A 113,622-nucleotide genomic window follows, 5' to 3' on the forward strand; every position below is an offset into this window, starting at 1 on the left:
TTCTATAGCTCCCAGGCAACTCAGAAATGGCAGGGCTCAGACTAACAGAGAAGCACTTCCTGCAGATTTGGAAGGGATGAGAAGCCAGGCCTGGTGTTTGTGCTGCATCCCCAAGCTGCAGATATAGAGGAAAGGAGTATTATATCAGGGATTTTTCTCTTGCACCCTAGGCGCGTGGCAATTTTCACAGGTCCCCTCCTTATCAGTTTCACCAGTTTGAATTAACTGCTTCAATTTCAGTGGCTAACAGGCTTTTTTTTTTTTTTTTAATTGAAGTAACCCCAGAGGTTCAATGATGGAAAATGAGCCACATTAGAGTAGGGAATCATTTAAGAATCCTGCGTTCCATTTTAACCCTGGTGTTTATGTTTTCCATGGGAGAGATAAAAAAATGTATAGGTTCACAAAAAGGAAATTTCTGAAACCCTAAAGGGAATGTGTGAGATGTTTCCTGCTGCTAAAGGACCATTAAAGACCAAAAACTCCACTCAAAGGGAGGTCCACTTTTTGGACGACTGGTGATTGCTCTTTGTAGATGTCACGTCAACCTATTTAAGTCAATAAAGATCAGTAGGGACATTTTGAAGTTCCTGCTTTACCTTCTTCTTTAGAAACAGTTTCTCAACGTAGGCCTCTTAAGGAAATGTGTATTTTCTCAACATTACTTAATTATTCAAAAACCTGACTCATGAATGCGTCATGAGCTTCAACAAGTGGGGTGTGTGTCTGTGCGAGTATGCATGCTCATGTGCATGTGTGTATATTTTCACATGCACCTTTTGGTCAACTGTCTAATCTTTCTAGGTAATTGCATTGGGTCATAGCATGCAGACTATAAGCTCCAAGAGAACTGCTGCTAGATCTGTTAATGTTCAACTCTATCACTACGTGGTACTCAAAACGTAAGCATATTGGAGGTGGTGAAAGGGTTGAGCACCTTTCCTGAGAAAGGAAATGGAATTTTTTAGTTATTCGTACCATATTATAATCCATTCAAGCCAATTCACATTGTCATGTTTTGTTATTATATTCAAATATTATGCTATTTATATTATAGAATTTTTTGTGAAGAAAAGCATTCAAGGTAAATAATATAAATACTTTTAGGCTGATACGACCTATAAAAGCAGAAGTCCTAAATGTTTAGTCTTCCTATCAAGCCCTTGGCCTCCAGACAGTATCTATTCCATGTCAAGTATATTGTGTACTGTGCTTTTATTGATTTTTTTATTATGACAAAAGCACATAACATAAAATTTACCATGTTAACTATTTTTTTTTTATTTATTTATTTTTTTTAAAGATTTTATTTATTTATTTGAGAGAGAGAGAATGAGAGAGAACACATGAGAGGGGGGAGGGTCAGAGGGAGAAGCAGACTCCCTGCCGAGCAGGGAGCCCGATGTGGGACTCGATCCAGGGACTCCAGGATCATGACCTGAGCCGAAGGCAGTCGCTTAACCAACTGAGCCACCCAGGCGCCCTACCATGTTAACTATTTTTAAGTGTACAGGTTAGTAGTGTTAAGTATATTTGCGTTGATCTCCAGAACTTTTTCATGTTACAAAACTGAAACTCTATATCCATTAAACAACTCCCCCTTTTCTCCTTTTCTTAGCTCCTGGTAATCACCATTCTTCTTTCTGTTTCTTTTTTTTAAAGATTTTATTTATTTATTTGTCAGAGAGAGAGAGCACAAGCAGGGGGAGCGGCAGGCCGAGTGGGAGGGAGAAGCAGCTCTCCACTGAGCAAGGAACCCGATGCAGGGCTCGATCCCAGGACCCTGGGACCATGACCTGAGCCGAAGGCAGATGCTTAACGACGGAGCCACCCAGGCGCCCCGACATTTGCCTTGCTTTCACTTCTTGGCTATTGTGAACAATGCTGCTATGAATATGGGTGTGCAGATATCTCTTCAAGACCCTGCTTTCAATCTTTTTGGATATATATACCCAGAAGTGGGATTGCTGGTAGTTGTATTTTTATTTAAAAAATAAAACAAAACACCATACTGTTTTCCATAGTGGTTGAGCCTTTTTGAGGTCCCACCAGTAGTGCACAAGGGTTTCGATTTCTCCACATTCTCACCAATACTTATTAGTTTCTGTTTTTCTGATAGGTGTCCTAATGGATGTGAATCTTACTGATTTTTCTTTTTTTTTAAGATTTTATTTATTTATTTATTTATTTATTTACAGGTGGGGGTCAGAGAGAGAGGGAGAGAGAGATCGGAAGCAGACTCTGTGCTGAGTGCAGAGCTTGACACAAGATCAATCCCATGAAGCTGAGATAATGACCTGAGCAAAAATCAAGACTCAGACGCTCAGCCAACTGAGCTACCCAGGCACCCCAGATCTTACTGATTTTTAACTAACAGGCTACACAACTTCTATTAGGGTCTGTTTCCCTGTCCTCTAATGTTCACTATTGAAATAATTTATGTTTGTTCATTCATTCACTCAGTCTTTGTTTAGCACCTACATTGTGCTAGGGATAAGGGGATATAAAGACTTTTTAAAAAGGCTTCTTGCATGCCATCAGAGAGCTAATAGTTTCATTAAGGACAGACCTGTAAATACATAATCAGTACATTACATTTACATCACATAAGTGAGTGATAAGTGTCAAAATACATTCAGGTAAAATGTGAGAGAGCACTAAGGAGGGAGTACTTAAGTACTGCCTGGGGAGAGAACCCCAAGGAGGTGATGGTTGAGCTGATTCTTAAAGCATAAAGTTCTTTCTTTTTTTTTTTTTTTTAAAGATTTTATTTATTTGACAGAGAGAGACACAGCGAGAGAGGGAACACAAGCAGGGGGAGTGGGAGAGGGAGGAGCAGGCCTCCCGCTGAGCAGGGAGCCCGATGCGGGGCTCGATCCCAGGACCCTGGGATCATGACCTGAGCCGAAGGCAGACGCTTAACGACTGAGCCACCCAGGCGCCCCAAGCATAAAGTTCTTAAGGCAGAGAAGGAGAAAGGTGAGGTCCAGGGTTTTGCGTGTGTAAAGGTACAAAGGGATGGAAGAACATTCAAGTTTAGGAAACCACAGGATATTTCTCATGGAGATGGTCAGAGTATAGAATGTGCAGTGGAGTGTGACAAAGGCACAAAGGAGTGTGACAAAGCAAATAGTAGAGTTGATGCTAACATGTAGGCAAGAGCAAAATATGAAGGATTGGTATGCCATGTTCTAGAAGAAGGTGTTAATTCCATGATCAGGGAAGTGAGATGGATGGGTCGGGGGAGAGGTGGAGAGGACAAGACCGATGATAAGGAGGACAATTGGGAAATTTAAATTGTCCTGAATACAGGTTGAATGAAATAGGGATGTTAGTGTAGGCCAGATTCAAAAGATACTTAAGAGTTGAATATGAACTCTGGTGAATGTGAACTTGGGAGGTGAATATGGACTCTGATGAGTTGCTTGATGTGGCGCATAATGGAAGGGAAGGCATCTGGGAATACTCAGTTCTGCTTTGGGAAACTGTGTGGATGTGATGGCGTTAACTGAGATGAGACAAAAGGATGGGAGCAAGCAGGCTGTCGGTGCTATTGAGGTGGGGGCACTAGGAGGTCAAGGAGATACAGAAAGAGAGATATTCATACGGGTAGCTAGAAATGAGCCTGGAGCTCCAGAATGAGGTCTGAGCCAGAACAACATAGATTTGGAAGTCACCACGGATAATTAGTGAAGCCCACAGGAGGGGATGACATCACTCAGCAGACCACAGAGCATAGGGGGAGAAGACTGAGGATAAAATTCAGGGAAGCCCGGCATTGACAGGATGAGAGAGACATGTGGAAAGGTCAGAAGAGCCAGAAGGAAAGAGTTCTCAGGTTGGCCAGAGAGGTGAGATATTGACTGAAAATTGTCCAGTGAATTTGGCAACCAGATTATTGTCACCAGGGCGAGAGCATTCTCAGTGGATTAAAGGCCGTAGGACTCAGATTGCCGTGACTCGAGCGAGGCGAGGAACTGAAAACCATCAATGTGGAAAGCTCGTCAAGGTTTTTGTCAAAAGGGGAGGAAAAGGGTGGGAGGGTAACTGGAGAGTTGAAAGTTTTTACTTTTTACTTTTTTTGTTTGTTTGTTTCTGAGATGAGTATGTTTTTAGGCTGGAAATAAAAACTGGAAATAGAAGAGAAGAGGGAGAAATTCATTAAACAGAATCCTGAAGTAAAAAACCCGCCGGGCTTAAAAGTCCAAGTGGAGACATTAGCACTGGGCAAGAGGAGGTAAGGACAGCTGTTCTGGGCACACAGCTCTCCTGTGTAAGAGGAAATCATTCCTTCTCATACTTCATAGCAAGTCTCTTAGTACTCAGCCAAGATTGAAAATCGATCAACACCTTTCTCCATTATTAAAACAACAGAAATATAAATCCTACTGTCTAAATTTCTAATCCTATCTGAGTCATTTGAACTCCAATGAAATATTTTGTGAAAAATCACCAAAAACAATAGATGGACTCTCCTAGATATTGCTCCTTATGATTTCCCAGTAAAACAGGAATCCTGAGTTTGTCGATGACAGCGTTGCTAAGCGACCATGTCACTATCTAACATTATCTACCAAAATGGCCTGACACACAAAATAACCTTATTCTAAGTGCAGACATAAGTCCATACTTCATTTTGCTCTCCCCTTCTCCCCCATAAATTTGGCGGTCTTTATGAAAGGGAAAATTTGCCATCAAACGCAAGGGATAATTGTTTCCTTAACAGTGAAATTCATTTTAAGGCATTTAGCCCACAGTGCAAAAATAGTACCTGTGTGCATTCCAGAACAGAAGCCGGGGAAATGCTTGAGTTGTTAGAGTGATTTCATTTAGAAACATTCCCACCCATTGTACATTTGCATCGCGTCTGTTGCTAGAGAAAAATAGAAAAGATTTGCCTTAAAGAATTATTGATAGAATTTAAGTGTGAACATTTTTTATGAGCTTCAAGGGACTATTTTCTTGAGCACAGAACACAAGAGGGTCATAGAGAAATACGATATTTATTATTTGTTTATATTTATTATTAAAATTCTTGATAATGCGCTTTGTGTAACACTCTGAGATTTATAACATTTAACGCTTACCAACTGCCATTTTCTTGGAGAGTAGTTTTTCTAGGATGGATTTTGATGACTGGGGAATGGAAAGGAAGTTAATATTGGTTAGGTACCCACTGGAGCCTGGGAGGCTTGCATACATATTCTCATTTACTTCCCAAACTGTGAAACAGTTATTATCCTTAGCCATTCAATACATCTACCTTTACTAATTTAGGGAGAGAGAGAAACCTACTGGAGTCACTCCCATGCGTATGTGTTAGACCCAAAACAGTGTCCTATCTTTTCTCCATGTTTTCTGGTAGGGCATCCCTTCAACTCTGGAAGACTAAGGGATCTCCACTACTTGAACCCTGCCATTACTCATCATTCCTTATAACTCATCAGGTACTGTCTAATATAGAACTGTGTTCTTACTAAGTGCTTTCTCCTACCTGGATTGCCTTTTTACTCCCCTTTTAATGCTCCTATTCTTTCCTTATCTTTGAAGCCCAGCTAACATTCCATTTTTTCATCGTTCCCCAGCAGTACTAGATCTCCTTAATTGCCTGGTGTGCTGAGCTCTAAAACCCTCATCAAGACCGGGAACAAATCAAGCCTATCTTAGCAAATGACAACACATTCTGGAACCGTGGTGGGTCCATGGATGATATATTAAGTCTTTCTATCAACACTTGATGTGCTGGGACTGGAAAACATCATATGAATAGAAGGCCTTCGAACCTGCTAAACCAGGTAAATAACGTATACAGTATATTCATTAAGACAAAGAGGATGATATGACTCCTAGATCCTGTATACAAAGCCAATGAAGATGAAATTGATGAGTGGACATTTCATGAAGTGAAATCTAAAGCTGACATTTTCCTTCTCTGGCCTAGCAGATTGGAACTCTCGGTAAGAGCACAAAACTCTGGTTACCGCTGTTAAATTAATTAAACAAGGAGACCACTGGACTGCCGTGGCTCTCATGCCTCGGCAGCCTATGTAAGGGAACCCAAATCCAAGCCTGTAAATGCCTCAGGGTTACGAAATCAAAACCCAAGGACAACCAATCACAAACAGCCACCTAGGCTTTAAGCTATAGCCAATCAACAACTTCCTTGCTCTGTTTTCACCTTTTCTTTATTGAAAGTCTCTCCCTGAGCTCCCATCCGAGGAGCACACCTAACCATTCCCAGTTTGGCACAGCAGGATTCCAATAGATTTTTGTTCAAATACACTCTTACGTTTTTTAACATGTCTCAGTTTATCTTTTAACACTGCTCTAGGAGAACTATGGAATGAATGAAAAGGAAGGAGAAATCTGGTGAATAGTACCTTGGTTAGATATCGGGATCCTCATTTATTGGTGACTGGCCTTCTGTTTCCTACAAGAGATATCTCATTGCAAAATAGACTCTCATTTGTCTCCTCAACTTGTTTGCAATGGCCTCTTCAACAACTTTTTGTCTCTAATGCAGCACAGGAATCACTCACCAGGCATTTCAGGTTGTTGACAATGAACGTGCAATCTATTCCCTCTAGGTAAGGGTTCATAATTCTAATCCCCAAAGTCTCCTTCTTTCAAGATATAGGGCAAGAAAGAGGGTTTGGAACATTAACTAGCATTCATCTAGAGGTGAATAACTGTCTTCTCAAAGGTCGTGTGTGTGCATGTGTGTGTGCGCACGCACTTCTGGTATATTTTGAATTGGCATCAGATCGTGTTCCCCCATCCACTCTTTGTCTAAGTAAAGGCTGCATATGTCTGAGGTAAAGTTTGTGCAAGTCATATTTCCATCCACCATGATATAGAGTGGTCTTAAAAAAATGCATCTCACTGGAATTTCCTTCTAAATGAATATTCAAAAATAGGCATCATGCAAAATTAAGAAAAATTTTGATTTGAGTATAGTACAGTTGACTTCACTACAGCTTCAAGAGACTTGGAAAATAAAACTTTGTACTTGGCAAACTTGGCCATAAACATGCACTAAAACAGTCCATTCTTCTCATCTCTTACCTTCCAATCAAAAAGGTCAATGCCTTTATGACCTACAGATTTGTTTGTTTGCCTCCATTACAGACTGAGATGTTCATAAAATTTAATGTATTCACGTGGATCCACTGGCTAATTAAAAGGCATGGGTTTGCCGACTTTGCTACCCTGTTTATGCACAAAAATTATCCTAAACTGAAAGGTGTTTTGTGTTCCTTTACTCCCCTCTGCTGGTAAATTCTAATATAGCACTTTAAAAAAAAAGATTGAAAGTTTTTAATATAGGAGAAAATAATGTTGAAAATCACAAAAATGTATTCAATCTTTTCCTAGAAGGCAGTTCTTTCAGTTTGCAATATTAGACCTTATTTTCTACAACAAATCTGGTCTTATAATTTGGTCTATATAATGTGTTTCTAGTGTCCAGATACTTTTTCCCCCACTTATATTTGATGAATGGTTAAGAGAATGGAGCCATGTGGAATAGGAAGAGTGAATTTGGCCACAAAAAATGAATTCATTTACAAATTGAACTAGCACCACACCACACCTTCTTTATATTGATTCATTTACATTACAAAGCCTTCTCCCATACACACGTCCCTTGTCCTACAATACCATGAAATAGGTATGTACATTCTAAAATATAGTACTTACTCTTCCTAAAAAGCAAAAAAGATCACTGAGGTCAGCCTCAGGTAAAATTTTGAAACAGATTCATGTATTTGACACCTCCAACTGTTCCCTTTTTGCCATTTCCTCCATAAACCCCTCTGTCTCCTCCCCGGGTGATCCATGGTCTAATGCTATCAAGATTGCCCTTTAGAAAATAAAGTATCTGGGGGCACCTGGGTGGCTCAGTCAGTTAAGTATCCAATTCTTGATTTGGGCTCAGGTCATGATCTAGGGGTGTGAGACTGAGCCCCTCCTTGGGCTCTGTGCTGGGTGTGGAGCCTGCTTAAGATTCTCTCTCTCCCTCTCCCTCTGCCCTTCCACCCCTCTTTCCTTCTCTAAAAAAAAAAGAAAAGAAAGGAAAGAAAATAAAGTATCTGAAAGATTTATTCACAGGAAGTGTCTCATCTCTCTGGATAATTTGCATTTTAAAAGAAAACCAGAACTAAAGTAACCAGCCACTCACAGGAAATTACAGAGATTAGAGAGACATGTTTAGAAAGACAGGTTTTTAGTTGCCACTCAAATCAAAAGGTGGTGGCTTTTGAGTCAAGGCTGCTCCCAAGGTTGCCGTGTCCCCCACAGGGAAGCTGTTGCAATCAGTTTTGTGTGTGTGTTATACTGGGCATGGATTTTGGAGCCAGGCAGATCCAGATTGGAATCTCAGCTCTGCCAATTAACAGCTTAGGGTCTTGTACAATTTTCTTAACCTCTCTCAGCCTCAGCTTTCTCATCTGTAAAATAGGGATAATACTTACTTCCATAGGGCTGCTGTGAGGATTAGTGTCTGGCGTGTTGTGTATAATCAATGCCGGTTCCCTCTGCCTCGTTCCTTGATGGTGCCTCTCACATGGCAGAATAATCCGAGTTTTTCAAAGGGTTACACACTAACACCTGATAACTTCAGTGATAAGGTTGTGCAGCTGAATAAGCTCTTTCCTAGGTAATTTTTCATAGAAAACATTCCCTAGAACTATTTCCAAATCAGGTCCCATTCGCTGCTTCATCCAGAATTCCTTCAGGTAGTAAGGACTCTCTTCTGGATGTGAAATGTCCACGTAGCTTCATGTTTCTGTCCACTGTCTTCCTGGGCTGTGAAGCCACTATCTTTAGTTAACAACCACTTCTGCTTGGTGTGGTGCAGAGGAACAGAATCTGTGGAGAGCTGTCCCTGCTGCATGGCCAATGGAAGGACAGGTCATGCATTTGAGCCAGTCAACATCACGGAGCCCGGGGGTCGGGTGCCCAATATCCTTGAGAAACCATCAGCACTCCCTTCACCATCAGCCTGGTCTCAAATGTGTGAGGATGTCTCACCAGCTGGTTCTATGATCACCCATCTTTTTTTCTCTCCTTTCTCTTCAAGGAAGGTGCCAAAGCAATAACTACTCCCCAAAACATTGAGTTCCATATAGACAGACTTCTATGAACACAGAAGGCAGTTCAATGAATTTAAGGCTGCTAGCAGGGGTTAAGTGAAGCCACCCTTGTTTTAATTTCGGCCATAAAAATGTAGTAAGGTAGTACATTCTGCTCATCCATAAATTCTAATCAGAAGTCTAGGCATTAGGATTTTAATGCCTCATATATTCTGTGCATTATAGTGATGATGTACTTTATTGCCATGACCTTTTCAATATTCTGTAATTTGCTTGACTGAGCCAGGAGCTCTCCTCTGTTTACAGCATTATTGACCTCCTTAAGAGGCACACAGGATAAATAGATAAACACACTAAACTTTTCAAGGGAAACTTGCCGGGCTGGGGTGTGGGAGGATCCCACACCAGCCCTGTGAATCTAGCAGGGAAATGGGAATGCTATCCTTTTCTCTTATAGTAAGCATTTGGAAGTAAAGTTCAGCAGGGACAGTCTTTGTTTCTGAGAAGCCCAGGAAAAAGGATCCCATTTGAAAGATCCTGGAGAAGAGTTCCACACACAGTGTAAAGACTTCCTCTCACCTTTTAGCATTTCATCCAGCTGTCAGAATTCCCTGAGGGCTGAGACTTTTTTTTTTTTTTTTAAGATCTTATTTATTTGAGAGAGAGAGAGAGAGAGAGCATGGGAGAGAGAGCACAATCAGAGGGGAGGGGCAGAGGGAGAGGGAGAAGCAGACTCTTCTCTAAGCAGAGAGCCGAACGTGGGACTCAATCCTAGGACCCTGGGATCATAACGCCAGCTGAAGGCAGATGCTTAACTGACTGAGCCACCCAGGCGCCCAGGGCTGAGACTTCTGACTTCGTGCCAGCTATAAGTACCTGTAGTCATAATAGTTCATATTTACTGAGGTCTTCAGTGTGTCAGGCAAAATGCTAAAATTTTTAGAGTCTTGTTATTCTCGTAACAACTTTCTGAGGTGGATACTTTAATAATTTCCATTTTGCAGATGAGGAATTTGGAGCTCAGACAAGTTAGATAACTCTCCTATAATTAAGTGGTAGAGCTGGAGTTCAAACCCTGGTCATCTGACTTCACTCCCCTTGGGGACCATAAACATTCACCCGTCAGCTTTCCTGCTGCAGGAAACATAGTTGTTGGATAGTCCCAGCTGCTGGCTCTCTGGATCCACCACGGTATTTGCACTATGGGCCACTCCCAGCCAATGACTTAGGGTTACAAGTGCTAACCCATTCCTATGGGGTATTGGATTCCTCTAATGTGTGACTTTATGTGAGGAACACCCCATCAGCCTGGCCAAAATTTCTTAGAACTGCTCTGTAGTTGGAGATTCTTCCCACCCAAACTCCCTTCCCTCTCCCTGTAGATGTGAGACCTGCATCATGATGTAAGGCTATCCTCTCACTCCTGCTTCCTCTTTTATCCTTCACAAGCATTGCCCCAATAAATCTCTTGCACATCTAATCATGTCTTTGTGTCTCTTTCTGGAGGGCCAAAAAAAACACACTACTACCCCTGCCTTATTCTGACATAAACCTATCCTTATCTGCTCACTCCAAGGGTCAAGCAAGCATTGTCAGTCACATTTTATTTTTTTAAAGATATCAGTCACATTTTAGATCTATGGAATGTCTGTCTTTGAAAGACCTTTGATGATTTCAAAGTATTACTTCCCTCATTCTATATTCTTTAATAAAAAAATATAATATGATCTACAATTATGGTGAAATTTCTTAGATCTGAGGGACCACAAAAACATTTGACTAAAGCTTGGAGACACAGTGTGAGTGCAGAGATAGGTAAGTGAGAAGAGCACTGAAGGGTGCTCTCAGCGGGTTTATCTGAACATGGTGCAGAATGCACCAAAGCTAATTCCCCAAACACCAGCCACCAGGTGCTTTGAAATGACAGAAAAAAAAAATTCAGCAAATACTGGGATATGCAGCTTAATTCCCTCCTCTTATTGGAAAGTCCCAATACACAATGGTGTGTTAAAGACCCCTAGAGATCCCACGGCAAAGAAACTGGCTTCAATCCCCACATTCATTTGATAAGTGATCTGCTTTTTAACATTCCACAGAACTAGGGATCTGGAGTCTATGTATGTCAGTAGGTTCCCCTGCCTTCCTCTCATCCCAAATCTAGTCTTAATTTTCATCCTCAAGGCATTTTCTTGCTTTTGTGTGTTAGTTTACCCTACTCTATAAGAGTGGCAGCTGAAGGATTTTCTTACTAAGAGGAATTCCTCATCCATCCATCCATCCATCCAAAAAGCATTCACTGAGAACTTCAAAGTTGTGGGCTACACTTTGTAAGAAGTAAACATGAACCTGGCCCCTGACTTCTTGAGAGACTTACATCCAGAGAAGGAAAGGTAAGGCATGCAAATAGATTATTCAACAGGAGCTCCTCCTGACAAGGGCTCTAGTGTTGCTCCTTGGGACCAACAGGAAACGTTTTGTGAGAAAAGTCATCTTTGTGCTGGCCTTCAAGTTCATCTTCTTTCATATGGATTATAACTCCAATTAATTTTCAAAATGGAAGTAACTTTTAATGATTATAAAGTAACACGTGTATATTAGTTTCCTAGTGCTAACATAACAAAGTATCACAAAATGAGTGGCTTTAAACAACAGAGATTTATTCTCTCACAATTCTGGATACTAGAAGTCTGGAATCAAGGTGTTGATTTCACCTTACCTCTTCCTAGCTTCTGGTGGGAGGCATCAAGCATCAATCTTTGGTGATTCTTTTTTTTTTTTTTTTAATATTTTATTTATTTGAGAGAGAGAGAGAGCACAAGCAAGGGGAGCTGCAGAGGGAGAGGGAGACGCAGGCTCCCTGCTCAGGGAGCCCAATGCGGGACTTGATCCCAGGACCCAGGATCATGACCTGAGCCGAAGGCAAATGTTTAACCAACTGAGCCACCCAGGTGCCCCAATCCTTGGTGGTTCTTAGACAAAACACTCCAATCTCTTTCTCCACCATCACATGGCATTCTCACCTCACATGGCTGTGTCTTCTCTTCTTATGAGGATACTAACTTATGTTGAATTAAGGATCCACACTATTCTAGTATGGTCTCATCTTAACTAAGTACGTATGTCAATAAGGTCACATTTTGAGAAGCTGAGGGTTGGGACTTCAACATATCTTTTGGGGGGACAGAATTCAACCTCATGTACTCATTATTAAAAAATTTGGATGATAACAGCAGAAAAGCACAAAGAAGGATGCAAAAGTCACTGCATGATACCATTGAGAAATAATCACTTAATAACTTTTCATTTTTCTCTGCAAACACATGTATAAAGAACAATTATATTATACATACAATTTTGTGACTTGCTTTTTCTCAAATTATATCCTAAATACTTCCAAATCAGTGAATATATATGACCCAGGTAATTGGTACACAATAATTTATCTAATCAAATCTACACTGTGATTGAAAGCACAATCATTAACTGCCCATTGTTTAGCTTCGTAAAAGACCAAAAACTTCCTAAGGCTTTATATTCTTAGTTTTTATTTAGTCATTTTGGTTTATCTATCATTATCCTTTTCCATCTCATTTTTCCTATACCTTAAAAAAAAATAAAAAAGCGTTCATATTTCTTGCTCCAGAACACTCATATAGTCTTGGAAAGCTATTATTCTGTTTGACATTTTCTGTCAGTCATTTCAGAGTTGGGCTACGAGCTGTCCGTGGCTGACACTCTTGCAAGTGGGGGAGCAAGGACTTCAGCTCTAGAGGGGGATCTAGGTGAAGCACCAGTGTCCACTATCCTGGTGAGAGCTCCAGTGACCTGAGGAAATCATTGTTGTTATTTTTCCACCTAGGTCAAGTCCAAATTTAAGACAGATGTTTCCTCAAATGGTTCTGTTTTATTAATAAATGAGTCATGTGCCTGTGCCATGTGTCAGGCCTCAGAGGCAGTGATTTCAAGGACAACCATTTTGGCTTTACAGAGAAAAGCTCTGGATCTGATCTGAGAAGCTACACAAGTCAACTTTTTCAAAGCAAGGATATAGGAAGAAGTTTCAGGGAGGCAGTTTAACAGACATTTGATTGACTTCACAGAAAAGAGAGCTAAGTGAGGTACCGGATAAAGAAAATGGTGTGTGCCATAGGGTGACACTAACTAAAACCAAAGTCTAATGTTTCAATAAAGATGATATCCCTTGATCCGGTCAATGTATAGATTTTCCTCAACTTACAATGAGGTTACATTAGAATAAACTCATTAGTTGAAAATATTAAGTCAAAAATGCATTTAATACACCTCACCTACCAAACATCATAGCTTAGCCTACCTTAAACATGCCCAGAGCACTTACATTAGCCTACAGTTGGGCAAAATCATCGAACACGAAGCCTATTTTATAATAAAGTGTTAAATATCTCATGTAATTTATTGAATATTGTACTGAAAGTGAAAAACAGAATGGTTGTATGAGTACAGAATGGTAGTAAGTGTATGGGTTGTTTACGCTCATCATGGCGTGGCTGACTGACAGCTGCAGCTTGCTACCGCTGCCCAGCATCAGGAGAGGATATCTCCCTGCGTATTGCTAGCCCCAGGAAAGATCAAAATTCAAAATTCGAAGAATGATTTCTATCAAATGCGTATGCCTTTCATACCATCATAAAATAAAAAAATTTAAGTTGAACAGTCATAAGTTGGGGACCGTCTGTACTTTATGGGGCTTTCAGCAGTAGTGTTTTGCTAGTTTTGGAGACAGGTGTGGGAGTTTGCTGAAGTAAGATAAAACAAAAATTTCTACGGTTGGGTAGCCATATGGAAAAAGAGTAAATTCCATTCTTTATTCTACACTGGATAAATCCCAAATGGATTAGAGATATCAATTTAAAAAAAAAAAAAAAAAAGAAAACCATACCAGTACTAAAAAAATAAAATGAGTGAAATCCTTTATAACCTGAGAGTGGGGTAAACATTTCTACCTATGACTCAGAACATGGAGCATTAAGGGAAGAGAATGATTACAGTTTAAACAAAAATGCAAAGCAAAAAGTCAATAAAAGCCATTAGAAGAGTTCAACGTATTTCGCATCGGGCTAATATGTAAAATGTTTCTAAAATTTTTTAGAGATCATCCAATAGAAAATAGGCCTTGCTCTCCCTCCATTGGTTACCATTTTTATTAGATTTTGGTTTACCTATTATATTTACTTTGAAAATATAAACAAGTGTCTATTTGTGTATGTATTTCTAAGCCCCCCCCCCCACACACACACACAAAGTAGCATATTAGACACCTTCTTTGGGGCCTAGCTTGTTCCACTTCATTTCATAGCCGTGTATCTCCCACACTCCTTAAGACTCATCATACTTCATTATATGCACGCATCATTTGAAAAGATGCTCCACCTCACTTATAAAAAGATAAATGCAAAACTGTAATCAGATACCATTTGCCACCTATCAAATTAGCAAAAATCCACTCTATTGGAGAGGCTGTGGGGAAACAGGGACTCTCCTACATTGCAAGTGTGAATACAAAACCACGCAACCCCTATGAAAGTGAATTTGGCAATATTAAACAAAATAACATGTTCTTTTGCCTAGCAATCCCATTTGCAGGACTCCGCTAATGAGCCATTAGCAAAAGCATATTGTATCATGCACAGGGAACGTTTTGTGATAGCAAAAGACTGGAAATATCCCATGTAGCAATCCACAGAGTCCTGGTTGAATAAACATCTACATATAACCAAAGAGAAGAATTACATCCAGTTCATTTAAAACACGGTACTTTGTTAGTACATCCCTAATGGGACACAGCATGAGGACAAAAAGAAACACATTTAAACTTCACTCAGCAATCTTATTTAGCATATTGTTATTATTACTCAGTTTTATATATATGTATGTGTGTATTTATGTATACATGGATAAAGCACATAAGTAATTATGTTAATATCATTAAGAACCAATAATTTCATCTTAAAAGGAAGGAGACAAAAGAAACAAAATCAAAGAGCCCAGCTTTGAAAAAAGGATTATGACACAGAAAAGGCGCTTAATGTTCAAGAGCAGTGTCAGGTCGGGGCGCCTGGGTGGCTCAGATGGTTAAGCGTCTGCCTTCGGCTCAGGTCATGATCCCAGGGTCCTGGGATCGAGTCCCACATCGGGCTCCCTGCTCCTTGGGAGCCTGCTTCTCCCTCTGCCTCTCTCTCTCTCTGTGTCTCTCATGAATAAATAAATAAAATCTTTAAAAAAAAAAAAAAAAGAGCAGTGTCAGGTCTTTAAGAAAAGGAAATCTGAGACATCTAAAACCCAAAACAATGTGAAGTTTGGGGGAGGGAGGAAGCTAAAGACAACATAAGTAATTTTTTTTTTAACGTTAAGTAATTTCTAAGTTATTTCTGAAGCAAAAAGAAACGAGTAGGAGTGGGTTCAGTTTAGTCTCTGATGCACTGGTTCCTGTTAAAAATCGATGGCTTTTCTGCTTTTGTCTCCTGAATGCTGATCCCATTCCACCATCCCACCTTCACTTTTTACCAATTTCTACTGATTCTTCAGATTAATCATTGGTATGTTGACCCTCCGCGCATCAAGGATCTTTTATTATACCCTATCATAGAATAGTATTCCCTGCCTTCCTATACTTCTCTCAGTTGATAATTATGCCCCCCATTAATATAATAGTCTCCTCCCCTCCTCCCCCAATCTGTCTGGCTTTGCTCTTCATCTTATGCCATATTGCATAGTAGGCGCTCAATAAATAGTTGTTACAATACAGCAAAACGCTTCACTTCCATTTTGTTCCAGTTTCTTCAGAGAATCTTCTCTAGATTGGCAAAGGTAGAATATCTAAGGACTGAACTCCAAAAGGGGCAAAATGATTCTAAGAAAACGTTCCCTACTTAAATTCGTTCATTTGGCAAATACTGCTAGGCGATAGGAACAGTGGATAAGGCAGGTAAAGTTCTGTCGCTGCTCTCACCGAGTCTACATGCGAGTGAGGCGGAGTGATAGTAATGTTCGCTCTATTGCCTGTATTTAAATTGAGTCCAAGTCTCTTGCCCTAAATGAGTTACATCCCAGAAAAAAAGAGAACATCCTGATGGGACTGCTGCTGTTTGAAAATGGAAAAGCAGCCCAGGCACAAGCGTTAGGGATGTTCCGTCCTGTTTATCAACAGGATCACCAACAATTTAGCAATGGTGTGGGCATGGAGCCAAGCTCCCGACTCCAAATCCCAATGAGTGCCGCTTCTGCAGCTGCCGCCTCCCGGGGACTTCGCATTCCTCCCGCACTCGCGTCTCCCATGACAGGTCTTCTTTGGATATTGAACTCCCTATGCGCTAAGATTTGAGCGTCACTATCAGTTCCCCAAATACGACCGGTTTCTACAGCCGAAGTAAGCTCCAAAAATCCTGCTTTAGGGCTAGCAAAATCAGCGTTTGTGAACCCTGACTCAGGTTGTCTCACCTCGGGTTCCGTAGAACCGGTTTCTGCGTTTGGGGGCCTTCAGCCTCCACCAAGTGCTGAAAAAATGAGAATGGGGTGTCTATTACATTTCCCCGAATGTATTGTCTCAGTCGCAGGCCAGGTGTATTAAAATACGCTCTAAGAAGTATTTTTCTCCAAAAATATGGCTATGAAGGAGCAAGTGGAACTTAACCTTTTTTTTTTTTCCATATTTCTTAGTTTTGCCCACCACGCCCTTCGTGAGCGCCGCCTTTGCCCTGGTCTCACTAGACAGGCAGCTCCTGGCCACTCTCTGAGGTCCTGATTTTGAAAAGAGAAGCGGGCCAATCAGAGCGCGGAGCGCTGTTTGGCGCTGCCATTTGAGCCTGGGCTGGAAGTGAGGGTGGGACGGTCGCGGCTCCAGGGCTGGTGAGAAGGTGGAGGCGGAGGCATGAGGAGAGCTGCGTGGCTTCAGTGAGCACACCGAGATGTGCAGGCCGGGGGCCGCAGGCCGGCTGCTGGGGGAGGGAAGGAGCAGCCTGTGAAACGGGGTGACGGCGGCGACCAGCCCGGGCGGGGACCGGGACTGGAAAAGGCGCCTGAGCAGCCGGCTGGTCCGGCGGCTGGGCTAGGGCTGGGGGCACCGGGACTTGAGAGACGAACGCCCGGCTGAGCCTGCCGGGGCAGGAGGGCCAAGGAGAAGGGTCTTTACCGTTGGGAAGGGACGAGGGCGGAGTGAGGTTTGGAGGAAACGGGATCTTAGGAAGTGGCCGGAAGTGGTCGGAAGTGGTGGTGAGAAGCTGGTAACAGGCGTCTGTACACGGAACCGAAAGAATCCGGGAGAAAGAAGGGAGGTCTGTGTAAGTAGCTGAAAGGATCAGGTGACGAGAAAGAAGGTCGGTGTAAGTGAGGGAAAGGTGAGGTGTGGCTAGATCAGAGGGAAGTAGGAGAAGGTCGGTGGAAGTGGCTAGAGGGCCAAGGGAAAAGCCGTGGAAGTGGCTGGGGTCCGGAGCCGGAACAGTGCCAGACTTGGCCAGAAGGCAGCGGCGCAGAGTGCAAACCTCAGAGTGTTTGGAAATTGGAAGACCTGGTGGCGGACGAGGGTCAGGACGCAGATCCTGCCTCGGAGAGTGGGCGACGTGTCCGGGATGTGGGATCGGAGGCTGGTAAGGTTGGCCTTGTTGCAGCAGCTCCGGGCGGTCTATGGCATTAAGGTCAAGAGTGGCCGTGGGCAGTGCGATCGCAGGAGACATGAAACAGCAACCACGGAAATAGTGGTAAGTTCCGGGGAAAGAGGTTTGGGTTTTTTTTTAAAAAAAAGAGCCCACCCTGTACCATCACTTATTACAGTTCATGCTAAAATGTTCATTATGTGTGGATCCCAAAGAGAATGTGGCTAAGCGTACTAATTCAATCCAGATGGTCGACTGTGAAATTTAAAGAATGACATTGTTGATTCTTTACAGGGATTTTTGATCACTGAGAAAGTTGCAGTGTTTTCAACCTCACGACGTTGATATTTTGAACTAGATAATTCTTTGAGGTGGGACGTGGGGGCTGTACTGCGCATTGTAGGATGTCTAACAGCATCTCTGGCTTCTACCCACTAGATGCCAGTAGCATCTCCCAGTTTTGACAATTAAAAATATCTCCAGATATTATCAATTTATTGTATTTTGACCAAGTAGCATGTGGGAAGGGAGGCAAACACTACCCACCACCACCACAGTTTTAGAATAAAATTTGTAAAGGGACCAGGAGGATCAGTAAATTTTCTAAATGAGTCAGTAGATAAGGTGTGAAAGAGCATTAGAAATAGGCTTCAGATAATACCTCTGTGTTCACTAATTTGAAAAAAACAAGCTTTCTGCTTGGTTGTCTTTGAGATATAAAGCTAATTTTTAAAGTGAGTAAATTAAGATGGCAGAGTGGAATAATTAAAAAGCTGTTGATGATCTGAGGGTGGTCGAAGTAAGGGGATTTTGAATGAAATTTTATTATCTACTGCGTCATCAAGAATTTCATTGTGAAAAATACAGTAAATTGAATATAAAACATTTTATTTTAAATTTATTTGCCTAATTCTATGGTATTTGTATGTATTTAGAGACAAAAACTAATAAAATGTGCATAGCTCTTAATTTATAATTTGGGAAAGAAAATAAGTACTTGGATAAATAAGCTACTAACAAAATTAATTTGTCTACCTCTTAAAAGCTTGTACATTCTGGAGAAAATAGTTTTTGTTGTTTGCAACTTAATGGCAACGTATATGTTTATATTTAAAAACTAGAGTGATTTCTTCTGATTGAAAACTGGTTTTCCAAGATCTCAAATATAGTGGTTTTGTAAGTGTATGAAAAAATTTGAATCTGGATTTTTTTTCACCCCTTAAGAAAATCGTTACCAGGGCACCTGGGTGGCTCAGTCGGTTAAAGCTCTGCCTTTTTGGCTCAGGTCATGATCCCAGAGTCCTGGGATCAAGCCCCAAGTCACACTCCCTGCTCAGCGGGGAGCCTGCTTCTCCCTCTCCCGCTCCCCAACCCCTGCTCAGGCTCTCTCTCACTCTCTCTCTCTCTCTCTCTCTCTCTCTCAAATAAACAAAATCTTAAAAAAAAATTGATACCTACTCTTAGAGTCAGACAGACCTGAGTTTGAATCCTGCTTTACTCCTACTATGGATGTGTGATCTTGGGCTGTTTAATTTTCCTACCCTTCAGTTTCCTACTCTATAAGGTGGGAATAATGGTATCTCTTCTTGGGTTATTTAGGGGATTTAAAAATGATAAGATCTGTAGATAGGACTAGCACAGTACCTGTCACATGTCACTTATTCAGTTAGTGATAGTTGTTATGGTAATCAATGGTTGAAATCCTAAGTGGTAGTCAGGCTAGAAATCATAATAGAAATACTCTAATAAATACGGAAGATCTTTGTGTTATGAGAATGGGAACAGGATAAGTAACTTTATTTGAAAACTAGATTTCTTTGGCTCTTTGGTGTTTGTTAGCTAATAATAGTTTTGAGCTTTTAAAGAACAGTGCCAGAAATCTTTTGAAGATAACATTGTGATATTCCAGTACATAAAATTTAAAAAGCAAGTTATTAGTTTTATTTTATGAGATTATGTTATTGTGAGGCCATTATTGAGAATAATACACTTGAGAAAAAAATCCCTGAGTTCTAGGTATGTAGGACCTCTGTAGACTTATAATCAGCTTCAGCATCTGATTTTTGCATTTTGTTTGGTTGTACAATATCAAGAAAATTCTGATTTACCAAAAAAGGGGGTTTCCACACTAACACATTTTTTTTAACAGCTCACCTTGAAATGGTGATCATAACAGCAACAAATATTCTTTGAATGCTTACTCTATGTCAGAGACTAATATAAATGCTTTACATCTTTTAATTTATTTAATTTTCTCTACAACTCTGTGACTTAGGACCTATGTGAAGGTGCTGAGGCATAAAGAATTAATTTGATCGAGGTCATTCAGCTAATAAGTAGAAGAGCCAGGATTTAAAACCTGGCAACCCTGCCACTAGGAGCCTGCTCTCTTAAGCACTATACTGTACTGTCTTCTATATTCATCAATTAAATGGAGCCAGATGCTTGAAAAGGACTACTAAGATTTTGTTACTCTGTTGAATAATTAACAGTGTGAATGATTCCTTAACAAGTGCTTCAAGAGCATTCATGGAGAGCAGATGCATCTAAGCTAAATTAGTGTTTATTAGATTAGGTATACCCACTTATTTAATTTTATATAAGCAGATATATGTATATATATGTGTGTGTGTATATATATGTATATATATATACACTGACACACACACACACATAGATACATACATATATGTATGTACGTATATAGGCTTGTATTTAAGTCCGGTGCAAAACTACAACCTTCTTAATCAGTGACACGTTTTTAAGAAGTTGGAATGCATGCACAAAGATAGTGGCAGATTCTTTATTAAGAAGTGTGTAACATACAGATTCCTCTTGGGATTTTCAATGTATTAAATTTGAGTATGAGTAATACATTTGAATATGACCTTTTAAAAATATATTTCAAAGTAGTTAAAGAAATTTGAATTAAATGTTTGCGGAATCCCTGCCTTGGTTACCTCAGAACATAGTTTGAATAACAGTTTTCCAGAGTGTGGAAAAGAAGATCAGGTCTAAAAACCACTTCGATGTAATTTTAAGAAGTACTCCAGGAGTGGCATTACCAATCAACTTAGCCTTTTGTTCACGTTAGTATTTATAAGGTGACAGAAGGGAAGTATAAGGTCAATGTTTATAAGGTTACTGAAAGAAACATAGTATTTTTAGAAAATGTTAGTGTTTTGGCCAAATTTTTATTAAGAATTTCCTGACTAAGCACTAACTGGATTGATTTTTCATTATGGGATTGGAAACTGATGGAATGTATTACATTGCTTTAGGGCAATGACTTTATTTAATTCCAGTGCAATTAATATACAGTGTTACATTAGTTACAGGTATACAGTATAGTGATTCAGCAATTCTGTACATTACTCAGTGCTCATCATGGTAAGTGTAGTCTTAATCCCCTTCACCTGTCTCACCCATCCCCCCCACCCACAATGACTTTATCTTGGCCATTTTTGTGCTCCCAGTACCTAAGGGAATGTTTAGCATATAGTAGTTACTTTTTAACCAAGGTTACTTGTAATAATTATTTTCATTGTCTTATTTCTATTTTTTTAATTTCCTAAGGTTTTTAATTTGCTTAATATATAAGAAAACTTACATTATGCCTAATATTTGTGTTGGAATAATTGAATTTGCCATTTTAGGGTAAAATATTTGGAGTACCTTTTAGTGCATTGCCCCATTCTGTTGTACCAGAATATGGACACATTCCAAGGTAAGCTAAGTTTGGGATGAAGAAAAATATTTCAAACCAGTGTCTGGGCTGTTTAAAAATAAATAGCTGAGAGGCACCTGGGTGGCTTAATTGGTTAGTGTCTGACTTCTGCTCAAGTCATGATCTCAGGTCCTGGGATGGAGTCCCACTTTGGGCTCCCTGCTCAGCGGATAGTCTGCTTGTCTCTCTCCCTCTGCCCCTCCCCCTGCTTGCTCATGCTCAGACAATCTCTCTAATAAATAAATAAAATCTTTAAAAAGAATAAATTAAAAAATAGCTGATTGACTTACACATTTGTTTTGAACTAGCAGTTTGCTCTCTAGTTAAGAGTCTGTTGTCCCCCCCCCCCTTTTCCTTTGTGGATAAAAGAACATTTAAGCTAAGATTAAATAAAGTATTTGTAAATATAAATTCTGTAGCACTTGAGCTTTACTGTGTCACTTACTATTTAAAAGTAACCTTTTGGACTAACTGCATCAGAAATTAGCAGAGGAGGGGTGCCTGGGTGGCTCAGTCGTTGGGCGTCTGCCTTTGCCTCAGGTCATGATCCTAGGGTCCTGGGATCGAGCCCCACATCGGGCTCGCTGTTCCGCGGGAAGCCTGCTTCTCCCTCTCCCACTCCCCCTGCTTGTGTTCCCTCTCTCACTGTGTCTCTCTCTGTCAAATAAATAAAAAAATTCTTAAAAAAAAAAAAAAAAAGAAATTAGCAGAGGAGTTTACATCTTAAATAGTTCAAAGAAGCATGCAAAGAAACTATCTTACCTGTTACTAATTCATTTCCCCTCTATCCAAAGTAGGGTTCATTCTGGCCACTCTAGTTCAGTAACCTAGGTTTTTAACTGATACATTGTTCAAAAGCATTTATTGAATACCTTGCAATCTTAGAACAGTTTTCCCTCATTCAGCATGTAGGTGTTGATTCACAATCTCTATAAGGTAAGCACTTACTATTTTGCTTTTCAAATGACCTATGAAAGATTTGTTTATAATGATTTTCTACCTTTAGAATTGCAGTTATATCTGCAGTAAAGATTACTAAATCTTTGTTGTAATTTCTTTGCCTGCTTTAAACAAACAAACAAACATTAAATTCTGTCAGTTACCCCCTGTAACATTCAGCCATTGCGCACCAGCACAGTGCTATCAATTGCTTGCTGCTGACATCCATTCTAATTTGTGGTATCAGTTGTTAACTACTAAAGCCAACATTGATGGTTAAAAGTTGTTCAATATAAAGAAATTAAGCACACACCTCTAAGTATGAGAAGGATTGTAAGGATTAGGATATATCTGACTTTTCTGAGAGGCAGTGTTAGAGTGAGAAAAGCACAATGCCTTATTTTTGGGCAAATGTAACAGATGGTAGATATTTAAAGTTATGGGGGTGCCTGGGTGGCTCAGCTGGTTAAGCGTCTGCCTTCAGCTCAGGTCATGATCCCAGGGTCCTGGGATCGAGCTCTACATCTGACTCCTTGCTCAGCGGGAGCCTGCTTCTCCCTCTCCCTTTCCCTCTGCCTGCTGCTCCCCCTGCTTGTGCGAGCTCACTCTCTCTTTCTCTCTCTCTTTGTCTCTGTCAAATAAATAAAATCTTAAAAAGAGAAAAGAAAAGAAGAAGGGCTTAAGGCCTTTTTAAGGGTCATACTATCATGTAGAGGTCTGACAGAAAAAGGGGAGCCAGAAAAGGAGTTTGAGAAGGAATAGTTAGGGGGACAGCAGGAAGTGTCATGAAAAAGAATATTTCCAAGAAAAGCAGGGAATGCGTAAGTGTGTCAGATCCTGGCAGGACAAGTGAAATGAAGACAATTGACCATGGATTGATGACCTTAATATCTACTTAAATATTGACATGATATCTAAGATGAGAACTGTTTTGTTGTAGTAATAGGGGTGCAAGTCTGATTGGAAAGAGTTGAGGAGACACTGGAATATGAAGTGGAGGCAGTAAAAATGACACATCTTGTGCTCTGAATGGAAGCAGAGAAATGAAGTAGGATTGAGAAGGATGTTGGATTAAAGCAACCTCATTGAGGGGCGCCTGGGTGGCTCAGTCGGTTAAGCGTCTGCCTTCGGCTCAGGTCATGATCCCGGGGTCCTGGGATCGAGCCCCGCATCCGGCTCCCTGCTCGGCGGGAAGCCTGCTTCTCCCACTCCCACCCCCCCTGCTTGTGTTCCCTCTCGCTGTCTCTCTCTCTCTCTGTCAAATAAATAAATAAAATCTTAAAAAAATAATAAAAAAAAAAAATAAAGCAACCTCATTGAAATTGTCATGGATAAAAAGATGAGCCAGACAGAAGAATTTAGGAAGCAAGAAAAACAACTAGAATTAACCTTTTATCACAAAGACTGAAGAGATTTGTGACATCAGAGCTTCTGAAGGCGGGTTAGTGCTTGGTCCATGTACTTTGGTAGAAGAATAGGGTTTAGTAAGATGTGCATCTGGCCCCCTGAAAAGATTTCTCTCTTTCAGTTTTCTTGTTGATGCTTGCACATCTTTAGAAGAGCATATTCATACAGAAGGGCTTTTTAGGAAATCAGGATCTGTTATTCGTCTAAGAGCCCTAAAGGTAAGCATATTCTTGAACTATAATTTTTCATTTGTACTACTTTTTTATTTGGTTTTTAGAATTGAAATATTTAAACTATTGCATGAATTAACAGAAACTGAATTTGCAAATAGCCTTTTCTGTGGCAGAAGAACCTTTTTCTCTAAAAGGAATTATACAGGGGTTCCCCTGGTGGCTCTTTTTTTTTTAATGTATTTATTTATTTATTTGACAGAGAGCAAGCAAGCACAAGCAGGGGGAGAAGCAGGCTCTCCACTGAGCAGGGAGCCCGATGTGGGGCTTGATCCCAGGACCCAGGATCATGACCTGAGCCAAAGGCAGAAGCTTAACTGACTGAGCCACCCAGGCGCCCCAAGTGTCTGACTCTTGATTTCGGCTCAGGTCATGATCTCAGGGTCACGAGATCGAGCCCTGCATCCAGCCCCGCCCGCATCCAGCCCACATCCAGCCCCATGCTGGATGTGGAGCCTGCTTAAGATTCTCTCTCCCCCTCTCTGTCCCCCCCACCATGCCCGAACGTGCACTCGCTCTGTCACTCTCTGTCTCTCAAAAGAAAAAAAAAAGAATCATGCATTATTTAATGCTTTTTTTTTCAGTTTTGAGATATAATTGACAAATACTGTACAACTTGATGTTTTAATATATGTATATATTGTGAAATGATTGCCACAATCTATATAATGCTTTAAAAATTTAGAGTACTTTCAAATTTGTGGTCCTTTGTTCCTATAAAGTACTGTAGGAAATGAAAAAATGTTTTTTGTTTTTGTTTTTAGCCTTTTAAAATGTAATGATGTTTATTAAAACAAGAGTTAAGAAAAATTTATTAAAGCTTTCTAGAGTACAGAAAAGGATAGCTTATTTGCAGTAAACTCTTAAGCCCTCAAATGCTCAAGATTATTATATTTATTTCAGAATAAACTGGATCATGGTGAAAGTTGCCTGTCTACTGCACCTCCTTGTGATGTTGCAGGACTTCTTAAGCAGTTTTTTAGGGAATTGCCAGAGCCCATCCTTCCAGCTGATTTGCATGAAGCACTCTTCAAAGCTCAACAGTTAGGAACAGAAGAGAAAAATAAAGCTACATTGTTGCTCTCCTGTCTTATGGCTGACCACACAATTGATGTATTAAGATACTTCTTTAACTTTCTCAGGAATGTTTCACTTAGGTAAGTAATTAAAGGCTTAGGAAATGACAGGTTGTTAATTAGCTAGATTTACCCGTATAGATAATAACTTAAAATTAAATTTGGAATGGAAATTTTTCTTAAAAATTATTTCCTTACTGTAAGAAGTATACCCTGTATAATTTAAGAGACAATATGCCACATGATTTGTATTTTCTTACTGCCTTAAGGTCATCATTATGAATGGCTTATTGGTGTTGATAGGATTCTTTGTCCATTGAATGACTTCGGATTACTGTGTTTTTGATATATTTGTGTTTTGCTTCTCAAATTTGTCCTCTCTCTCTGCTTGCTGTCAGTGAGCCTGCTTGTTCTACACATACTTGCAGCCTTTTAATAGTTTTTCTGTGTGTGGGTTTGAAAATCAAATAATCCATTTGTATGGAAAAACAAAGTGTGGGCTCTATAGTTAGCATGGTTTTTATGATATATATTTAAACACAGAAGCTATTTCTGGTTCTGTCTTATTTCAAGGCAATCATATAGATGGGTAGACAAAGGGTAGCTATTTGGACTTGTGTTTGATAAAATAAGTCTTCAAAGTGTGCTCAATATGTTATTTTACCTCTCTGTTTCTCTTTGGCTCAATCTAAGAGAACTTTGTTTCATTTAAGGTCCAGTGAGAATAAGATGGATAGCAGCAATCTTGCTGTAATATTTGCACCAAACCTTCTTCAGACAAGTGAAGGACATGAAAAGATGTCTGCTAACACAGAAAAAAAGCTACGATTACAGGCTGCAGTGGTGCAAACTCTTATTGACTATGCATCAGATATTGGTAAGATGAATATACATTATAAAGTAACAGGATTAGTTTAAATGAAGGAGATCCCAGCTTCCTCCAAGTGAACTGTGAAGACAACTATTAGAAATATATACTATTTGAACATTTTGGTATATACTATTTGAACACTTTGAGGGAGAGTAGAGGAAAAATTTTAACTCTGAACATTTTTTTAGGGCATATTCCAGATTTTATCCAGGAAAAGATACCAGCTATGTTGGGTCTTGATGGTCTCTGTGCTACTCCATCATTAGAAGGCTTTGAAGAAGGTGAATGTGAAACTCCTGGTGATTGTAAGAGAAAGCGAAGACAAAGTGTAGGAGGTAAGTGGCAATGGCAGTCTCATTTTGTGGAATTACAGCAATTTGCTTTCATCTAAAATGTGTTTAAACGTAATGAAGCATAAGCTGCGGTCTGTGCCTTCTTGGTGCTTACGGCATAGTTGGAGAAACATGACACATGCATGTGAAAAGCAAAAATGACAATACAATCTAATATTAAATGCTAAATCTTTAGCATAAATGTAAAGTGTGTTCAAAGGAGAAAAAAGTTCCCTGGGTTATGGTGATCAGGGACTCCAAAGAAGAAGTCAAACTGAACCTTCTTGAAAAAATGGGTAGAGTCTAGGGGAATTGGGTAGAGCGTCAGAATACTTGTATCCTATTGTAGATAAGAAGATGCTCTAAAGAAAGATTTGTGTAGGGAAGAAATAATCTATGACTATTAGTAAATAGACTAACATGACTTGAGTGAGGGGTTTATCCTAAGGATTAGGAGGATATTATGGTGAACTCAATGTCAGGCTGAAATATAGCATGAAGCTGGATATTGGGTAATGGTATTGAAGGTTTATGAGTAGAGGCATAACAGGATTATAATGTTTTAGAAAATTATCTGGTGTAAAGAATTGAGATTTGGGAATACGGAGAACAGTCAGGCATGAGATCATGATTTGAAATAGTGACATGAACTATTTAGAAGTATGAACTAACTAATGAAGGAAACATTACCAAGGAAGAAAAAAAAAGACCTAAAGCTGGTGGAATCAGTCATAAGATTTCTTATCTCCTTCTTGATCAAGAAGACAGGCCATTCTTCTTCCAGTTGCCTTAGGAAATTTCTCATCTTCGGGACGTCTCGGTGGCTCAGTTGTTAAGCGTCTGCCTTCGGCTCAGGTCATGATCCCAGGGTCCTGGGATCGAGCCCCACATGGGGTTCCCTGCTCGGCAGGAAGCCTGCTTCTCCCTCTCCCACTCCCCCCTGCTTGCATTCCTGCTCTCGCTGTCTCTGTCAAAAAAATAAATAAAATCTTTAAAAAAAGAAAAAAGGAAATTTCTCATCTTTTGAGTATCAGAACTAATTGTTATTTTGTTTAAATTTTATTTTATTATGCTATGTTAGTCACTGTACAATACATCATTAGTTTTTGATGTAGTGATCCATGATTCATTGTTTTCGTATAACACCCAGTGCTCCATGCAGTATGTGCCCTCCTTAATACCCATCACCAGGCTAACCCATCCTCCCACCCCCTGCCCTCTAAAACCCTCAGTTTGTTTCTCGGAGTCCATAGTCTTTCATGGTTCATCTCCTCCTCCGGTTTTCTCCCTTTCATTTTTCCTTTCCTTCTCCTAATGTCCTCCATGCTATTCCTTTTGTTCCACAAATAAGTGAAACCATGTGATAATTGACTTTCTCTGCTTGACTTATTTCACTTAGCATAATCTCCTCCAGTCCCATCCATGTTGATGTAAAAGTTGGGTATTCATCCTTTCTGATGGCTGAGTAATATTCCATTGTATATATGGACCACATCTTCTTTATCCATTCATCTGCTGAAGGGCATCTTGGCTCATTCCACAGTTTGGCTATTGTGGACATTGCTGCTATGCACATTGGGGTGCATATGGCCCTTCTTTTCACTACATCTGTGTCTTTGGGGTAAATACCCAGTAGTGCAATTGCTGGGTCATAGGGTAGCTTTATTTTTAATTTTTTGAGGCACCTCTACACTGTTTTCCAAAGTGGCTGTACCAACTTGCATTCCCACCAACAGTGTAAGAGGGTTCCCCTCTCTCCACAACCTCTCCAACATTTGTTGTTTCTTGCCTTGTCAATTTTTGCCATTCTAACTGGTGTAAGGTGGTATCTCAGTGTGGTTTTGATTTGAATTTCCCATTTGAATTTCCCTGATGGCTAATGATGATCAACATTTTTCCATGTGTCTGTTAGCCGTTTGTATGTCTTCTTTGGAGAAGTGTCTGTTCAAGTCTTCTGCCCATTTTTTAGAACTAATTGTTATTAACTGTCTTCATTCTTGTTTGAATCTTGGCTTATATAATACAGCCTTATGTTTCTTCTTTGCCTCATTTGTAGATTCCCCTATGCCTTCTGTGTTAGTTTCCTAGGGCCACTGTAACAAAGTACCACAAATTGGGTGGCTTAAAACAACAAAAATTTATTGTCTCATAGTTCTGGAGGCTAGAAGCTAAAATCAAGCTGTTGTCTGAGCCATGTTCCCTGTGAAACCCGTAGGGGAGAATCTTCCTGCTTTTTCTAGCTTCTGGTGGTGATTGTTGATTGTTGGCATTCTTTGGTTTGCAGCTGCATCCGATCTCTGCCTCTGTTGTCACATGGCCTTCTCCCTGGGTGTCTCTCTGTCCAAGTTTTCATCTTCTAGTGACACCAGTTACACTGAATTAGGGCCTACCCTAATGACCTCTTCTTAAATTGAGTACATCTACAGAGACACTAATTTCAAATAAGGTCACATTCATAAGTACTTGGAGTTAGGACTTAGACATGTATTTTTGGAGCACATAATTCATCCCATAAACTTCCTACCCCAGATACAGATATTCTCAGACACAGATCCTTTTTTTTTTTTTAAGATTTTATTTATTTATTTATTGGACAGTGAGAGCACAAGAAGGGGGACCAGCAGAGGGAGAGGGAGAAGCAGACTCCCCGCTGAGCTGGGAGCCTGACGCGGGGCTCAATCCCAGGACCCTGGGACCACGACCCGAGCCGAAGGCAGACGCCCAACTGACTGAGCCACCCAGCCACCCCACAGATCCTCTTTATTACCCTCTTTTCCTTTGTGATTTCATTCATTCCTAGAGTTTCATTTATAGCATCTAAATAGGTGAACACAGGGGGAGCCTGGTGGCTCAGTCGTTGAGCGTCTGCCTTTGGCTCAGGTCATGATCCCAGCATCCTGGGATCAAGCCCCATGTCGGGCTCCCTGCTCAGCAGGAAGCCTGCTTCTCCCTCTCCCACTTCCCCTGCTTGTGTTCCCTCTCCTGCTGTGTCTCTCTCTGTCAAATAAATAAATAAAATCTTAAAAAAAAAAAATAGGTCAACACTGGATCTGGATCTCTATCACTATTGTCTCGCAAATATCAGTTCCACTTTAGTAACAGCTTACTAGGGAGATATCTTCACTTCTGCCTATTTTTGATGCTTTAAGCTCAGCATTTTGAAATGATCATCTTCACCCTCTTTAAACTGGTTCTTCTTGAATTCCTTTTTTTATTAACAGCACCATCATTTTCTAGTCACTGGGGCTTTAAATGGTGGGTACCTAACTCTTACTGTACCATTTATATTCACAGTTTTCAGGTTCTGTAAGATGCTGTCTGTGGTATTTACCGCATCATCTTTACTCTAAGAATCTCCTTATTGATCTTCATGCCTCTTCATTGAATCTGCCCTGCTTATTGCTGTCAAGACTGATGTTCTTCCTGTGTAACTCTCATCATGTCTCCCGCATACTCATCAGAAACTTTCACTGATAAAACTGATATTTATAACCTGGTATTAAAGGTCTTTCATAGGATTGTTTTAGTGTGCCTTTCTACTGTTTCCTCTCTCTAATTTATGCAATGTGTACTATACTTTAGTTCAATTCCATTTTTTATTTATTGTTTTTTAGACACTTTGGGCTGTTTTGCTTACCCTATTTATTGATAGAATGTTTTTACTTCTATCTACACTTGCTGTTTAAATTATATCCAGTTGTCAAAATTCAGTTTAAGTGTTTTGTCAGGCATGCTTCACCCCTGCTGTGTTTTTAGTGGGAAAATAATCTCTTTTCTGCGCTGGCATTCTATAATATTCTAGACTCTAACAGTTTTTATATGGTTTTATATTTACTCCTCATACATGACTCTCTTACCTATTATATTTAATGCTCTTTGGAGGTAGAGGCCATGTTTTATACATTGTATCCAGCCCAGTGTTTTATACTTAATGGGCATAAACTACAGAATGAATACAGTAAGTCGAGTTATTAATATTTGGCTTAAACCCAGAGGTACTTTATCTGTTCAAACAGGTTAAAATAGTGTTTGTCAAGCATCATTAAAATGCATCGATTTCATTAGCAATTTGAAATTGTTGAGGAGTTCTAGACCATTAGTGTTTATCTTTTGTGTGTTATAGCTAGCCTTTTTTTAAAATATAAATTCAGTTAACCAACATATAGTACATCATTAGTTTCAGATGTAGTGTTCAGTAATTTATCAGTTGCATATAACACCCAGTGCTCATCGCATCACATGCCCTCCTTAATGCCCATAGCCCATTTTTTTCTTTTTTCTTCTTCTTTTTTTTTTTCATTTCACTCTGAAATGCTATAAGCATCCATGTGATCTGATTGCATTTGCTTTGAAGAATCTTTTGACTTTTAAATTGTAGAAAAATATTTAACATAAAATTTATCATTTTAACCAGTTTTAAGTGTACAGTTCAGTACTGTTAAGTGTATTAATTTTGTTGTGCTACCAATCTCCAGGAACTTTTATTTTTATTTTTGATATTTATTCTATGACTTAGTCTAGCGTAGTTTTATGCTGGATATGGCAATTCTCAATAATTGTTTTACCCCAGAATCTATATAGTATTTTATGGGCAAACTCGTGTAATGAAAGTAATGTTTTTACCTATATTTACAAGTTTGTGTGCTCTTCTGTATTATTATTGTGCTAAACAAATGTCTTTCATGGTCAGTGGTACAGTGCTGAGCTGATTTGATTAATATGCCCTTAATAGTCTGATACTTCCTGAAATACATATGTCATGAGACATAATTTTTCCATTTCTCTAGAAAGATGGTCTGTACTTGGGGCACCTGGGTGGCTCAGTTGGTTAAGCTGCCTTGAGCTCAGGTCATGATCCTCGGGTCCTGGGATCAAGCCCCACATCGGGCTCCCTGCTTGGTGGGAAGCCTGATTCTCCCTCTCCCACTCCCCCTGCTTGTGTTCTTTCTCTAGCTGTCTCTCTCTGTCAGTTAAATTAAAAAAAAAAAAAATCTTTAAAAAAAAAGATGGTCTGTACTTGCAGTGTGGCCCATGATGCCATGATGCAGTCAGGATGGTTTCAGATTATGGAGGGAATAGTTTGTCTTTCCATGCTTCTGATTTTGCTGTGCTATTCTATTTTTTTTTTTTTTTAAGATTTTATTTATTTGTCAGAGAGCACAAAGCAGAGGGAGCGGCAGGTGGAGAGGGAGAAGCAGGCTTCCCGCTGAGCGGGGAGCCTGATGCGTGACTTGATCCCAGGACCCTGGGATCGTGACCTGAGCCGAAGGCAGATGCTTAACTGACTGACCCACCCAGGCGTCCCCTTTCCTGTGCTATTCTAATTGTGTGGGGTTTTTTGCTGTGGCTGAGTCTGTTGCTCAGTTGTTTCTTCTCTCTTCAGCTCTGGCTTTTGTTTTTCTTCTTTCCTTTTTTTCTCTTTTTCCTCTCCCATATTAACTTTATTTGTCTGCTCAGGTGCCATGAAGGTTGGCTTTATAAGCCATTACCTGCCATTTAGAGCATAGCCTATTTTTGGCTCTTCATTAAGGTTTTCAGTCTTCTCTGGTTTGTGCCTGTTTCACTTGAAAGGTATAAGATTTCTCAGTAATACACAAGTGGGCTATAGCTGAACTTTATTTTGAGTGATATTTGGTGATTAATCAGGTAAACAGACATATTTAAAGAATTTTTATATTACATTGTGGCTAAAAATTAGGGGTATATTTTTGCATGAAACTAGTTGAAGTCACAGTTTCCTAATCACTAAATCTAATGGGTACTTTTTTTTTAGGCCTGTATCATTCAGAATCTCTTTGACCACTTAACTATTTCCTTCCTGATTTTTTTTTTTTTAATTTACTTGGTTTTTATAACACTGCTTTTGTTGTTTCCCTACATCTTTAGCCACTTGTTCCTGTCTTTTAATATTTTATTTATTTGTTTATGAGAGAGAGAGAGAGCAGCAAGCACAAGCAGATGGAAGGGCAGAGGGAGAATGAGAAACAGACTCACTGCTGAGCAGGGAGCCTGACACGGGGCTTGATCCCAGGACTTTGGGACCATGACCTGAGCTGACAGTAGACGCTTAACCAACAGAGCCACCCAGGCACCTCTCCACTTGTTCTGTCTTTATGTTTTGGATTTTCTTTTTCTACCACCTCTTAATTGCTCCATTCTTCCATACTTGACTTTTTTTTTAGACTTTGCCCTCTTCCTAAATGACCTCATTCACTCTTATTTTTTTTAAAACTACCATTGCTGAGCTGATGACTCTCAAACTACTTCTCCAACCCTGATCTTTCCACAAATTGATTCATATCCATTTCAGTGTTCCATAGGCATGTCTAACTTTTCCCTACATAATTTCCTTTTCTTTGGGTGGCACCATTGTCTACGCAATCATCAAAGTCAGAATTCTAGATACTCTTATCCACTCTTTTCTCATTCCCACATCTCACTGATCACTAAGTCTTGTCACTTTGAGCTCCTAAATACCTTTTTTCCACCTCCATTTGCATTCTTCCTGCCTTAGTTCAGATCTTCATCTTTTGCTTGGCTAATTGCCACTCTTCCTTTAGATCTCAAATATCACTTCCTCAGGAGCACCTATAACTCCCCAGTCTAAATCTGTTGTTAAATTTGTACTTCAGACTACAAATCCCATTTGTCATATTTTTATTTCCTTGGTATTTTTCATGGTTTTTTTTTTCTCTGTTAGAGTAAGTTTTATAAAGGCAAAGACCATGTCTGTTTTGATCACTTTTGTATCTTCAGTGGTAGCACTATGCTTGACACATAGTGGGTACAAAATAAATCTTTGTTGAATGACTAAATAACATACTTAGAAGAACCTTCAGCTAGTTAGCCAACCCCCTAACTCTATCATACTGCTGCCAGTTATTTTTTCAAAAATGCAGATCTGACAGTTTTGCCCCCCCTTTTGCCTTTGGAGAAGTTCAAGTTCTTCAAAATGACATAGAGGCCTTTTTCCAACTAATGCACAAGACTTATCTCTTACCATATCCACTGCTCTGTTTGCTCTAGCAGTATCAAACTACTGGTTTCTAGCATACATAAATCCTGTCTTTTCACCTACGTGCTTTTGCATATGCTATTCGCCTTGCCCAAATGGTACCTTCTTACTAAATCAACACCTACTAATCCTTCAGAACACTGTCCAGGTTTTGCTTCCCCTGCCAAGCTTTCTCTCTTGTTGCCATTTCTTCTCTTCCTCAATAAGTAATGATTTTCTCTCCCATTCTCTTTCTGTACATTATACACATTTGTTTTACACATATTCTATATTGTATGTCATTTTTTTTTTTGAGAGAAGAGATGGGCATGTAAATTGGGAATGTAATCAAAATAAATCTTTTAGTTTTTTTCCTATTTTGAAATAATTTCTTCTAAATAACCTTAAGTGACTTTAAAATGTAGGGGTGCCTGGGTGGCTCAGTTGGTTAAGCATCTGCCTTTGGCTCAGGTCATGATCTCAGGGTCCTGGGATTGAGCCCTGTGTCGGGCTCCTGGCTCAGCAGGGAGTCCGCTTCTCCGTCTCCCTCTCCCTCTGCCCCCCAACCCCCACTCATACTCTCTCTCAAATAAATAAAATCTTTAAAAAATAAAAATAAATAAAATGTATAAGCTGACATAAACTTAGATGCTGGAAAACCACAAACATCAAAATGAATTATTGGTGAAAGATAGGTAAATGTTAAATTATAATTGATTATATGATTATATGTGTTTTGTATTTCAGATTTTGTTAGTGGAGCATTGAATAAACTTAAATCTAACAGAACACCCTCCGTTACACCTCAACAAGAAAAAATTGGTAGGTATTATATATTTTGTATTTAAGTGAAAATTTCTGTATATTATACAAAAAGTAACCATTACCTAACTTATTTTGGTTTAATCAAATCCAAATATTATTTTAAATGGAGATACGGTACTATAATTGTGTTGTGACATTGCTAATTACATTGGATATAATGAACCCAAAATTGTAGGTAAGAATTTCTTTTAGTTTGTTGTTACATTTTTGGTCTTTTAAATCATGCTTTTCTGTTGAATGTAAGTTGGATGCTGTTGAATATGTGAAAATAACTCAAATTTCATTTTTGTTTTGGAACCAGAATTTTATTAGCGTATGTTACCATTTTTATCTTGGTTTGCTTCTGGCTGAAATTAGGCCAATAACATAATAACAGACAATATGATCATTTGTTTTGTTTTTCAAATTGAAGAAATTAAGTGGTTAATATTTAGTTATGATGAAAAGCAAAACTATTATGTAGATCAGTTTGATCTCCTTGATTATTATTTTATTCCATATATTAATATTCTTTAATGTGGATTATATGCATCTTTCAGTCTATTTGGTTTAAGTCACTATTGTTAATCTTGCCTTTTTGTGACTTCCCTGTTATCATTTTAAATAATTGCATGGTGTTAATTTAGTTATAACATATATTTGATAATGTAAACATATTCTCACATTCTTTGGTTAGCTCTAAGTAACTACTTTATAAGAAGAAATTACGTAAAGCTTTTGTTTTTCCCACAGAGTTGATAAAATAAAACAATTTTTTTTTCAGCCCAGGTATCCGTATCACCCACGATTCTTACACCAAATGCTAAGCGTAAACTGCCAGTGGATTCATCTCATGGTTTCTCAAGTAAGAAGAGGAAGTCCATCAAGCACAATTTTAACTTTGAGTTGTTACCAACTAATCTCTTCAGTAGCAGTTCTACACCAGTATCAGGTAGCAAAAAGAATTTATATAATTGGGTTGTAAACATTAACATGAGTGTCTATTCTGAGCAAAGTGCTATTTCATATTAATGTCACCCCTTTTAGGAACTATGGCTTTATTCAGTTTATCAGATCTTTTAATTTTTATAAAGTCCCCTCACTTTTATTTTATTCTATTTTATTTATTATTATTATTTTTTAATATTTTATTGGTTTTTATTTTGAGAGAGAAGAGATAGTGAGAGAGAGCACGAGCCGGAAGGAGAGGGAGAAGCAGGCTCCCTGCTGAGCAAGGAGCCCAATGTGGGGCTCGATCCCAGGATCCTGGGATCATGACCTGAGCTGAAGGCAGCCGCTTAACTGACTGAGCCACCCAGGTGTCCCGTCCCCTCACTTTTAAAATAGACACTGGCTCTGTATAATTAATGTGTATATGTGTATGTTGACTGACCATGCCTATTGAAAGTTATGATAAGTAACTTAGAATGAGAGTTTGGGCTTCTGTGTATAGCACTGGTTCTCGGGTTTTAGGTGATTGGACATCCTGAATTCTATTTTAGTTACTTCCTTACTCTCTGATCCATAGCTATGACTGTATTGTTATCTCCTGTTGAGGTTGCCAAAATTTGATTTTCCCTAAATGCAGGGTGGTGGGGTACTGCCATTGGAGGAACCATTGTGCAGGTAAAGGGGGTATATTTTTTAGTTTTATATTCAAGTAGATTTTATAAAAGCTTTAATAACTTGGTTTACGCTGTTCCTTATGACACGGTTTCCAGATTCTTTACCAGTCCAGCCATTTTCTTCCAAATGACTTAAAAGTTCCTAATATAGCCACCCAGAGCCGCCAGAGAAAAATATAATTTTGCTAATTTGAATACCAGATTTTTGTTAGTATGGTCTTAGATTGAGTTGGCTCCTTTAGCATGTACAGAATACAAGTTGGCTCATGGTTAATCTTACAAGTTAATGTTATGATCAACCCAAAATGAAATGAAATCCTGAGTCCTCTATCTCCTGTTTGTCTCACATTTCATCAAAAAGTGAGTGATCTCTAATTCTTTTAGGTTTTTATTGATTTCAGACAATGTTGAGAGTTTTACTTTAAATTTGTTAGCTAGGTTAAGAGATCTTTCCAGAAGCCTCCGTTTAGTTTCTATTATCCAAAAAGTCTAGATTTTCCTTGTTTGTTTTATTAGAAAGTTGAACAGAATAGCAACTTGTTTTTTTTTTTTTTTAAGATTTTATTTATTTATTTGAGAGAGAGGATGAGAGGAGAGAGAGAACACATGAGAGGGGGGAGGGTCAGAGGGAGAAGCAGACTCCCTGCAGAGCAGGGAGCCCGATGCGGGACTCGATCCAGGGACTCCAGGATCATGACCTGAGCCGAAGGCAGTCGCTTAACCAACTGAGCCACCCAGGCGCCCTAGCAACTTGTTTTTTATGGTCCTTCACAGGATCTCTGTGTGTGGTTTGCTAAAATGTAATGATAAGACATATCATTGTAATGATAAGACAAATACAGACATATCTGAAGCTATGTCTGTATTTCTTTCAGTATTCAGAGGTTGGAGACTTGAATTCTTTTAAACTAACAGTGTTTTCTCTTTCTCTCTCTTTTTTTTTTTAGAGAAAGAGAGAAAGAGTGAGAGCAGAGGGAGGGGCAGAGGGAGAAGGAGAGAAAGAATTTCAAGCAGATTCGGTGTAGAGTCCAAGGCTGGGCTTGATCTCATGACCCTGAGATCATGACCTGAGCTGAAATCAAGAGTCTGAGGCTGAACCAACTGAGCCCTCCAGGCGCCCCTAACTTAGTGTTTTCTTAGCTTTTTCGACTTTGGAGGACTGTTTCCAAATGGCCAGTGTGAATTGTAATTCTATCTGCCTTTTTGCTTATTATAAGCATTATAACATCTGCTTCAAGAAATGAACCTACTGATTCCTTCTCTCCAAGCTCCCAAAAAGTAGTTTAAACATTCTTGTGTTACTGGAACATTAGTATGAGCCTGCTGAATCAATGATTTTTTTTTAATAAAAAAATCAAGTTCAGGGGCACCTGGGTGGCTCAGTTGGTTAGGCGTCTGCCTTCTGCTCGGGTCATGATCACAGGGTCCTAGGATCGAGCCCCGCATCGGGCTCCCTGCTCGCAGGAGGCCTGCTTCTCCCTCTCCCACTCCCCCTGCTTGTGTTCCCTCTCACTCTCTCTCTCTCTCTCTCTCTCTCTGTCAAATAAATAAATAAAATCTTTTAAAAAAAAATTTAAAAATCAAGTTCAATAACAATAATCCTATTATTTTAACTCACCATTTTCTTTCTTTCTCTTTTCCTTCCTTCTTTCCTTCTTTCCCTCCTTCCTTCCTTCCTCTCTTCTTCTCTTTCTCTCTTTCTTTCTTTTTTTTTAAAGATTTTATTTATTTGAGAGAGAGAGAGAGTATGAGCAGGAGGAGGGGCAGAGGGACAAGCAGACTCCCCACTGAGCGCAGAGCCTGGTGCATGGCTCCATCTTAGGACCCTGAGATCATGACCTGAGCTGAAGTTAGACACTTAACTGACTGAGCCACCCAGGCACTCATGAAAAGATTCAGTTTCTATATTTGTCTAATTTAATTACAAAAATTATATTTTAATCTTAGGGAACAATAACACATAAGTCTTTATTACCAAACACTGCGTTTATATTATTAAGAAAAATAATAATATAGTTTACATTTACTGATATTTTTATCAGACCTGTGAAAAACGGGTGAGACTGGAGCCATCTTAAAACAGAGCTAGAGTGGCCACTGCAGAGAAACTGCCTTACGCACTTTTTTTTTTTTTTTTAAAGATTTTATTTATTTATTTGAGAGAGAGAATGAGACAGAGAGCACATGAGAGGGGGGAGGGTCAGAGGGAGAAGCAGACTCCTCACGAGCAGGGAGCCCGATGCGGGACTCGATCCAGGGACTCCAGGATCATGACCCGAGCCGAAGGCAGTCGCTTAACCAACTGAGCCACCCAGGCGCCCCGCACTTTTTTTTGCTGTTTTGTTTTGCTTTTTTGTGGGTTTTTTTTTTTAATTTTTTAAAAATTTAAATTCAGTTAATTAACATATTATTGGTTTTATCTTTTGTTTTTTTTTTCAAAGATTTTATTTATTTATTTGAGAGAGAGAGAATGAGAGAGACAGCACATGAGAGGGGGGAGGGCCAGAGGGAGAAGCAGACTCCCTGCCGAGCAGGGAGCCCGATGCGGGACTCGATCCCGGGACTCCAGGATCATGACCTGAGCCGAAGGCAGTCGCTTAACCAACTGAGCCACCCAGGCGCCCAACATATTATTGGTTTTAAAGACAGAGGTTTTAACTTACCATTTTCTTTGGCCTTACTTTCTCAGCCACAATTCAGTAAATTCCATTGCAAAATTGAAAATGGATTGGTTTCTAATTTTGGATAATAACAGATATGTGCTTTTTTTAATATAAAGGCAGCTATATTAATCTACAGTCCACAGAGTACCTATTTATGATTTTTTTCTATATTAATCTACACTCCATTATTAAATGAGTTTAAAGCAAAACTTTAATATAAAAATCATGTTTAATCTGACCCTTAATTGGCAACTAAAAAATAAGAAATTGATACTTTTTTTTTAAAGTTGAATTGGGTTTATTTGGCTTCTGAAGTTGCTAACCAGAAATTATGTGATTTTGTTATTGCATAGGGTTGGAAATTAAGACTTTAAATCTAATTGCTATTAATATTTTATACTTTGGAAAGGAAGTATGGGTGGTATATTACATGTGGTTATATTTTTATAGTTCCCTTTGATACAAGCCCAGAAGGATCATCTCAGAGTTCAGTCTCTCCTGTAACCATCAGTGGAAACCGTTTGATTAGTACAGGTGTGCTAAGGCGAAGTAAGAGGATTGCAGGCAAAAAAGTTTGCAGGTAATAAATCCAGGACATTTTGTTTCACTGGTATATATAGTTAATAAAATATTTTGTTTGTCTTTCTGCTGAGAATCATATTTGAGTCATAATTTTTTTTTAAATTTTTTTCTTTTTTAAAGATTTTATTTATTTATTTGACAGAGAGAGAGACAGCGAGAGAGGGAACACAAGCAGGGGGAGTGGGGGAGGGAGAAGCAGGCTTCTCGCCGAGCAGGGTGAGCCCAATGCGGGGCTCAATTCCAGGACCCTGGGATCATGACCTGAGCCGAAGGCAGATGCTTAACAACTGAGCCACCCAGGTGCCCCTTGAGTCATAATTTTTAAAAATTCCCCCTGCCTTTATTATCTTATCAATCAGCTGCCCTTTATATATCCTCCAGAGAATGACTTCTAATTTGAGTCCACTTTGCTTGCTTAAAATCCTATTGTATGTTGATGTGTGTAATTTTTTAATTTCCCGTTAATTTGTAGGCTAGTCTGTTCTTCTTAAAAAAATTTTATTTATTTGAGGGGGAGGGGGAGGGGCAGAGTGAGAGGGAGAGAGAGAATCCTCAAGCAGACTCCCTGCTGAGCGTGGAGCCAGACATGGGGCTCAATCCCGGGACCCTGAGATCATGACCTGAGCCGAAATCAAAACTGAGCCAACCCAGGCGCCCCCAGGCTAGTCTGTTAATGATTCTGTTTTATAAGTGACTAAGTAACTCTTGTGATAAACAGGAGAGGCCATTTTATATACAAATATAATGCATACATTAAAGCTTAACTGATTGTAGAAAATTATTATTCTGTTTAATTACTAGCAATATATTTGCTCTGGACTTTCAAATTGCATTTTGCAAGAATGCCTCCAGTTTTTATGCTAACATTTTTTTTTTTTTAATGCTGACGTTTTTAATCCCATGCTTTTTTAGGGTGGAATCAGGAAAAGCAGGCTGTTTCTCTCCTAAGATCAGTCGTAAAGAAAAGGTCCGAAGATCTCTTCGTTTGAAATTTAGTCTGGGGAAAAGTAGCAAAGACACAGTAAGTGTCTTTCACCATTTCATTGATGTTCATATTAGCATAAAGCTGTAGACTTGATGGTAAAAGACACTCTTAACCCTGCCTCTCCAGCTACTGTCTCTTTCTCTAGTCCCCTTTATACCAAACTCTTACACATGAATTGATATCTACTGTTCCCTCCTTTTCTGTTCTGCTTAAATTGATTCTAATGAGGCTTTCATCCCCAACAATCAATGCAGCTGCTTTCAAGATCACCCATGAATTCAGTGGTGCTCAAACCAGTGGACAAATAACAGTCCTTACTAGACTTGTCAACAGCATTTGACGTGGCTAATCACTTGCTCCTCTTTGGCATACTTTCCTTCCTTGCTTCAGGGGCACTTTACTTATGATTCTTCCTTCTTCACTGGTTACTTTCCTAATTCCTTCACATTGGAGTGCCCAAAGAGTTGCCTTTTCTCTTTCTACTCACTCAAGGTGCTCATTAGCTTTAAACATCATATATTTACTTAAGACTTCCAAGTTTATATCTCTAGCCCAAAATGCTTTCCTGAACGACTTGACTGTTTCTTAACATCTGCCTACTTCTCTACTTGATGTCCATCCAATAGACATCTCAAGTATAAGCTGTCCCAAATAGAGCTCGCAAGATGCATTTCTTCACTGCTGCTGTTTCTCCACTCCTCCCCCTCTCCACCAGCCACATCCCCACCTACAGTCGTCACCATCTCAGCTATGGCAACTCATTCTTCCAGTCACTTAGGCCAAAAACCATGTAGGCATTCTTTTTTTTTTTTTTTTAAAGATTTTATTTGTTGACAGAGAGAAACAGCGAAAGAGGGAACACAAGCAAGGGGAGTGGGAGAGGGAGAAGCAGGCTTCCCGTGGAGCAGGGAGCCCGATGCGGGGCTCGATCCCAGGACCCTGGGATCATGACCTGAGCTGAAGGCAGACGCTTAACGACTGAGCCACCCAGGTGCCCCCCATGTAGGCATTCTTGACTCCTCACTTTCTCACACGTCCTGTGTAAACCATTAGGGAATCTTGTGTCTCCTCTGCTTTTAGAGTATATCCAGACTGAACAATTCTCACTGGTACTACATTTCTAATATTCTATAAATTCTGTCATCTCCAACTTGGTTTACTGCAATAAGCTCCTACTAGTAGGTCTACCTCTACCTTGCTGTAATACTACAGCCAAATTGATCCTTTTAAATCCCAAGTAAAGTCCTGTCACTCCTCTGCTCAGAATCCTCCAGTGACTCCTCATTTCACTCTGAAAAAATGATAAAGTTCTTATGTTTACATGTACCTCTCCACAGGACTGGAACCAGCCTGCCTTTCTGAGTCCTCCTCTCACCACTCCCTCTAGCTCACTCAGCTTCTTGCCTCTGTGCTGTTTGTCAAATGTGCCAGACCTGGTTTCGGCCTCGGACACTGCCCTGGTCTTTCTTCTCCCTGGGATAATATTCTTTCCCCCTTTATCTTCATGGCTCTCACACATTTTTCCTTACTCACAAATCATCTTCTGATCACTCTGTTTAAAATGACACCCCACCATAGGCTTCTTACCCTGCTCTACTTTTCTCTGTAGCATTTCTCACCTTGTGTATTGTATAATATACAATATAATTTACTGGTGTTCTTGTCCTGCTCGAAATCTCCCCATCTAGAATGTAAATTCTGAGGGTAAGATTTTGATCTGTTTTGTTTTGTTCACTCACTGTTGTGAGCAGGTCCTAGCATAGAGTCATCACAAAAGAAATTATTTCAGTTAATATGTGAGGTTGTTTTTATTTTAGATCATAAAATACCAAGTAATAGCCAAGTCAGATGCTTACAGTTTTCATCAACATGCATTCAAGTATATTTGTGTTTGGTATGAAATTGTTTACTTTTATATATCTTTTTCAATCAGCTGTAGAGGATTTTGATAACTACAAAAATTTACTTTGTCTTAGTATTTGAATTAACTAGGTTTATTTCTTAACCAAAACCAATTTCAGTTTTTCTTTTCTGTACAGAATGGGTGTTTTGGTGTTGACAGACATGAAAATGTTGGTCGACGACTTGCAAATCAACAAAGTTTAAAAAATAGGATTGAGTCTGTAAAAACAGGTCTGCTTTTTAGCCCAGATATTGATGAAAGATTAACAAAGAAAGGTACAGTTACATATTTTTAGTTTTACCCAAAAAGCCTACTTTCATTGCTTTTCTGAAAAAGTTTTTCTGGCTTTCTTGAGATATAATTAGATATAATTGACATATAAGCTTCAGTTATTTTATCGTAAAATATATTAATTTACTGTTCTAGAAATTAAAAATTCATGTTTGATTAGTGAAAATATTTGAATTGGCATCGTATTTTTGTCTGAACAATTGGAAGATGCTTTTAAATATAAATACAAAAATGTTTGACATTTTTATATTAAAAATTATTTCTTTATAACAAATCCTTAATTTATTGAAATTTAATGTTTAATACCTTTATCTGCCATGTGTTTGAATAATATTTCAAATATGTTTCAAATATAAATGATTGAAAAGACGGAACTGTTTTATTTTAGGTTCAAAAAAGATCCATAAATCTGAGGAAAACTTAACTCCAGAGTGTCTAGATGGAACAAGTTACCGGATGTCTTGGACAGGACCTAGTAATTCTAGTTTTCAAGAAATAGCTGCAAATGAAGTTTCTCTGATCAAAGGAAACCTTGAGGTGAAAAGCTCTTTGGAGCCTGATACTACGGTTGAAAAGTCCCCTGTTCATTCATATGAATTCAGCCCTTCTAACGTACATGATAAGCATAACAACAGTGTAACTGGAAGCTCTCTTAGTGGGGATGAAAATAACTTGACCACAGAGACTTTGGTGAAAATTCAGAAAGCATTTTCTGAGTCTGGAAGTAATCTTCATGCATTGATAAATCACAGGCAGTCATCAATAACTAATGTGGGGAAAGTAAAGCTAAATGAAACATCTTCTACAGAATATAGCCCAGAGAAAAATCTATTTGAAACTAGTGATTTGACTGTGATAGAATCAGATGAACATCAGACTAAAACAGATGAAAATAGTTTTTCAGAACAAGACATCTCACTACATCAAACTCAAAAATCAGATGGAGAAGCAACTATAACATTTTACTCAACTCATATGAAGATTGAACATGAGAAAAGCATCCATTCAGATATACCTAGAGATCACTCAGTCAAGCCAGAATTGCCTAGTGATGAACACATAAAGAAACAGCAGTCCCCAAGGGATAAACTAAATACTCAGTTAAAGGAGAATGAGAATATGATTGAAGAGAACTTCTTACTGAAATGTGCAGCTTCTAGGGAGGATGCAGCTGACCTCTCTTCCTCAGAGCAGATTACATGTAATATAACAAACTTGCCAAAACCGAGGCCTGTGAGAATCATTCAGCAGCAGTCACTGGGGGGAAACTGCCATACAACCAGCCCTGAAAGCTCACAAATGACAGAGCACGGGAGGGTGTCAGACCACATACAGTGGTTTAACAAGCTTTCTCTCAACGAACCAAATAGGACCAAAGTTAGGTCACCTCTTAAGTTTCAGCGTACACCTGTCCGTCAGTCTGTCAGAAGGATTAACTCCTTGTTGGAGTACAGCAGACAACCTGTAAGGCACAAATTGGCAAGTCTTGGTGATGCTGCTTCTCCTCTGGTGAAATCAGTGAGCTGTGACAGTGCTCTTTCCTCTGGTATAGAAAGTACATCAAAAGATTCGTTGATTTCATGTACCAAATCAGGTCCTAAAGAACAGAAGTTTACAGCATGTGAACAACCAAATGTTGATGCAATTTCAAAATCAGGCATGGAGTTAACTTATAAGTCTTTTTCAAGGGTGAAGAGGTACCCAGACTCCAAGAATGCTTCTCTTGGGTCTACCAGAATTTGTAAACAGGAAGTAGTATCTGATGGCCAAATTAAGGTTCCCTTGGATGACCTGACAAATCATGACGTATTTAAATCTGTTGTAAATAATAATATGGGCTTTTCTCCTGGGATAAATACCAGAGTCCTTAGGAAACCGTCAGAAAAAGAAAGGGTCTGGTATAAAGGTTCTCCAAAAAATCCTATTGGCAAAGCTCAGCTACTACCAACGAGTAAACCTGTAGACTTGTAATTGATAAATATTAATACTTGTTAATGTAAATACAATTAGCGGTTGGTGATAGGACTGGCAGGATAATCTGCATGTTAGTTTGTTAGCTCAGGAAGATGAAGTGATAGATTTTAATTTCACTGCACAAGCAACTTGAATTCTTATGCTTGTATAAATGACTATTCTGTTTTTCTTAATTATGGCAGTATTTAAACTTGTGATCTCTTAAAGCAGAGGTTACACTTTTTGAAAGAAATTGGCTGGGTTTGTGAGAAATTAATTTTTGAAAATTGTATGAATTTTATATTAAGTGTGATAGGAAGAGTGGAACGAGTTGTCTATTTCCTGTTATTCCTCCTAAGTCAGGTTTCTACAAGAAATTTCTTATATGTAAAGGGAAGAGATAAGCCTTACAAATCTTATTTCTTTAATTACATTGATATTTATGGCTTTTGCCAAAATCCCTAAAAATTAACTTGTTTCAATAGCATCTTAATCCTTTACTCCTATTTGGGGCAGAGTAATTAAGTTTATATTGTCTGTAGTTGTGTACGGTATGTTCACTGGGACTAAGAATTACGGCTAAAGCAGAATAATGACTCAAGTGTGCTCTTAAAGAATGATGCTGCAGAAATAATTGATGACTTTTGAGCCATACTATGTTTTTAAAGTTAATTTGCACAAATACATTTGTAGCTGTTTTGTCTGATATAGAATTTAAAATTATTTAAGGAGGAATAATTAAGCTTGGAAATTTTTAATCAAGGTGATTTCTTAATATGCATACACTTGATTTTATAATTTAAAATAGTTGATGTACCTCTGTACATTTAACTTGGATTCTTAATTTTTGATTCTTATAAAAGCCTATGATGGTTTTGTCTGGTGTGTAAATGTTATTTATTTAGCATAGACATTAAAGGTAACCTTCTGGAAAATGACTTGTCTGAATCTCTGATGAAATTCAAAGTACCTTTTAGAATTTGACCCAAATTGTCAAGCAAATCTTTCTAAATTTATATTTTAAATTATTAAAAGTTACAAGTGCTTAAGGAAAGAATAATATCAACAATGGTGGATATTCTCGAGGTTTTAGAGGAAGGAATGTTGTAGGCAGAACGAACCACTAAAGATAGTTTTGTAGGTCAGTTATTAGAACGCCACATTCAGATAGTGGAGCAGAATAGAACAGCATTGCACATCTACTCAGAGCAGCCCATATTTACAGAGAAATTTAAAGTCATCAGATGTGTCTGCTTTACCAAGTTCTACTTGATAGCAATACATCTGTTTTATTTCAAAGCTATTTCCTATTTCTGTATTACCTAGGAATCAACCCTTTCTCATTACTAGTAAGAATTTTTTTTTTTTAAAGAGTTTATTTATTTGACAGAGAGATAGCGAGAGCAGGAACACAAGCAGGGGGAGTAGGGGAGGGAGAAGCAGGCCTCCCGCAGAGCCGGGAGCCTGATGTGGGTCTCTATCCCAGGACCCTGGGATCATGACCTGAGCTGAAGGCAGACGCTTAACGACTGAACCACCCAGGCACCCCCTCACTACTAGTAAGAATTTGACTTATATAAAGACTGAAAACCTGTAGATAAATACCATGTTTTATGACATCAAAACAGGTTTGTGATATAAACTGGATATGCATTTCAGGTGTTTATGATATTTCTGATAGTAAGTGGAGATAGAAAACCCTCATAAACTCTAAAATATATGTTGTCTGATTCAAAGCAATTGTTTAAATTTCACCTCCCCTCTGGATAAACTTTTAAAAATGTACTAATGTTATTTTATACCCATGGGTATGGGTGAAGTCCAGTAAGAAAGCACAGGAGATTAACTGTACAATTACCTGAATTAGTGGCTTTTCTGAGATTGATAATAATGAAAGATATTCATTAAAAAAAAAAAACGGGCACTTGGGTGGCTCAGTCATTAAGCATCTGCCTTCAGCTCGGATCATGATCCCAGGGTCCTGGGATCGAGCCCCGCATCGGGCTCCCTGCTCAGCGGGAAGCCTGCTTCTCTCTCTCCCACACCCTCTGCTTATGTTCCCTCTCGTGGTGTCTCTCTGTCAAATAAATAAATAAAATCTTAAACAAAAGCAAAAAACTACCCTGGGATGCCTGGGTGGCTCAGTCAGTTAAGCGTCTGCCTTCAGCTCCGGTTGTGATCCAGGGTACTGGGATTGAGTCCCACATCGAGCTCCTTGCACAGCAGGGAACCTGCTTCCTCTGCCTGCTGCTCCCCCTGCTTGTGCTTGCTCTTTCTCTCTGACAAATAAAATATTAAAAATAAATTTAAGAAACCACCCACATGTCACTCCCACTTTTGTTAGCTGAAAGCTAATAGTATAGGAGGACTGTGAAGGTGAGTAGCTTGGACAGTCAGGAAAGTTAAATTTTAGAATTAATCTCTTTATTTTATATAAAATGGAGATAATATTGCTCATGAGAATATCTGGTCAAGTGATAGGTGAATGTACTTAACACAGTTAAAAGTATGGTACATAGTCACTAACTTAAAGGATTACTTTCACTTTGTTCTTGCAAGTGTAAATAAAGATCTCATACAAATTTGTTTACCATGAGCAACAAAAAAAAGGACTTAAATTAGTAGGCTGGCAACATTTTATAATCACTTAGAATTTAATATTGGTGTTTGATCATCATCAAGTCCAGGATATATATGTTTTTAAAATACCAAATATCATATGAAGCAAACCTTTTGGTGTATCTCAATTTCCATTAAACACAAAAGCCGTAAATTGTAATGGCTTCTCCATTTTTCCAAGCACAAAATGAAGATAACAGTAAACAAGATAAAATTCTGAATTGAAAAACTTAAGTATGTGTAAATAATATTAAATCCCAGCATGGTCTTTGAGCCTAAAACCAATAATAGTCTGCATTTGTCCTGTTGATTTGCATGCACTGAAACAAAAAGCTGGAAACGAGCATCCATGGAAGAAAAGACACTAGGAAGGGGGCTTGGCTTTAAACCAAAAGGCCATGTGTCTTGGGAATGAGTTTTGTGGGCCCCTCTAATTTGCATAAGATGCTACAGCTGAGCATGGATTTGCAGCATAGAGCTAGGGTAAAGAGATCTGGATTCTAGCCTCATCAAGATAGTTATTCTCTGGCCCCCAGGGTACTTTACTCATCCCCAGTTTTGAAAGAAATTATTTTATGGTTTTACATCTCAACTTTGTATTTGGACTAAATTCATATGTTCAAGATTGTTCCGTAAGTCTTCAACAAAAAATTCTGGGTCTACCTGGATAAATTTCTGCAATGCGCAGGAAGTTCAATTTCTCTTCAGGCTAAAGAAATCTTGATAGTTGGTCTGGAAGTTTAGAAATAACACTCAGAACTAATGTTCCTAGAGGTTTTCATGCGTTTTTGGTGTATCGCTTCTAACAGAAGTTTCTAACATCTTGTATTAAAAATCCCCATAGTTTTTCTGCTCAGTGAAAGGGCTCCTGAAACACCCTTATGATGGGTACACCATCATTAAAAGTTCTTAGGACCTCTTCATCTTTTGTCTCTCCTATCATTGCCCCTTCTTCAGCCTAGAAGACTTAAAAAAAAAAAAAAAGATGGGAAGTGGCAAAATTAAAGATGTGGCATTGGGGGTGAAGGGCAAAAGTGGCGAGCTGACACATTGTTTAGATAATTGCTTGAGAAAAGGTGAATTACTTCCGCAAGGGTCGATAGATAAAAGTCTCCAGGACATGTGTACGTGGGATGCATGGGTTGAACCCTGCGTGGCTCAGGGCAGGAGGAGCCAGCATCTGGGTCGCGCTCTAGGGCCTCGGAGCCCGGCGGCCTCCACCTGCTGGAGGAGCGGTGGGGGCGGAGCTAAGATGAGGAGGGAGGTGACGCACGCGCGATACGGCTCACCCGGCCGGCAGCTCGACCCCCGCCCAGGCCCAGACCGCAGCAGAATCCTCCGGCTGCCCATCGGTGAGTCCTGCGTTGATGCCTGCTCGACCCCCTGAAGCCCACCCGAGACGCGCGGGTTTTACAGGATGGGGAGGGGAGGGGGCGTCCTGCTGAAATCCTTGAGCTGGAGGCTGGGGGCAGACAAAGAGTGGGTGGGGATTAGAAGGTTCGGTTATAAATACGAGGGAAAGAGTATCGAGGGAGGAAATTGGGTAGCTCATCAAATCGGAACGGTGTTGGGCCAGGGGTTTAAATGAAACAAAGACATCCTGCATTCACAGCAGGCCAGGGGAAGATGGAGATGGCTGGAGAGGTTGGTGTCTGCCTCCGGCGTTTTACGTCAGAATCGCAGGCTTTTCTGTCTCAGCAATTTGGGGAACAAGGTTTCATATCTAGGGGTGGCTTGGAAAAAGCCTTGCCTTTACAGAGAAAAAAAATGGGGGTTATGAATATTGCAGTTTCAAGGAAGAAAATGAATCCCCCAGTCCCCTCCATAGAAGAACGGTCAAAAGGAGGGTTTGCACAGCCATTGCCTGAAGTGTCCGTCTTAAACAGGTTCAGCAGCTGCAGAGGGAAGCTGCATGAATATTTGTCCCCTTGTTCTGCAGGCTTCTGGTTCCAGAGAAGCCAACATTTAAGACGGGTTGACTCCTCGGAGCAGTTTTCTCCCTCTCCTCTCATCATGACCACGTCTTCAAGTTCTAACCTCTAGAACCATGAGACAATATTGCCAGCATCATATTGACAGTATGGGGGCTCTGCCTGGCATTGTGCTGATGCACACAACAACCCTATAACACAGATGCTTTCTTCATGCCCGTTTTGCAGACGAAGCAGAGGCATTTGCCCAGGATCACTCAGCCAGTATGTGGCTGAGCAAGCTTGCCTCTTCTCTCCTACCAGATTGCAGAGCAGGCCTGAGCTGGCTGTATTTTCATCCCCTTCAAGATCTCACATGTATTGGATGTCTGCTGAGCTAAGATGTTTCCTTCCACTGCTCCCAACCTTTCTGTGCTTCTTTCCCGTTTGTCTTCCTGACTCCTTCCTCAGAACCTCTTTTTTCCCCCGAGACTGGGAAAACTCCCGATGACCCTCTCCCTCTCTCTAAATTGAAGCCAGTTCTTGTTGGTTTGCTTCCTTTGCTAAGAGAGGAGAGGGTGGTGGGGTTAGGGGTAATGAAGCACTTTCAGGGAGCTGCAAGGAGAAGAAAAGGAGTGAGAACGGCCATTCCTGGCTAGTCTTCCCAAGGCTGCCATGTGCAGAGGGAATTGGCTATCTTGGGTTGTTTCGTTTCTTTAATACCATTCCACAGCAGGTGTTCTACCTAGACTGGACACTTAAGGCAAGAGCAAACCCCTAAGGGTTTTTCATTGCAGCCCCCGTTGGGTGGGTGGTCCTTGAATCACTCACTTGCGTGATTGATCATCACAGTCACCAATTGTGGCCAATTGATACATGTTTGGTCTTTTTTCTGCAGGTGAAAAATGGTCTCCGCGATGGTTTCTACCATGCTCTCTGGCCTAGTGTTTTGGCTGACATTTGGATGGACTCCAACATCTGCGTATAGCCCGAGGAGCCCTGACCGGGTCTCGGAAACAGATATCCAGAGGCTGCTCCATGGCGTTATGGAGCAGCTGGGCATTGCCAGACCACGGGTAGAGTATCCAGCACACCAAGCCATGAATCTTGTGGGCCCACAGAGCATCGAAGGTATTTACTATATTCTGGTACTTAAAATAATACATGCTGAAGAAACTTTATTTTCTCCCTCCGTTTCCCATTTCTTATTCTTCACAGTATATATATGCATGCCTCCACATAAGAATATAAGTATCAAGAGAACAGGGACCTTATCTATCTAACTCACAGCTGTAGCCCTAGCACCTCACACAAAGTCTGGTACATTAATATTTGAGTGAATAAAGGAGCATCTAGCGTTATCCCTAAAGAAAGATTAGAACCCAGACCCCGCGTCTTCTCCCATACTGATCTTTAGGAAATTGTGTCCCCAGCTGGCTCCCTCTTTGAGTCATTGCCAACCAGTATTTGTAAAAAATCCTTAAAATGCAGGACCTATAGGATCTGACTTGATTCTTAGGGATGATGTCGTTTAAACGCAAAGGAAGCTGAAAGAGGTACTGACATTGAGTTTGTGTCAAAAAACGTTTTTGAAATATTTTTAATTATTACAAATGTTAATTAAATTCTTTTAGTGTGGCAAGACCATTGCCCCCCAGAATTTTTTGAAGTTTCTGGCAATGTCATTGTAATACTTCTATTAAAAAGCAGTACTTTGTTGTTTAATGATTTACCTATAGAGAGAATCTGCATCTAGTTCTTAGGAGTTGGTGCCAAGCAGGTGCCTTATTTCCATGCCTTGCTTTGTATCCTCTCTGATTCTGAAACAATCTCTTTCTCCAGGGAGGGGGAGTCCTAGAGCAGTAGCATGGTTAATTTAGGTTAACTGCGAGGGAGCACTCCAGACTTTTGCCCGTGTGAGGGGGTTCCGAGGAAAAAATGTGAATTCTTTCTGAGTTTTGTCAAAATACATAACCAGCAAATGCTATTCTGTATGGATTGATGATGCATCATTTTGCCTGAGTCTGTGATTTCCTAAAAATGCTATCTGCCCTGGAGGCCTGTAAATGCCATGGATGTGGGCGAAAAATGACTCTCATTTCTGTCTTGTTACCCATGGTTGCAAGCCATTGAGTAAAACTAATTCTGTGGGATTGTTGTCTGTTTAGGTTGGCATCACATATCAGGAATGGATTAACAAATAATTTGAATCGGCAAGTGTGCAAACCTAGCACAGGGCTTAAATCAGAGCGAATCATGCCACCCCTTTAGGAAGAATCTCCATCCTTCCCGGCACCTGCTACCTGTCGCTCCTAGCACACCTATCCAGTTCAGACCAGCTTTTTCTGGACAGTAAATATCTGCCCTTTTAGCGCAGTAAGTGCTTGATTAGCCACCCAGCTGTTGTCATGGAGAAAGCTTTCCGAGTTTCCATTAATACCTGATGCCTGATCATCTGTGTGGAAGAGAAATAGCAGCTCCCTGGGCATGCAAGGCTTGTGTTTTTCCAGAGCCTCATTTTCTTTACTCGGTGTCCAATTATTTAGCACCCACTCCATGCCAGCCCCAGTGCAGGGACTGGGGCAGCTGTGTCCTAAAAGAAAGGTTACCACAATGCATCTGCATGGCAGGGTTTTGGGGAGATGTCCAGACAAGCTGCTATCACAGAAGCAAAGAATGGGAATAATTAATTTGTTGTGCTTGGGAGTGGATGGGCATGGCTATAAGGAAATACTTCTTCGGAGAAGCAACATTTGACTTGGGTTTGGAAGTCTGAATTGGAATTCAGCAGGGAATAATACCAAGGGAAAAGATAAGGAGGTTTGAAAGAGCAGGACAATTAGGACAATTCAGAATGAAAAATTCTGTTTCCATTATGATCCCCTGGGATGATGTGAGGTCATGGCCGTGTTAGGTCACCTCTCAAAGTGTCTGTGTAAGGGATGAAGATTGGCTTGTGTTTTAGTTTTCTATTACGCTATAACAAATTACCACAAATTTACCATCTTGCCATAATGCCCATTTATTATCTCATGGTTTCTTTTGGTAAGGCATCTGGCTTGGGTTTGCTGGACCCTCTGCTCGTCTCATCAGGCTGAAATCGAGGTGTTGGCAGGAGCTTGGGGTTGTCTTTCAAACTTATTAAGGTTGTTGGCAGAGTTCAGTTTCTTGCTGCTGTAGGACTGGGGTCCTTTCTTGCTGGCTGTCAGCCAGGGTCCCTCTCAGCTCTTAGAGGTCACCCCAGGTCGTAAGCCACAGGGCCCCAGCACAACAGGGCAGCTTGCTTCTTCAAAGCCAGAGGGAGAATATCCCTTTAGTCTCCTAATTGTAATGATGGGAGTGGCCATCCCATCACCTTTGTCATTTAACAAGGGACTGATACCCCATTATATTGATAGGTCTCACCCACACTCAGAAGCAGAGGATTATGCAGGGTGGCAATCCTGGGGGTCATTTTAGGATTCTGCCTTTTACAGCTTTACATTAGCTATTATGAAAGCTAATAGAAAATAGTCCAAAGACTTTGGGGGAGAAAAGAAACAAAATAAGAAGCCTGGCTTTTTCCCAGTCCTGGACCTTGGCACTTAATTTGTTAGGTGATCTCATATTTATTTATGTGAGTGTAGCATTGGTTCAATTCATCCATTTGTTTGCATTGTCTCTGCTCATTTCTCCTGCTAATTCCCAGGCTTCTGACACATATGTGTAGTATCTCTTACATCCCTTCCAACATTTATTGTAGGATTTTATTATGAAGGACCAAGTTAGAAAAGGGTTTTTTTTCCTGATTTTTATAGAAAGAATAGACATAAAGCATGTATTCTGGTGTGAATATTAACACATGTTTAACGTAGACTATTGGCAAAGACACCTGAGTTTCAATGCCAGCAAATTACTTAACTTCTCTAAGCTTCCGTTTACCTTGGGGATAGGATTTGAATTTACTGCCTGAATTTGAATTTATTACCTGTGAGCAGGTAATATTCCAGTTCAGAAAAAAAGGTGTTCGCATGTATAATTGCACTACTGTGAAATCATTTTTGAATGAATCATCATCACACTTTAGATGACTATTACTGGACTCTAAGTCCCTTGCAGGAAGGGCTGTTTATTTTTTTTTTAAAGATTTTATTTATTTATTTGACAGAGAGAGAGATAGCGAGAGCAGGAACACAAGCGGGGGAGTGGGAGACGGAGAAGCAGGCTTCCCGCCGAACAGGGAGCCCGATGTGGGACTCGATCCCAGGACCCTGGGATCATGACCTGAGCCGAAGGCAGACGCTTAACGACTGAGCCACCCAGGCGCCCTGGAAGGGCTGTTTATTATCTAATAAATGGCACATTGAAGATAATTTTCCCTTATGTTGTCTATTCTGATTAATTAATCTTACGATCCTCGTTAATCTCATTAACCCTCTCAAACATAGGGTTATAAGCTAGTCTTTTAGTATAGGATATAGGATCAGTATAAATTACCCATATATCCCATTAGAAAACTTAGTCCCTCCTTTGATCTCATACCCCTTGTAGTTATTGTACCATTTTTTTTTTTGCTGCCTTTCCCAGCATCTGTTCACCGCCTACTGATGGCGCTTCCCCACCTCCCATTCTCTCCTCGTCCATGGTTCCTGCCCCTTATTTGTCAGGTCAACAAGTATTTCTTGAATGCCAGGCACTGTTTTAGATACCGGGGAAAGAAACATGAACATCAAAGATTGGCAAGACAGGAGAGATACAGTCCCTAAACAAACAGATACGTAAAATATATAATAAGTCAAATGATTATAAGTGCTCTAAAAATATAAAGCAGAGGAGGGGGTTGGAGGAAACAACTTAAAATAGGGGTAGGGGGCTCCTCCCTGGGAAGATAAGCCAAGCTCTGAGAGTTGGAGAGTGAGCCGTGTGATACGTAGAGAAAGACATCCCAGGCAGAGAGCTGCACGTGCAAAAGCAAGGAGGCTAGTGTGGCCGGAGCCCAAGACTCAGGAGGATGGTCGGAAGGAGCCTGGGTGACGGCAAGAAGGGGAGGGTGGAGGCTGGGTATGTGGGGACAGATCTCCTCACAGGGTCTTCGGCTTGTCCTCTGAGTACGTATCCTTGAAAAGGATCACTCCAGCTGCTGTATTGAAAATCTTCCTGTGGGGAGGGAGGACTAGAATGGGGAAGCTCATTTAGGAGGCTTCTATAATAATCTGGGGGGGTAGATATACTAGCATGATAGGTAGAGAGGTAGCGAGACATGGGCAGATTGTGGGTGTATTTTGAAGCTAGAGCCAACAGGATTTGCTGGTGGGTTGGAGGCAGGAACTGAAAGAAAGAGGAGTCAGGGGTGACACCAAGATTTTGGCCTGAGGAACTGAAAAGGAACACTTTTCTCCAAGAGGAACACACTGAGCCTCTCCAGGGGAAGAGTTCAAGTTCAGTTTTCCACAGGTTAATTTTGAGATGCTTTGGACGGGTTCTTGTCTTGCCAAATCCACCGATGTTCTGTCTTCATCCTATTCAACCTCAGCAGCATTCGACACACTTGACCTTCTTAAAACCCTTTTCTTTCTTGGTTTTTGCACCAAGATGGCACACCATTGGCTTTCCTCCTTTCCCTTTTCCCTGTTAACTGTTTTCTTCCCGGTCTCCTTGGCAGTTTTCTCCTTCTCCAGGGTTAAGTTCTCCAGAGCTCAGTGCTGGCTCTACTTCTTTTATTCTTCTCAATTCTCTATCTAGAGGATTTCATTTTTTCCCTTGACTCCAAATGCCATTTCTTTGCTGATGACACCAACATTCGTATTTTCAACCCAAACTTGTTTCTTGTATATCTAGAGGCTTCTGTGAATTGCTAAATTACCATATGTCAATCCTGATCTCTCTACCACCACCTTCCTCAACCTGTTTATGTCGGTCTTTTCTGTCGAAATGAATAGTGCCACCACTTAGTCATGCATGCAGGCTAAAAACCTGGAATAATCCTTCCATTTTCTCCATTCCATGTCATACCCAAATTATTAGCAATTTATTTCATTTCTGTTTCTAAAATACATCTGTGTTTGCCTGCCCTCTCTTTTCTCTGGCTCTGCTCCAAACAGCCTGGTTCAAGATACCATTGTGCCTGGCATGAATTTATGAAATTGTCTGTTAGAAACCGCATCACTTCGACTTTGTTTCTTTTAAATTTTTCTCCACAGGAAAGGCAGGGTTAAACTTTAAAAATACAAGTTTAAATCCCATCAGTGTCACTCTCCAGGGTTAAAATTCAATCCGTGCCTTCCCATTGCACCTGGGTTAAAAATAACACTTCCTGCCACATCCTGCAAGGATCCACACCTGCTCACACCCTCCTCCCTGACCTTGCTCTACCGCCCGCTCCCACCCCACCTCCTTTCAGCCCTGGTCACACCACTGGGCTTACTCCACCTTCACACCATCTGTTCTTCCCACTCTGCGTCGTGTACCTTCCTCTTCGGTCTCAGTTTTAGAGTCACCTGCTCACAGAGGGCTGCCCTGACCACACTGCTCTGAGTAGCCCCCGTTCTCTGTCACGGTGTCCTTTTTTTCTTTTTTTTTTAACCCCCATAGCATCTTTTAAAATTTATCATTAGTGTTTGTTTCCTTGCTCGTTGTCTGTCTGTCTCCCCACTTGGGTTGTAAGCTCCATGAGACAGTTTTATTTACTACTTTACACCCAGACACAGAGTAGGCACACAGTAAATATTTGAAGAATGAATATATACATACTATGGGGGGGGGAAATGCATATATTTAGCAGCAACAGGTAAGTAAATACTATTTGACATCTGGATCTGTTGAGACTTCTCTCCTTTCAGTTCGAGGCAGATATTTCATTTCTAATCTGAGTTTTAAAAAAAATCTGCCTAGAAGTTTTTGCCCAGAGCTCAGTGATATGAGCAAAAAGTCTGTTTGCTTTGGTGGTGACTGATGAGCGCCGTACAAGGTCGGTGCCCTTTGTATTCCTGCCTGTTGAGACACAGGAAGGACGTTTTGCAGTTCCAGCACTGAACCAGCAGGGGGCCAACTAGACTCTCCGTGTATCAGAGGATTCCCGAAGCTTGGTAACCAGCCTCCTGGTTAACTGCTAATTGTTCAGTCGTCACTGGGGAGGAAGCATTTGCCAAAGCCATCCGAGAGCATTGGTGGTTATTTTTTATTTCTCCATAGGCACCTTAAACGTGACTTGGTAAGGAGCATCTCTCAAATGCAGGCGTTGTTAGCCCAGAGCAAAATGGAAACACAAAGACAAACGGGGATCAACTTGTGGTTTTATAGAGAAGAGAACACGGGGGCTGAGGCTTGGCCATGCTGTTCGCGAGCTCTGTGTGACCCTGGTAGCTTCTCTGAGCCCTCGTTTTCTCCTGTGTCGCGTGGGGCTTTGAGCCGCACAGCGGGCCTGCCTCATCTCGCTCGGTGGACTACGAACACCACATTTTCAGGCTTTCATGGCTTTCCCCTGACGGGATTTCTGCTGACCCATCCGGTTAGGGTACCGTTCAGGCGGGCTTCGGTGCGTTTCAGCAGTGGCCATCCAGCCCAAAGTTGCTCACGGGTCCCTGTGACCTACCCGAATGGCTACCGTTGTTCTCGTGGCCCCGGAAACAAGTAAAGCCACCAGCCGGCCAAGGTGATTCAGAGGGCCGTTTTACAGGGGACAGAGACTCTGGGGAGTCAGGAGTGGCTCTTCCAGCTGACACTAATGTTGGCCTCGGAGGAACCCAACCAGAAAATGTGCTTTGGTTTTCAGAATGTTAACGGCCTCAGGTAAAAGAGGATCTCCTCAGCGCCACCGGTTTATTTCCTTCACGGGTCTAGGCCACCGGATGCCTAGCTCTCTGATAACACCAGATAACAAACCACCGGATAGAAATTTATGAACACTGGCATTTGATGGTTTCAGATAATTTTAAAGCCGTATTGCTGAGCATAAAAATGCCAAAATTATTTTTTACAACACTCACTTTTGGACCTCAGTTTTTTCATTTCAAAATAAAGAGAACCAAGATTGTTTTCTTAATAAATATCAAGGGGAGAAAGAGTCCTTTGTAAGGTAAAGCCTATTTGAAGGGGCAGATTCTAAGCGGCCTTAGCCAGCCTTTGGCCTCTGTAAAGGACTGCAGTGCCTCCATCTTGCCACACGGGGGCAGCAGTTGCTTCCCATTTGAAGGTTGGAGGGGAGAGCGACTTCAGCATTGAACAGCCCTGGGGCCTCAGGTTCTGGCTAGCCTGTCTGCAGTTGGAGGAAAGAATGGGGCTGACTCTTGACCCAGATATCCTGACTAAAATCCTTCTAGGCTGCCCCCCCATCCTGGGGGAGCCAGTGAGAGCAATGGGTTGGCTCTTCGAGGAGGCCAGGGCCTCCAGTTTGGCCCATGTCCTTTGGGGTTCCATTCAGCCCACCCGTAACTCAGATCCTTAAAAAAGTCCCTGGATGATTTCCAGTTTCTCATCTTGGTCAATTGCACGGATAGTGAAAAATTCAAAAGGAGAAGGGGGAGATTTGGAGTTTTTGGTGGGGACATGGAGGCAGGACAGGAAGATGAAAATAATGGGTGTTTTTTTGTGTTGTGTTTAAGTTGCCCTGGGGCATCCAGGGACAGGCGTCCAGGAGGCATGTAGCTGTATACGAGGCGGGAGAGATGCTGGGGCAAAGGGAGAGATGTCATGGTCGTCCCCATGGTCACAGTGGCTGATGCTATGGGGATGGGGGAGGTGACCCTGGGCAAGAGTCAGGGAGGGAGCAGAGCACCTAAGAAAAAGGCCTGAAAGACTCCTACAGGAGTGCCAGGTAGAAGAGCCTACAGGGGAAGCAGAATGATTGGCCAGAAAACACCAGAGTGATGACATGCACAGAAAACAAGGAAGGAGTGTCTCAGGAATGGGCAGTAGTCCCCATGGTAAAAATCTGCAGAGAGGTCACCTGAAACCAGGGCCACCGGGTGTAAAGGGTTCACTGGTGGAGCGGGGCCTCGGGCAGAAACCATCGGGCAGGAGACAGGGAAGATGACCCAGGAGGTCAGGTAAGGGGGTGAAGACTGAGTAATCCTTACGGAGGGAATGGAGCGGGGAGTGGCACAGCGCTGAAGAAGGTTTTTGTTTAGGTTTGTGTGTCAGGATGGGAGAGATCTGAACTTGTTTAAGTGCCGATTGGCCAGAACCAGTGGAGAGGGGGTGCAGAAGACGTGGCACGAAGGGCAGATAACTGAGGGGTGAAAGCTCCTGAGCACGTGGGAGGGGATGAGAACTGGAGCACGGATGGCCCGAGTCCGGCCCGAGTCCGCTGGGAAGAAAGGGAAGAGGCAGAGGGGCGTCGCGGTGCGGCGAAGTTTGGAGGTTTGGGTCTCAGTATCTGCAGTCACTCTGGACTGTTTCAAGCCACATGCTCAGAATTAAAATAAGAATACAAGAAGGAAATGCAGTCGGCTTCCCAAATCTCTATTCTTTGCCATCTTATATATCTCATACACCTCGCCTATATGGTTTTTGATGTTTTAAAATATCAGATAACTTTAGGGGCGCCTGGGTGGCTCAGTCGTTAAGCGTCTGCCTCCAGCTCAGGTCATGATCCCAGGGTCCTGGGATCGAGCCCCGCATCCGGCTCCCTGCTCGGCGGGAAGCCTGCTTCTCCCTCTCCCACTCCCCCTGCTTGTGTTCCCTCTCTCGCTGTGTCTCTCTGTCAAATAAATAAATAAAATCTTAAAAAAAATAAAAAATAAAAAAATAAAATATCAGATAACTTTAACTCTTTATGAATTGTATTAGAAAAACTCAGTTTTCCTACCGTGTCTCCCCTTTACTGTCCCACTGATTGATACCATACTCACAACACGTCCGACCCCACATGTCATTTCCTACAGCACACAAGTCGGCCACACCGGCTGGATAGTCTACAGTTTAACTCAATTCTGACACTACCTCCCTGGAGATACCTCCCTGCTTCTGACTGCCTGGCTATAAATCTGAACTCTCCCACCACACACCCCTTGTTTGTTGGACTGGTTTGGTAGAGCCGCTCACAGAACTCAGGGAAACACTTATATTCACTAGTTTATTAAAGGATATGATATGGAGAGAGATGAACAGCCAGATGAAGAGATACCTAGGGCTCGGTCGGGGAGGGTCCCGAGTGAAGGAGCTTCTGTCCCCGTGGAGTTGGGGTGCATCACCCTCCCCGTGTGGCTGTGTTTACCAACCTGGAAGTTCCCGAACCCTGTACTTTTGGGGTTTTATGGAGGCTTCATTACATAGGCAGGATCAATCATTAACTCTATTTTCAGCCCCCACCCCTCTCAAGAGAATAGGGCGGGACTGAAAATCCCAAGCTTCTAATCACGCCTTTGTCTTTCCGGTGACCAACCCTTCTCTAAGAGCCACCCAGGAACCCTCCTGGAGTCACTTCATTAGAACAAAATACACTCCTGTCACCCAGGAAAGTATAAGGATTTCCAGAGCCCTGTGTCAGAAACCAGAGTCAAAGACCAAACACTAGAACAAAAGATGTTCCTAGTACTCTTTATCACTCAAGAAATTACAAGGATTTCAGGAGCTCTGTGCCAGGAATGAGGGCAAAGACCAATATATATTTTCTGTTACCTTGCGTGAATATATAATCCAACTCCTAGTTATTTACTAGTTATGTTACAGCATTTTTGTACTTACATTATAAAATCCCTCTGTAACTTGTAAAATATAATTCAAGATGAAAAGAGTGTTGTCTTTGTCTACTTTCTTTTTTGATTAATACGATAAATGTTTCAGGGGCACCTGGGTGATGTAGTCGGTTGAGCAACCAACTCTTGGTTTCGGCTGAGGTTGTGATCTCAGGGTCATGAGATTGAGCCTCTCATTGGGCTCTGCGCTCTGTGCAGAGTCTGCTTAAGGCTCTCTCTCCTTCTCCCTTTGCCCCTCCCCCTGCATGCACGCCCGCTCTCTCTCTAAAATAAATAAATCTTTAAAAATATATAATAAATGTTGGGGTGCCTGGGTGGCTCAGTGGGTTAGGCATCTACCTTCGGCTGGGGTTGTGATCCCAGGGCCCGGGGATCAGCCCGCGTTAGGCTCCCTGCTAGTGGGGGATCTGCTTCTTCCTCTCCCCCTGCCTCTCCCCCCGCCAACCCGTGCTCTCTCTGTCTCAAATAAATAAATAAAAACTTAAAAAATATATATATTTATATAATAAATGTTTCAGTGAGGCATTAGCCAATAGAATAGAAATCAATATTTCCCAGTAGGAATATTGAGCTGTTGGGGAATGTTGTGTGTGCATTTTATGTGACTTTGAAACAGTGCAATACAAAAAATTAGTATGCGCTCACTGCCTACGCACCATGAGAAGTGATGTGAATCCCCCCAAAGTAACAGTTTGTCAAGAGTCACAATTTCAAAGTAGTAGGCTTAGTCATTGTACACAGTGCTTATTGCATTTTAGCTGATTTTAGCAGAGATAGTCCTCGTCCTTGGTCAGGATTGTTCTTGAGTTCTGTGAATTTTGAATCATGTTGACATCTTCAGTTCATCCCTTAAGTAAAATGTGACTGTCTTCTAATGGCAGAGAGGGACACAGAAACCGAGGTTCCATTTACTGGATGACGACTGCTAAATGCTGTGCTGGGCCTCTGACTCCAGGACCCTTGCTGTGAAGTGCTCACTTCCATACAAGCTAGAACCTGCGAGAGGCTGAGCCTCCATATATTTTCATGGAATTCAGTGGAAGTCAGATGTGTTAGGGTTTTCCAGAGAATCAGAACAAATGGCGTGTGTGCACACGTGTATGTGTGTGTATTTATAAATATATTATAAGTTACGGATAGATATCTGTGTGTGTGTGTGTGTGTGTGTGTGTATAGAGAGAGAGACAGATTTAGTTCAAGGGGTTGGCTTCTGCAGTTGGGGCTGGCAAGTCTGAAATCTGCAGGGCTGACCTGCATGCTGGAGACCCAGGGAAAATTGATGTTGGGACCTTGAGTCTGAAGGCATCTGGAGGCAGAATTCTCTCCTCTTCCGGGGACCTCGGTCTTTTAAGGCCTTTGACTGATTGGATGAGTCCCTTCCACATTATGGAAGATGGTCTGCTTTACGCAACGTCGACTGATTTCAGTGCCAACCACATCTAAAAAAGACCTTCACAACACCATGCACCTAACATCCGTCTTGGTGTTTGACCACGCAACTGGGCATATAGCCTAGCCAGGCTAACACGTTAAATTAACCACCACGCCAGCGTGGAGAGTAACACAGTAACACAGCCGCATCAAGCTGTGGTTCCTAAGGAAGATGATTATAATCCACACACAAACAATACCGTGCTTTTGGATACCTCTGTTAGATTCTGGATCTCAGGTTATCTTCACGTGCGGTCTTGTGCTCACCCCTCACAATCTCTTGTTTGAGACGGGGGGGCACATATTCCTTGTCACATTTTATAGACGTAGAAGGAGAAACTCCGAGAAGTGACTTATGCGGGGATGCAGCTACTATTTGCGTGTGGGTTCACAGCTTGAGCACGGTCCTGGTGTTCTGTTCTGTTCTGTTCTGTGCGGCACAGCGGGCAGCTTCTCAGGCTACTGGATTAAAGGTTTAGATGCGGACAAGGTTGATCTTAGACCTGATGGTGAAATAAGTTTATCTTTAAGGATGATCCTTGCTCGTGGGCTCCCTGTGGATCTTTCTTTGAATTTGGTGCTTATGGACCCCCCATGAACGGCATTTACGGTGGTGCGCTGCTCACCTTCCTCCCCGGACCGTAAGATCTGCAAGAGCAGACGTGATGTCTGCCTGCCTTTTGTACCTGCAGGGCCTGAACGGGGCCTGGCACATAACAGACACCCACCCACCGAATATTTGCTAAAATCATCTTGCTTTGTTTGCTCCTTTGAAACAACACTGACCTCCGAGACTCCAGCGAATGAAACTAGTGTTATTCTAGTCAAGATCGTCCTGTCGTACAACCTGTGAGCATGCTTGGAGCCACCCTCAGAATCCTAAATTCATTGGCTTTTCTCATACCTCCTCAGTCAGGACCCCAGCTCCCTGCAAAATGCCTCAGATATTTCTTGAGATCCCAGAGCCCAGCGCATGCATGATCCAGAACATAATGAATTGATGCGCTGCCTCGGGACAGTTACCCGTTTCCCCTTCTTCTCCTTATCTCCTTCAGGTGGGCACCACCACGGCCTCCAGCCTCCAGCGGCCTCCAGCAGTCGCGGCCTCAGGGAGTTCTGTTGGCATGTATTGGGCGGCAAGGCAGGGGGAGATCCCTCGGTGTACCTCATGCCCCTAAATCCCAGAGACTTTTCAGGAAAATGGCTTTCCCTTTTATTCCTCACTGCTCCGTGCTTTTCATAGGATTCACCCGAGATGCTGGGTGCGGAGAGAAATCTAAGCATTAGACAGCATGGGGGCTAAGACCCTTCCCTTCCTGCTGACCACAGAGGCATGACTTTTCCTGCCTCGGCCTGGGCAGGCAGACCCGTCCTTCCTTCAGTAGGATCTGGTCCTCAGGAGGCTTCTCAGGTCCTCGTACAAATCGGCTTCTGGCAGGTGTCCTCCTAGACGTGCTATTCTATCTGAAGCCCAGAGTAGGTTCAAGCCTGGCCCTTGTTTCCCATCACCTAGGTGAAGGGTGAGACAACAAGAAGCTTGCTGCATCCCCAGGGAAGCCAAGTGAGCCATGTTCCAGAGATAATTGACCAAAGTGGATCACGCACATGGAGGAAATGGAGTAATAACAACTAATATTTTATGGTTTGCAAAAATACTTTCCTGTACTCTGTCTCATCTGAGAGAACCTTTACAGCGGTAAAGAAAGTTTAAAGTTGCCCACAAGCACACAGCCTGAGCTTTACGAGTTGGCTGGCAAGCCAACTGTGTTAGGTTTGAATGCATCTCTCCCAGCAGCACCATCCTGGTGTTGTCTTCTATCCCCGTAGACTTGTATAATCCTGTGATATTTAGCTGACAAGCTATAATGATGCTGGGAGTCGTGGTAAACCACATGCGGATTTAGGCAGATGGTGTTTCAGAGACATGAAGCTTCAGGAAGCAAATTTTCTGACAGACTGCCCTCTTGGAACAAATTGGTGCAAATACCTTGGACACCATGGTTCGGAGAGAAAGTTATTAAAGCAGGCTGGAAGGGTTTAGCAGACCCCGGCTTGGCACCGCAATTAAAACTAAGCGTGCATTTTTGAGCGTGGTGCGCCATGGGGTTGGAGTAGTGGAAGGGGCACATGGTGTGTGTGTGTGGGGGGGGAGGGTGGGCGTGTGTAATGTAGCAGGAAGCTCACTGAGGCAGGAAGCCCAGGGCTTGGTCCTGGCTCGGACCCGCTGGGTGGCACTGAGCAAGTCCCTTTAAACTCTGTGAAGTTTATTTTCCCAGTCTGCCCACGGAGATAAGTGATCCAGTCCATCTTACGGGGTTGATACGACAGTCAAGTTAAAGAATGGATAGAAAAGTATTTTGGACCATAGAAAGCGTTACACAAATGCAAAGCATCATTCTCATGGTAGCTGCTTCTTTCATCCTCCCACGTATATCTCCCAAGTGCACCTGGCTTTGGGGGTGGAAGATGGTCCTGACTGTGGTCATATCCAGTGTTCTCTCTTCCTTACATCCTTCTCCTAAGTGTGGCCTGGGAAAACTGCCGTCAGAAGTTGTGAATCTTTGGATGAATGGGCTTCCCTCTGGTCTTACGAAGTGCTCTGCCCCCTCACCTTAGGAGCTAGGGCCACGTGACTATATTGAGGATGGATGATTTCCAGAAACCCCAGTAAAGCGCAACTTCTTCATATTCAACCACACTCTGTTCCATCTCTTGTCCTTATGGCTGTTTAAATATTATCTTTTGCCATGAAATAGGTTATAGAAGCATCTTTATTTTTTTAAAGATTTTTATTTATTTATTTGTCAGAGAGAGAGAGAGAGCAAAAGCCGGGGGGTGACAGGCAGAGGGAGAAGCAGGCTCCCCGCTGAGCAGGGAGCCCAATTCGGGACTTGATCCCAGGACCCTGGGATCATGACCCAAGCCGAAGGCAGATGCCTAACGAACTGAGCCACCCAGGTGTCCCTAGAAGCATCTTTAAAGTCAAAAAACATATTTGGTCAGCTGCTAAGCTAAGAGCAAAGCATGCTCCTGGAGAGGTCAGAGATGTTAGCATAAGGAAGGTGTACAGGGGAGCTGGAAATCGTGCCCTCCGTGGCTGTCCACGTGTTGGCATGGCTGGGAGACAGTGATCAGTGCTTCCTCCAACCCATGCATTCTATCAAAATGTCATCTAACACATTTCCAGTTTTGTTTATTCAGTAAGTAATTATTGAGCACCTACTACATTGCTAGGAATTGTTGCCTTCGTGCATTTTTAAAACCAGTAAGCACACCATCTAATTCATTACATGGGATCTTCGTAAAATAGGCAGGAGACAGGCATTATCTTCTTTTAACCTGTTAGTAAAGGTTAAACTCTGACTGGAGTAATCGAGTCGTTTTACAGATCATCAGGATTGGAGCAGGATTAGGCTACTTTTTGCCTTACTCCTCCATCATTCCCTGGCTGCGTTTCCCATTGGTGTGTCAGTCTAGAGGCATCCAGACGTGCAGCGTGACAACACAAGAGAGATCAGGAAGGACGAGCTATGTTTCACATACCGTCTCACCCCAGTGAGGGGGCCAGCTAAATGGGCGTCAGAAAAACTGGTATCCAGGGAGTGGCAGAGAGGAGTAGCCGGGCCCATTGTCCCTTCCTGTGACGTACAGTCCTTGTTTAAGGCACCTGAAGTCTAGGTGAGGGAAAGGGACATTACAAATTGAAAGTCCTATCTGCAACACGCTGGGACAGAAGCTGAGAGCCCAGGATACAGTCAGCACCGAGGAGCTCTGTAGAAAGGTCAGGTGCTGGCCCCCAGAAAAGACATCGCAGATGAGTTAAACTTGAGCTGGCCTTCCTCTTGGAGGCTAGGAGGTGGATCATGGGGACTCAGGTTCAGGCAGGAAGAAGTAGGAAGAAATAGACTTCTTAGCTAGTATGTGTTGAGTGCAGGGCGGTGATGGGGAGAGGTGGCGGCCGCAGGGAAGGAAGGCTGGACACTTGTAAGAGTGTCACCGAATTTCCCTACTTAAGAGCATCTGGGGAGTATGGGCGTGTGGTCGGTATTGTTCAGAGCCCTAAGATGCCCCAAGGAAGCTCCGGCCTCCCATTGCCTATCCCCTTGCCCGCAGAGTGTCCTGTAAGGCCTCTCTCTTTGCAGATAGAAAGGCTCCCCAAATCTGGAGAGGCTACTGGGTGGGCGCAGGGATTGGACATTTGTCTTTGTGTTGGACAAATCCGTGCGCCATTGCGGGTTCTTCCGTCACTCGGCACTTAGGGATGGCACTTAGGGATGTCAGAAAGACGATAAAGGGAATGTGCTTTCTGCGGTGCTCAGCACATGCTGAACAATCTATAAAACGGACCTTTGCCGTAACCGCCCCACCTTTTCCATGTGGTTTTTCACCGGGACACATCTGATTATAAGGTCCCAGCGGGTCAGACTTTAGAGCCTACTTGGTCCCCAGTGGGCGGTGGCGCGGTGTGCGGTGGGAAGGGAAGGGTCCGATGGCGTGTGGCCTAGGCCAAGACGGGGCGAGACTTACGCAGAGCCTGGAATGACTGTGGCCCTTCCAGCTCATGGCACCACCGGCCGTTTTCCCCCCGGTAGCCTGTCAGAGTTTGTCTTTGCGCAAGACAGATCGTGGCTTAGGGGACGCTCCGTCCCGGCGACTGGCCCAGGGGACCGTCCCAGTGCCACTGTCTGGTAGGACAGCTCAGCAGGCCTGGGGCAGCAAGCCCTACGTGGTGTGGACCCGAAGTGGGTGACTGACATTTTCCTCTCAAAACAACAGGAACGGGTGGGCCTGCTGGGAAGGATTCCTCGGCTGTCAACGATCGAGGACGCCTGTCTCCCGAACTGAACGAGCGAGTCTCTCGTCCTGTCTCTTAGTTTATTTCCGTCTAGTCGTCTTCTTTCCAGTCCTTCCCTGGATGATGGGAGGGACCATTTGTTGAGGTTGTGCAGACGCTGAACAGCCCCTGCTCACTGGAGTGTGCAAAGATATGGCAGCAGAACAGGTGCTATCGTCTGAACGTGTTTCCGGAGGGCAGGGGGAGTTACTCTGACGGTAAGTGATGCGTTATACTAATATCACAGGGGTTTTGTTTTTCGTTTTTTTTTTTTTGCATGTGTGGTCAGTGAAGAGAATTTTTGGCAGTTGGCTCTCGCTTAACTAGATCTGTATACAGCACGCTGGAGCCTGGTAAGTGCCTCTGGTTTTTTTTACAGGCAGAGTTTTGGTGCCTAGGGGTCTGGGCTGTGGACAAGCAAGACGTGCCTGCAGGCAGGGAGTGCTCAGCTTGCTCCCAGCTTGCCAGAGCCAGGGCTGTGATGCTTCGGGCTGTTCACCCGGGCTCCAGGGGAGGTCACGTCACCTCTCAGCCCCTCCAGGACAGCCTGGAGGGGCGTGCGTGAGTGACTGCCTTGCTCCGGTTTAGGCCAAGGAGCGAGAGACGACGGCGGGATGCCCCGTAGCTCTCCCAGACGGTGCTGACGCTGTGCTGATGGAGAAGTAGTAGGAGTGAGGGTGTCTTGGGTCTAGACTTTTGGTCTCCTTAGGCCATTTTTTATTTCAATGAGCAGACATAGATAGAGCTGAATCATTCAGTGCAGAGGAAAAGCACAAGAAACCCAAATGGATGGATGGGCCCCATCATTGATGTGTAGCTCTGGCTGATAATGAGAGATGCACACAGGACCCCTGTGTATGTGCTTTGGTGCTCCACAAGCCCAGCCTTTCGATCACAGGAGGGACCCAGCTGGGCAGTGCTGGACCCAGAGATCAGCTTTTCACCTATGTTAGCCCCAGAATGTAGAACATTTGCCTCCATGAGTTTTTGGTAATCGCTATTGTAGACCCAAGAATTTATTTTTTTTAATCCTATCAACCTGAATATTGAAGCTCTAGAATCCAGGGAGAGCACCATCTATGTTTTAAATGGGTAATTGAGAAGGATTAAAAGGTTATAGGAACTTTTTTTTTTAAGATTTTATTTATTTGACAGAGAGAGACACAGCGAGAGAGGGAACACAAGCAGGGGGAGTGGGAGAGGGAGAAGCAGGCTCCCCACTGAGCAGGGAGCCCGATGCAGGGCTCGATCCCAGGACCCTGGGACCATGACCTGAGCTGAAAGCAGACGCTTAACGACCGAGCCACCCAGGCGCCCCGGAACTTTTTTTTAAAATAAGTACCTAACAAAAGGAAACACCGCGTTGAATAGGAGTGTTATTTCTTTAAATGTGGTTCCAGAGGGAAGAGAACTCATCCTTATATTTTATCTCTTATTTGCCTGACACTTCATATATTGTTATTTAAAAATCCTCAAAAGTCCTATGTGATGATCCCCTTTTATAAGGGCAAGTTGGGGTATAGAGTGTGTGAGCGGTTGGCCCAGCATTGACCAGCTAAGGGAGATAGGATCTGGATTCAAATCCTGTGAGTTAGTCTCTAAAGCAAGGTTTTCACTCCCAACACTCCTGATGTTGGGCCAGAGAATTCTCTGTTATGGGGGCTGCATCCCTGGCCTCTGCCCAGAAATGGCTCCAGATACTGTCCTCTGCCAGTGAACAGCGGGGGACCACTGCTCTAGAGGCTTAATTTTTCCTGCCATTGCACATTCAGAAAGAAGTTTGGGGGTACCCTTAAAGACTAGATGCTACAGTTCGCTGATGTTTAGAGTGATTTTTTTTACTACAACCATAATAAAGTCCACTTGGATGATTTGGAAAATAAATTGTTTATAGTCTCACCACCTAGAGAGACCCACTTTCAACATTTGGTATATTTCCTTCCAGCACCTTTTTCTGTGCATATATATATGTAGTTTTAAAAAATCATACTTTTTAAAAAAAGGTATTTATTTACTTGAGAAAGAGAGAGAGCAGGGGGAGGGGAAGAGGGAGAGAGAGAATCTCAAGCAGACTGTGCGCTGAGTGCAGAGCCCAGTGTGGGGCTCGATCTCACAACCCTGAGATCATGACCTGAGCCGAAACCAAGAGTCAGAGCTTAACCAACTGAGCCAGCCAGGTGTACCCAAAATCATACTTCTTTTATCTGAATGTTTATACTTAATATTTTTATCTGAATTTTATACTTTATATCAAGAACTTTTTGTATTTCATTAAATAATCACTGTAATTATTTTTAGTAACTGCATTATATCCTATTATGTTTATACCATAGTTCAGGTAAACATTACCCAAATGTTGGACATTTAGAGTTTTTCCAGTTTGTCCGCATCCTAAATATTGCCTCAGTGAACATATTAGCACAAAAGTCTTTGTGTAGTTCTCTAAGCTATATATTTCTATGAAAAGAGAAATTGGGTCAGGCTCCATGCCTATTTTTAGGCCCCATTTCCTCCATATTGTTACATTGCTTTCTGTAAATGCTGGACTAACCTGGCTGCCTTCTCTTCATCTGTTCATGGAATCTTGTCTTGCTTCTTAACTATGAGTATTACTTTTTCCAATCTTTTCATTTAACAGGCAAAAATAACATTCATTGTTTTAATTTGCATTCATTTGATTACCAACAAAACTGACCATCTTGGAGGACCTGAGTGGCATAGTCAGTTGAGCCCCGACTCTTGGTTTCAGCTCAGGTCGTGATCTGGGGGTCATGGGATCGAGCCCTGAGTTGGGCTCTGTGCTCAGTATGGTGTCTGCTGGAGATTCTCTCTCTCTCTCTCCCTCTCCCTCTGCCCCTCCCGCTCATGTGTGCTCTCCTTCTCTCTAAAACAAATAAATCGATCTTAAAAAAAAACAAAAACAAAAACTGACCGTCTTCCCATCTATTATATAGCTATTTACTTTTCTTATTCTCCAAAAATATTTGTTGGTGAGATGATTGTTGGTTTAGTAAATCCAAATGTGTCTCACTACTTCAAGATTTGCTACTTTCTTCCTAGTTCAGACTTACAGCTGAAGCTCCTTAAGCTTTCCAAGTAGCAAGAGAGGGAGACACAGGGCAGGAGTTGGGAGAAGAGATGGAAGGGAATGCTTGTGTATAAACTGTAGATTACCTAGCTAGAATTAACTGAGCCCTGAACTTGGAAGAAGAGAAAAGGGGAGAATGACTTGCGCATGAGGTTCTGCAGACAGTGAACGAAGTGGTGCAAATACCTGGTTGGGGAGTTCCTGAGGTGGCCACCAGGTGGTGCCATTGGCCCAGGACGATTTGGTTTCTCTGGTGTGGGAGGTCTAGGGAAGCGTATTACTAAGTGGTCACAAGGTGAGTGAGGTGATAAGGAGGCTGAGTGCCAATCACACACATAGAACATTCGCTAGTTAGGTGTTTGTAACTAACCTGCTGGTGATCACCGGTTGGCATGATGCACCTGCGTGTGTGTGTGTTTGTGTGGTTTTTATCACTCCGAAAAGAAATTCCATTCCTATGGCCATCATTCCCCCAGTTTCCCCACCCCTCCTTACCCCATCCTCCCTCCCCCTTCCCCCAGACCCTGGCAACCACTAAGCCAATTTCCGTCTCCAAGAATTTGCCTACTTTGGACATTTCATATAAATGTACAAATTTATATGCATTATAATACATGTAAGAGGTAGTCTTCTGTGATAGGGCTGTTTTCTGTTACTACGTGCCCCGACCAACACTACCCCAGTTTACATTGTGGCACGAGGCATCAGGGTAGTGAGATAGACTGATTATTTCAAGTGCTATAGCATTTCCAATCCTGTTAGGACAGAGGGAAGTACCTAGAACAGCAGTTTTCTGACCTGGGAAGCTTTTAGAAGTAACAATTCCTGGCCCCCAATATCTCCAGGAATTTAAATTTAGTGGTTCTGGGAAGTTGGGCTGCTTAGGATTTGGGGGGGGGGCTCCAGGTGATTCTGCTGATAGTTTAGCCGTCAGCAATGAGCAATGGGCGATCAAGTAGTGGAGCAAAGGAAACCTGGGTTTGAACAGAGACAGGGAATGACATGGCCTTTCCCTGAAGACTGGCTCTCTCTAGCAGCTGCAGCTTTAACTCCAGTGCCTCCTGGGAAAGCAGCTGTACCCTCATCATCTGCCACGTTGCATGCTACAGTGCTGGTTCATGTCAGTGTCATCTTTGACTCAGCATGACAACAGTGCACATTTGAAGGCCAGCAAAACCAATGACATCAGCCTTATTTACTGTTCAGCTGGCAAATATGTGCAATGTGGTATAGCAGAAAGAACACTGAATTAGAAGTCTGAGCCTTGCCAGAACATTGTACTGAATGCCGCCGAGGGCCACGGTGACATCCAGTGAGAATAGGGCGTGAGATGTGGCACAGGGCATGAAGTGGGGTATTGAACCCCAGGTCAGCATGGGGCTTTAGAGAGCATCTTGTCTACCTGCTCATTTCATAGTAGAGAAGACTGTGGCCTTGAGAGGGGAGGTTCCTCGCTGCAGGTCATACACCGGCTGTTAGTACAGATCCTTTGCCTCTTTCTCTTTTCCCACTATGCCTTACTTCTCCACATCTCTCTCTTTGGGGATCTGAAGAATCATACCCAACCGCTTTTCATTTTCAGAAGTGAGGAAACCCAGGACTAATTTGTCCAATGTTACAGAGCTAATTGATTTATATTTGCTTTGGATGAGTGGGAGTTGCAATGATGACAGATGAAAAATCCAAGATGGCATTCGTGGATGGCTTTTCAGAACAGCCCAGAGCAGATCCAAGTTTTGTGAGGCCTGAAGCTTATGCAGTTGAGAAACCCTCTTTAAGAAAAATAATACAAAGTTACAAATGCAAAATTAGGTCCAAGGCTTTGGAAGCCATCTGTGCAAAGGAGGGGCCCTAAATATTTTTTTAAATTTTATTTTATTACGTTAATCACCATACATTACATCATTAGTTTTTGATTAGTGTTCCATGATTCATTGTTTGCGTATAACACCCAGTGCTCCATTCAATACGTGCCCTCTTTAATACCCATCACCAGGCTAACCCATCCCCCCACCCCCCTCCCCTCTAGAACCCTCAGTTTGTTTCTCAGAGTCCATAGTCTCTCATGGTTCGTCTCCCCCTCTGATTTCCCCCCCTTCATTCTTCCCCTCCTGCTATTTTCTTCTTCTTTTTTTTTTTTTAAAGATTTTATTTATTTATTTCACAGAGAGAGACATAGCGAGAGCAGGAACACAAGCAGGGGGAGTGGGAGAGGGAGAAGCAGGCTTCCCGCAGAGCGGGGAGCCCAATGTGGGGCTCGATCCCAGGACCCTGGGATCATGACCTGAGCCGAAGGCAGACGCTTAACGACTGAGCCACCCAGGCGCCCTCTTCTTTTTTTTTTTTTTTTTTAACATATAATGTATTATTTGTTTCAGAGGTACAGGTCTGTGATTCATCAGTCTTACACAATTCACAGCGCTCACCATAGCACATACCCTCCCCAATGTCTATCACCCAGCCACCCCATCCCTCCCACTCCCCACCACTCCAGCAACCCTTAGTTTGTTTCCTGAGATTAAGAATTCCTCATATCAGTGAGATCTATGATACATGTCTCCCTCTGATTGACTTATTTCGCTTAGTATAATACCCTCTAGTTCCATCCGCGTCGTTGCAAATGGCAAGATTTCAGGGGTTTTTTGATGGCTGCATAATATTCCACTGTATATATATATATACCACCTCTTCTTTATCCATTCATCTGTTGATGGACATCTTGGCTCTTTCCATAGTTTGGCTATTGTGGACATTGCTGCTATAAACATTGGGGTACACGTACCCCTTTGGATCCCTACATTTGTATCTTTGGGGTAAATACCCAGTAGTGCAATTGCTGGCTCGTACGGTAGCTCTATTTTCAACTTTTTGAGGAACCTCCATACTGTTTTCCAGAGTGGCTGCACCAGCTTGCATTCCCACCAACAGTGTAGGAGGGTTAGGGGCCCTGAATCTTACACCTCATTCACCTCACTGTAAATCCACCTCTAGGAGCAGTCCTAGCAAGATCCCCGGTCATATGTGTTCTGCCAGGTTCTTTTATATATATAAATAATGTGTATCCTGCTGAGAACCAGTTAGTTGCCTCCAGGCACACGGACTGGAGGCCATCCTGTCAACAAATACGTGTTGAGGGTCCATTTTACGTAAAGCGTGCTTCAGGGGACAGAGAGAGGCTTGAACACACAGTGAGCACTGGTCCCAGTCCTCCTCACCGGCTGTAGCACCGTGGTCTGCCCAGGGGCACCTCAGGGATCCCAGCCTCTGTTTCTGTCCCCGGTTTTGGTCTCAGAGAGTCTTCTTCCTCGGACATTCTTCTCCCTTTATTGAATGGGGAATGGACCTCAACATGAGTACAACCCTTGGGGGTTTCTAGGTGGAAACCTTGTCCAGGTTTAAATGACATTGCTATGACTGGGCACCGCCCCCACCCAAGTCCCTTAATCAAATCACCACCTTGAAATGAACTCATCAGGGCCACTTTTCCCCAAAATATACCTAATGCCATTGAAACAACGAGAACAGCATGACCATCCCAAATAAGCTCTCTGCATATTCTCAAGACATTCATTTTATTTCCATTTTGGTAAGACATCTGTACACAATTCTGTTTATTTAACTGGTCACATTAGCATTAGCTCCTATATTTTAAAAAACAATCCTGGTTTCTGCTACTTTCTGAGAGATACACATGGCGATAGAAATAAATCCAGTGTCAGGAGTGGAACAAGTTTAGTAGAAGGTGTTTTTGTTATGTTTGCTTTATTTCGTGTTTCACAGTTACCTATCGTGTTTGTTGAATTCCCGTGGATGAATGAAGTGCCAAAGCTGCGAGGTCGTAAGTCCCTTTCGGGAAAGCCAAGGATTGTTTGTGTCTTACCAATATTTCCCTTTCCGTTGGTGGGAGCAATGGATGAGGCCCTCAGGATCACCCAAAGCTCACTTTTGTTTTTCGTGGCCATCTTACTGTCATTTGGAAACAAACCTTTTGGGACGTTAAAGCACAAAGGGGCATTAAAGCCTTGGGAGGGTTTACAACATCTTCTTGAAGGACAGCATGGAGGGTTCCCAGCCTCGTCGAGGAGTGGCCCGTCATTGCTGATGTCACAACCAATCCCGTCACCCTCGGGTCCCTCCCTGCTTTGAATCACGGATTTCAAACATCCTCAAAAGCTCTTCCCCAGTAATTCCAAAACTCTTAACAAATCAATCCTAAGGAAAAAGAGATAAACAAATATGCAGAAGAGCAGAAGGATAATTAGGGTATGGTTTTAATTAAAATTTTTAAGTGTTCCTTCTCAAAATCTTGTTTAAGCTGCTAAATATGCAAAAGCAAACTTCTGAGTGGAAAAGCAGTCAAGGCCATTACCATTAGAGATTTTGAATTCTGTAATAAATGAATAGTTTATTTCTCCTTCTTCTTCTCCCTCTTCTCCTTCTTCTCCTTCTCCTTCTTCTTCTTAATATCAAGGGAGTCAAGTCATGGCTAAGATTTTAAAATACAGAATGGCTGTCTACGGCATTAGGTGTATGCAGGGACAGATCACAAAAGAGGCAGATACAGCCTCCATTGGCCTGTGGATTGGTGAACCTGCTTGCTGTTCTATAGCTTCTAGTAAAGGAACTACCAAAGAAACACATCCAGTGGGTACACTCACCCTGCCTGAGGTAGGTTGGAGCCGTCTGGATGCTTGCTGTGACGTGGTTACCTCATGACTCTGTGCTTTGCCAATTATCCGGGCCCGTTTACCTCTGTTCCCGCTCCACTGGCCCTTTGGCTATTTTTCTGTTTATTGACATCTGAATCCAAGGGGAAAGAAGTGAACATTTATTAAGTGCTATGTTTGTACCAGTTAATCTTCTCAATGAAGTATTATTATCACCCGTGTTTTACAGAGAAGGAAAACAAATATTCAAATAGGTAAAACACTTTGCCCAGGATCACATAAGTTTTTAATCGTGCATTGTAAAAGGACAGCTTCTTTGTATTTGCCAGATTCCATGCAAGGAGCCTTACAAGGACTATTTTATTTTATTTTATCCTCATGCCACCCCCTTAAGATTGGCATTCCTTATATCCTCATGTTACAGACAAGGTCATACAGCCAGGGGGAGGGAGCCAAGATTCAAACTCAGGCAGATGGATCACAGAGCAAGTACTTTTGCCCGCCAAGCCTCCTCTGTGTACCTGAGCTGTCCTGGGACACCAGCCATGTGGGACACTAAACCCTCGAAATAGGGTTGGTTTGAATGGTCATGTGCCCTAAGTATAAGCTACACACCAGATTTTGGAAATAGTTCAACAAAAATGCACAATATCTCATCACTCATTTTTTTTAAAATACTGATTACATGTTGAAATGATAATAATTTGGATGTATTGGGATAATGTAAGTTATTAAATTTAATTTCACCTGTTTCTTTTTACTTTTTGATATGAGGGTACTAGACGATTTAAGCTCACCTGTGTGGCTCACATTATATTTTCACCTGACGGCGCCCCTTATGTACTATTCCAAGTAACAAGGGACTGTGAAATTTACCCAAGCCAACAGTGTTTCTCACCAGTAGTTCTAGTTAAAATTTTAGTTGAGAGTGTAGGTGGAGAGCTTGAAGCTATTTAAAAAATTTTTAATTATTTTTTAAAGCTATTTTTTTTAAATGTGTTAAAACATTAAGCCTTTTTTATTTGTGAATTTGAATTATGCTTTCTTTACCCCCATTACCATTTGTGGGTAAAAAAGATGGCCATTTTTAGGGTTCAAAAGAAACACATGAGTTACCATTTCAGAGTCTACCACATGGAGTGCTCTGCCTATCCGAGTGTGTGCTCCTGGATGCCCCTCTTCTAGATTTCATTGAGGGGAGTTGCCTGCCACTTTCCGCACAGCCTTGTGGCCGACCACCTTTGTGTCTCCTCCAACATGGCTTTGGGCCCTTGGCCCAGGTATGGTGCCTGGCACTGAGCGGACGCTCAGTGAGGAGCTCAGCGGTTGTTATTGTTTTTGATGTTTTTTTTATTCATAATGACTAATACCTGGCAGAGATTACATGGATACAAAAGGAAGAAGTTGGGAATATTTGTGTGCGGTGGGAAAACTACAGGCCGGAAAAACTATACCAGAGGTCTGTAGAAGCTGTCATCGGAGTGAACTCCCCACCCCCGCTCCCCACCCCCAACACACACACCACCTGCTCTCCCTTCCCGGGGCTGGAATTAAAAAGAAAAAGAAGAAGAAGAAAGAAGAAGGTAATAACTACTAGAAAATCGGAAACAGAAAAGAATGTCCTATAAGGAGATCACTGTCCAAAACAAACGTTTACACTAGCTATTTATAAAAGACACTTATTTACAGCAGCTATGGATGGAGAAAGGGAGGTCGGGGATCAATAATTAATGCAGGCACCAATTTGTTAGGCTAAGTGAGACCTTCTTTGTCGTGGTCCAGAAGGCCTTCCCTGACTCAACTCAAGTCCCCTCGTCTTAATTTACAGAGGAGTAGAAGGAACTGCCATATGAAATAATCGCATCCCTGAGCCACGTGCCCAGCCCGGGCCAGCCCAGAACCTCGGAAAGGAGACTCTTGACAGCAAGCAGCTGACAGAAGGGGGCCCTGGGCTGGCCATCCCATCCGGCATGGGCCCGTCTCAGTCTCTGCCATGCCTTACTCACACCTTCTTCTCAGCCCTGGGTCCCCAGTGTCGTGTTTCCCTATAAAGCCCAGGCTGGCTGGGAAAGTCCAGCCCCAGATGAAACCATAAGAGCTGTGAGTCGGGCCGAGGATCACTCTTGCTGCCACGTGGCTTGGTGTTGATGTCATCTATTGGCCCTCCCAGGCTCCTGCAGACCTCCTTCAACCTTTCCCTGTGTGTCGGAAGCTAGCTCCTTGCACACCCCATCACTAATTACAAACCTCCTGGCCATTTACTTGGCTCTGATCTGGCCACTGATATTCTACTTGTGTTGATTTCTGCCTTCCTCCGGGGACCGACCCAACACTGCCCTCTCTCCTCACCCAAGAACATGAACTATCCCACTTGTCTCTTGAGCTGCTACACCAGGGGGCCTGGGACTCCTGTGAGGAAGTCACTGCTTTAAGTTACAGTGATTACCCCAGAAATTGTCTAAGGTGCAAATATATTACACAGGAACAGAGGACCACATAGTACTCATTACCATGTTAGTGGAGAACCTTACCCAAAAGAATGGTACATGGGACTCAGCACATCTTCGAGAACAGAGATGTGGGGCTCTTGCTCTGGGCAAAGGACATCCTCAGTAAGTGGAGTTTCAGAAAGGAAGATGAAGTTGGGAGATTTCAATAACTGGAGACAGTAGGACTCTAGACAGGACCACGTGCTGAAGGGCCCACCCAAGTGTATATCTTGACTTTTTTTTTATGGTTTTCTCCATGTCCTCACTCAATCGCAACCCCTACCACAATTTTGTTTAAATGTCACATTATTTTTTTCAACAATAAGTGATACCTCAACTTAAACTCTACTCTGACTCCCAGTTAAGTCATATAATTTCAGCAAGAATCATAGAATAAAGGTTTTAAAGGACCCCCAATGGGCCTTAACCTCAGGACAGAAACATACTTGGCCTCCCTACAAATTGCCAGATAGAGACTTCACTTCAGGCAGCAAATAAAGTTATATGAAGGGATTAAAAGTGCTGCTGCAAATTACCTATTAAAGTGGCTTTTTCGAAAACCTACAAAATTCACAGCTATCCTCCAAGTACCTCATTTTCAAATTAATGTATTTTATTCTAATTTTGGGTTTTGTGCAGATGCGTTGGGGAGGGGTGGGGCTTGTGGTGGCTGCAGGAGAATTAGTTAAATTTGCAGAGTAAAATTTGAACTTTTGCAAATGAGCAAACAGCCAAAACAAACACCACTTTGGAAAAAAATACACATTTTCTTCTTTTGAAAAGCAAGCAGTGCCTAAGCAAAATACCTTAAAAGTGAACTAAAAAGCTTTTCTAAAATAAACAACTCTGCTTGTGATCCTAAATTGGGACCATATGTAGATGTGAAAACCACAGATGCAGTGGTTCGCCTCTGAGTTTCTGCCTGCACTGTTTGCGTGCCTTCGAGTAGATGATGATAATGTTGCCTTTGGTCCCAAAGGAGCCTGAGTTTTTTAGATCCTCGTATGGCTGGGGGGGGTTGGTGCGAAGCAGAAGAAGAAAGAAAAGGAACGAAAACAAATGCCTTTCAAGACAGACTATCTGAACAATGAATTTTATTTTGCCTATCTGCCAGGAGATTCAACTCAGTTCAGATCGCTCCTGCACCTTTAGGGTGGTGCCAAGCGACGGGCGCGGCGTTTGCTGAGGACGCGGGCTGCGTGGGGAAGTCCCTGTGAGAGACCAGGCTGGCACTCGGAGCATTCGATGGCTCCTGCGAAGTGCCTGGACCAGCCCCCTGCCCTGGGGCAAATCAATGAATAAGCCAATTCAGCAGAGATAGAATCATTTCTTTGTTTTTCTCAATTACCAAATGCTGTGTGCTTTGGGGTCACTTGTCATGGGTTTAGAGAATGTGGATGTTGCAACATAAGTCCTCACCATTCTAAACAGCTTCAACTAAGCTCCGTTACCAAGGAGGAGAGTTGAGGCCCTAACACCCATCTCTAACTGTAAATGATTCTGCATTCATCATCTCCTTCTAGGACACGTATTTCTCTGTCCCCATTGTGCTCGTGGTCTCCTCCACAAACTGGCACTTACATCGGATATGTGTTTATGTGGACGTGTTTTGCCCCCTATAACTCTGATGATAAATCCTTCAGAGAAGGAGTTCTGTCACCTGGGCAAGAATGGAGGATGCCTGCCCTGAAAAAACCGAGTAGGATGAGTCCAAGTATTAACTTATTTAGTTTTAAGTGGGTTAAGGAGGCACTGCTGTTAAGAAAAAGTTTGACTGTTTTGAGCCCCTGTTGCTCGCTGCCCCAAATACAGGGCTGGGATCATCAGAATGAAGAATACATAGGATTGTTAATCTGGGCTCTGTTAATTGTGCTGTTAGGAAATACTGATTAGATAATAAAAGGAGCAAACATTTATTGAGTGCTTACTACATACCTACCAGGCAGTGAACTAAGCATTTCGCGTATAATCTCTTATTTGATCCCCTCGCAAGCATACTATCCCCAAATTCAGAAGAAGGAAATTGAGATCCAGAGAGATTGGGATGTTCTCTGAAGTGTGGCAGAATGTGGACTTGAACCCAGGGTCTTAACAACAGGAAGCTCTAAAAGGTTTTTTGTATAAAAGGTGCTCTCTTTTCTGTGGGTCCTCAGTAAGTGAAAATTAGTTGCTTTTCAATAATATGTTTGAATTTTGGGACTCTCACTTCTTACCAGGAATCAAGGCAAAAATGCCTTCATATATAGTTAATTTTGAGGATGGACATGTATAGAAATGACTATTTTTTTCTTCTTTTTAGCTCACTTAAATTATTTGGCCTGAAGGAAGCAGAAACATGGATATTAGACATCTAACATTTTAAAATCCCACCCTTAAGTTGGCCACTTTTTTCAGGTGTTTTCTCTTCCCTCCCCCCCGCCCCATAAGGGCTAAATCATGTGTCTTTCTCTGGCCTTTTCTCCATGCTTCTGTCTTCTATGCTCCAGTGTGGACAATAACGTGTAGCCAAACTACCTGAGTGCTGCGCTAAGGAGAAAGCCGAGGTGTGGCTTGGACAGGAGGTGACAGGTTCGTCCTCCCACCTTTGAGAAGTGGTAGTGCTTTGTATAACAGTGTGTGTGTTTACCTCGGGGCGGGGGGGAGAGACAAAACTTGCAGGGCCAGCCAGAGCTTCCTCAGGTTGGCCCTCAGGATTTCCTGGGATGCGGGCTCCTCTTCGTTCCCTCATGGTCACGCAGGTGCTGCACGCTGTCTGTGTCCTGCTCGTCCCCGTCGGTGCCTGCTCGGCGGCCTCTGAGGCCATGGACCACCGCCTCCTCTGTTCCAGTTTCCTTGCCCTCCTCCAGCTCCGCTCTGGCTCAGGAGTGTGAGAGGGCAAACCAAAGCAGGGCAGCGTTCTTCCGAATCACCTCTCCGATGCCTCAGTGTCCCAGGCCATGAACAGGAGAGAAGCTGGTGGTGCCTCTGTAAATGATGCATGGGGACGCGCAGGAGGAACGAAGGCCCAGACCGCAGGGTATTTTTAGCGCCGGCTGTTTGTGGTGACCTAAGTGAAAACTGCTGGCTCCTGTCCCTTCAGCTGAATGGCTGGTATTCAGGAGAGTATGCCCACTCCCTGCCAGACTCTGCTCACGGAGCTGCCTTTTTACGAGGTGGCTGACTGGCTCCTTGGCACCAGGCAGCCCTGCCACAATTCTCTTTTATTGCCCAGCGCCAGTGCCCAGTCGTGTGGGCCCACGGGCAGCCCCGGCATGGCGCTGCGGCCGGGTGGGGGCCCGGGGGAGATTGCTGGCTGCGAGCTTGTCAGGGTTGTTACCGAATTGCGAGGCCGCGTCCGCAGGGCCGGGGATATGTCTGGAGGCTCGAAACCTCTGGTGTGAGGCTGGCACGCAGACACCGCGGAACCACGGTGGCGGGGACCACAGCCGGCTCCCCATCCCAGAGTCATTCTGCTGGGGCCCAGCTGTGGGGGGAAGCTGACCCTCCTGGTCACAGACACTTTGGGGGCCTCAGAGGGAGCTGTAAAATATGAGAGGCCCCCGTTATTCTGACAAGTCATTCTACCAATGACTTCTCTGGAGCTAGAGCTGATCTTTGGAGGACAACCCCCCCAACCCCTCCCCGCAAAGGGAATGGATGGGCTGCATAGAGCCTTTTGGGGGTTCCCCTGGTGCCACTGTGGAATGGAAACAGTGCTGGGGTCCCAGTCTCCAAATAGCACTAACTGGATGAGTGATTTCAAGCAAGTAACAATCTCCTAGGACTCCCTTTCTCACTTATGAGTAGTCATGCTTGCCTTACTGACCTCACGAAACATTTTTAATGAGGATATAAAAGTACTTTGAAACGATTGAAACAGTAAGAGTACAAAAAGTTGATAGTGGTGCCAGACCCCATTTATCTTCTTCATTTCTGGCCAACCTTGACTTTTACCAAATCTGTCCCCACCAGTCCCAGCAAAGAGGGACTCTTGCATTAGATGGTGTGAGGTCATCAGGCTCTGTGAAGGACATCGCTTGTATGTGAGAACTTACCTTCAAGATGGAGGTATTTCTAATTCTCACACAGAATTCGTTTGAATGAAAAAGGGTGCAGTGGGATCCTTTCCTTGTGAAATGTGAGCACGTGCCTCTATAATTAGAATAAATCCTTAAATAAAAGGATGTCAACAGTAGCCACAGCTCCTTTCTCTGAAACCTCAAGTGAATTTTAGAAAGCCTCTCAGTAGCAACCCTGGATGTTGCAGACCCACGAACCAAGATCATTACCCCAAGGTCTCTCTCAGAGATAATTTAATCTTATTTTATATATAATTTGAATAAGTCTGGCTCTCTCGTTTCTTAGCCCCTTGCTACTGAAAGTGTGGTATATGGACTGACAGCATCGCCATTACCTGAGAACTTGTTAGAAAGGCAGAGTCTCAGGCCCCACCCCTCACTTGTTAATCAGAACCTGCATTTTGACAGGATCCTCATGTGATTTATGTGTGTAGTAAAGCACATTAGAAGAGGGGATTTGCAAGGCCTAGGCCCACTCTTTATTTATGTAAGTCCTTCATTATGAAAAGGACCTGGGATGACTAGGATTAACAGCTGACAAGGAGGGAGGAGACGAAGAACTGTAAAAACCATAGTAGCCAGGACCGTGTCACGGGGTGATAGCACTGTGCGCACTTCCCCACACTGAGAACAAACTGCTGCAACACTATGTGGTCATTGATACGGCCAATAATAGTCCCAAATTATCAAGAGGAGGGAAAGTCATATTCCCAAGCTGCTGTTCAAAGTCTTTACCTAAAATTCATAGTGAAAATTTTCCTTTAAAATGGTTAAATAAATGGATCTTGATGTTAAAGGGGATGCTTCAGTGATGTGCATACTATATGGAAAACCACATTCTCCAGGAAAGAGATACATGAAATGTCACTATAATTGGAAACTTAACTTCATTCGTTTTGGTTTTTTTTTTTTTAATGTACTACATTTAGGAGAGTCAGATGACATCAAGATAAGGCGTGATACCAGAGATTTACTCTACTATATAACTAAACAACTAAACAACTCAGCTGATACCACAAAAAAACCCATGACTGTTGGAAGCCAAGTAAAATTTTTTGGGTCAGTAGGTATGAAACTTTCATATTTTCATTTACTAGATACTGGCAACTAATCTTCAAAATTACTAAGGCAAGAAAATGGATTTGAAACTAAAGGGAGTTTTAAATTAACCAGAAAAGCTAGTGCCCTTTCCTGGATAAATGAGCATTGGAGGTGCAGGGCCCAGCTGGTGGTCCTTAGGAGTCCTGCTGGGAGCTGCCATGTTGAGACTGCACAAGCCCATGGGTGGCAAAGTGAGAACTGAGGTTGACCAGATAGCCGACTGAAACAACAGCATTACCGATCTAAAAGGGTCTTGCAGAGGAGGGAGAATCCAAGCACAAGGCAGGGGATGGGAATGCAGAGAAGAGCTGTTAGAGAAATCCCCCAAGACATGGAAAAGTGCCTCAACAGATTTTTTATGGAGGGTTTTAGTGCAGGCCAAGAAGGAGATTTTAAGAGCCCTGGCCTGGATCAGACCAGCCTGGGTCTCCCTCTTCTTCCCCACTCCCGGCTTCCATTGCCTCTGAACACCACAACTGACCGACACTTTACTGCCATCACAATGCGAAGAAAACCTACCAATGGCCTAGAGCTTGAGAATAAACAGCTGCACGGTACCAACTGTATTAAAGAAAACAAAGTTTATATAAACAAAACTGAGCCTAAAACCTATTTGGCAAGAATTAAATATTTTCTCTTTATTCTAGAGACATTTGTAGAGTGCTAGGGCTGTGATGGAAACAGATAAATAAAGCATCATCACAGGATAGAATTAATTAATTGCCCAAAATAATTTTAAAGCTGTAGTGAAAGATTCTGTCTACAATGGTATTATTTTTCCTAATCAGGGGGCCTCTACACTTTGGAAACCTCATGGGCTTTGACTCATCTTCCCTTTGTGCACTGTTTGGAATCTCCTTTCTACTCATGTTGTGGCTACCCTAACCCCAATCCTCCTTTCTCCACCCCTGAGTTTCAACAATAGCCTTATAGCAGGACTTCTTAAACTTTCTTCCAGTCTACCTTCATACAGCGGTCTTTAGAAGGACACTTGGATACAGTGGCTCTGGAGTAGGGGGCATTGGAATTCTTTTAAAATGCCGCAGGTGAGGGGCGCCTGGGTGGCTCAGTCGTTAAGCATCTGCCTTCGGCTCAGGTCATGATCCCAGGGTCCTGGGATCGAGCCCCGCTTTGGGCTCCCTGCTCCACGGGAAGCCTGCTTCGCCCTCTCCCACTCCCCCTGCTTGTGTTCCCTCTCTCGCTGTGTCTCTCTGTCTAATAAATAAATAAATAAATAAATAAATAAATAAATAAATAAGTCTTAAAAAAAAAAAATGCCACAAGTGATTCTGATATGCATCCTTAGGTGGGAACAAGGGCTTTAAATTGTTGCTAAATTAACATTCTGTGTAACATCCAATTATTACATTGCTCTCCTGCCCAGAAAGTTTGGTTGCCATTTATTCCTATGTTAATTCATACTTTTCTGCCTGGCATTGGCCTTCTCCCCTTCCATCCAGCTCCCCCCCCTTCCCCAACAGTGCTCATCACGGATGCTCAAACCTTCCCTGCTTACACCTGCCTCTGTGCTCTCACTTGTGGTTCTTCCTCTGCTACCTGTAAGGATGGATCCTGTCTTTGATGATGATTCCAACTCAAGAGTCATCTCTTTCACGGGTATTTTTTTGGCAGGTTCTCTGTTCCCTGAATTTCTACATCATTTACAGTCTATACCATAATGAATTATGTCAGGGGATGTATCTTATCATATACCACTGGCTTATTGTGTTAACCTTGAAGAACCATCTAGAATAAAGAACCAGTTAGAGAGTAAGAACCATGTCTTTTACATTTGTCTTCCACAGCACCTAACGTAATCACTGGTATGTTGCTTCCTGCAGGAAGTCCTCCATGTCCCACGTTTGGGTTAGATGTTTCTCCCGTCATGCCTGTGACATCTTGCTGTATCCCAGTTACATTAGAAGTGCATTCCAACTCTGCATTGCAAGTGTGTTCTTCTCTGTACATCTTTTGCAGACTGTAAACTGTGAAAGCAGGGCCCCCGTTTACCTGGTTCTAGCACTTAGTCCAGGTCTTGGTATGTGGTATGTAGTATGTGCTCAATACATATTTTTAAACTGACTAATTAATGATTTTAAACTCTGTGTTTGGTTGAGACTGTGACAAATAGAACAAAGAGCATCCATTGCATCATAACATTTTGATTGACTTGGTTTCAGGTATAAGAAATTAACATAATCTAAACATAATGAACCTGATAACTAGCATTTGGTTGCATACTCAACTATATCATTTTCTAAGTATTACCTAAATGTGGTTTCTTGTCTATAAAATTCAAGCTCCTGGAGAGCAAAGGATAGCATTTGTTACTTCCATGTATCTCCCACAGTTCCTACCTCAGTGTTTCTTGATTTGAGGTCATTAAATGTAGTTTTTAAAAGAGCCTGTGTTATAATGTATCTGCCTGGTAAGAAACATTGGCTACTCCCTAACAAGTGCTGCATTCATTTTAATTGCCCTGGTGCACAGAGATAAACAGAGCCTTGGCAGGCCTTCCGTAAGGGAAACTGTGTTTGCTTCCTTCATTAATTACTAATGGAACATTAAGAAGACATGCATTCTCCCCTAAGCCAAGTCAGATAATTCCTGGCACTTAAGGCTAGGGTGCTTTCAAAAGTTGAGACATGTATTGACACACCAGAGAGCATGCCCTATAGCAAACACAGGGACGGCTGCATTGCCAAGATTGTACAAAGTTTCAAATGTATCAATACCAAGGGCGCTGATCTGTCTGTTTAACCTTTTGCACGTCTTGGGTTAATGTGGGGTAATAAAGAGGAATCCCTTGAATGTCTCTGAAGGCAGACACCACAGGAGGAATTGGAAAATCCATCAGAAAGATACAGAAAGTTACAAATAGAAGGATGATCAAAGATTGACCAAGCAAAACAACAGAATGAAGAGCAGTGAGGCTAATGGGAGAAATATGATTTGTCAATTACGTTTTTACTCAATAGCCAATTAATAACACAATTAAAATGAAGAATTTATACTCTCGAACATGGCAACTCTCATATTATCAAAATGCTAAAGCAAAAACATCGAGGAATAAGAGGTTGAGAGACTTATTGGTAGTAATAGATTTTAACACATAACCATCAAATTAAGATAGGATTAAACCATCAGACTGTGATAGATATAAAATTACATCTTATTTTAAATGTTCACATGGACATTTTCCAAAAATAATACCTTTTTTTAATGCAGAAATTTTGCAGGCTACTCACTCCCATCACAAAGCAATGAAATATAATATAAATGTAAATGAAACAACCCAGCCACTTGATGATATCTATGTTTTGGGGGCTAGAGAAATTTGAAATTGAAGGAGGTACAATGATCCTTTTAAGGATCAACTTTAATCTGACGTAATAAATTAAGACAGGCTGATACAAAGTCATTTCAAAGACAATGTGATTCCCAGGACACTAAGATCTAACCATGGTCCTCCTGAATATATTAATATTTCCAAAGGAAAAAAATGTGTTGCCCCAAAGGGGAGCTGGTTCAGTCAAAAACGCAAAAAAAGCAGGTGTCAGAGCAATAACCTTGACACATCTGATCCAGGGGAGAAGGGTGCCTCATCCAGCTGGGCTTAAATAATATAACCTATTGGCAAGATGTCCCGTGGAGGTGGACGTGTGGCTATTATACGAGATGAGTGCTCTAACCCCTGAGCTATGGAGCCTTCTCCTGGAACTGTGGCTATCACAGCCTGATTTTGACTCTAAATTCATGCACACCAACCAAGGCACCTTTTGATTTTGATTTGGCCCTTCATGTATAAGATGTACCTTTTGCATTAGAGAGCTATGTCCCAATACAATTACTAGATAGGAATTCATTCCAAGAAATAGCCTGCTATAGTGCTGGTAGAGTAAGCTTCCTAAACAGGAAAGACAGGATTACTTCACTAATGCTGGTGGGATAATTGGTTAATTATTTTACATGCACTAAAAAAAAAAAAAAAAAGAAAGAAGAAAAAAAAATAGAAAAACTAAAATATCCAAATGTTGGGGCGCCTGGGTGGCTCAGTCGTTAAGCGTCTGCCTTCAGCTCAGGTCATGATCCCAGGGTCCTGGGATCGAGCCCCGCATCGGGCTCTCTGTTCAGCAGGGAGCCTGCTTCTCCCTCTCCCACTCTGCCTGCTTGTGTTCCCTCTCTCACTGTCTCTCTCTGTCAAATAAATAAATAAAATTAAAAAATATATATATCCAAATGTTGGTAGTACTCCTGAAAGGGCAACAATTTTATAAATTTATTTTTTTATTTTTTATTTTTTTAAGTAAAAATGAGCCCCCCAGGCGCCACCCAATTTTATAAATTTAAAAAGACAAGAAGAAATCACAAAGGAGAATAACAAGAGCATATCTGACTACATAAATATTAAAAACTTACGGTTGCAAAATATTGCTATAATAACCAGAATTCCGAGTCAGAGGAAATGGGAACGTGGTTGCAGGAGATGTAACAGCCAAAGTCTTATTCTCTTTACTATGTAAAGTGTTCGTGCAAATTGATAAGAGAAACGATTAAAATTCCAAGAGCATAAACAGACAACTTTCATAAAGAAATTAAAGCTGGTACGGGGCGGCTGGGTGGTTCAGTTGGTTAAGCATCTACCTTCGGCTCAGGTCATGATCCCAGGGTCCTGGGATTGAGCCCTACGTCAGGCTCCCCGCTCAGCAGGGAGTCTGCTTCTCCCTGTCACTCTCCCTCTGTGCTTTCCCTCTCTCTCAAATAAATAAATAAAATCTTAAAAAAAAAGAAAAGAAATTAAAGCTAGTAAATAAACACATGGAAATATATTTGACTGAGCTGGTAATCAAGGACTTTAAAAATAAGACAGTAATTTTTCTAAACACCTTTTAAATTAGCAAGGAAAACAAAAATTATTTTTATAAAACCCAATGCTGGTAGAGATATTATAAAAACGGTATTCTCGTATTTTGTTGACCTTATTTTATAAATTGGTGCCTCCTTTTCCAGGTTGGAAAACAGCGTGGCAATATAATATAAAGACCCATAAAAATATTTATGGCCTTTGACCTAGTAATTTGACTTCTGGGAATCTATCCTGAGAAATATTAATCCAAAATATGGAAAAAATTAAATTCCTAAGAGTAAATTGGGAAACACTAAATGTCCCACAATAGGGGAATGATTAATATGTTGTGGTACAGCCACTGGATAGAAAAACAACATAGCCATTTGTAATTATGTGAGGAGAGACCACACAGCCACATGGGCAGATGCTTGTGCTTTAATATTAAATAAACATGAATAAACACTTAAGTATAAAGAGATATGCAGAAGAGAAAGGATTGAAGAAAATATACCAAGTTTTAAGTGGTTGTTCTAGAGTGGCGGAGGACAGTGACTTTTTTCTTTCTTTCTTTTTTTAAAGATTTTATTTATTTATCTGACACACAGAGAGAGAGAGAGAGAGAGCACAAGCAGGGGGAGGGGCAGAGGGAGAAGCAGGCTCTCCGCTGAGCAGGAAGCCCGATGCCGGGCTCGATGTGGGGCTCGATGCGGGGCTCAATGCGGGGCTTGATCCCAGGACCCTGGGACCATGACCTGAGCTGAAGGCAGACGCTTAACGACTGAGCCATCCAGGCGCCTCTTTGCTTTCTTTTTCTGGAAATGTGTTGTCTTTCAGCCTGTTCCCATGCCTGGCAGCAGTTGCCTCCCTATCTCTTCCTCTACCCTGCCCCCAAGTGCCACTCAAGTTCCAGCTCGTCCGGGAAGCCCTCCCCATCCTATCAGCCAAATGAAACTCTCTCTTCACTGTGCTCCCATGATGCTGTATTAACATTTCTATTAGGTCTCATATCTAATGCCTTGTGTGGAAATGGTACATGTGGAGGCATGTGTCTATTTCCACAACTAAAATTTTAAGCCCTAAAGGGCGGGAACTATTCGATTTCTTATTCTCTTTCCACAGTATAGATCACAGTGCTTTGCCTGAGTACATATTAGTTGAAATGAATTGAATTGCACTGAAGTGAACTATTCTGATTCCCTGGCAGGTGGAGCCCATGAAGGTCTTCAGCACTTGGGTCCTTTTGGCAACATCCCAAACATTGTGGCAGAGTTGACTGGTGACAACATTCCTAAGGACTTTAGTGAAGATCAGGGCTACCCGGACCCTCCAAATCCCTGTCCGGCTGGAAAAACAGGTAATGGGCATGCCCTTGGGTTCTTCTCATGGATGGTAGAGTCTTTGGGAGGAAATTAAAAATTCTAACATCTGCTACAAATATTCTGAGAAATAGTATTTTTATCCTAATGACCCCCCCCCATGTTTTGTAGGTAGATTGGAAAGGGAAATTTATTATAGAACCCTTGGTGTGTTCTGGCGCTCAGATACACCCACGTAAGACTCCCTTGCCAAAGCTTTACCTTCAGTCTCTCTCCCTCTTTAGGAATTGATGCTTTTTTTCTGCACTTGCTACTCTTTTAATAAAAATGGAGAAAGATTTTCTTCTTTTTGCCGTTTCTGTGATACAGTTGCTGCCCACTTTTAGTGTCTTTGGAACTTACTAGTTTGTGGATTATCCATGTCCACCGTTTTTCCTTACTTCCTCTGACAATTGACATTTTACCCATGTCACAAACAGCATCAATCCTGAGATACTTCCTTGGGGTCAGGAGGTGGCATGAGAGACAGTGGGTCCAGGAAGATAAGAAGTTGGTTAAGGGAGAAGCTTGCAACTTTTCTTTGCTTCTCATATCTCCCTTCCATTTTCCTACTCCCTGATGCCAAAGAGAATGAATGGTGAGTGGACTCCCCTTATGGTGGGCCTTGAGCAGCTAACCTTGGTAGTTAAGAGTAGTGGCTCTAAACTCAGACTACCTGAATTCAAAACCAAGGTCAAGATATGTGACCTTGCACAAGCTAATTAACCAATTAGCACCTCAGTTTCCTCATTGGCAAAATGGGAGTTGTTGTGGGAATTAAATGAAATTATCCACGTTAAGCGCTCAGCGCAACGCCTTGCACAAAGTAAAAGATTCATTAAATGGCATCCTGATTAGCATTAGTTTTTGCTGCTAGTAAATAACGCATCACTCTCGTTGGGCTTGTGTTAACTCCTAGCACCAGAACAGTCTTTTTCCCCAAGCCTACAATAACAATAGTTGGTATTTATTACCCCTACTTTGCATGTATGGAAACTGAAGCTTAGGGCATAGCTTGTCCAAGCTTATCTACTTAGCAAGTAGCAGAGCCAAGACTCAAACCCAGGTCTACCTGATTCAGGACAGTGTGCTCAACCACCATGACATAGTGTCTTGCTCTGAAAATTGTGACAGTATTGGCCCCTCAGATTTTCTTTTCTTTCTTTTTTTTTAAAGATTTTATTTATTTATTTATTTGACAGAGAGAAAGAGAGAGTGAGAGCAGGAACACAAGCAGGGGGAGTGGGAGAGGGAGAAGCAGGCTTCCCTCTGAGCAGGGAGCCCGATGCGGGGCTCGATCCCAGGACCCTGGGATCATGACCTGAGCCGAAGGCAGACGCTTAATGACTGAGCCACCCAGGAGCTCCAGCCCCTCAGATTTTCTTAAACACAATGCAGGCTGAAAGATACTCTTTCCCTGAAAGATACTCCTCCTTTGATTTAGGGTAGGTGTCTGTTCTCTATGGGGCACAGAGCCTCTGGAGCACCCAGAGTAGTTGGATGTAACCTAGCCGATGGAGAAATACTGGGCTGGCTGCTGGAAAACCTGAATCAGTGTGCAGAGCCAATCACTGCAGCCACATTTTACGTGCTTGTAGGGTTTTGGATGGGTAGGAGGAAAGACCAGTCCAGAATTTGAAGAGCAACAGTCTCCATGGGGATTTGGTTAAACTGATTAGATATAATATGGTACAGTAGTTCTTAAAGTGTGGTCCCGGGTTGGTCCCAGGTTTCTGGCAGCATCAGCATCACCTGGAAACCTGCAGGAAATGCAAATTTTCAGGCTCTCCCCTAGACCCACTGAGTCAGAAACTCCTGGGGTAGGCCCCAGAACCTGCCTTCCATGTGATTCTGGCACATACTGAAGTTTGAGAACCACTGTTGTAGGAGATTGGACAGAGTTTGAGCCAAGAGATCTGAGGTCTAGTCCTAACTATAGTATGTCAGTCTACTTCCCTGCACCTCAGTTTCTTCATCGGTAAAATGAAGACATAGTCAGTGCCTTCAAAAACATAAATGCAGTTCTAGGCTGTCCTAGGAAAGGAAAGAGTCCAGATCTGTGTAATCAAGCACTAGTTTTATGCACACGGGAGTTCTGAGACGGGGCAGTCCAGGTGGGCTGATACAGCTGGGTCAGATGACAACTCTCAGACTCTTTCTCATCACACATTGGCTGCCATTTTTCTTTGCTATCCGGCCACCAAGCAAACATGTTTCTCACTCTATGTTCTACCATTATTTTCACTCTAGAAAGGAAATCGCTGGCAAAATTTAGACATTATTTGTTTAGAGATTGCTTGAGATATGCCTCAGTGAGAATCATGACACCACACAGTTGAGCAATCCAAGAATAAAACCTTGGCTTCCCCCTCCCCTGCCATGCTCTCATCTGAATCATGGTCCCCGCACCCTGGATAGAGCAGCGGAACACAGAGAGTGCATCCTCAGGTATAGGATGCGAATCCCAGGGCACGTTTTCAGGCCCTGAGATACTGCCATTCCCAGAGCAGGGCTGTATCTCTACATCGCAGTCCGGGCCCACTCGGAAGTCCTGGAGAAACAATTATGAACAGGTTGTTAAGCTGCCCTATGCCGACTGCCTGTACTCTCTGGATTGGCTGTCTCTTTCTTACGTGGTAATTGCTGTAGATGAAGAAGTTAGATAAGCAGTTCCGTGAAAAGTGGGGAGCCACGTTAGGGGTTTGGTCAAACCTAATGACGCCACACGAGCTTCCTGCTGTGAAGACACTGGATGCTTCCGGCTGCTGGAAGGCTTCAGAGCAGGCTCAAGAGACCGGACTGTCTGGCTGGTTCTCGTGGACTCCTTTTAGCATTGACTTTGATGCCTCATTATCCCTTTGCAAAAGGACTCTCTTTCCTTCCCCCCACCCCCACCCCCCCGCCCAGCCCCATGCAAAATTCACACCCCCTCCTCTGCCGCCCACCCTTTGAAGCTATTGTCTAAAAGCACATTAGAAACAGAAAAAAGGGACTTAATTTCAGAGCCTCACGTCCTGTAATGATAGGGCTTAGGTCAAAGCAGCAGCCAAGTGGGATAACCATTCTTGGGTTTGACTAAAAGACGTGCTTATTTCAAAGAGCTGTCAGAGTATCAATTGTCATTTAAAGAGAGATGCTGGGAAAGGAACTAAAGCAGAGTGAACCTATTATGTGCGAGGTGTTCTGTGTGTGATCATCTCTTTCTCACAGCTACCCAGTCAGGTAAGTCCTTGATTCTGCCCCTCTCGTAGGTGGATGGATGGGTTTAGAGAGACAGAGTTAATCTTCCCAAGGAATTAAGACCATCTGTCACTTATGAGCTAGGATGGGAACGCTGAGCGCTGGTTCGTCTGACTCCAAGCTGCCGCCATCACCACGATAACACAGCTCAATACTGTCTTGTGATGTTGTCATTCTTATATAAGGGGCCTTTTCCAAGAAGCTGAAATTGTTTCTACGGAGCTCACCCAAGAGAAAACACCATGAGTCATGTGGAATGGACGTATACTAGTTAAGGAACGATTTGCTCTTATAACAGATAAAAATGATAGTGGTAACACAATAGAAGGTTATTTCTCGCTCACCTGAGGTCCTGCCAGAGGTGGGTGAGGGTGTGGCAGGGGCGGGTGGTTCAGCCACCCAAAGTGCCGTCTTTCCTCTTGACCTGCGACAGTCCCAGTTGCCCTGGTTGGCAGCATGTAGCAGGCAGAGCAGCCGATGGGGTGGGGGGCGGGTGGGAGCGGGGATCATATCGGAGGTTTCTATGGGCCAGACCTGGAAACGGAATACATCACTTGTGCCCACATTCCACTGGCACAAACTCAGCCATATGACTCCACCTGATTGCAGGGCAAGGCAGTGTGCCGAGGGGGCAAGGGAAGTGGGTTTGGCGAGAAGCCAGCCAGTCTCTGCCACAGGTGGGAGGAGGAGTGAGAGCTTGGGACGAGCAGATTCCAGAGTGACTGATGTGGACAGATGCTTACCTTGGGATGTCCGGTTGTTTTGGAATAAATTCACTCTTAGAATAACAATAGATGCCTGGGCCATTCCTCAAAAACCTTTTGCTGTTTGCAGTAGATGACGGATGTCTAGAGAACACCCCCGACACAGCAGAGTTCAGTCGAGAATTCCAGTTGCACCAGCACCTCTTTGATCCAGAACATGACTATCCAGGCTTGGGCAAGTGGGTAAGTCCAATCTTAATGACTAGTAGATCTTACACTCTGATACTCCGAAGGTACTGACGGCAAGGATGAGCAATGTGGGTGGGGTGAGAGAAGAAAAATTGCTTGGAAGCTGATTTTTCAGGAATCTCTGGTTGAGAGGGAATTCAAGTAATTACCAAACCACATGCATGTCTAGGATGCAAGATACCAACCCATCCCAAGAGTCAGTGACCTAAACCCGTCTCAGCAACTGAAGTCTCTGGAGACTTTGATTCTGGTCTCCTCCACAGCCTGTGTCATAACACATCCTAAAGTCTCACCACGGTTTCACAAAGGTCATACAGGAAGTATATGGGCTGTTTTTTTTGTTGTTGTTGTTGTTGTTATTTTTTGGTAAAAAAGGATACTGAAAAAATTTGCAAATTATCTCTCTAGACTGAGGGAGATGATCTCTGTGGGACCAAGGAAAAATGATGTCAGAAACTTAGAAACAGGGGCGCCTGGGTGGCTCAGTCCGTTGAGCGTCCGACTCTTGGTTTCGGCTCAGGTCGTGATCTCAGGATGGTAAGATTGAGCCCTGCATCAGGCTCTGCGCTCAGCGTGGAGTCTGCTTGAGATTCTCTGCCTCTCCCACTCATGCTCTCTCTCTCTCTCTCTAAAATACGTAAATCTTAAAAAAAGAAAAAAAAAGGAAGTTTAGAAACAGACATATGTAATTCTGCTCTATGGAAAGAGAAGAAAAATTCCAAAATGTGGAGCAGTGAACTTGATGTCAGTACAAGGCAAGAATCTCTAACTGTCCATTAAAGAAATTGTAGGCACTTGGAAAGAGAAATCATCACCATTTGGCATATGTTTGTTAAAACCAAGTTTTGTCAATCTGACTGTACTCTTCTACTCGCCAGTGTTATTCATTTACTTGTCAGCTTGATGAGGGAAATGGAGTGACCATGGTGCATTTGGACCTCAGCAAAGTACTTGATGAGCTCTTTCATGATCTCCTCTTGGAATAGGTGGAGAGATGCAGCCTCGGCAAGAGAACCTCACCAAAAGGGAGCTTGTGAAAGAGTCCATGTCCACAGGGAGAGAGACCGCACATGGTATCCTGCATGTCTTGGTGCTATCCCACTCCACATCTTTAGAAATGTTTGTAATAGAAAATATAGAACACGTACTTATCAGCTTCTCAAAAGATGACGCAAAGTTAGAAGGGAGAGCACTGAATGACAAGAGTCAGGACTCAAGAAGATCCCAGCAGGCTCGGACAATGAGTCAAAGAAGATCACGACTGAATGGGGATATAGCTATGCTCCGGTGGTCGGGCCTATGCAATCAAATGCAAAAGCCCCGTGAGAAAAGTGGGAAAGTACTAAGAAGTGTTAATTCATGTGTAAGTTGCTGGTCAGTACGTCTGTGGCAGGAGTGAATGAGCAGATATTCCTGCCTAAGCCTTTCTAGAGTTATCGGTCCCTGCTCAGTTAGTTCATTGCTGGCAGCTGACGTTGCTTCCGTCATTACTAGGGCCATCGTAATCTTAGGACTAAAATCCCTCCCTTTCTTTAGACTGTTTTAGGGAGAGATACCTCTCCTCATGAATCACCACTTTCATTTTTCCATTACCTTGCTTTAACATTGCATTGAATTGATTCCCTCTACGCTTGATGTGGACACATTTCCCATCTTAAAACACCACAGCAGCTTTAATTTTGCTTCCTCCAAAATGCATTAATGCTATTTCTGTTCTTTTTCATAAGTGGTTCTGTTAGGGAGACTTGGTTTATGGAGCCATTCTGAAGCCTCTAGCAGAATTTAAACATGTTGAATTACATAGGCAAACATCTATAGGTTGTGGAATAGGAGGCTGAACTCATGAAAGTCTTCTATAAAAGAGGTTATTCTGGTGGCATATGGAAGGACGGAATAGAGAAGGAACAGACTAAGGGCAAGAAAAAAATATATGAAGTAATTCCAGTTATGAAGGCCACGAATATAGTGGATTCAAGTGAACCTCACCAATGTGATGAGAACCTATGACATTTCAAAGGCAGCTGGGGAGCTGACTAGAACCGGTATATGGAGTAAATATAGCATGAGGAGGAAAGAAGAGCTATGCCAAGTTTACGGGAAATGGACAGCATAACTTTTCCTCTGAGGGGAGTTTTTAAAGGATGGAGTGAAGAAGAGAAGGAGGAAGGAGGGAAAAAGGGGAGCAGAGAAGGTAGGAAGGAGTAGGAGGTTACAGAGGAGCCCTGGGAAGGACTCCACAACAGAGGGGCAAAGTGTTGCCAAAGAAAAGCAAAGGCCAGGTTCAGCAAAGAACAAGTGGAAGATACGGAGCCTGCTTTGTTCCAGGCGCTGTGCTAGGTGCTCGATTTACAATTGTCTTCCAGACATGGGACTGGTCTTCCATGAGCTTACCACCTCGTGGTTGAGGTGAAATGCATGAAAACACAGTGAACCCAACGTAGCGCTGTCCAGTTTCATATTCTAGCTATCCCGTGAGCACCACGGCAACGAGGGAAGAGAAGGGCAGAAGAATACCCAAGATGGAGGCCTTGCACCGCCAACTGTACGATGGTCCTCGAGGAAGTTGAAGGCACCCTGAAGAACTGGTAGGCTGGAAATGAGCAAAAGGAAGCAGGAGAGAGACTGAGGGCAGAGAGCCCTTTTGAGGAAGCAAGAAAGATGGAAACTTCTCTCTTGGGAACTTTCCTTGCCTTTTCTTGAAAACCTGGACAGATTACTATTACAGATCAGTGACCAGGAACAATGTGTACACACTTTTTATCATTTGTAATTATGTGTTTATTTAAACTTAAGTTTCTCTCGTTTATTTTCCCATTACCGCCTGGCAGTGAAACATGATTTTCTTGATCTTTTTTTTTTTTTTAAGAATTTATTTATTTGTCAGAGAGAGAGAGAGCGAGAGGGCACAAGCAGGGGGAGCAGCCGAGGGAGAGGGAGAAGCAGGCTCCCAGCTGAGCAAGGAGCCCGATGCAGACCTCGATCCCAGGACCCTGGGATCATGACCTGAGCCAAAGGCAGATGCTTAACCGACTAGGTGCCCCGATTTCCTTGATCCTCACTTAGAAGTGTGAATTGAGTACAGTAGTCTTCCTTATCCAAGGGGGATTTGTTCCAAGACCCCCCGTGATTCCTGAAACTGCATAGTACCAAACCCTATGTATACTGTTTTCTCGTATACATACATGATAAAGTTGAATTTATAAATTAGGCACAGTAGGAAATTAACAACAGTAATTAATAATAAAATAGAGCAATTATCACAAGACACTGTAATAAAAGTTATATGAATGTGGTCTCTCTCTCTCAAAATATCTTTATTGCACCTATACTACCCTTCTTGTGATGAGACGAAGTGGGGTGAATAACGTAGGCATTGTGATGTAACAGTAAGTGACCATATATCAGAAGAAGGATCATCTGCTTCCAGACCGTGGTTGACCACCGGTAACTTAAAACCGTGGAAAGCAGAATCTCGGATAAAGGGGAACTGCTGTATGTCTTGCTTTTCTATGCTGGGGTTGAGAGGCCTTCCTCCCTGTTTATAGAGAATGATGGTCTCAAGCCTGTCCTAAGCTCAGCCGGATTGTAAGTTAACAAAGTAATGGTCTTGCACAAGAGAATGGCACACAACACCATGATTCCTTATATGCTAATAACATTTGTCTGTTTTTGACATTAGCTGGAGCTCAGCTAGGTCTTTAGCAGTGATTCATATATTATAAATATCAGCGTCTGTCTTGTTTCCTGCATTACTTTCTCTTTGTTAATGCATCAAGACGCATTTGTTAAATGCACATCACATGCCCTCCAGGCCTTCTGTTAGATGACGGGAATGAAGATGAAGAGTCATTGTATTTTATTATATGGTAGTAAATAGTAGTATTTATTGAGCAGCTACTGTGTGCCAGACATTGTGCTAAAAACTGTACGTGAATTATCTCATTCGATCTGCCCATCCCGATCACTCCCATTTTACAGATGAGAAAATCCAGGCTTAGGGGGTGTTGGGTAGCCTGCCCAACACCACAGAGCTGATGATCAGCGGAGCTGGGATTTGAACTGGACCATCTGACTCCAGGAGCTCTTTAAAAACAGATTCCTTATCGTTTCGTGGCTCATGGCTCATAATGCGTCCTGTACAGGGGTCTCATCGAGTCCTGTCTAGGACTGGCTGCCTTCTGGACAGTGTGTGTGCCCCCAGCGCCGAGTGGCTATACCCACAGGCTGGCCGCCGTAGGTATCGGTCGCCCCCTCCTTCACACAGTAATTGCTCACTGCTACTCAGGAAAAGTTCTCTCGACAAGCAAATGTTTCTCTTTTCCGAGTGCTTTTCATATCTTTTCATCAGCCCGTTTGGGGTGAGTAGGGTCTCTTTCTTCCCCAGAAGCAGCTGATCACAGCCAGAGCCTGAGCCAAGAAAGAAATGGGGCAACAAGGACCCTCTCTGCCTTTCTTTGTCTTTCAGGACCTCAACCCCGCTAAAGAGTCACTTGGGGTTTGCCTCATGTTTCCGTGTGATTAGCCTTGAGTTATGCCTTTCTGAGATGTTCCTCTTACTGTTGACATCAGGACACATGTGATGCCACTTTGTCCCAGATTTGGTAGTGACCTGGTCTAAGTGATGTCGGCCAGGTTTCTCAAGTGTAAAATTACTGTTTTTTTTCCCTTTGAAATTAATAATCTGTGGGGAGATACTTTCAGACTGTATACATGTTCTGTCCCCATTGAACTTGAGCCAACAATTTTAGTCTCCTTTGATGATACTCGCCAGAATCAATGATAACTATGGTAGTTGTCAAATGGTGATTTTCAACTCTCTTACTCATTCTACATTTATTGGCTGGCATTCTACTCTAAGCAAGGGTCTCCCCTCTTCCCCCATTTATTCATTTATGTATTTAAAAACTGGTTTATTTGATGGTTTGTAGATTCTTATTATTACTTATTTTGGTGTTTAAACTGTCCTAGATTTAGCCAGTGGGAGTCTCCAAGCTGGCTTCTCTGTCCTTTTGACATGACTCACCACTTTCTGAGCACGTTCCTCCCTTATGGCACAATTAGATATTCCAGCTTCATTGATCCTCGTACTTTCCCTGCCCTGGCCCTGGAATCAGACATTCTCCGAGAAGTCTCCCTGGTTCCATTTAGGAATGGAATTTGAAACCAAGATCTGGGCAGTTGTCCAAAATCTTGATGGCACAGTGGAAAGCCCTTTTTGTGAACTTGAACCTGCTACTCACATGGAAAACAGGCTCACCACTCCCCCATCCCCACCCCATCTACAAGGAATGGGTGTCAGGGGAGGGGGCTGCTTTCTTCTGGTTCCTTTCGTATACTTCTCTTACCCTGTGCCTAAGAATCCTTGCCTTTAAATCCATTCAATAGCAGAGCTAGTCAGGAGTGCCCCAGCCCCTTTCATGCAGGTGTGGGAAAGCATCATCCGGCTAATCCTAACCCTGGGTCTTAGGCAAACCCAGGGACCATCTCTGAGAGGAAGACTTGCTAGACTTTTTGCACTTCTTTTTGAATGAAGGCTGTTCGTTGGTATCATCTGCCCCACAACCTTCTAAAGGAGATGAAAGACAACGATGCCGCCTTCACCCTGCTGGTGGCGCAGTGGAGCTCTGCCGCGGCGGAGGGGCTGCCCCACCCATCCTTCAGGCTTCAGGCTCCAGGCCCCGTGCCCTCCCACCCACTCAGGCGGCGGACCCTGACGATGCACATGAAGAGCCTCTGTCCTGGCCCCCCATCTCCCAACCCCCTTCCCCAGCGTCGGCACAAGCTCCCAGACGTTCTCTGCGCAGCAAGAATTGTTACATCCACGGAGAGGCAACTACAGACGACAAGAATGAGCCTCACGGCGATGTGCTCATTCTTCGAGGGTGTGGTCTGCACGTCTGCCTTTCCTCCCTTCCAATATTAGATTGACCAGTTCCCCAAGTGAGCGGGGGGCCGAGGCTGCGGCCAGTACCGGCCTTTGTGGCAGCGGAGGCCCCTTCACTCCCCGGCGCCGGTCTCCCTGCATAGTTGAGGTTCGGGCAAGAGATAACGCATCGTAAATAGCGGGTGGGGTAGATATTAATGAACATGAAAATTATGAAGCTCATTCTTGGCATTTGTCATTTTCGTTTCCAAATCTACCATTAAAAAAAAAAAGTCTCTATATCCAAACAGTTCAGAGGATAAAAGCGTTGTATAAACTTGTTCCTTAACAGAACTGTCATCTCTTTAAAAAAAAAAAAAAAAAAAAAACAGTGTCAGTATATTTTATTTAGAGTAAGATGAATCATCTCTTTTATACATTATTTCCCTTCTGATGAAAAAAAAAAAAGCCAACACAAATATGTCCCCCCAATGCCCCTTCTCCCGTTCTGCCTTCAGATTAAGTGTTCTGTCGTCTATAATCTCAGTAGAAGAGAAATCTGCGGAGCATGTGTCCGATATTCTAGAGCTCATTTAAGTCCACTATGTGTTTGAAATACAGCAATATGTGGAAACACTTATACAAACTGTGGTAACGGAGCCCGTTTTTTTTTTTCCCCCAACATAGCTTTCCTTCTGCCAAGAAGTTTTTTGGCAGTTTTTAAAAGGTTCACTCTATTAAAAATGTTATAGACCAAATGGTTTTCCGATTGTCTTGACTGGGGGCACACACTGACCGAAGCCACAGGAGGAAAGGTCGCAGAAGTCAGAAGGTCTCGTTTATTGACATAGAGGATTGTTATTAATAGTCAGACACTCCTCTAGAGAACAGTTTATGTGTAAAGCTCATAAAAAGGGAGTTGGGTACAAAAGTAAAACAAGATAAAACTTTGTTTTAAACAAAGGCTGTTCAAAGTGAGGAGCCGAGTTTCCAGTGCCCCGTGTGTTTTAGAATGTCGTATTTTCCTGTTTATATGATTGTTGGTGACACTGGGGTGCCTTGGGGCATTGCAGAGAACTTTATTAAAAGCTACACAACCACCAGCTTTTCTCTTGTGGTCTATCTTTCTGACACGACATTCCTTTCATCTAGCTTTGTTTCCAAAATATGCGTATGCAAATATCCAGGGGGACACACCAAGTATTGCTTCTAAAATAGACGCTCACCAAATTTGATCCATACTTGTGCATTTTTGTTTTCTTTTTCTCCCCATTCTAGAACAAGAAACTCCTTTATGAGAAGATGAAGGGAGGACAGACACGAAGGCGGAGGGTAATGTGTGGTGGGCTGGGCTGTTGGTGGGACGCCTGGAGCTTTCTGAGTGTAACTCACCCTCCGTTGTTGGAAAATAGCCGAAGCCTCTCACGTGCCATCCTGGGAGGGCACGACTGGGGTCCCGGGGAACAAGGGCCATGCCGTCGGTTCCTGCGATGGTTTGCCCACGATTTAGCGCATGGTTCTTAGCGGAGCCCCTCTTGGTGGTGATCCAGCCACCTCCACCGTATTCGTGAAATGTGGATTGCATCCCTGCTCTGGGTGTGGGAATTCAGGGAGCACATGAGGGTGTCTTTCCTCAGAGGGGCTCTAGGCCACTGGGGGCAACTGCTCACACATTTGCACCAATTATATAAAAACACAAGACAGGAACAAGGAAGTGCTTGCTGAACTGCAAGCTCCAGGCAGTAATTTTGAAGGAATGTAGGGGTAAAAGATGAGATGACCAAACCTCATTCCTCCTACATACCTTTTTCTTCGCCTAGCTAACCTGATGTACAATCCACTAGATCTGTTATATTTGTCTGCTGGCGGGTGAATTTGCTGGCAGGCTTAGGTATTTACCATCTCAGGGCGGCCCGGGGTGGCACGTTGGTCTGGGGGTCGTGCACGGAGCCGCTGTGGTGTTGCCTCTTGTAAAGCTGAATGTCAAGTTTGCTCTGAGTTTCCAGTGCATTTTATGGCCCCGAGGCTGAATCAGTGATCAGTGTCTGTTCTGATAATCCATGGGTGCCCTCGTGGACAGAAGTGCCTGGCCCCCTGCTTTCTTTTTCTGATCAGGTGGAGGAGAAAGTTCAAGTCCTGTTCTTCCGCAGCGTAGTGCTGCCAGAGAGTAACCACGTTAGTTATACAAACCAAACCGTATACCCAAGGCCACTGACTGTTTATTTAGAATGGCAAGTGCCTGGATCCTGGCAACATCTGGGAATCTGGACATTGGTAGTTTCGGCCGGCCTGCATGCTTCTGCCGAATCCGGTCAGGGTGCTCGAGGAGGTGTCGATTTTCTGGATGCAGCATTAATTGACGGGCCCCCGCGACAGAAAGTTCCAAGCCCTGCGCTGCCTAACAAGATACAAATGACGCGTAGCCAGTTTTCTATTGAGAAGCAAAGTTGTCTGGAAACAGATCTTCTTCCGGAGAGTTCACAGGGTCATTAGGGTTTTTTTAGGGGGGCGATTACAGTTTCCGATGGCAAATGGTGGCAGAAAGGGTCCGAAGGGTGTAATGTGGTCTTGAGAAAACATCAAGAAATTCTATTTCAGGAGCTCACAATACACAATTTATCAGTAAGACGGCTTGAATATCTCCCCGTGGCACAACAAGAACATTTCCAAATAAGACCAATGACCGACCCCAGATGAATAACTTAGCATGAAGCTTTAATTGTCTTTATTTCCTGGCTCACCATTCCTTCTGCCCTGACTTGGTTAATGACCGTGGGTCAGGATTCAGGTCATTTTTCCGTGAGACCTGTGATTACCAAAACTCAGAATTCTGGCTAGGACACATGTTATAAAGGATTGTACTTTGGCCTCAACTTCCTCCACATAGGAAAGGCTTAGAATTTATGAAAATAAGGGTCATTTTGACCCAGTGGTATCAAGTTCTTCCTCTTCTCAGACAGCTACAAAAACTCATGGTCATGCCATAAATCCTGGCCTTCTCAGGACTGATGAGGAAACAGAACTTGCTTCAGGTGATGCTTCCACTTAATTGAAAGCCTCAGGTGAAGTTTCCACTTAATTGAAGACTTTACTCACCTCCTCAAGTGCACCAATCACCAAGGCTGTCTCCAGCGAAGCTCAGTACCTGCTGTGGATTTCCAAAGGACATCAAAAGCAGGAATCTGATCCCAATGTTTCTTCCAGTTATGAAATGGAAAAAATGTTCTCTCTGTAACCTAGCCAGTTTCTCTCACGCAGGAGACAAGAGAAATATATAAGTGCCTTGAGTTTTTCAGAGGATAATTAAAACCAAGTATCATGCTATTATTCCTCTTATGTATAGGATTCAATACTAATGAACACTTATCAAAAAAAGTTCAAGTGATTGTTCCCTCTGCTTCCTCATTAATTTACTTCCCCTGCCCTCCAATATTTGTCATTTTCTGGGTCTGGGCAGAAGGACTTGCTCCTGTGAAAGTCCCTTTACCAAGACGGATCCTCCCTGGAGTTACAACAGACTCCTAGGTGGTTTTTATGTAACTTTCTGTATTCGATCAAATCCAATTGAATTCTGAGTTGCTTCATGAGTAAAAGGTCAATTTCCCTTTAAATGATCACCTTTGCAAACTATAACTGTTAAGATGTATCTTGTCAATATTTGAAATCTACTATTTATCTTATTTAAAGGGTTTATCAACCTTTTATTCCCATACTTGGGAAGTATGAAAATCTCATACCCTTTTTAATGTCTTAGAATTTTCAGAATAAATATTATTACTAAAAAACAATGAAGATATTTATGGTATTGAGTGCACTTTTTCAGTCTACACTTGCTTCACTTACCCAGAGATTCTAACATGACTCTGGAGTAAGCCAGGCCATTCTAGTGGACAATCTCTGATATAAAAAGTATTTTTGTTATTCTAAGTATTTTAAGGATGCCTTCCCAGCAAAGTGCTGTGTTTTTGTGACATGTCCCTTTTCAGATATGAAGGCATCGCACACTTTGTAATTCTCAGCTTGTTTGTAATGCATTTTTGCTGGATGAGTAGGGCCTTTCATGATTCATGCTTTCAGCTGTGAGAATGTGGAAGGACATTTACAAATACTAAAGTTAGGGTCCATTTCTTTTGGAGAATGACCTGCTCACCCTTCAAAAGAGCCAAGGCAGACAGTGTCCCCTTGGCGAGAGAGACCCACCTGTGAACTGCCACCCTTCATTCACGGGGACTTGGGATTGCTGATCATTTGTAACTATAGCTTCTTCCTTATATTTTTGTTCAGTTACCGGAAGGTGACTTCAATAAACAAATAGCTTCCAAAACGTTTGAAATTTTTTCTGCTTGCTAAATACTATGTTGTAAAGCTCCAATTACTAGTTCAAATCCAAACCTCAAAAAATAGATATGTATTAGAGAAGGACTGGAAAAACCTTGACTCATTCAGAGGAGCAACAGATGAAAGATTTCAGACTACGAAGTCTTGAGTCAAAAATAAAGCCACCTTGTGTATAGCTTAGTTCTTTTCTTTAGCTTTTGAACTTGAGTGAGGGAAGAATTCTAGGGCCGCTGATGGATCCTCTTGAGGTAGAACACTGGCATGGAAGCAGTACAGCAACGGGATGTCCTATGACCAGTCTGCAGATGCTAATTCCCGCTTGGTCCTGCTCTGTCGTCTTCTTTAGAACATTCTTATAATTTGATGCATTTCCTATGCTCTCTCCCACTAAATAAGGCCATAGAATAATAATGTTATTTTGTATGGGGCTTGGTACCTAAGTTAGTAGTGAGAACTTACTAGCTGGCTCACTCTAAATCTTTGTACCAAAAAGCAGGCGGGAGACATAGTCCATCTGATAAAGAACTCTTTGGTTGCGTGAAAGACACAATTAGACACATCTGTCAGTCAGACGCCCAGGTATTGAAGATGCACTGGAGTAATCATTTGGTAGGTGGTACGTACCACTGTTACCTTGTTTTTATTTTTATTTTTTTATTTTTTATTTTTTTAAAGATTTTATTTATTTGACAGAGAGAGACACAGCGAGAGTGGGAACACAAGCAGGGGGAGTGGGAGAGGGAGAAGCAGGCTCCCTGCGGAGCAGGGAGCCCGAAGTGGGACTCGATCCCAGGACTCTGGGATCATGACCTGAGCCGAAGGCCGACGCTTAACAACTGAGCCACCCAGGCGCCCCTTGTTTTTAAACCCAATAGGCCAGAAGCAATTCTCACTCACGTCTTTTGTGAGATGTCTGTATCTGATGTTCAGGTATAATACCAAACCATATTTTTTTCAGAGTGTCAATCCGTATCTACAAGGACAGAGACTGGACAATGTGGTCGCCAAGAAGTCGGTCCCCCATTTTTCAGATGAGGATAAGGACCCAGAATAAAGTGAAGATGCCGGGTAGGAACCCACACCACCCGTTAGGCCTCAGTACAGCTTATGCGCACGTGTGATTAGAGCCCCTGTGAATGGCAGCATGTTTCTAATTTAGACGAGTACGGATGAAAAGCAGCTGTATTTTAATACTGCATTGTCCTTCACACTGACAGCTCTGCTCTCTACTACTTTTTTCTTTTTAAATATGGATCTGCGATGAACATTAAAATTAAAGTGTATATATCAACAACAGCAAAAAGCAAGACTATGAATGAAATGTCCTCAGATTTCTTGCAGTTTAAAATGGTGTTTCGGGCTGCACTGTTTTGGCAAAGTCTGTGAAAAGCTGGCATTTGATTTTGATTATGTAGTTCACCCGGCCCGTGGGCGTTGTTACACATCAGTAAAGAAGACAGTACTCAAGAGGAGGAACGGACACATTTCACTTGGCTACATCTTAATAAATGTGTATGCAAGCACTGGTGTGTGAAGCTTTTTTATTTAGATCATTATAAAAACAATTTATTTGCTTACTAGAACAAACTCACAAATAGGATCTTATCTGATCTTAACACTAATACAGTGAAGTAAACGGGGGCTGGCACCGTATCTCCATTTTAGAAATGGGGGGACCGAGACCCCTGGCTTCCATGAAAAGCTGGAACTCGTACAGCCAGTACCTGGTGACTGAAGTCTTTGACTTTGAGTTATTGTGTTTATTCAGCAAATACCGGGTTTCTGCCCCATGCCAGGCGTAGGACTGGGCTCTGTGGGCGCATCGGGGACTCAGGCTGACACCACCAAGGTCCCCAGGCAGCAGAACCTACAATCCAGGTCACAAAGCAGCTCTCGGTGAGCAGAGAGTAGGTCAGTCACCTCCCCTCTGCTTTTATTTATTTATTTATTTATTTTGTAAAATAATATTCCTCTGTTTTGTTTTTTTTGTTTTTTTTAAGATTTTATTTATTTGACAGAGAGAGAGACAGTGAGAGCAGGAACACAAGCAGGGGGAGTGGGAGAGGGAGAAGCAGGCTCCCCGCGGAGCAGGGAGCCCGATGCGGGGCTCGATCCCAGGACCCTGGGACCATGACCTGAGCCGAAGGCAGACGCTTAATGACTGAGCCACCCAGGCGCCCCATCCCCTCTGCTTTTAAAGGGTGGAGCGGCAGGTGCAGGCGCGCGCTCCCCAGCCTGTTTTTTGTTTTTGTTCTTTTTAAAGATTATTTATTTATTTGAGAGAGAGAGAAAGAGCACAAGCAGAAGGAGAAGCAGGCTCCCCGCTGAGCAGGGAGCCCGATGCAGGACTCGATTCCAGGACCCTGGGATCATGACCTGAGCCGAAGGCAGATGCTTAACTACTGAGACGCCCAGGCGCCCCTCCCCAGGCTGTTTCTGAAAAGGTGTGCAGTTTTCACTCAGCGGAGTCCTCCCAAGTCAGAAAGCCAATTCAGAAGAAGGCTGGCAGGATTCAGCGCACTGGTGAGATCATTCCCGTGTGCTCCAGCACTCTTCACTGTAAAGAAGTTACACGAGTTGCAGGCTTTGATATCACTGGCCTCAACTTCCTGGTCTATGAGAGGGAGACCGCAGTGAGAAGGCACCGAGGGAGGAAGATGGATCGTTCTTGGTTTTAATTTTAATGAACGCACATTAAGTCTAAATGTCAGCGATTTATGGAATAGAAACAGCCTGACCGTCTTCAGTTAACGTGTGAGTCTGTTATGATCAATTATAGAAATCAAGAAAGGCATTGGCTCCTTTTTCGTAGCAGGAGACAGTTTTTCTAGAGAGCTCCTGCAGGCAGTTTCCCCACATTTCACAGCAGGATTTCTGAAGCACCCTGGTCACCTGATTCCCAAAGATCATTCCCATGTGTCCTAGAGCCCTGCAGAGCTGGGTGGGCTTACCCCATGAATCTTGCGTTTTGTTGGCTTTTAGTTACTTTTCATACCAGTTTTAACTTTCGTAGAAAAACCAAAGGATAGCTCTTTTTCTGAGATTGGACAGAAGGAAGGAAAAATGGCTAAAAGCAGATGTTTTGAGGTCATGAAGAAGGAAGTGTAGGTGAAGCAGGGAGGAAGTAAGGTCACTGGGCCTGTGTTTAGCCCGTTTGCCCTCAGATGCGTTCTGTGCCCTGTTCTCTGAAAGGCAGGCTGGGTTTCCAAGGCTCTCTTGTCAGTGGAGCTCTGCCCATGTTTAATGTGAGGTCACTGAGAGGAGAGTAGAGGATGAAAGAATGGGAGGAAGCAAGGTATTGTGCTTTCTCTCCCAGTAGCTGCATCTTCCCTAAGGACCCATCTCCTGCTAGGTGAGCATGGTGTCCGGGCTCCAGTCATGTTGCCTCTTCCCCTGGTCCCTGCAGCATAAGGAGGCCATGGCTTCTGCCATATTGTTAATCCCCGGGTTATTTCACCCACCCCTGTATGGCTTTCTGGTTCTTCCATCACCTGTGTAACCAGTTTTCTGTATTAAATTCCTTCTGTTTGAAATATTTAGTGTTTTCTGTTTTCCTTTTTTTTTTTTTAAGATTTTATTTATTTATTTGACAGAAACACAGCGAGAGAGGGAACACAAGCAAGGGGAGTGGGAGAGGAAGAAGCAGGCTTCCCACTGAGCGGGGAGACCAATGTGGGGCTCGATCCCAGGACCCTGGGATCATGACCTGAGCCAAAGGCAGACACTTAACAACTGAGCCACCCAGGCGCCCCTTGAGTGTTTTCTGTTTTCCTGATTGGACCTTGCCTGATAGAGTCATCCATCGGGGGAATCAAGAATCAAGTACTGTGAGAAAAATTTAGAACGACCAAGGTGGAGAACAGATAGGATGGTACTTCTCGATCGTTCATGTGAATATGATTCACTTGGGGATATTGTTAAAAATGCACACTCTGATGCAGTAGATCCAGGATAGGCCTTAGATTTTGCATTTATTTTAAGTTTCTAGGTGATGCTGATGCTACTGGTCCATGAACAACATCTGAGTAGCACAGAAATAGGGGAGTAGGAAAAGATGAGTGGAAGTGGGTGAACTGCACCGAGAGACCAGCTTAACTTAGTCTGAATTTATAAGGACGTTGTCAGCATTGCCACTCTGAGCACCTTTGGAAGAAAAGCAGAAGGCAGACAAGAGAGTGAGCCCCGTGGTAGAACATGAACAAGTCAAAGATCCTAAATCCCCAGAGAAAGCAACACTGAGATGCCCCGGTATAGATTTGAGACTTTGTTATGGTTCCGGCTGAGACCAGTGATTTGAGAAGTCAAAAGAATGTAGGAAATGAGGTGGGCCAAAATAAAGTCAAGGAGTTGGCAGTTGGGGGCAGGGGGAAGCTGAGTTTGGATTCTTTTTTTTTATTTTTTAAAGATTTTATTTATGGGGTGCCTGGGTGGCTCAGTCGTTGGGCATCTGCCTTCGGCTCAGGTCATGATCCCAGTGTCCTGGGATCGAGCCCTGCATCAGGCTCCCTGCTCAGCGGGGGGCCTGCTTCCCTCTCTCCCTCTCCCACTCCCCCTGCTTGTGTTCCCTCTCTCGCTGTGTCTCTCTCTGTCAAAGAAATGAATAAAATCTTAAAAAAAAAAAAAAAGATTTTATTTATTGATTTGTCAGAGAGCACCAGCAGGGGGAGAGGCAGAGGGAGAAACAGGCTCCCCACTGAGCAGGAAGCCTGATGTGGGACCTGATCCCAGGACCCTGGGATCATGACCTGAGCCGAAGGCAGATGCCCAACGATTGAGCCACCCAGGCATCCCTGAGTTTGGATTCTTGACAAAGGAAAATTTTCAAGGGACAATAAATGATGTCTCAGTTGGGACAACTACAAAAAAGTAGTTAGAATTGAGTGGAGTTAAAGACCAATGGTCTTGAAGAAGTAGAAAAACCATGAGGTCAGGAAACAAAAGACAGAATCATCAATGTGAGAGGTAAAGTCTTCAAGCTGGAGAGGGGAAGGTCAGGGTACCAAGGTTCTGTACAAAGTCAAAGCTGCACCACAAGCTTGTAGAGTGCAGGGTTAACCTGAGATCCAGGATATTCTGACACTAACTGGAATTCCGAGTGCTGATGCATGTATGTTTTTTTTCTTTTTCTTACAAAGTTCTAGATTCTCAAAGGGATCTGTGACCCTCAAAAGGTTAGAAATCACTATCAAGAGTGGTGGTGTGAGCCACGTTGGCAGTCACTGAAGAATATAAAAGTTTGTCATGAGGGGCCCTTGAGAAAGAAAGAAGAGGACGGAATAATTCTCTCATGTAGATTTCAAAAAGAGATCATCATGGTCAATCATTATCAATGGCTTCTACAACAGTGGATGAAAAACCAAGGAGTCAATTCTTAATGGATAGATCAGGCCAGCAGCATCTGAACCCACTGGTAAATCAGATCAAAAAGAGATGGATATTATCTGCTTCCTGCTATGACTAATAAGAAGCAATGTCAACAAAATATTCTTTTTTTTTATGTTATGTTAATCACCTTACATTACATCATTAGTTTTTGATGTAGTGTTCCATGATTCATTGTTTGCATATAACACCCAGTGCTCCATGCAGAACGTGCCCTCCTTAATACCCATCACCAGGCTAACCTATCCCCCCACCTCCCTCCCCTCTAGAACCCTCAGTTTGTTTTTCAGAGTCCATAGTCTCTCATGGTTCGTCTCCCCCTCTGATTTCCCCCCCTTCGTTCTTCCCTTCCTGCTATCTTCTCCTTTTTTTTTAAACATATAATGTATTATTTGTTTCAGAGGTACAGGTCTGTGATTCAACAGTCTTACACAATTCACAGCGCTCACCATAGCACATACCCTCCCCAATGTCCATCACCCAGCCACCCCATCCCTCTAACCCCCCCACCACTCCAGCAACCCTCAGTTTGTTTCCTGAGATTAAGAATTCCTCATATCAGTGAGTTCATATGATACATGTCTTTCTCTGATTGACTTATTTCACTCAGCATAATACCCTCCAGTTCTATCCACATCGTTGCAAATGGCAAGATCTCATTCCTTTCGATGGCTGCATAATATTCCATTGTATATATATACCACATCTTCTTTATCCATTCATCTGTCGATGGACATCTTGGCTCTTTCCACAGTTTGGCTATTGTGGACATTGCTGCTATAAACATCGGGGTGCATGTACCCCTTTGGATCCCTACATTTGTATCTTTGGGGTAAATACCCAGTAGTGCAATTGCTGGGTCTTGTGGTAGCTCTATTTTCAACTTTTTGAGGAACCTCCATACTGTTTTCCAGAGTGGCTGTACCAGCTTGCATTCCCACCAACAATGTAGGAGAGTTCCCCTTTCTCCGCATCCCCGCCAACATCTGTCGTTTCCTGACTTGTTAATTTTAGCCATTCTGACTGGTGTGAGGTGATATGTCATTGAGGTTTTGATTTGGATTTCCCTGATGCCGAGCGATGTTGAGCACTTTTTCATGTGTCTGTTGGCCATTTGGATGTCTTCTTTGCAAAAATGTCTGTTCATGTCTTCTGCCCATTTCTTGATTGGATCATTTGTTCTTTGGGTGTTGAGTTTAAGAAGTTCTTTATAGATTTTGGATACTAGCCCTTTATCTGATATGTCATTTGCAAATATCTTCTCCCATTCTGTCGGTTGTCCTTTGGTTTTGTTGACTTGATGAAGTCCCAATAGTTCATTTTTGCCCTTGCTTCCCTTGCCTTTGGCAATGTTTCTAGGAAGAAGTTGCTGCAGCTGAGGTCGAAGAGGTTGCTGCCTGTGTTCTCCTTTAAGATTTTGATGGACTCCTGTCTCACATTGAGGTCTTTCAACCATTTGGAGTCTATTTTGGTGTGTGGTGTAAGGAAATGGTCCAGTTTCATTCTTCTGCATGTGGCTGTCCAATTTTCCCAACACCATTTGTTGAAGAGACTGTCTTTTTTCCATTGGACATTCTTTCCTGCTTTGTTGAAGATTAGTTGACCATAAAGTTGAGGGTCCATTTCTGGGCTCTCTATTCTGTTCCATTGATCTATGTGTCTGTTTTTGTGCCAGTACCATACTGTCTTGATGATGACAGCTTTGTAATAGAGCTTGAAGTCCGGAATGGTGATGCCACCAGCTTTGCTTTTCTTTTTCAACATTCCTCTGGCTATTCAGGGTCTTTTCTGGTTCCATACAAATTTTAGGATTATTTGTTCCATTTCTTTGAAAAAAGTTGATGGTATTTTGATAGGGATTGCATTGAACGTGTAGATTGCTCTAGGTAGCATTGACACCTTCACAATATTTGTTCTTCCAATCCATGAGCATGGAACGTTTTTCCATTTCTTTGTGTCTTCCTCCATTTCTTTCATGAGTATTTTATATTTTTCTGAGTACAGATCCTTTGCCTCTTTGGTTAGATTTATTCCTAGGTATCTTATGGTTTTGGGTGCAATTGTAAATGGGATCGACTCCTTAATTTCTCTTCCTTCTGTCTTGTTTTTGGTGTATAGGAATGCCTCAACAAAATATTCTTGCCATAACAATTTAACCTGAACCTCTAGATTTAACTCTCTGCCAATAGCAAGCACAAGGAGTAGAGAAACATGTTAAATTACACTGCTGAGAAGCAATCACCAAGATCTAGAATAGGGGAGACTATAGGACAAGTGCCCTAGCTTTTATCAATGAATAAATGGCAGGAATTGAAACAAAAAGAGGGGGGAACTATTATAGATTTTAAAAGACTTAAGAGACATAACAAACCAAATACAATGAGTCTTATTTGTATCCTGACTCAAACAAATCAAATTAATATATTGATGAGACAATTGACTAGTGACAGACTGGATATTGGGTGATATTTAAGTGTTACATGGTATTATGGCTATATTTTTTTAAAAAGAGCTCTCATTTCTTGGGATAAATTCTGAATTATTTATAGATGATAAGCTGTCTTGGAGTGCCTTTAAAATAATCCATTGGTAGTGATGGCGGGAGGGGTATTGGAGGTATAGATCAATCAAGATTGGCCATAAATTGATCATTGTTGAGATTGGGTCATGGTACATGGGGATTCGTTGTACTATTATCTCTACATTTGTGATTATTTGAAGTTTCTACAATACAATCACAATTAATGGTTTAAATGTAAGAGTAGGTTATGTATGGTAAGCATTGACCTAGAAATAACAATGTAGGACAAGGTATAAAGCTTTACTGGCTAGGGCTATGGAAAAGGTGAGGAACCAAACAGCAAGATTAATGAGGAGGAAATTCTGTGCAGGGACATAGCAGAGGCTTCCCAGAAGAGAAAATCTGGTGGTGGTAATGGTGAGGGGTCAGAGTCCCTGGGAGGAGATGGGATTCTCATAGAAAGAGGAAGGTGATTTGAAGCAGTAAAGAAGGGAGACCTTCATCAGACTGATAGACTCAAAAGGGCCGTTTCTTTCTGGGGGAGTCTGGGCTGCATCTACAGAAGAAACCCATCAATTCTTCTGGGAGCTGGGTCATTAACTCACCTCTGGGATCTATCAGTTTTTCTGCAATGCTCCAGCCAAGGATCTTAGAAACCAGGAAGGTTGTTTATATTTCTTCCCACCACCTACTCCCAACATACATACGCAGTGAACTAAAGAAGATGAAAGAAAGAAGAAAAAAGAATACTTAACACAGTGGCCAAAATGTAAGGCGTAAGTGCTAGCACCATCGGCCAGAAATCCTGATTGAACTCCCATGTTCAATCTCCAGCTGCCCTGGGGAGCAGTTAACACAGCATGAGGAGGACACACAGCCCTAGCACTGGAGGAGTTTACAATGGGAACATTCTAGAAGGGAATGGCCTCCATTCTGGCTGCCAAGAGAAAGAGAGAGGACCTTTCCTATTTACTCAGGTAGACACAAAAGGCAGCAGAACCATCCTTTCCTCCACCCCCTTCCTTTGAAACCTCTCAGAGATACCAAGCTTCACTGAGAAATGTCACAGATAACAGCCATAGCCAGAGGCATGGGGCCCCGGGACCAGAAGTCTCCAGTTCTTCTGTATCTGCCACAGCATCACACGGTGATCACTAAGGTGCCACTGCCTTGGCCCGGGGGACAAGGGAGCCAAGAAAACAGAAACGTTTATTTAAAATAGCAAATGTCAGGTAGATTGCTAGAGGAAGTCAGTCCTCCTGGCACTGGGAGGACTTCGGGGCAGATGTCAGAATCCTTAGGGGGTGGTGGGTGAGGGAAGGGTGTGGTTCACCATTATACTTACTGCTTGGCTCGGGGGCATGCACAGAAAAGAAAGAAAAAATAGTAGGGGGTGTGGGTGGAAAATGGTTGAGAAGCACTCTTCCTGGGGGTTCTTCATTAAATGACTTGTAGAAAATACCGATGTAGGTATAAGGTAAGTGTGCGGGGAGAAGAGATGGCAAGACAGCAGCAGTAAAGCTGGACCAAGGAAGCCAGTGCAGTGTGCAAAGGTGCCTCTCTCGGGGGTGGCATCGCAGGGTCCGATGGAGTGGTAAATACAGACGATGGAGGCAGAGGATGCCCAGCCGGCGTAGGGCTGGGCAGGATGTTGGAGCAGCTCAGGTTCAAAGCCTAGTTAATTCCACATCTGTGAAAGCCCCCATCTCTAGACCCAGTGATCTCATTATTACCACAAGACTAAAGCAAAACAAAACAGTTACTGCTCTTCCTCTGACACCCAAGAACTGCACCTGTCTAGCCAGACCTCACCTGGAGCCCTTTTCTAGGGATGGTGCTGGGAGTCAGCAAACACCTATTTTAAGTGGGGGAAAGACCATTCATGAGAGCATCCAAACCGCAAGGAGCACCTGGTGGGCTACTGGGTTCCTCGGCACTGTGCAATCAATTAGAACACTCCATAAACCTAGTGGTCTTTTATGTTTTCAGTAATCATTCAAGCATATACCTGGCAGATGGTCCAGAATCTCCTTCCTTAGGGCTCCTCCAAACAATTGCCTAAGAACCTCAGGGTACCTCATCAGTCTGGAACGGGGGAGCAGGGATTGCTCGAGCACCGTCAGCCACGGCAGGAATTTCTTGCTCTAGCGTTACTGGTGAAACTTGGCCTTGCCTAATGTCTAGACAGTTTTCTAGTGAGATGCCAGACTCAGGCCCTAGGATGGCTGATGTGGGGCTCCAGAACCGGGCTGTGAAGTTAAAACATGCTGAATGCCCAGTCACAGCTGCTTTCTAGAGTACAATCCAGTTCCAGGAGCACGCAGAACTGCTCTGGTATGTACCACCCTACCAGCTTCTTCCGTCGCCCTCCCTCCCAGGACATCTCAAAAACAGACTAGGTCTAGTTATGCCCTCTCTCAGAACACTGGGATCCACCATACTAGAGAAGCTGGCATTGGAAATAGCCCTTCCATTGGGCACCCGGTTGACTCTCTGCAGAGGGCATTTCTGCACGAACAAGTAGAGGATAGCTGAGATTCTTTCTGAGGTTCTGTGATTCATTCACAAATACCTCATGCGTCATGACTGTGCCAGGTGGGGAGACAAAAATGACTTATGAGCCCAAGGAACCCACAATGCTGAGAGCCTGATAGGGTGGCAGGGGGCACGGCAGGATCTGTGCAGGTATAATGAGGACCAGAAAAGGGGCAGCTAACCCAGAACGGGTGGATCAGGAAAGGAAGCCAGAAGGTCACACCCAAGCTGAGTCTCAAAGAGTTTTTCAAAACCAGGAGGGAGAATGGAAGGCAGAAGGCTTCAGGCAAAGAAACGCATGAATGCATGTGCAAAACTATAGACAAGGGCTCATGGGGGAGTTCAATCTGGTGGTCACCTAAAGGGTAACAAGTAGGGCAAAGCTAAGAGATAAGCCGGGTGACAGAGGCAGAGACTACGTCGTGAGAGCCATATGGCCACACTGAAGGGTTCAGACTTTATCACGAAGGATGGGAGTCCCCAGGGAATTTTATAAGGGGTAGGGGCATGATCAAGTTCATATTTTAGAAAGATCACTAGGGACAGTGTGCAGACAAGGCCAAAGGCTGTTCAAGTTTGTAATCTAGACAAGAAAGAAGAGAAGGGCGAGAGCAAGGGAACTAGAAATGCTGACATTTCAGGGCACAGGGAAATTCCAGGTCTTATGAGCCCTGGAAGCTACTTTTAAGGCACACAAACTCAGTGTTGGGTATGTGTACCATCCTTGTCTCACTGTGCCAAAATATTGAAGCTTAATTCTCGGAGGATATGAACTCCAATGCAGTGGGTAGCTATTCTTCCCGGCAGTTTTCACCTAGACATACAGTCAGGTCAGAGGTCATTCTTTCCCCCAAATCAGGTAGTGCTGACTCTTAGCACTCTCCTCTGTGTTCCTATGAGACCTGACACACACTTCCACACACTCTCTGTAACAGGGCATAATAAGAAGTGTTACTATATATGCAGAGCAGGTCTTACATACATGGTTCATTTAATCCTCCCTGCTCACATTTTTTCCATGAAGCAGGTGAGGCTGAGGGGTGGTGACATGACCTAACCAAGACTCCACAATTAGTAAGTGACAGAGCTGGAACTTGCCCTTAGGTCTCCTGGACACTCTTCTCCCTGTGCGTACTGCTACTCGATACTTATTTGCTTATTATGCATCTGCCTCACTCTACCGGATCATAAGCTCCTTGAGGCCATGGATTGTGCCTCATTCATCTTTCTTTCCTCGTACCTTACTTAGGGCCTGACAAAGGCAGCAACTGCTGAATGAATGAACTCTGTGGGATGTTTTAAAGAAGTCGTAAAATGTTGATCATCTAGACTACGTATAAAGAAGGGAGCGTGGTATTATCACCTCTTACTTTGGTAGGGTTGACAGATGGGCATGAAGTTGTGTATACGATTCTCAAGTCCTTTTAAAACCAGCCAGTAGAACTTCTCCCTTCTCTCCTGAGTCACTGCCCAATAGCAGCAGTTAAGAAGTGTCAGGGCACAGAATTCTAGACAAATATCTCAATTTGCTGCACTTCAGGGAGAGCTGTGCATGACCTATTTATTAGCGAACGGGACCAGACCACTATAGTGGTCCTGCTTACCTTGAGGGCGA

The 113,622-nt window shown here is 42.7% G+C and overlaps 2 protein-coding genes across 5 annotated transcripts; both read left to right on the plus strand.

Moving 5' to 3' along the window:
• Window positions 1–16,967: 16,967 nt before the first annotated feature.
• Window positions 16,968–45,036, plus strand: ARHGAP11A (Rho GTPase activating protein 11A). The gene is made up of 12 exons (XM_036109133.2): window positions 16,968–17,824; window positions 21,376–21,446; window positions 23,914–24,010; window positions 24,926–25,179; window positions 25,812–25,975; window positions 26,158–26,304; window positions 34,043–34,117; window positions 34,884–35,051; window positions 38,838–38,967; window positions 39,882–39,990; window positions 41,994–42,132; window positions 42,537–45,036. Exons 1-12 carry the CDS (start codon window positions 17,696–17,698, stop codon window positions 44,117–44,119), a joined length of 3,066 nt encoding a protein of 1,021 aa, XP_035965026.2. The 5' UTR covers window positions 16,968–17,695; the 3' UTR covers window positions 44,120–45,036.
• Window positions 45,037–47,919: 2,883 nt separating this feature from the next.
• On the plus strand, window positions 47,920–103,092 carry SCG5 (secretogranin V). Of its 4 annotated transcripts, none has more exons than XM_036109138.2 (6): window positions 47,921–48,072; window positions 49,529–49,761; window positions 87,025–87,174; window positions 91,250–91,362; window positions 98,510–98,563; window positions 102,528–103,092. In XM_036109138.2, the coding sequence occupies exons 2-6, from the start codon at window positions 49,536–49,538 to the stop codon at window positions 102,621–102,623; spliced, it is 639 nt and encodes a 212-aa protein (XP_035965031.1). In that variant the 5' UTR covers window positions 47,921–48,072; window positions 49,529–49,535; the 3' UTR covers window positions 102,624–103,092. The 4 variants fall into 4 exon arrangements, with proteins under 4 accessions (XP_077909540.1, XP_077909541.1, XP_035965031.1 ...); XM_036109139.2 differs by having other exon boundaries at window positions 91,253–91,362; XM_078053414.1 differs by lacking the exon at window positions 98,510–98,563 and having other exon boundaries at window positions 47,920–48,072.
• Window positions 103,093–113,622: the final 10,530 nt, after the last annotated feature.

Source organism: Halichoerus grypus, chromosome 8 (assembly GCF_964656455.1).
Source record: "Halichoerus grypus chromosome 8, mHalGry1.hap1.1, whole genome shotgun sequence".
Taxonomy (NCBI): Eukaryota; Metazoa; Chordata; class Mammalia; order Carnivora; family Phocidae; genus Halichoerus; species Halichoerus grypus.

Bases quoted from the DNA above. Each gene is read 5' to 3' on its own strand.
- ARHGAP11A (XM_036109133.2), top strand. From the start codon at position 17,696: ATGTGGGATCGGAGGCTGGTAAGGTTGGCCTTGTTGCAGCAGCTCCGG. The intron at 17,825-21,375 runs GTAAGTTCCGGG...TTGCCATTTTAG, and splicing joins CAGCAACCACGGAAATAGTG to GGTAAAATATTTGGAGTACC. The intron at 34,118-34,883 runs GTAGGTATTATA...TTTTTTTTTCAG, and splicing joins ACCTCAACAAGAAAAAATTG to CCCAGGTATCCGTATCACCC.
- SCG5 (XM_036109138.2), top strand. From the start codon at position 49,536: ATGGTCTCCGCGATGGTTTCTACCATGCTCTCTGGCCTAGTGTTTTGG. The intron at 87,175-91,249 runs GTAATGGGCATG...TGCTGTTTGCAG, and splicing joins CTGTCCGGCTGGAAAAACAG to TAGATGACGGATGTCTAGAG. The intron at 98,564-102,527 runs GTAATGTGTGGT...TATTTTTTTCAG, and splicing joins GACAGACACGAAGGCGGAGG to AGTGTCAATCCGTATCTACA.